General features: G+C 32.4%; 1 protein-coding gene across 1 annotated transcript; it reads right to left on the bottom strand.

The window, feature by feature from the left end:
- Positions 1 to 55,584: 55,584 nt before the first annotated feature.
- Positions 55,585 to 140,343, bottom strand: LOC129001204 (uncharacterized). Its single transcript, XM_054428416.1, has 8 exons — positions 140,143 to 140,343; positions 61,723 to 61,946; positions 60,370 to 60,514; positions 59,471 to 59,593; positions 58,549 to 58,728; positions 56,988 to 57,143; positions 56,575 to 56,614; positions 55,585 to 55,682 (listed from the first exon to the last, which is right to left on the bottom strand). The coding sequence occupies exons 1-6, from the start codon at positions 140,237 to 140,239 to the stop codon at positions 57,007 to 57,009; spliced, it is 906 nt and encodes a 301-aa protein (XP_054284391.1). The 5' UTR covers positions 140,240 to 140,343; the 3' UTR covers positions 55,585 to 55,682; positions 56,575 to 56,614; positions 56,988 to 57,006.
- Between the last annotated feature and the right edge of the window lie 3,836 nt (positions 140,344 to 144,179).

Raw genomic sequence — 144,179 nt, 5'->3', positions numbered from 1 at the left:
CATTTAAATTGGCATAACAACCAACGTCGCAATTAATATGTCATGCCGGTAAGATTTTTGATTAGACTTATATTTGATTAGACTAAATGGTCCGGGCTAAAGAATGGCCCTGGTCTCAGTAACAACGCTACACAAGTCACATATCTTATATCATATTCACCTTTCATTCGATTTTCATTTACAAAAAGCCTAGGGAGTATTTACATCTCATAACTTAATAGTATCGTAGAGATCATAATGGTGAAAGGTAGACAAATTGTCACACAGTTTTACAAATAATGAAAAAAATGTCTAAAAAAATATAATTAGAATTTGGTACAATATATTGGTGAAATTCGTGTGTCTAACCTTTCCTAAATTCCAACCTTTTATGAATTTCCCTCTACGTTGAACCTATTCAATGAATAGGCAGTAGATTAGTCCATTGGTTGATTAGTTTATTAATGGTCAAGGATTAGTCTTAATGACGTAGCAGTTAACCATGTTTGGCATATAATGACATCATATCATCATACTAATATTATAAAGCTGACAGTTTGTGTGTTTGTTTGGGGCTCAAACACCTACTATCTACAGCACTGGTCGGATTGGGCTGATACCTTTCATGATAATATAGCTCATATTTCCCATTGATATCCTTTTCCGTGTTTAATATATGGGCATCTTATATATTTAAAATACCCCCGCCATAGCAAACCTGCAGACTAAGCGAATCTCCATTTGCCTGATTGGATTTACACTAAAATGTCTCCTTAAAAATATCACATTTTTTATTTAAATAGAATTAGTTTAAGGAGTACCTACTTAGGTTTGGTGCACCAGCAAGGGTTAAAAAAGTGTTTTTTTTTTAACACGTTAATAGTTTTGTAAGAAACTAATGCATTTTCCAAATTTGATCAAATTATGTTCATAACGTCTTATCAATACATAAATACAGAAAGTAGCTATTTTCAATGTTAGCAGACCAAAGAAAACCATCGTTTCCATAAAGCTGTTAATTTACACCAAGGAAAGATCTGTAGTATGTTAATCATACCCATTTTGCCTCTGAACCTTCAGTGGTAGGCCTAAGCGGATGAGAACTGTAGGGGGTCTTCTGTAAATAAATATATCCGATAGCTATACAATATATTTTGGTTTACGTTTAGGCTGCAAAAGTTCAAAAGAATCGACCTGAACAATACGAGCGAACTTATGTTATTACAGTAGTTGTACGATTGATATGTCATGTATTTTATTTTTATCGTTCTAAAAGTTTAGTTTAGTTGATATCACTTTGTATGACGTTTGACAGTTTGCATGAGAATGAAGTTATGATTTCTGATTACGACATTGTCACCTGTTGGCGATTGGCGGGATTTGAACTCATAACCTCTGGACCAGCTGATGTACTTATAAAGACTACTTGTAAAGACAATCGTAGTACGAACTAAAGGGAAAACATAGGAAACTGACCTTAAACGGGTTTAAATAGGCCTAATAATAGAGTTTGTCCTTGTCGCATGTCTCGCGAGAGGACCAGATGTTCTGGGAAAGAAGGGTCGCTGTACTGATGGATATCTACTGTAGTTGGCAATGTAGTGAAACATTCATGAATTTAGTTAATTAGCTAAGTTTTCCAAATCCAATTATTCAATGGCTATATGTTAATTTTATATTCACTTTCCCTTAATGGTACTCGGAAGTTTCAGCTATATTCATAATAATTACGCAATGAAGAGTCCTCGGAATTTGTTTCTATTCGATTTCTGTTGTAGGCCTAATACTTTCTAGCGTCAAGGTCAACATTCTCAAGGCAGGTGGGTGACATAAGCTGGACAGATTTAGAAAAGCAACTACAGTAGTAGGTTATAACCAAGTACCACCGTCTCCGTGGCGTGGAGCCCTATATAGGGTGTATTTAAAAAATTGAAAATGGCGGCTTAAACAATTGTCATGTATGTAACTCAGATAACCTTTATGTGCAATTAAATCCGCAAATTCATTTTCAGCGAATAAAATATGTTAAACATCGTACCAAATGAAGTGTGTACACGTCTTAAATTGATTTTAATCACAACGAAAAGGAAACGTATAAGTAGAGGCACCCATTCAACAATATTTAGAACATTGAAAAAACGTGTCATTAACAACGGCGGTCTCGTTTTCTTATAAAACACGAACGAAAGCACGTGTATGTTACCGACAACAGACAAACACAGAAATCGATAATATATTCGATTTGTTTTTCTGTAGACTGAAACGTGAAATAACTATGAATGTATTGACACAGGAAACGTCGCCCCTCCTAGCTGAGAATGAAATTGAATGTACCTGTAATTAGAGAAGTATGGAAGACACAAGGGAAGCATTATTTATATTCGTGTCATAGACACCAATGCTCCATCATATGTCTCCAAACCTCAGGAAAATGTCTTAAAAACCACCGAGGAAGAAAAGAAAACACGTCAGCTTTTGAACGCCGAAATGCCTCTTTCACTCCCCTTACAACATCAGTGGAATCATATTGAACGAATTTCAGACCCTGATAAGAGCATTGACTGAGAGGCTATCTGAAAAATGAGGCAGACCCTACAGCCTGGTTGTAAATTGGATAAGAGTCAGATTGACTTGTTCAATTTTAAGAGAGACAAGCATGTGTTTATGGTTTAAGACAATCTAGGAAGAAATGGAGACCAGCTCGTGGTTTTGAAGATGGGACAGGCTTTCACAATCTATATTGAAAGAATCAACATTTTAAAGTAAGATTTATAAATATAGATTTATTGTTATTGTAATTATTCTTTGTAAATGCTTGTTCTGGACATTTGTCTGTGACGATAAATTAAGACACACAATGAGATACGGGAAATAGTATATATTTCGTACCTAGGGCCAAAAATGAGGTTTTGCTGGCTCGAGATAGTTTTTAAGTTCGAGAGCTGCAAAACCATTTCGGTCCGTGGTACGGACGCTATTTTTAACCACACTATACCCTATTACCACTATTCACCCCAATAATAATGCACACTAACAGTCAACAGAACTACAACTTTAAGGATATGTGAAGAAATAATTTGAGGAATCAGCAAAAATAATAATAAATAGTTGCTAGGCAGCGGTTACAATAAAACAATTCTATTGCAATGCTTTGGATACTGATTTAGATTTAACATGCATTAATGTTTTAAGAAAGTAAGCGGGCAGCTGACTTTGCGGCTCTAGGGATGTAAAAATCTGCTCTGTCCCTAAATGACTATGACAGCTGTGGCAAAACGTAACTTTCAGCCACCAATTAACGTATGTAAAATATCTAAAACATCATAGTGTGGTGAAAAGAATATTATAGTGACTTTGATTAGGTAGCGAGAGAATGGAACCATGGAATCCCCTACTTGTCTCCAGGAAGTGTTTCAGCCAGTCTTTCTTCTTACTCCTATCTGGCCGTCCTCAGCAAATCACTGAATCATGTTTTAAGCTCTATCTTGATTACTATTCGATATATTTAACTGTCCCAGGAATGTTAAATATACTGATAGCAGTAGTATAAAATATTGTACAATTTAGTTGCTCTTTTTATCTTTTTGCGATTATAACTTAATGGATAGTGTGTTTTTTTTAAGAAGCTTTAAAGGTAGTACGTATATAGTGAAACTATACTCAATAGTATATTAATTATAAACTATTGATTTTTTACTTAAAAATCAGCACATTACGTTTGGTTTCCATTCGACGCCTTCTACATTAGAATTGCAAAAGATGTACTTTCGTGTATTGCGTTGTGCTTTCTTCTTTATCGGTTATACACAAATGGAACATAAGTAGCCTACACCAGATAGGAAAAATATATAAAAATCTATCGTTACCTATCTTTACATTTTTATGATACAAAAATAAAAACAAAGCAAAATAGAGAATGTTGCAGCAATGAAACGGATTCATCGAGCCCTGGAGAGTAATGATATATAGAACCACAGCAGCAGGTATATGTGTCGATAAATACAACATTGGAATGCCCAGGGTTGTGTTGGAAATTACTTATTTTCGATACTGTTATAACGCCGTATTTGTATTTATAGTAACAATAGATTTATAACTATGTTAGTCTGTTATTGTTGGTTTAAAATACGGGAGGAATGTTGAATTAATGTGTACACGTGTAAGTTTTTGAGTATTTGAAATATCTACCTTATACATCATCATACGAACAATACTATCAAGGAGCGTAAATGTAAGTAAATAAGAGGGAACATGAAATGAAAAAAAAACCCTAATGTTCAAGGTAAATGTTTCAATAATCAATTCAATCCTTATTGTATTAACAGTCCAAAATGTGATAAAGACTTGGAGAAATGTGGAATTTTTGAAATTGCAATCCCCCCTCCCATAAATATATATTGCCTAAGACTAAATTTTGCACGGTGTTTAGTCGTAGGCTTAAAACTAAGAAATTATTTGGATTATTACCATATTTAACCTCCCCCCCCCCAATTGATTTCTCCCTTACTTTTTATGGTCACTCTGTGTGTAAGGGATTAAATAACTTTCAGACGTGTTAGATATTTGACAGTAGGCAGATTTGTTGGCCTGGGTTGTTACACTTGAAGTGTTCTAGGAATATGGCATTTTGAAATTAAACCCATACACCCCTGTTGTTCAATCGCCTACTTAGTATTGATATTTTACACATTTAAACAATTCCCAGTATCCATAAACGGGGGCCTGATTCTAAACCACTTCTAGATGAGCAAGGGTCTTGAAATTTTCGATGGTATAGGTCTGATGCCAAAACCATGAGAAAAATGGAAAAGTTTCATAATCCAACTCCCCCACCATTTCGAATTATTCCCCAATATAATTCTTATGAGGAATAACATTGAAAGTGCCCATCAGCCAGGCTCCTTCGGTAGCCTACTGCTAATTAGCCCCCACCCAAACAAAAACAGCGAGCCAAATGCGTGTATAGCTATATAAGTATATAGGTATAATATATATATATAATCTTTGCATGTTTCCAAACTTTCTATTTATTGCATTGTTATTTATTTTTGTTAATATAGTCTATCCTGTTGTTATTGTTATATCTTGTTCTTGTACAGAGTTTATCATATTGTTATTTTTCTGCAAGTTTATCTGTTTTTCATGAAGTTTGTTCTGCCTCTTTACTGAAGTTTCACTCGGCTACTGCATTGCATCATTGTTATTGTTCCTATACTGGTTTTGTTTTTCGAATCTCTCGTTTTGTAAACTTGTTCAGATACTTTTGTTATTTATAGTTGTTACTTATAGTTTGTTATTCATAGTTTGTTATTTATAGTTGTTATTTATCTTTTAGCGAATTTCCCTATAGCTTCCGGAAGTAGCTATTACCGTAGGTGACACGGTAAGACCTAGACCCGGGACCGATTTACTTTTTCATTTTGATGTCCCCAGAGGCCAAAAACACCGTTCGTTCAAATTTTTATATATGTATATATATATATATATATATATATATATATATATATATATATATATATACTTATATATACGTCCGTGAACGCGATAACTTGAGTAATTTTTGACCGATTTTGATGAAATTTGGTTTAAAGGTGTAAAGGGGGATAAACTTGAATGAGTTCGCGAACCAGCACGATCGGACCATGGGAACGGGGCTTTACAGGGGGTTTTATGGGGTAAAAATTGGGTTTTCCCACTTTTGACCCTCAAAACACAAAATTTCCCGATTTATCTTTAGACCTTTTTAAAGAGCTTAAAAAAAAAACAAATGATTTAGTATATAAAAAAATTTTTGTTCGGTTATTAGTAACGGAGAAAATTAAAAACATTGTAAATTTAAAATTCCCATGTTATTCTTATGGAGAATATTGTCAAATGTTGTAGTTTGCTTGTTTATGGATATATTTTGATCAAACTTGGCAAATTGATTTATTTTGTCCTAAGCTATCAATATTTTACTCAAAAACACACTTTATTAGTTTCCTTGTAACAGCAAACCTAGGTACTCGTTAAACCTAATGTTATTAAAATATATTTAACTGAAAATAAATTCAGACAAATGGAAATTCGCTTAGTCGGCAGGTTTGCTGCGGCGAGGGTATTTATGTCTTGTTATTGAAGTCTTGTTTTCCAGTTTTTTTCACTACTTTTGTACTGGCCTGTGATTTTTTTTCTGCTTCTTCTGTATGTTAGATTATTGTTTTTTTCATGTACAAATGGTGCAACCGTTAACAAATAAATAAATAAAATAAATAAATATAGCTTTATAGAATATATAGAACATGTTCTAGAATATATATGAATAACTTCTTGATCAGCATCGTACGTGTTATTAAATTACCTGAAAAAAAAACAAAAATATATACGTCCAATAACACTAGTAATTGACAGTAGTAGTTAATATATCACTAACATATGGTAATTGTTCAACATATGTTTTGTGTGTTATTGTTTATATTTTTTGATTGAGTTTTGTTAAAATAGAAATACACAACCTTTCGTGAATTCTGTATAATTATTTAATAATTAATCTAATGACATGGTGCCGAAACCCACACGGAATAGAAATAAAAGGTATGAATTTAAGGAAGATGACGATATTCATACAAACCATCCAGAAGACAAGGATAATAATGTAAAGCCACCAAAATGTCTTGTGGTTTCAAGTACTCAGATGGCTCCTTCTTGGAAGAAATGGAAGCAACAGTGGAACTGGTACTACACAGCTTCTGGCCTTGATAGGAAATCTAATGCAGTACAGGTAGCATCATTTATGTCTAGTTTAGGCCCAGATGTTATAGATATATATAACAGTTTTGGTTTCATGGATGATGAAGATATTGAATTAGATGAAGTTGTTCAACGATTTGATAAGTTTTTTGTTGGTAAATCTAATGAAGTATTTGAGAGATTTTTGTTCAACAAAATTACACAAGAAACCCATCAAAGTTTTGAAGATTTTTTTACAAAATTGGTTAACCAAGCTAATTCTTGTAATTTTGAGCAACTAAAAACAGTTTGATTAGAGATAGAATAGTAATTGACATATCAGATTCGAGCAAGGGAAAAGTTACTTTCTACTGAGAACCTTACCTTAGATAATGCAATTAGTAAGTGTAGGGCACATGAACAAGCTAAGAAACAACTAGCAGAAATATCCTCTGACAGCCCTAGAAATGTTAATGTTGTTAAAAGGGATGATTCCTTTTCTAGGCCTACGTTACAAAATTCAGTCTTTGACTGTAAACGTTGTGGTTTACAACACTCTAGAGGCCAATGTCCAGCTTTTAATCGAACTTGCAATCAATGTTTGACTAAAGGTCATTTTGCTAAGATGTGTAAAACTCGAAAGAATCTCCCTAGTAAGAGTAAAAATACTGATGTTTTAGAGGTTGTAGAGAATGAAGATTCTTCTGATTATCCGTTGCATGTTGATTGCATCTCTAACCCAGTAAAGAATCAAGATTGGACAGAATTATTGGAATTGCCAAATAACAAAACTGTGCAGTTTAAATTAGACACTGGGGCTCAGTGCAATGTTATTTCCCATGATTTGGCACTAGCTTGTAATCTGAACATTGTACCTTCTGCAACTAAATGCCTTGTTTCTTTTAACAACCAAAAAACGCCAGTTTTGGGTGAAGCCATTTGTCCAGTTGTAACCAAAAAGTCTCATAAAGACACTGTCTTGTTTGTAATAGTTCCAAATGGGCATCAGTCAATATTAGGAAGAGTATCATGTGAAACCCTAGGGTTCGTAAAACGGATTGCTGGTATAATTGATCAGTCTATAAGTGGATTATATGATGGAATAGGGTGTTTGAAGTCATTTGAGTATGATATTGATCTTGTGGAAAATCCTAGTTTCAAAATACACCCACCCAGGCGAATACCCCATCCAATACGTGACGCAGTGAAAGCAGAACTTGACCAAATGGTAAAAGACAAGATTATTACTCCGGTAAGTGAGCCTACTCCTTGTGTGTCTCCTATGGTCATAGTCCAACAAAGAGACAAAATACGTCTTTGCATTGACCCAACTGATCTTAACAAAAATGTAAAGCGTAGACATTATCCATTGGCTACATTAGAGGACATCTCAGCTAGATTGAATGGTTCTACTTTATTCACCATCCTTGACTGTAAAAAAGGATTCTGGCAGATAAAAGTTACAAAGAGAACATCCAAACTACTAACTTTTTCAACACCTTGGGGGCGCTACTCTTGTTTACGCATGCCCTTTGGTTTGGTATCGGCCCCTGAAGTGTTCCAGTATATTATGTCAGACTTGCTCAAAGGAATAAAGAATGTAGAGTGTTCAATGGATGATATACTCATTCACAGTAACAATGAAAAAGACCTGCAAAAGGTCACGAATGAAGTAATGACAAAGCTCAGTGAATCAGGACTTACACTTAACAAAGAAAAGTGTATATTTGCTAAACCGTTAGTGAAATTTCTTGGTCACATAGTTTCAGACCAAGGGTTACAAGCTGATCCTGACAAAGTAGCAGCCATTTCAAGAATGAAGGAACCCACATGTTTGTCTGAGCTTCAGAGATTTTTAGGTTGTATAACTTACTTATCAAAGTTTATACCAGATGTTTCGGTTGATACTCAACCTCTTAGAGTTCTCACTGAGAAAAATGTGGCTTGGTTCTGGGATACGCCACAACGAGAAGCATTCAACAAGTTAAAGCAAAAACTGCAAAGAACTCCTGTGCTTCGTTACTATGACCCCAACTCTCCTGTGACTCTATCTGTGGATTCAAGCAGTTATGCAGTAGGTGCTGTTATGTTACAATCTGGGCAGCCCGTAGCTTATAATTCCAAAGCATTGACTCAATCACAACAGAACTACAGTCAACTTGAAAAAGAGATGTATGGGGATGCAAGGAGTTGATAGTTGAATCAGATCATAAGCCTTTGGAGGCTATCTTTAAGAAACCGTTGTCTGATGCTCCTCCCAGAATCCAAAGAATGTGTTTGGAAATATTACCATATCGACCAAAAGTTGTGTACAAGCGGGGTTGTGAGCTTCATCTGGCCGATACCTTGAGTAGAGATTGCTACAATGACAATCAAGATGATGAACCTCACAGCTTTGATATTCAGTTGATAATTCCCATGTCTTCTGATACAGTTTCTCGAATCAGAACTTGTGTTGGAAAATGCACAGAGCTTTCTAAGTTGAAGGAAATGATCTTGAATGGATGGCCCGAAGAAAGAAGCACTGTTGACAAGGACTTGGTAAAATATTTCACTTTCAGAGAAGAACTAAGTTGCTATGATGGTCTTTTGTTTAAAGGAAGCCGTTTGATTATACCTGATGAAATGAAACATGAAGTGTTACAGAATATTCACCGTCCTCACAAATGTGTTCAAAGTTCAATTAATACAGCACGTGACTATGTATATTGGATTAATATGGAAAGAGATATTGAACAATATGTAGCAAGGTGCAATGTATGCAGCAAATATCAACGAGATAAACCTCAAGATGTGATCCTTCAAGAAACAGTACCAGTGAGGCCATGGCAGTTCATCGGAGCTGATGTTTTTGAATGTGGAGGTAAAGACTTCTTAGTAGTTGCTGATAGTTACTCAGGATATTTTGAGTGTGAAAATCTAAGGAACAAAAGTAGCATTACTGTTATTACACACCTAAAAAAGTACTTTGCAACTCATGGTATTCCAGATGAACTAAGAACTGATGGAGGGCCATGTTTTGCTTCTATGGAATTTACTAAATTTGTATCCGAATGGAAATTTAATCATAGAATTTCATCTCCTCATTTTCCAAGATCCAACGGGCTAGCGGAGAGGTATGTCCAAGAAGGGAAAAACTTAATCCTCAAGTGTCAAGAAGAACAGTCCGATATTTATCTTGCACTTCTTCATCACCGTAACACACCAAGAGGTAACCTAGGTTCCCCGGTTCAGCGGCTGATGAGTAGGAGGACAAAGACTCTTCTTCCATCTACAAACAACCACCTTATTCCGATGGTCATAAAGAATGTTTCAAAACAGCTAGAAAAAATTAAAAGACGAGAGAAGCTGTACAGTGATGTGAGGAAGACAGAGCCTGATCAATTTAAACTCGATGAACCAGTACTCTTTAGATTCAAACCAAAGTGTTGGCTGAGGGCAAAGATTGTTCAAGTTGGTCCTGAACCTCGATCGTACAAAATCCAGACTGGTGATGGACGAGAATACCGAAGGAACTCATGGTTCCTAAGAAGAGACAAGTCATTCAGAATCTCCCATGATGTGAATAAAGGTAAATTGTCCAGGTCAGAATTACATAACAATGATTCAACTCCTGTTGTAAGACGAGGGGAAAGGATTAGAAGAAAACCAAATCAATTTGACTTGTGAAGGAGGGATGACAGTAGTAGTTAATATATCACTAACATATGGTAATTGTTCAACATATGTTTTGTGTGTTATTGTTTATATTTTTTGATTGAGTTTTGTTAAAATAGAAATACACAACCTTTCGTGAATTCTGTATAATTATTTAATAATTAATCTAATGACAGTAATAATATATTTAAACTTATACTATTGACTCACAAGACGGTAAATACAGATGAAAGATGGTAATCTATTATGATTGGACACTCCAATCATCACCAGAATCATTCGCTCCAAACATTCGCCTATTGGGTCTGATGATGATTGGAGTGTCCAATCGAAATCGATCACCACTTACCGTCTTTCATATGTATTTACCGTCTTGTGAGTCAACAGTATAAGTGTAAATATATTATTACTAGTGTAATTAGACGTATATATATATTTTTTTTTCAGAATATGTATAGAATATATAGCTATGTAATACAAGTACATAGCTTATGAAAATTATGAAAGTACATAGCTATATATTTATCTCTTTCAATGTATACGTATGGTCATATTTTAAAACTTTAGTTGAAGGATTAGTGAGTAATTCCCGCTACAGAAAACCAGTAAGCCGTAAACATTCAGAGTATCCTTAAACCAACTTTATAAGCTTTAACTTACCGAGTATCCTTGAACCATCTTTATACACCGTAAACATTCATAACATCTTCAAACCAACCTTATAAGTTCTAAACATACAAATTAAATCCATGAATCGATTTAATACCGTAAACATATAATAAGAGTTTCCTTAAACCAACATATAAAAGCTATAAACATACAGTCGGGTATCCTTAAACCAACTTTATACACCGTAAACATCCAGGGTATCTTAAAGCCAACTTTAAAACCCCAAAATAAACAGAGAATCTTAAAACCGAATTTATAAGCCGTAAACATACTGAGTATCCTAAAAAAAATCTATATAAGCCGTGAACAAACTTTTTAAACTGTCAACATACAAAGTGTCCTTAAACCAGCTTTTAACCGTTAAAATACGTAATATAATTTCCTTAAGCAACTTCCATAAGCTGAAAAATACAGAATTGCTCAAAATTAAGTTTATCGGAAATTCTTCCGGCTGAAATTATAAAAGATTGGGTTGGATAGATTTGGATAGCCTGTTATGAGAATATTCACAATTCGTACACACAATATCCTACAAAAATAAAATTTAGGATATACTCGTAATGCAGGTTAAAACTACATATTTATACAGACAACGTAACTCATTTATTTAGGAGTTGAAACCTGTAATTTGAGTAAAATATGAACATTATTAGATTGGCCTTAAATTCCAAACATCGTGGAAACTCAAGCGGGTCGTTTTGAGGGTTTCATTTAGATTATCGTCAATCTGATTTGCTCGAGTTTCCAGTCTAAGAAGTGCTCTCAGGATTTTCCAACTCTGTTTTCATTTAGAATATTAATAACATTCGGAATATTACTGTACATACTCGTGAATTCCAACCAATGAATTTATACTACATGACTTGAAGGGAAAATACAAGTTTAACCCTAGTGGTTGTAAAACCAAATGGGTTTTACACAAATTTCTGCTAAATATTCAAACAAATAATCTTACAATAATAAATTATTTGTATAATAAGAAATTATTACACAAATTTTTGACATGACAAATATATATGTTATGAAATTTACCAACTAAAACTAAAAAAACTGGACTGCGTGGGGAACCTCCTGATTGAGATTTTATTTTAAGTAATTTTTGTACACGCATGTCTGGTTGTTTACAACTACTAATTGTCTTACCATAAAATTTCTGAAAATCCTTCTTAATTGAGCTTTCAGGTAATAATATATAACACCATATAAACATAACGCAATGAATCATTTTCTTAACTCAAATTCAAATTATAGTAAATACGAAATACGTTACTACAGTTATTGGACAGTATTTCATTTTCTATGCTACGAGTATTTACTTTTTAGTTTATCGAAAAAGGTTGTACTTACAATATTTATGTATGCATATTTGCTTTTAATTAAATACCAATGAAATATAGGCCTTACTTCAAACTTAAGTCACATTTTACTTCCTTTCAGATTTTTCATCCTAATGGATCAGCTGAGAACATTAGCAGATGTGTATGCCCCTGGAGTGATTCCCTGGCTGATTAAAATAAGTAATTATCTTAAACATCTAAGACTCTACTTCATAACTCATTTAGCTCACTTAGATAACCAAGCAGCAACTAGTTGACAGATGCAGTTGCAGGAAACCAAACTGCTTTAACTTTAATTAAGTTTCTTGCTGAGTTTACCCCAGTTTGTTTAGGCGGTTTCACACTGTGTGCTATAAAACATCTGATGAAAACACACATTAGGATGTCACTGAAGGTATGCAATATAGTTGGGTATCTGAGCGGTTGTGGTGCTCCCCTTGAATAGGAAAGTCGCTGGTTCGACTCTGACAGGTTAGTAGCTTTTTGATAGTTAGTAACCGGACCATTAGGTTTTTTTCGCTTTTTTGGAACCCTTTTAGGATTTTTGTATTGATTGGAAACGGTTTAGTCTTGTAAATTTATTATCTACCTACAGAAAATCTAGGTCATCCAAATAAATAGAAAATAACAACACGATTCAAAAAAAGTTTTCGTAATAAGAGATCATTTGTTGTAAGAACAATTCTTTCTGTTGATAATTTTTTACGTTGTAACTTTTTACCATACAATGAACAGTTTGGAGTTAAAAGTTAGCTTTCACTTTAGATGTTGATGTAAGACGTTTTTTTGATTACACCGTACTACATATACAAAAAAAGTCGAATGGTTACGTATCATGCTTACTTTATAGGTTGACTATCAGTAGATGAAATATCTGATTCACTGACATGGTAGTATATCTGATAGCTACATGTAACGACCCTACAACGGTGTGTCGACCAGAACACAGACCTTGTAATTAAATGTAGATTAGTTCTATTGAGGCACTGTTTAACTACTTAGTATCACCATTTAACAGGGTTATACTCATTAACCTCGCTATCTCTACTATAGCTAACGTGTTGCCTTTGTATTTACATTGATAGACACTGCGAATAGTGTACATCTCGTGACTTACAATCGTAGATTAAACATAATGAAAGTTAACGACTAGAAATATCTACTAACACTTGTGATTATAACGTTTTTAACTAAATTGAACTAGGAAATACTTGAACCTAAGGAGTTGGAGCTATAAGATGTATTTTGCATACTAAAAACCTTACTATGTTTGTATATAATTCAGAAGTTTTTTGACGTAATTGTTGAATCTGTGTTTCAGTAAATTACAAACAAAACAAGTTCAAAATCACAAAAAGAAGGTTTGTAGGTCTACTTAAGAACTTTTGACCTGAAATAAAAAGGTTAGTTTTAAGTGGCATAACACCTTTTTGAAAATATGGTGAACACTGGAAAAAACTTTTCATCGACAATGATTCTCTCGTTTTCCTGTAACATGCGAACAAACAATTTTACTCATGCCCTATCAACAGCCAGGAAAAAATCTGTCAGTAAGAAATAGTATGTTTTATCACTAGGGCGTAAAGTGACATTTACCCGAGCTCAAGTTTGAAAAAGGAAGAAATGAGAAAAAAGCAAAATAAGGAAATGAGAGGGGGTTTAAATTTGTGTTGAACTAGTGTGCGAAGTGGCACTTTGTACTCGTGTTACGCATTATATTTTTCCTACAGTCACTATAAAGCATAGAAATAATTAGTCTTTCAAAACACTAAACAACACGATTTAGGTTAGGTTAAATCATGGACGAAATAGGAAACTCTGCAGCAGCTGATCGTAGTCGTAGTATCGCCAACCTATTTCCAAACGTACACGGATTACGTGCAAAATAAAAGCAACCTGTTTTGTGTTGCTTGGTTGGAATACTGGTGTGCAGCAAAAGTAAGTAAATGCAGCTATTACTGTAGCTCCTTTGCGTGCAGGTAGCCTAACAGTAGGAAAAAGTTTTTTTATCCATGTGATGAGCTAATTTTTCGTCATGTCTTACCATTGTTAACACACTAAGCTACAAAACGAAAATACTTTTAATGTAAAGATAACCTCTCAAATCAATTTCCTGGTTGTTTTTAATTTCGCTAATGCAAACAATCACCTGTTTTGTAAATGATGCGTCTATTACAATTTTTGTGTTAGTGTACAATACGATATACTATCGATATATCGGTATACACAGCTTTAAATAATAAGGAAAATAAAAAAAATTGTATTTTTTCTGCTTATGAACAAAATGTGCATTTTTAGTGTAAGGTTATGTTCAACCAACAAACGAACAAACAAGACTCAAGCTTGTCAAGCAACTCTTTTTTTCTCTCGAAACTCACTCGCTCCACTGTCCCCACCACACGACAAACTCACAAATCCAAAGACAACAAAATATTGCAATCTAGGTGAATGCCGTTGGTTATATGAGCTTTCACTCCTACCTTTTATTTATTGTTTATTCGTTAAACTTCTTTTTAACGCTTTTAGAATTAAGTTTAGCTGCCAAAACACTCTTGCTATTAATAAGTGCCTGCCACGAACCGCCTTAGAACTAGTTTTCAAATTAATTCATTGTACTTAGAAAACAAAACAAAAGTAAAAGAGAAAAATCTGTAAACTTTGTTTGTCATTTTTTTGAATCTATTGGTCCTCGCCGACAAGTTTTGTAAACTTGGCGAGGCCATGCTTGTAACATCCTAAATAAATATATTTGAATTTGAATTTGAATTAGACCCGCAGTGCATGCATTGAAAACGGCGGTTTTCGCTGCAGTGTGACGGCGCGGTGTGAAATGTAAACAGCCAAATGTTTCAACAATCCAAGCGATTTACAGACAAAACCTAACTCTATAGGTTTATAAACTGGCATGCTGAATAAGAGCAGCTTGTGGGTAGGATTAAAAGCGGCCGTTAAGGCAATTAGATCAGAGATTAGATAAACACGGAAGAGAAAACTGTTTGAAAGTCAATTATAAAGTCTGCACCTTTAAACCACAGGAATCTTTTGATCTTTGCCTTCTCCCCTACCTTGTAAAGCTTAAACAATGTGGGTATTTTGGTGCTTACAAAGGCAAAGAGGCTTTAAGTTTTTATACTTATAGAGAAGTTTGTGATTAAAAAATACTTATAAAATGCTATTTATAGTTTTCTGAGAATCCATTTGACCTCGCCACAAATTTTGTAAACTTATGAAAATTTTTAGGATACCTACGGAAACATTAAACGTTTAAAACTTTTAACATAGAATCTGTTAATCTTACCACTTACACAAAACAGACTAATATAGAAAACCCATCCAGTTGTTCCTCAACCCACCGTCGTAATATATATGTGTTTTACTTGATTCATTTAATTTGTATGTAAGCCAAGCCTGTTCTAGTGATCGGAAAGAATTTTTGGTGGAATAAAAAGTGATCTTTTACAATAAAGTTTGATTTGAAAATAACATCTGCTAGTTTGGCGTCTTTAAACATTAAACTATACAATAAAATAAACAAATTGACACTAGTTTGACCAACATAAACGTGAATACTAAGATTTTACGTTGGACACCTGTACTCGTTTATTTTTGTGTCGAGAGTGAATTTAACTCATCTAAAAGCATGCACCAGATAAAACCTCAGCCATATAATGTTTACAAACAAAATTCATGTCCGAAAGAAACACGACGGGCACTTACTGTAATTGTAGTTTTACTTGCAACGTAAAGTGATGCGCGTAAAACCAATATTGGGGCGTAAACCAACCCTGCGCTAGTTATTGGAGAGGGAGGGTTTGTGAGAAACAACGTAGAACGAGGGTAGTTTCAGTGAAAATAAAAATAACAAAGGCATTTACGTTAGTAATTTTATGTTGTTGCCCTTACACTGATTTCCTTGTGTTACACAAAAATAGTGCTTTGTTAATAAAGCTTATTGTGTCATTGTTTTATTATTAGTAGTGTAAATAAACTTTAAATTATTTCTTGAAATTCTCTACATAGTAGGTATTATATTTGACTGAACATACAATTTAAATTTATTTATAGAGCATTTTACTATCCGTCTGTAAACTGTTGGTAAACGTTAACGACCTCAGTCATTCCAACAATAAAGGCAGGTAAAGTAACTAGATTAAAAGAAGTATTTAATTAAAAAAATTTAACCTATTTTTATGTTTATTTTTTTGATAGTGAAATTATTTTGCAAAATTTTGCTTATAATGTGTTGCTTATTATGTGTTTGCAAAATACAACATTGTTGAAAAGTCTTCAATAAAAGCCTGTATTACATACACACCCACACCCACACGCACTCGTACACACAAATATTACGACAAAACAATTGTGAATAAACGGGCAATATTGGCCTCGCTCAGAGAAAACTACAACAGTTGGCAATACATGCATAAATATTTAATGCAATCAAAATAGAGGTAAAATTAACAACAAAAGAGGCAATTTATAACCAGTCATCAAGACTTCAGCTCCAAGTAAATAAAGAAAGGCCAAGGGCTGAAGGGCTTCATCTTACCTTTTACTTCTGTTGCTCTTAGTAGAGTGGGATAATCTTTAATCATTTCCAGGAAGAGTTTTAGTACTTACACCCCTAAAGTGAACAGGTATTTTGTAAAGGATATGCCTGATAAAACCCAGTCACCTTCGTAAGGGTGCTGAGTCATATAACTGAGTTATGATAGCCTACTGCAACTAGTTGTATAACCTGTATTGTCTTGTGTATAACCGAGAAAGTATGTGTATAGTTTAGGCTAACAAGAAATGTTGGTGATGACCAGTGCAGACGGTGAAACCCGTATACTGTATAAAGCAGAGTAACTGGTTGGGATTGATATAATCAACACATTTACCCTCTACCAAAGGCTTGTGGTAAAAGTGAAAATGCAATGAATGGGAATCAAAATATAGGAAATGGTGTAAATCTAAACTATTATAAATAAGGTTGAAAATAGATCAACAATTCAATATCGATTCAACCGGAACTTATAACTAATTTTCCAAAACTCTCTGCGACAATAGTTTTTAGCAAATTCGACATTTTAATTCTCTCAGTGTTAAACAGTGTGACCAGTCGATATCGGCCACCATTGCAAAATGTTTTTGACATTTTTGTTGGTGAAATATGTTTACAGCACTAAATTTAAAATAAGGCTTGAGTGGAAAAGTCGAAATCGATCAATATTTTTTAAACTTCCATATCTTGTGAGTGTAAATATATCGAGTGTTTGATGTTGTATTTTATTATGTCTATGTCGTCAGTGTTACAAGAGTTCTGTTGAGACAAACAGAAAACCGATCAAGACCATTAGGCTATTGTAGACCGGAGTGAATAACTTAGTCCGGTCCATCACGAACAATTTGACTTGATCTTAAGACGCCTACTTGAGGAGTCTTGGTTTGTCATTACATTAAAACGTGATTTAAAGCTAATTCTAACTAAAACCCAGTTTTTTTTAAAACAATTTACTCATTCCTTCTCCTCCTCGATCTAAAACATGACAATCATATTTACATGTTGATTGAACGACATAAACACGATAAAAATTATTTGACGATTAAAGTTCTTTGATAAAAAAAATTGGTCTATTGCATTTTTCTACACCCTGTAGGTATACAAGAAGGTAGCAAAATACGTTGAAACTGCGTCAATTTTATAATCTTTACAACCATATGCTACACTATTGAGCTTTAGGTCTGCTTATGTACGCTTTAGTGATTTGGAGGCTCCAAAACATGGCGTTTTTACATTTTAAACATAGATAGTTGGCATGTATTATTTAGTTTTAGTTTGAACAGTAAAGACAGTAAAAAAGTTCCCGGTTTTATAGTATTCAAACCACCAAAACAAAAAAAATGTTTAACCAAATGTTTTTAATGTTTTTTTAAATTTTTATCAAAGACCTTAATTTTTACCTTTTGATCTATTTACAATGGAGTTCTTACAATTGATCCTCCACCATTTTCTATCATTCTTATTCAAAATTTAATGTAGAACACGAAAATTACATCTACTCAAATCCATTTACAGGTATTTGAGAAATTGCTGTATTAAGCTTAAAAACATAGTTATTTTTGAAAACACTTAAAATAATTCTTTGGGAAGCTAATTTTTTGACTTGGAACCTCTTATATGCACCATCACACTTCATTTACCTTGTTCTTACAACAAAAAACGTTTGCCACACTGACTACCAATCACCCTGTATATTCAACAATCTTTCCTGTGTCAATGTTTGGCTTCCACATCGAAAAGATTTGCCAATGTTAGAATAATACAAAACAAAACCTTCCTAAAGTAAGGTTCTAGCAATAAACGGATAAAAATCATGCAGAGTTGGTTAATGAATACTGTATGTTTGAGAGAAACGTGTGTTCATCTATTTCTCACCAAAAGCGTTGTTGCTTCTATCAAGCTCTGCCATAACATTAGCGAGTTCTTATAGCAGATACTTTAAGTATGGGACAACAGTTTGTAAGTTTTGCAAATAAATCGTTAGTTTAATTTATATAAAAAATGACACTATCATGTAAACTTTGTTTAAGCATGTTACTTAAAGATCAAATTAAGTATTACTATTATATCATATGTATTACTATATACTCTTTCACTTAGGAAAATGAAAGGAAAAAGCCATATATTTAAAAATAACGAAGACAACACGAACTAGAATTTCACTATCACACACAGATTACAATATATTTATAACTAGCTGGCCCGGCAGACGTCCTGTCCTAATGTGGTTTACGTCAATGCTCGTTCATTTTCAAGATGAGCTCGTTCGCATGGTTCAATCCCGCCCTGGTTGAAGTTCGTTTGCTAGGCTTACTCACCTTTAGGTTGGAGCTCGTTCGCTGCGCTCACTTGCCTTCAGGTTAGCTCGTTCGCTGCGCTAACTCGCCTCCAGGTTGAAGTTCGTTCGCTACGATCACTCACCTTTGGGTTGCAAATTAGCTGTTGTCATAATTTTCAAAAAATAGTATTGCTGCACCCTGTTGGTAAACCTATTAACTTTTTAATGCTATTGAACATCGCAGAATCAAATTGTTTATAGTCCAGGCGCTGAGGGGGTTTGAGCATGCATAAAAGTGTAACGAAATTTGACTTTTGATTGTTGCTATGGGTACCTAGTAGATGAAGAAAATCGATGTTGTCGCATTTCTAGGTGGTTAATAACATGGGGTGGAGGGGGTGAAGTTGGGGGGCCGCCCGGGGGGGCCGCGGCGCACAAAATAGCTTATATCTCGAGAACCAAAAGTCATATGAATACGTTAGACATGTCAAACTGTGCAGAAAAATGCATTCTACAAATAGATTATGTAGTAGTTTCACGGAAATTGACAAGAAGTTACTAAAAATTATATTTTTTAAATTTACCATAAGTATAATCAGGAGTATAATGGTTTTTGTTGTTGTTTAGAACCATTAATTTTTTAATTGACAACTTTTGAGAGTAGTACACAATAGGTAAATAGTACTTCTGTATAATGAAACTATTGCAGTACATAACTTAACAGCTATACAATCCTCAGATCCAATAAACATAACACAAACAAAGGCGCAAAACGCGTCGCGGTCATTGTTCCTGCTGCCGTAACTATTAATGGAGAATACAGTTCAAGCTGAGACTTATATTATACTTTTAGAAAGATGGAGATTCTGAGGATTCATTTTCATATATATATAAAATAGTATTGAGGGACTATAATGTAGCGGGAAATATAGTTTGTAAAAGAAGAGAGTTCAAAATATATTTTGGTGGTGGAAGTTTTCCATCACCATCTGAAACTGCAATAAATTCCCTACAATTTATACATTTCCGATTCTGAGGTTGGTTATAACAATTTTATGTAGTTTTGAAAAGGTCATAGAAATTGTGTTTTCGTAAAAAAAATGTTAACATTTCACATTCTGACGTAAATTACTCAGGAAATTTCGATTTCAACTACATTTAACTATACATTTTTAGAAAGAGCTTTTACTCTTAAATTATGCAGTGTAACAAGGCTACAAATACAAGCTAGGAATACAATGGAAACTCCATGTACAGTATCTAAACTTAAATTTATTTCATTACAATACAAAATTGATGGTAAAAGAAAAGAAACTAAGGGTTCACAATAAAAGTTTACAAAGGGTGGCAAATGAATTTACTAAATTAAGTTTTAGGCTAGGCCTATTACAATAGTTCTAATTTAGGTTGAGGGGTTATATTGCATGGATCTTTATCTCAGGTGGGGTGATCGAGCGGCGTTTGAATTTAATCTTGTGATTATATATAGCCTAATTAAATTTTGTTTTGAAATATAAATTATGTTCGAATTATTTTCTGAAAGGTTAATTAATTTATGTTCTATATAAGCTTCTATTAGTTTCTTGACTTTAAAATTCTGGTAAAAAAGTTCAAAAGTTAGGCTTAAAAGTGTTGTAATGGCTTCGATCCAAGGAAAGAAAATGTCTACTGGAGTGATCTCACCAAAATTGATGTCTTCTTCACAGTTAAATTTCTTGATGTTGTGTAGTTATTAATGTTTGTAACAAGGACGGATCTTCTTTTATCAAATTTCACTAATTTATTCCAAATATATGCACTTTAAAAAAAAATTTTATATTAAAATATGCAGTTTACAATTTATATCTTCATACTAGCTCAGCACTGTTAGAAGTGAGGAAGGTTTGATGCATTGTTGCATTCACATATGTCAATGCTGACTTTATCACGGAAAATTGTAGGCCACTGTTCACACATATATTATAACAATTTTCATTTGCCATAGAGCTAAATTTGAATTTTGACAAGTTATTTAAGTAAAATTATATTGAAATTGAAGCAACTTTGTTACAAAAAGTTATAGGTTATTATATATTTACATGAAACAAGGTTATTTGAAAATGTTCCATATTATAATGTATTGAATCAATTACCTATTGGTCTGTTTGGCCATATATTATACAAGGTTTGATAAAGAGAGATGGATTGACATATTGATAAAAGTAAAAACATATGGTAAAAATTAAATTATTCTATTGAAAATTTTTGTGAAAATACTAAATTGTTACAGCAGTATAATATTTATTTACTGTTGATGCAATAAATTTATTTCTCATACAACAATTAAATACAATTTGGTAATTAAAGTAGTTTGGTAGTTTTTTATAATTTTATTTTTATGCGTATTAAAAAAAACATTGATATTTCTACGTAAGGAATCATATTTTACACAACCTTAACGTTTGGATAATATGGATAAAAACATTTTTTTATGATTTTTGCGGGTTGATTTAGACATTTATAAGTTGAATAATCCAAAAATGTGCAAACCTCTTGCTACTACGCCTAAAAGCATTGCTGAAAAATATATATTTTTTTATTATATTCTACATTTATCACTGAAACATAATATATAATAGATATCTACTTATATGGGCATGTAACTGTTCTCTGGTGAATTATATGGTACCACTACAAAAGGGCCAAAATATAACCACCACTGGTACCCAGATAGGGTCAAGGATTGAGAGATAAGAAGTAAAATTATAATGCTTCGAACTTCAACTATAACTTCAGCTGTTCAGGTCAATTTAATTGTTAACGATTGGTCCGATGATTCGTTGCATTACTGTCAGAGACAATGAGGGGTAAAGAAAAAATAACCTCTCTTTTTAAGTTTTGAGTAGTGGTTTTTGGTAATTAAAATACTGTTGCAGGTTAATTAATGCACACAACTCGCGTAAATAGTGTTAACGACACTCGTAGAAGTTTTTAAGGCACTCGTTAAGGCTTGTATTTAACATTTTCTACTCGTATCGTTTACACTACCTTTACGCGATCGCCGAAACAGCTGTTGCACCAATTGTGCAGCCTGGTCAGATGATGGAAACGTTCAACTACCAAATTTTTTATAAACTCTCTTCTTTTACAAACTATATTTCTCGCTACATTATAGTCCCTCAATACTATTTTATATATATGAAAATGAATCCTCAGAATCTCCATCGTTCTAAAAGTACAATATAAGTCTCAGCTTGAACTGTACTCGCCATTAATAGTTAAGGCAGCAGGAACAATGACCGCGACGCGTTTTGCGCCTTTGTTTGTGTTATGTTTATTGGATCTGAGGATTTTATAGCTGTTAAGTTATGTACCGCAATAGTTTCATTATACAGAAGTACTATTTACCTATAGTGTACTACTCTCAAAAGTTGTCAATTAAAAAATTAATGGTTCTAAACAACAACAAAAACCATTATACTCCTGATTATACTTATCGTAAATTTAAAAAATATAATTTTTAGTAACTTCTTGTCAATTTCCGTGAAACTACTACATAATCTATTTGTAGAATGCATTTTTCTGCACAGTTTGACATGTCTAACGTATTCATATGACTTTTGGTTCTCGAGATATAAGCTATTTTGTGCGCCGCGGCCCCCCCGGGCGGCCCCCCAACTTCACCCCCTCCACCCCATGTTATTAACCACCTAGAAATGCGACAACATCGATTTTCTTCATCTACTAGGTACCCATAGCAACAATCAAAAGTCAAATTTCGTTACACTTTTATGCATGCTCAAACCCCCTCAGCGCCTGGACTATATATATAGATAGATTCATCCTCGTCTCGTACGTCAGAATTATTTTAAGGTTGAGTGGATTTGCGTTCAGTCACTTAGTTCAGCTGTAGCTCAATGCAAAGTTTATCTCTAGACACAACTTGGGTTGGTTTAGGTGTTGCATGATTGACTATACCGGCTTCAAATAATATACGAGTACACAACAAGACAGTTATACGAGGACTTTGCTTTATAGTACAAGGTAATCTATGCATTTTTTTAAATGCAACTGCTGTATTGTATAGTTTCGATATTGTGGCAAAGCCACAAATTTTCAAATAGTTAACAACGAACAACTTACCCACAATTTAATAGTTATATCCTTAGTCAACTTCAAAATGTATATTAATTATAATTTAATCTTACCACATGACCTCGACTCATATACGTCTATACTTTGTAATGGAAAACCAAGTCATTAAAGCTATTGATGTTATACAAAATCTATCAAAATCACAAGTACAATTCACCTTATAGGCCTAGCTCATTAGCATAGTTTATAAAATAAGCCATTCAAATTTAGATGTTGATTTCCCTAATCCAAATTCCTAAACTATTTTAGGGTTATATTACCGTACTGATTTTTTATATTGATACCAATAATGATGAAAGTTTCAAACTGCCTTTCGGTGACTGCCCACGTTAAGGTGCAAGAAAGGCGAGAAAACGAGAAATGGACTTTTTGTTTATTGTAATTCAATCTTGGGGTTATGAGTGATTTGTATAGTTTCTTTGACTTTGTAAGAGTACGTATAATCTACGTATTACTGTATATTTAAACTACAGTTTCTTAACTCAGTACAAAAAGTAACCTTTATTTCTATAGAGTAATTTAGTATGTTTATAGAATTGACATTAGATATCGCAAATAGACTAGGTACTCATACTCTTGTAAGATCTCAAATCTGTTTCAATGTGCATTGACTATTAGGTACCATGCCTAGAATGTGTATTTCCCCCTACAGTATTGGATGTGCCAGTCGAGAAGCCAACCGCTGCTCATTCGATGGCAATCTTGCTCGCGCTGTAAAATATGAATCATAAAACCAGTATCGGCACGATTTACGTAAGACGTTCCAGATGTAATGGGAAGGAGTTGGTTGGCATAGATGGAATACTTGTACGATTCATTTCATTGAATGCTGAAGTAGGCATTACTTATATGGACCAGTTTTCCCAGCATGAATACATTGTTGACTGGAATACTTCCAACAAGTAGAGTATTGAAGCTATATTTCATTTTTTATTTTGTTGGTTACTTATAGTATGAGATGTTGGCTGGTGCATCAAATAGGTTACAGCTTACTATGACCGGTAAATTTGGTTTCTCTCGATTTCAAGTCAAGTATTTTTTTCAGTTTCATCTATAACTGTGAGAAGAAACCTTTTATCTTTGACGATGAATGTAAAAATTGTAGGCAGTTGGATTAAAATCTAACATATTAGATCATTAAAGTAAAAAAATAACAATGGCTTAGAACCAGGTGGTAAATTGTTTTACCAAAGAAGAGCTACTCAAAATGATCCATCAAGTATTGTTACTAAATAACCCTCAGTAAAAATGTTCTATTGTTTTTTATATATCTAACTCGCCTACTACAATACAATCAAGGATTAAAATTACTTTATGAAAGACATTTGCATAAAATAGGACACGAAAAATACTTATAACTCTTAACATTAATTAATTCAATTAAAAGTTTAAATCTTCTTATTGAACAAAGTAAATCTGGTCTTTATTCAAATAATGTTCTAAACCTTTTACCAAAGTAAAGAGGTTTGTTGGAAGAATATCATTAATATTGCATCCAGGCTGGTTCATTTGAAAGCATTTTTCAAAGACCGTTCACGGTGGTTTGCTTTCTTTACACTCGCGTAAAAATTGAAACTAAGTCACGTTATACAGCCTTCAAACATTCAAGAGAATATATTACTTTCCTCTTCCAGATATATGTATACAGGTGTTTTACACCGATTCCAAAAAAAAATATTAAACTCTCACGCAATAATGATTTTTTCATTATTGTCAACCAAGTTGTTTTAAACACAAAATATACAAAAGCACACAATTTGCAGCCAACTTTGTATCATTTTCCATAGTTTAATATAAGTTTTGCTTAAAATGTTCTATATATTTTTGTAGTTGATCAAATTTAGTCTCTAACGAGATTTTCTGACTAAAGTCAAATAATGAAATGACCTTCTTGCACTATATTTGTTAAACAACGTTACAACAAAGTTTTATATTTAAAAATAAAAGTAAAATAAAAGCAAAAGTAAAGGTATTACTGGTGTATATTTGGTATCAAGCTAGAGTGAGAGGGGTAAAAATATTGCAAAAATTAAACATATATCTTTAAACCTCTTCAGTTGTCCCATAAGGGCTACGAATTAAAAAGGTAGTAAGTTTAATTCATGGCTGGCTCAAAGTTTTATATTGAACAATAAAATCCAAAACAGATGGAGAATGTTGCAGCAATGAAACGGATTCATCGAGCCCTGGAGAGTAATGATATATAGAACCACAGCAGCAGGTATATGTGTCGATAAATACAACATTGGAATGCCCAGGGTTGTTTGTGGTAATAACTGTTGCAAGAAAGTATGGATCGTGCGTTTGGTTATTTCTGCTAGTGGTGTCCTATTGTGATATTTGGGCCCTTCGGTTGAGTTCTTTCAACTATAATTAAAAAAATAATAAAACATTGGTGCAGTTTCTATTTTAAATTTTATTTACCCCAATGTTAACAGTTCTTCTCGAAGATATAATTTTCAGTTTGTTCAATTAAAAAGTTGTCGGTCTTACCTTGAGTTTGGCCGGCTACTCCTCAGGCGTTCGAGTCCAACGTATTAAACAAAGCAAGTGTTGACCCATTTATGAAACTATCTTCTTAAATTTGATATTGTTAGTATTGTAATAAAATTAACTAATAAGGACTAGTTGATTTAATTTAGTTTGCTTTAGTTTTTATGTGATTCATTAAAAAATTTGAAGTGGCCACCATTTTGTAAAAAAATTGGTGCCGCCAGCCTACTATATAGTCGATGCTATTACGCAGTTGTAAGGGTAGCATATCATTGTCTAGCATCTCCAGTTGTAAATTCAAAACCTCTTTGGTTTGTTTATAATCAGCCGTTGTATTGATTTGTTTTCTTTGGTTGATGTTTACCTACAATTTTCGTTGTTTTTCCTTGTCAAGTAGTAACCCATAAGTTTTTGACTTTTCATTTCATTTTTTATGTAATTAGATTTTTGTTGGCAGTTTTAAATGCATGATACGCGTTTTTTTGGTCAGAAAAATTACAGTATTTACAACATTTGAAGGAAATCGTCGTAGCCGTTTTCGAGATCTTCATGCAAGCAAGCATACACCCAAGCAAACATTGCCCATATAAGAATAATTATTTTCTTTTGTATACACCTTCTTTTAGTTTTCTATTTTTTCATTAATTGGATTGTTTAGTTTTGGTATTGTCAGATTTTGCTTTTTTCCGAACAGCGTTCAGTCCCTCGGTACTATATACTAAATACCACATAAATTATTATACATTTTCATAAAACAGAATGGTAACATAAAGGTGTGATGATAATAGCCATGTATAAAACACAAATGGCCGATTATTAAACTGACTGCCATTACATGAAAGTTAATCTCCATAATCTTTTAAGATCTTCTCTTCGAACTCAGAGGATAATTAACAAGTGGTTGGGTTTTTAAACATAAATTAAGGACCTTAATAACGAGATCTCATACAAGGAAACTCTGTATAAATTGCTTGGTTTCATATTATGTCTTATTGTAAAACAGCCATTACATTTGATCCAATTCAGTAATTAAAAACCTTTAATGCCAAAAAAACTAGTCTCCACCCTGTAGTAGCACAAAATATCTGTCAGTGAATTAGATCTGACGAAGTGGTTAACACAGTAAAAATCCTTGGATATATTTAATAATAATGTTAAAAGCAACAAGACTAATGTTAAATAACATTACAGGCAAAGTCCTTTTTGGACAGACAAGAGCAACGTTATAAGAAGCCACCAAACTCTTACAAACTTTCCAAAATAAATACGTTTGAATAGTTATCGAAACTTTAAGGGTCATACGGATTTGGATAACAAAATCTCAAGTTTTTAGGTTGCTAATCAATATTTTAATTTAAAAAGATTCGGGTAGCATAGTGTTCGAAGATTTAGAGAAGTAAGATGAGACTGTGTTAGCCTTTTCTAGAGAAGTATATACATGGAAAGAAGCAAACTGCTCGAAAGTTAAGGTACTTTCCTGTTAAAGGGAACATTCATTATTATCGATGATCTTTTTTCGATATATCGATTTTTTCCCTTTATGATACATTACAAATTGACAGCTGATATTTAGGCTAAAATATATCCTATTATATGGAAAGAAATTAATCTGTTCTAAGCTAACCTAACATAACCAACCAAACTTGCTGTGCCATTTAAAAATTCCGTTTGATAACAGAAAAGGCGAGTGGAGAATATTTAATGGAGTTTTTAAATGTTACAGCAAGTTTGGTTAGTTTTGTTAGGTTAGTTTAGAACAGTTTTATTTCAATATTTTTTTTAAAATTTTGGTTTGTCGATTCTGGACAATATTTATTTATCGTAGTTGTCAGCTGATATGTTTCAATTTGTTAATATCGATATATCGAGAAAAAATCATCGATAATAATGAATGTTCCCTTTAACAGGAAAATATTTTTATTTTATACTAAAACGCTGAATGATTAAATTAATAATCAATCTTGCATTCAAATTAATATTCAAAGGTGAGTATCAAACACAGCAGTTTTAAACACCACTTAATCACTGCCACACGCTTCAAACACTGTGCATGACGTATACAACGGTCGTGTCGCAAGGGTTACTTGGCAACAATAACAATTCCAACGGGAGTGTTGGTGATTATGTCTTGCTCAGATATAGAGGGGCAAATCAATTTCGATTCCCCTCATTCCCTCCTTCCCAACCCTTTGTCACCACAAGATCCAGGCAATTGTCGGGCCGGATTTTTAGGATATTAATTTCATTAACACAAAATATATTATTAATAAGATTAATTATTGTGGGTTGGGATAAATAATCTATACAGGGTGTCCCATGAGAGGTATCTGAAATTGATTACGGAAAACGGCATAACCTACAAAGATGAAATAAAATTATTTTTCGCTAAATCGACCCCAAGGAATAACGTAAAAATATTTTTAGATTTTTTCCGATACAGGGTGGGTCAAAAACTGAGGGTCGCTAGTCCGAATCTCGGAATTTTCAAACGTAAACATATGTTATGTTATACACCATTTTAAAGGTATTTAATAGAAAAACATTTTTTTGAAAACAGAAATTCATTATCTTTTTCCGTTTCTAAATGGCGGCAGTTTTTTTTTAATCTATATTTTTTTAATACTCTGTGTTTCCTATACCAATGCACTTAGCCCTTCTCCGGTTGAATTTTCTTACTTGTTATGAAATTAGCTTTACTCTGATATGCTACAAGTAAAGGTTTTTTTGAAACGACAAAAATTAAAAAAAAAAATTGTTTTGAAAATTTGCAAATGCCCATTGTTCAAAATTTTCAAATAGGAACACAAAGCACATCATTTTAAAGGTTTTTTAAATTCTGAACAACTTTGTAATTTACACTTACTTCGTATCTCTTTTAGTTGTTGCGTAAATAACAAAAAAACTAATTTTCCTATGTCAAATGCATGTTATTTGGGATTCACACTAATGGCCCCATTTCAGAAAAAAATTGCGCATTTCAAATACAAAATAGTGTTTTACCACCATTTCGTAATAAAAAACACTCATAAAATAATAAAAATTAATTATTTTTCTGGTAGCAAAGACGCTGAGCTGATTAATGAACTTAATAATGATCTTATTAATTGGCTATTGAGAAAACTGTGGAATTTCGGTTGTAATGATGAAAGATATTCCTTTGAAACCAACGGTTAAGTAATAAATGGAGCTTCATGATAAAATCCCCTTCTTATGTTGTTAGTAAATATATTTAAGGAATATTTAGAATATACTTTAGGCTTAAGGGAGAAGGGTTTTACGACCAACGTGCGTGTTAAGGATTAGTGATATTTTATATGAAAAAGTAAAGTATACACTGTAAATCAAGGTTTACTGATAAATCAAAATAATAATTTCAATAATTAGTTAAACAACATTTGACTAATTGTCAAAACTTATATATTGTAAGGTCACCATTTCAAATCATACAAAGATAATACATGTGTAACACCGTAGCTCTTTAAAATTGAGTTAATTATTTATAAATATAAAATTTTGTATATATTTTAGTTGAGAAAGTTCACTAAGGCAGATCAAGTTATCCTCGTCTAAAACAACTATCCTGTTAAAGTTCTAGATAGTTGATCCTCAGCATAATATTGACAACGAACCAACAGAGAGTTCTTAAATACACAATCTTCTCATCACCTGAAATATGTATTCTTTATTGTTTCCTAGGTAGGTTTGTAACTTAAAATGACTTTGGAACATATCATATACCTAAAAGCTGATGGTGATCGGTGGGATTCATACCCGGACCTTTTTGAAGTTACACACTCCAACAACTAACTACTTAGCCACGCCTCCGTACATACATATGTTAACTATAAAAGATCGAGAGGAAAATAATTTTGTGAAGATTAAACATAGTTTTGCAAAAACGTGTTTATTAAGGTCCGTGAAGTTGGCGTACCCATATTAGCGTATCCACTTTTGATCATACCAATCGTTAGTTCATCGTTAGTTCTCGATAGTTCCCAAATTTTTTCGTTAGTTCTCAAAAAATAAAAAAATTACAGCCGATTATAAGTGGGTACGCTAACTTCACACTTCCGGGTTCTAGCACGCGCCGTTTTCTGAGGAGAAATGTTTACATCTATATACCAATCGTTAGTTCTTCGTTAGTCCTCGATAGTTCCCAAATTTTTTCGTTAGTTCTCAAAAAATAAAAAAGTTATGAGGCATACAAAGTGGGTACGCTAACTTCACAATTGTACAATTTCCAGCGGGAACAGTTTTTTTACTATAAATGCCTATATCTATATACCAATCGTTAGTTCTTCGTTAGTTCTCGATAGTTCTCCAAAATTAACGTTAGTTCTCAAAAAACAAAAAAGTTACGAAGCATAAAAAGTGGGTACGCCAACTTCACAGTTATAGAATTTCCAGCGGGCACAGTTTTTTTACTATAAATGACTATATCTATATACCAATCGTTAGTTCTTCGTTAGTTCTCGATAGTTCTCCAATATTTACGTTAGTTCTCAAAAAATAAAAAAGTTAAGAGGCATACAAAGTGGGTACGCCAACTTCACAATTATAGAATTTCCAGCGGGCACAGTTTTTTTACTATAAATACCTATATCTATATACCAATCGTTAGTTCTTCGTTAGTTCTCGATAGTTCTCCAATATTAACGTTAGTTCTCAAAAAATAAAAAAGTTAAGAGGCATACAAAGTGGGTACGCTAACTTCACAATTGTACAATTTCCAGCGGGAACAGTTTTTTTACTATAAATGCCTATATCTATATACCAATCGTTAGTTCTTCGTTAGTTCTCGATAGTTCTCCAAAATTAACGTTAGTTCTCAAAAAATAAAAAAGTTACGAAGCATAAAAAGTGGGTACGCCAACTACACAACTATAGAATTTCCAGCGGGCACTGTTTTCTGACTATAAATGCCTGTATCTATATACCAATCGTTAGTTCTTCGTTAGTTCTCGATAGTTCTCCAATATTTACGTTAGTTCTCAAAAAATAAAAAAGTTACGAAGCATAAAAAGTGGGTACGCCAACTTCACAGTTATAGAATTTCCAGCGGGCACAGTTTTTTTACTATGAATGCCTATATCTATATACCAATCGTTAGTTCTTCGTTAGTTCTCGATAGTTCTCCAATATTAACGTTAGTTCTCAAAAAATAAAAAAGTTACGAAGCATAAAAAGTGGGTACGCCAACTACACAACTATAGAATTTCCAGCGGGCACTGTTTTCTGACTATAAATGCCTGTATCTATATACCAATCGTTAGTTCTTCGTTAGTTCTCGATAGTTCTCCAATATTTACGTTAGTTCTCAAAAAATAAAAAAGTTACGAAGCATAAAAAGTGGGTACGCCAACTTCACAACTATAGAATTTCCAGCGGGCACTGTTTACTGACTATAAATGCCTGTATCTATATACCAATCGTTAGTTCTTCGTTAGTTCTCGATAGTTCTCCAATATTTACGTTAGTTCTCAAAAAATAAAAAAGTTACGAGGCATACAAAGAGGGTTCGCTAATTTCACAATTATACAATTTCCAGCGGGCACCTTTTTCTGACTATAAATGCCTATATTTATATACCAATCGTTAGGTCTTCGTTAGTTCTCGATAGTTCTGTAATATTTACGTTAGTTCTCAAAAAAATAAAAAAGTTACGAGGCGTACAAAGTGAGTACGCTGACTTCAAATTTATAAAATTTCCTGCGGGCACCGTTATTCCATCCACTACTCCAGTCTCCAGTTTGTTCAAGTCCGTATGACCTTCCAGTCTCGATCCGTGCAACTGTCACTCGTAACGTGTTACGTTTAATGATGTAATTTTATAATACTAATACCGAACACAAACAAATACAAACAATACAATCGATTAGTTTAATTAACCAAACAGAAGTTCTTTGATCGTACATATTTTATCTGCTTAATCCAATTCAAATAATCACTGCTTATAAATTACTTTATAGCATTTTACTTAGCAGACTCTGGTTTTCATTTTGATGGATAGTTTATTTTGTTTCCATGATGGACTTTTTATAAAATGCACTTTTTCACACAACTAAGTAGGTATAAATATGATTTCATTGCTTTACTAAAACCAAATTTTGGAAGCGTTGTCTTTTTTGGATGTTCTAATTAACTGAACATATTCAACTGTTAATCATTTTGATAACGTAATCAAAATTATCACTCCTAAAAAATAATCTAACCGAGTGACACCTGCAACTACTATTGCGGATATCACAGATAAGCGCTATCCTGGAACTGATAAGCAATCCTTTCTCTTCGAGAGAATCATAATGTGATAGTTATTCTAATGTCAGTGTTACTTTTATTTTCATTGTGTGAAGATGAATCAAATTACAATGCATGGAACTAAAAATTGGTATATAGATTTAAGCGTTTTTAGTCGGAAAACGGTGCCCGCTGGAAATTTTATAATTTTGAAGTCAGCGTACTCACTTTGTATGCCTCGTAACTTTTTTATTTTTTTTTAGAACTAACGTAAATATTGGAGAACTATCAAGAGCTAACAAAGAACTAACGATTGGTATATAGATGTAAGCATTTTTATTTAAAAAAAACTGTGCCCGCTGGAAATTCTATAATTGTGAAGTTAGCGTACCCACTTTTTATGCTTCGTGACTTTTTCATTTTTTGAGAACTAACGCAAATATTGGAGAACTATCGAGAACTAACGAAGAACTAACGATTGGTATATAAATATAAGCATTTTTATTTAGAAAACTGTGCCCGCTGGAAATTCTATAATTGTGAAGTTGGCGTACCCACTTTTTATGCTTCGTAACTTTTTCATTTTTTGAGAACTAACGCAAATATTGGAGAACTATCGAGAACTAACGAAGAACTAACGATTGGCATATAGATATAAGCATTTATAGTCTTAAAACGGTGCCCGCTGAATATTCTATAATTGTGAAGTTAGCGTACCCACTTTGTATGCCTCGTAGCTTTTTTATTTTTTGAGAACTAACGTAAATATTGGAGAACTATCGAGAACTAACAAAGAACTAACGATTGGTGTATAGATATAAGCATTTATAGTCAGAAAACGGTGCCCGCTGGAAATTGTATAGTTGTGAAGTTATCGTTCCCACTTTGTATGTCTCGTAACTTTTTTATTTTTTGAGAACTAACGTAAATATTGGAGAACTATCGAGAACTAACGATTGGTATATAGATATAGGCATTTATAGTAAAAAAAACTGTTCCCGCTGGAAATTGTACAATTGTGAAGTTAGCGTACCCACTTTGTATGCCTCATACCTTTTTTATTTTTTGAGAACTAACGAAAAAATTGGAGAACTATCGAGAACTAACGACAAACTAACGATTGATATATAGATATAGGTATTTATAGTAAAAAAACTGTGCCCGCTGGAAATTCTATAATTGTGAAGTGTGCGTCCCCATTTTGTATGCCTCTTAACTTTTTTATTTTTTGAGAACTAACGTAAATATTGGAGAACTATCGAGAACTAACGAAGAACTAACGATTGGTATATAGATATAGGCATTTATAGTAAAAAAACTGTGCCCGCTGGAAATTCTATAACTGTGAAGTTGGCATACCCACTTTTTATGCTTCGTAACTTTTTTATTTTTTGAGAACTAACGTTAATTTTGGAGAACTATCGAGAACTAACGAAGAACTAACGATTGGTATATAGATATAGGCATTTATAGTAAAAAAACTGTTCCCGCTGGAAATTGTACAATTGTGAAGTTAGCGTACCCACTTTGTATGCCTCTTAACTTTTTTATTTTTTGAGAACTAACGTAAATATTGGAGAACTATCGAGAACTAACGAAGAACTAACGATTGGAGTAGTGGTGAACCCACAAAGATAAGTCACTTGGGGCGTTTTTCCCCATAAGAATAACATGGGGATCATTTTTTGGCCACCAATTCTAAAAATCCTGATCTCGACCTATATCCCCTATATAAATGTTCAATACCATTGTAAAACTTCATTACTATTTCAAATCCACATGCATTCACATGTATATTCTCAAAATCATCAACTTGACAGTGCGAGGTTTGTACGCGAACTCGGGCGCGCTCCCGGCTCATGGCGTGCTCCCTTGGACATCCTTAGTGGAAATCCATGAGTTCTGGCTACTTGGGAATCCAAGCCATTTGACATACAATAAATCACCCTTTCTCCTAATAACCTTCTCTATCAAATACATGTCTTTATACTTGGTCTTTAACAACTCCTCTGTATAGAAGCCTCCCCTGATTATATTACCATTTTCATCTTTCAAGATATAAGTCACAGGCTTTGTATTCTTTACTTCTGCTATTGTAAATAGTTCCCCTGTCCAATTTGGAGTATAACCTTTACTAAAAACACGTTTATACTTGGAAATCCTCACACTATCACCTACCTTATATCTTGGCTTTTTAACTTGCACTACTTTAGAAGTCAACCTCTCATGCACATATTTACTGTTCTTAATACTCACTTGGTTAGGCTTCATTCCTATAGATCTATGCACCTTATTATTATATTTTCGAATTAACTTTGGAAGTAAATCCAACCATTTATAACTCCCCTGAGCACTAAATTCCCTATATAGCCAATTCTTTAAAGTTCTCTGAAACCTCTCTACAATTGCAGCCTTAGTTGTAGAAAATGTGTGATAGTGATTAATATTTAATTTTTTCATTAGTTTGCTAAAATATTGATTGAAAAATTCTTTTCCATTGTCGGATTGAATGTTTTTAACCCCCTTTGGTAGAATGGTTTTAATGGCTTCTGTAACCACTAACCCTGTCTTATTCTTTAGTGGAGCAGCATAAGCTTTTTTAGAAAATGTATCTATTAAAGTTAAAATATATTTATTGCCAGAATTTTCTCTAGCATAGTTTTGCATATCAATTAAATCTATTTGTATGGTTTCGTTTATACCCAATACTTTAAAAGACCTTCTAATGAAATTCTTTCTTGCAGGCTTATGAAGTTCGTATGCAATTTTATTCATTTTTTATAACATCATCCTTTCCTGTAACTCTAAATACATCACCATTAGCCCCAATCAATAGATTATCTTCCATTCTTTTAAATACATAGTTTTCTGGTATATATGGTCTATTATCTATATACTTAAATCCACTCAAAGATGTGGGGTCAGCAACTAATAAATCAGGATTGTATTCCATCAAATTAAAATTTTTTTCTCCATACACAAATTTTGATCCATCGTAATGCATAGCTTGTGACATTAGACAAATATCATCCAAATGTTCCCCCTCTGGTAGATTCCTTATAAATTGTTTTTTGGCATCCCAACATTTTTCTTTTTTATCAAAAGTTATAGTCTGTTCTTTTATAACACAGTCAGTTTCATCAATGGCAGGTTTAACACGTACTAACCTTTTATTATAAAAACTCCAATAGCCTGCTTCCATTTTTGGAACTTGTGAAACATTCACAGCATCTTTACTATCTGTACCTTCTATCAAATTGCTAAGTTTCTGTTTCTTAGCATTCCAAACACCATTCTCTGATTCTAAAAATTCATAATTATTATCATCTTGTACAAATTTACCATTATCTTTTCGTATTAAAGTCTGTTGTAAAGTGGGCACATCATTTAAACTTTCACCCTTTTCTACATTAGTAATTTTCCGTTTCTTAGCATTCCAAACACCATTCTCTGATTCTAAAAATTCATAATTATTATTGTCTTGTACAAATTTACCACCATCTGTTTGTATTAAAGTCTGTTGTAAAGTGGGCACATCATCTAAACTTTCACCCTTTTCCACATTAGTAATTTTCTGTTTTTTAGCATTCCAATTTTTATTCTTAGATTCTAAAAACTCATATTTAGTTTTACCTTGTAAAAAGACATCACCTTTTCTAGTTAATGTCTGTCTCAAAGTTGATACATCATCTACAAACTCCCCATCTTTAACATTACCAATTTTACGGTTTAAACCATTCCAACTATCGTCTTGTAAATTTAAAGTAGGTTCACTACTTGCCCTGGGTTCTGCAGGCTTATTATATGGATTATATAAACGATAAAATTTATCTATAAACATATTTTTATTTAATAAATAATTCCACTTTCTCTCAATTCCTCAATAATGGAATCTATTTCATTATCCACTCCTGAGTTACCGGCTTGGCGACTTAGCCAAAGAAGTCTTAACCTATCTACAAGCTCATTAGGATCATCCCAATAAATATAGTCTATTTTATTACCAGTCACTTGTCTCAAACCTTCACCAACAGATTTAAAAAGAGGTTTAATTATATTAAGATATTTAGTATGTCTATTACTTGAAATTGGTGCACCATCTTTGTAACTCTTTAAATGTCCATTTGTAGCTTCCAAAATCTCTTTATAATTTTGCAAATCAGCTTGAGTATAGTTCTCAGGTTCTTTTAAAGTTAACAACTGCCACAAACCTTTTGTCCCCTTGTAGGTTTTATTTGCAACTGTAACATCATCATTGGCAATATCAACTTCCTTATTTCCAATAAAAAATTTATTTGCTTCTCGTCTAATACCATATGTAGTGTCTGTCATACTACTTTTACTGAGGTAATTTCCTAAATAGTCTGATGCTAAAAGACCAAAATCTAATTTCTGTGGAGTGGATTGCTGTAATCTTGGTATCATTGATATTCTAGATGGAGTCATTGGGAGTATCTCCATTTGAGGCCTCTCTGTTTTACCAATAGATGTGATTTTTTTTAATTCTTGTAATGGCTCTATTAAAGGTTGGAATGTTTGAAACCTCTCTTCAGCCTCTAGAAACCTGCCACGTTTTAAAGCTCTATATTTTTCTCGTATTTGATTTGCAGAGTCAACCAATTCTTGTTGAATGTTTTTCATCTTTTATTTACATTTTATTTATCTCATTTGACAAAGGATTGTACTCAAACACCTTATCATGTATTATCAAACAATATGCAGATGTATTTGCTGGTACATTTTCTGCAGTTTCAATCTCTAATTTAATATCAACAATTCCTTCCTTCACAGTTTCGTTCTGTCTAGAACAGTCTATTACAATTAGTGGATATTTCTTCATAAACTCAGCCCTACTAATCATAGGATCTGGGATAGTATTATAGTAAGTCTCTCTAAACCTCATAAACATCTCATAAGCTTTAGAGACATCTCCATTTTCAAAGTCGAGATTTAAATCACTATAAGGATAATATTCAGAGTTTAAAAATACTTTGAGATTTTTTAATTTACAGTGATCAAATTCATCAGTTCTTTTTCGTGCACTATTATCCCTAGCTGTTTGGAAACCAAATATAATATACCTAGGCTTCTCTAAACTTGAAGACGTCTTTACTGACCATGTATGTCTTGTGGTATTGGGATATGATGGAAGTTCATGTAACTCTAAACTTCTAAATGCAATTTGCAAATTTTTATTTTGCAATAACATCTTTTGTAATTGTAACTTCTCTCCATCTGATGGTATCACGTGTGGCATTACCCATTGAATTGAGTTAAGTGTAATTTTGGGAATCGTATCAGCAGTGCCACTGGCTGGAGCACTAGTGGTTGTTAATATACAATTCAAATCATTTTTGGATCTTTTCAACACCAATTCTTGTTTGACATTTACTAATACCTTATTAAAATCCTCAAATACACCCATTAACAGCTCTAATGGCAAACAAGTACTAAACTTGCCACCTTTATGGAACTCTTTTAAATTCGTGTCAGAATCAAATGCTACATTTGACAATTTAGTAGTTTTATTGTAAGAGCTCAATATTTTCATAAGACTAGAAATTCCTGGGTTTCTTACAATGTCTATTTCTTTACCTGCAACTTCGTATCTAATTTCATCAAATAAGAACGCAAATGCATTATTTATAAAATGACCTTTATCATGATTTTCAATTTCTCCCTTAATATACAGATAACTCCTACATGGTAGAGTTAGCAAATCTTGATTATTAATACATATTCGAATTTCATCAGAATTATTTATTGCTAAAGTATTGTGGGGAACATAGGAGTGATTTGTAATTTTAACCACACTATCGTCGAATTGGGATTTCCCTGTAACATCTAGAAAATCTTCCATTTTTATTAATAGAAAATTTTAACTTTAGTCCTATTGATTTTAGGAACCTAGCATTTTGTACACTTATAGATAAATTCTTATAAATTCTCATATCTTTTTTATATGACAAGTAATTGTAGTTTCTTCTCCGTTAAAGTCAATTGCCTTGTCGTGTTGATCGGCAAATGTAATACTGACAACATCTAAACTTCTCTTATTTACAGGAAAATATATAATATTTCTTGGAACTTCGATAATTTTGTAGCCAGGAGGAGCTTCTGGATAAAAGCTATGTATGGTGTGTGATTTGTTTCCGTTTAAATAGGACCCGTTTGCAATATTACATTTTACTCTAATCACATTTACATTATTAATGTTTATTTTATTTGTAGATTCAAACTGAACACCAGGAGTAGAAACACCTTTAAATCCCAATAAAACAGACCCTAAACATGTTTTTGTAAAATCAAACACGTGGCTAGAAAGTAGTGTCGCTTTCATAGTTTTATTATTAGCTGTAAGGAAAAAGTCTGGGATTTGCTTTTGAATTTCCTTTGCAAGCTCAACCACCTCATATGTTCCTTCAGAAATTTCTATTGTAACTGGAGCATTGTGGTCATAATAGAAAACATCATCACCTTCTCTAATAGTTAATTTGTTGCCCTTAAGTTGATTTAATTTTGGAATAAGCCCTTTAAATAAAAGTTTGGATTTGGTATTAATTAATGCTTCTCCATTTTTATCTATTATAACTTTAAGTTTACCATTTAATAACTGGTTTAAATCATCGACAGAGATCTCTCCTTTTGGTAATGTCATTTTCTCTACTTTGTAATATGTTAAAGTATTTAGAGGTTTTTTAACATTAAATATAGAATTATAACTTTGAAAATCTACTAATCCAATTACATAATCATCATTTAATTCTATGGGAGGAAAGAACACTGACTTTAGCTCTGACTCTGTACCCGAAAATGTTATAGTAAATGAATCCATTTTTATAAACAAAAATTTTTTATGAATGATAAACATAAAATTCCACAAATAGAACTATTTAAATCCTGTATTTGATCAGTTGTATAGAATATTTTATATCCCTCAAAATATTTAATTACTTCTTTTGGAGGTTGGATTCCAAATGGGTCAAAATAAATTACAATATCTTTATTTTTACGATATGCTGTCCAATGTGTGCCAGATGAACTGTCTAAATTAACTATTCCGCACTCTTTTACTCTTGGTTTTAGATTTTTTAGCTCGTTTTTTAGGTACACACCCCTGAAGTGAGGCACGTCTTTTGCGGCCTCTAACAGCTGGTAGTTGTCCATCTTTTTTATTAAATTTTAATCCCATTCCCATTTTTGCTTTTGCCTTCATCAAATTTGTCACGGCATAAGCAGCAGCTCTTTCAGCAAGACTTGCGTCCTTGGCCGTTACTCTAGTCCAAGCTAAGTCTGCTAATCTCATGTCTGCTTTGTTCCGAGCAGCAGTATCGGGATTATTCATGTAAAATATGTCATGCTCTTTACAATAAGAGTCTAGTTTATTTTTCGGAGGTACATTTTTGGCTAAATTCTCACGTACATTCGTCCCAGGTCCACAGTACCGATATGATGGTATGTGAAGTGGAAATGGAAGGTTATTTATAAGAGTATTCAATAACCCTCGACCCCTATAGGGCTTTAGGAATAAACCTTTGCCCTTTTTACATGTTTTCTTATTATCATTTTTTACCATTTTTATTATATAAAAAATGTCTTTTATTCAACAAAAACATAAATTTAAAATAGTACATACTAAGGAAAAAATACCAAAGAAGTTGGGTCTATTTCCTACTAATATTCGATGTGTTATTTGTGGTCCAAGTGGAAGTGGGAAGACGGTTGTAATTTACAATTTAATTGTAAGAAAGGAAGGATTAAAATTTACAAACTTATATTTAATATCTAAATCTTTAGAACAAGAAAAATATAAAAAAATAATTGAAATATTTAGTTTGTGTGACGAAGTGAAATTACACACGTTTACTGACTGTGAAATCACACCAAATGATGTAAAATCACAGTCAATTGTTGTATTTGATGATATAAATAGTCCAAATATTACACAATTTTTCTCAATGGGTCGACATAAAAATATTAACTGTTTTTACTTGTGTCAATCTTACAGCAAAGTACACAAACATTTACGTGATAATGTAAATTTCCTAATATTATTTAAACAAGATGATTTAAATTTAAAACATGTATATAACAATCATGTTGGTAATGATTTTTCATTTAACCAATTTAGAAATCTCTGCCACCAATGTTGGGATAAAACTAAATATGGCTTTTTCGTAATAGACAAAGAAAGGTCGAAGAATAATGGCAAATATAGATTTATGTTTGATCAATTTTATAATGACCAAGAGCAAGGGTGTTGATGCCATCTTCTAGAATAAACCTCTTGTCATCGTCAAACGATAGTACTTTCTTATTCATGGTCAAAGTTTGAAGGTGATGATTTGTAGATTTAATTCTTGTCACATTCTCATAGTAATCTTGCCCAGTTGCAAGACAGTTTAAATAATGTTGATGTCTGAGGAGATGTTTAACTGTAGCACCATCAGCTCCTTTAGCTTTTTTGACCTCTAAAGCTTGCTTGTCTTCTTCATATAACCATTTTAGAGGAATGTAAGAATATAACTTTGGTCTTAAACCACAATATTCATACATAATATGACCACCTAATTCATCTTTAAACTTTCCAGTGACTTTTTTATTTTTATCAGAGTATAAGAAATGGTCTTTACTATATCCAGAGGTATCAAAATAGTGTAAGTCACATTCTAATTCCTTGTAAAGGTCCTCTGTAACTATAGCATACATTAAAGAATCTGTATCTGTCATTAGAAATCTTTTATTCTTAAATTTTGACATATAATTATAGTGGAAATCATACATTATTACTTTACTAATATCCAAAATGGTCATTCCTAAATATATTGGTTTATTAAACTTTACAACTAATTTATTTAAATGTATGGCATGTAAATTGTTATCAAACTTTTTACTACAATCAAACCTTGGATTAGTGACATATTTTGTTAATAGTGACTCATCCTTGAGATATATATCACGAAACTTGCGTTGATTCATGATTGTTCGACCAAAGAGACTATTATTTAACAATTTATAAAAGTCTTTTTCGAAATCAGTTTTAGCACATTTTCGTTTTTCAATATTAAAATTAATATAGGGCGCAAGCCATTTAGACTGTCTAAATTTTAAAATTCTATGGTATTTTGTTACAATCAAACCCAATTCTTCATATTTTTGTAATGCTTTATAATGTAAAATATATTTAGTTTTGTCATTTAAATTTGGCATTAATTTGCCATTCATTTTCTCTGGTGCTAATGGATAGTCATTATGTAAATCATGTAAGCTTTTATCATATTTTAAATCAACTTCTAAAATGTATCCAAACTCATCATTTTGATTATATTTGTAGTCTATCTCATTCGACCAACAAAATCCATCCATAGGTAGCGGCTCACACATCGCTGTTGAGTATAGCGAGTTACAGTCTAAATATATTAAATACACACTCTCTTGATTGGGGTCATAGTGTTCACCCATATATCTATTATTGGCTTTAGCGTAACGTGTAGAAATCATACTGACTCCTCCTCGAATCGCACTTTCTATGAACAAATGCATGTCAATATCTTTGAATAATTGTAATTTTATTCCTGTCATTCTAAGACAGGCCTCCCATGTAAGTCCAGGAAGTGAATACATATGTACAGGGTCAAGTTTGTAATCTTTTAAACACAGGTCTCTAAATGTCTCAAACACATCAGCCAGTAGCAATACATCTGTTTTAAGATATAAATCATGATATTCTTGTAAATTATTTATATTAAAATGGGTCCATACATTTTTAGCATGTTCGTATTCATTGGAAGAGATATGTTCTTTAGTTAGAGTGCTATAGAATGATTCAATTGGCGGTAGAGACTCTGCAAACTTATCTGGTCCCGTCATGTATTCATAGGGAAATACGCCTTTACGTTGTAGTAGTGGATTGTCTATGAATCTAAATTTATTTAAATTGGAAGCTAGTTTGTATAATGGAAGGGACAGAAAGTTATAGGAATCCAAAAATACTAAATCATCAACAGAGAATGATATATATTTTTCCATATCTTTAGCTATACAATTTAATTTACGTTTATTAAACTTTCCCAAGTGTTGCATTATTAAATGACCATCGTAATTTTTTAAGTTATGGAAGAATACTGGGATTTTCTTTGTTACTTTATAGTTTAAATTACAATCATTGTGGGCAGCTCCACGGTAGTGGCCATTTGAATGACAATGATCTCTCACCCTATCAAAATATAGGGGCTTTTCACAAATGTGACAATGTGTTGAGTTTTGGAAAGATGCCTCTTGCTCTGGAGTCATTACAAGAGGAATATATATCGACATTTGACGTTTAATGAAGTCATAAGTCTCAAATAACCTTTTGAAAAACACGTCCATAACATTTGCACCACTATATAACTCTTCAGAAATAATCTTAGAATCTCTCACTACAACGAATGCAAATCCAGATGGAGTATGCTTGTTTGAGTTTATAAAACATTCAAAATCTGCATAAATCACAAATGGGGCTTTAAGTTGATATTTATAGTTTTTAAATTGTAATGTATCTTGTTTAGACATTTCCACTCGTTGGGCATCAAAGTTTTTACAATATGTTGTGTGACGTTCTAATATATCATTAGTGTAAAAATGTTGCAAACACAACTTACAAAAATACTTCTTATGGTCATCTTTTGTACATCTCAACATTAACTTATTAAAATCACGAATTAAACAGTAATGTGATTTACGACCTTGTTGTAATAATAATAAATCTACGTGAGTATCACAGTTTAGTTTGGTTGTTCTTAATGGATATATGCATTTCTGGTCTTCAACCCCAAATACATTAACACTTATATTATTTTGTCTTTCAAATTTATCTATATCAGATATTTTTACGGGATACTTTATGTTTGTCATATTTAACTGACTTTCATGGCATACATAATTGGAGACCCTTTCAGCATTTTCATTGATACAATTCCTTGGATGTAAAGCTGCTAAAATTGACCAAAGGAAGCATTTATTATCAGCATTTTTTATATTTAAAACTGCATGTTTCGATTGAATAGTTTTTGGTGTGGGAATATGCGACTTTGGAGTTAAGGGCTTATACTTGTAAACGTGCAACTGCCAATACTTAGTATGGTCATATATCCATCCACTACCTTGGGCTTGGTATTTGTGTATGGAAGCATCAATCTTTAAAAGTGCATTTTCAATTTGGTGTATTAAACCTCTTTTCTCAATAGTTAAGGTAGTAAGACTTCTAAAATCTGCAATACATTCTTTTTCATTTACTAATTGCCCATTTTGATCCATTGAATATTTTATAAATTTAATTCTCCTTACTAAAGTCCATTTTATCGGAAGAGGACAAGACTGAAGAGTATTTTTAAGTTCAGCTTTAATCGATTCACCAACAAATTTTATCATTGTGTATGGGCAATTGTTGCAAGAACTTACGTGTCTCCTAAAATGTCCAACAACATTTTTTTTACAAAAATTACAAGTCTTGTGATTTTGTAATAAATGCGATATTAGAGCTATGTTATTATCACAGATTAAATTACAAACTTTGCACAGTTTCACCATCATTTGGTGTTTCAACTTGTAGTGCCGAATCAAGTTACTTTTGGTGGAGAACGACACGGAGCACTGTTGACATGACGGTTTCATGTTTAAGAATGAGGTCTCGGGCTAATGCCACCTCTATATATAGACTTTTGGAAAATTTAAAAATTTTAATCCAGAAATTGTGAAATTTTCAAAATTTTTAACTAGAATTTAAGATATTTTTAACAATATTTAACATAAAATTAGAAATTTTAGAAATGTTAATTCATAAAATTTAATTTTAGAAATTTTAATTTGGAAAAACTAATTTTAGAAATTTTAATTTAGAAAATTGTATTATGAAATTTTAATTTATAAAATTTAATTTTAGAAGTTTTAATTTATAAAACCTAATTTTACAAATTTTAATTTATAAAATTTAATTTTAGAAATTTCAATTTTGAACATTTAATTTTACAAATTTTTATTAATAAAATTTAATTTTCAAAATTTTAATTTAGAAAATTTTATTTTGAAATATTAATTTACAAAATTTATTTTACAAATTTTAATTTATAAAATTTAATTTGACAAATTTTAATTTATAAAATTTAATTTGACAAATTTTAATTTATAAAATTTAATTTGACAAATTTTAATTTATAAAATTTAATTTGACAAATTTTAATTTATAAAATTTTATTTGACAAATTTTAATTTATAAAATTTAATTGTAAAACTTTTAATTTATAAAATTTAATTTTACGAATTTTAATTTATAAAATTTAATTTTGGAAAATTAATTTTAAAAATATAATTTTGAAAATGTAATTTTAAAAATCTAATTGTAAAAAGTTTAATTTATAAAATTTAATTGTAAAAATTTTAATTTATAAAATTTAATTTTGTAAAATTAATTTTGAAAATATAATTTTGAAAACGTAATTTTAAAAATCTAATTTTGAAAAATTAAATTTAGAAAATTAAATTTTATAAATTAAAAATTTTACAATTAAATTTTATAAATTAAGAATTTTATAAATTTTATAATTTAAAATAAAATATTAAAATTTGTAATACAAATTAAACTATTGTTTACATGCTAAACTTACCAAGAGATGGTCATGGTGGGTGGGCCGCGCGACGATGACTGAAGAAAGGAACTACTCAACTCGCTCCTTTTATACTTATACACAGCGTCTAATTTGTAAAATTGGCTAGATCTGGGTTTATATGGCCAGATCTGGACTTTGCCATATCTGGCCTGATATAGCCAGATCTGGGTATATAGGGTCAGATCTGGAATTATATATGGCCAGATCTGGGTATATAGGGCCAGATCTGGAATTATATATGGCCAGATCTGGGTTTATAAAGCCAGATCTGGGTATATAGGGCCAGATCTGGAATTATATATGGCCAGATCTGGGTATATAGGGCCAGATCTGGGTATATAGGGCCAGATCTGGAATTATATATGGCCAGATCTGGGTATATAGGGCCAGATCTGGAATTATATATGGCCAGATCCGGCTTGATATAACCAGATCTGGGTATATAGGGCCAGATCTGAGATTATATATGGGTAGATCGGGGTTTATAGGCCAGATCTGAGATTATATATGGACAGATCTGTCTTGATATAACCAGATCTGGGTTTATAGGGCCAGATTTGGAATTATATATGGACAGATCTGGCTTGATATAAGCAGATATGGGTTTATAGGGCCAGATCTGGAATTGTATATGGATAGATCTGGCTTGATAATAACCAGATCTGGGTTTATAGGACCATCTGGAATCATATATGGACAGATCTGGCTTGATATAACCAGATCTGGGTTTATAGGGCCAGATATGGGTTTATATAATCAAATCTGAAACTTAAATGGGTAGGCATTATTTTTTATATATCTCTTATTATTTTAAAGATATAAGCGATTTTTTATATTTCTAGATACATATACCCAATTTTTGCACCACATGAGCTGCCAATGGGGAAGAGAAGCATGAGCCGGGAGCGCGCCCGAGTTCGCGTACAAACCTCGCACTGTCAAGTTGATGATTTTGAGAATATACATGTGAATGCATGTGGATTTGAAATAGTAATGAAGTTTTACAATGGTATTGAACATTTATATAGGGGATATAGGTCGAGATCAGGATTTTTAGAATTGGTGGCCAAAAAATGATCCCCATGTTATTCTTATGGGGAAAAACGCCCCAAGTGACTTATCTTTGTGGGTTCACCACTACTGATTGGTATATAGATATAGGTATTTGCTGGAAATTCTATAATTGTGAAGTTGGCGTACCCACTTTGTATGCCTCTTAACTTTTTTATTTTTTGAGAACTAACGTAAATATTGGAGAACTATCGAGAACTAACGAAGAACTAACGATTGGTATATAGATATAGGCATTTATAGTAAAAAAACTGTGCCCGCTGGAAATTCTATAACTGTGAAGTTGGCGTACCCACTTTTTATGCTTCGTAACTTTTTTATTTTTTGAGAACTAACGTTAATTTTGGAGAACTATCGAGAACTAACGAAGAACTAACGATTGGTATATAGATATAGGCATTTATAGTAAAAAAACTGTTCCCGCTGGAAATTGTACAATTGTGAAGTTAGCGTACCCACTTTGTATGCCTCATAACTTTTTTATTTTTTGAGAACTAACGAAAAAATTTGGGAACTATCGAGGACTAACGAAGAACTAACGATTGGTATATAGATGTAAACATTTCTCCTCAGAAAACGGCGCGTGCTAGAACCCGGAAGTGTGAAGTTAGCGTACCCACTTATAATCGGCTATAACTTTTTTATTTTTTGAGAACTAACGAAAAAATTTGGGAACTATCGAGAACTAACGATGAACTAACGATTGGTATGATCAAAAGTGGATACGCTAATATGGGTACGCCAACTTCACGGACCTTGTTTATTAGACTTGCCAGAGTAATAGGGTATCACATAGAGGTGATACTGTATTAGGAGAAGAGCAATGGCTGTTCAACCATCTCAAGTGATTGGTGATATACATCAAGATTAGCCGATGTAACCTTGTTACACTGAGCCTACACGGGTGTACTTGTAACCTAAACTGCCGAATAGTCACCAGATTTACATACTAACTGTGCTATTTTCTATTTAGTTTACAAAAAGTTTGATTAATTTTTTTCAAAAGCTGGCATTTTTATTAATTTACACAATATTATTTTTTACTCATGACAAACATCTAAGTCCTTAAAGGTGCTTAACGATTCTCATTGGTGCTTATACCTATAAAGACACAACATTTCTGTCTCTATACATCAATGAGAATAAATCATGTAACGGTTAAATCTCTTTATTTAGCACAAATGTTTTATTTTTTTAATGATCATTTTTTGCTAGGTGACCGCGTATGAGTGCTTTTAGTGATAGTGAGGTGCAGTGAACATTTACACACTTCTTTAATTTACTGATTTATCTACTTATTTTACTAATTTAAATAAAAGTAATAACTTAGCAGTCAATATAATTATACCGTATATTTTTTAGATAGGTAATTGCATCAGTAAAATGCACTTTAGAGTTCATCTAGTGATGCCATTCACCACTATAATGTACTCGTCTTTGGAGAGAATATATCCAATATACATATTTTGTGTGTTTAAGTTCTTACATAAGAATAATTATCTTCCAACACTAAATACAGAGTCAGATAAAATGTAGAACATTTACAGTAACTTTGATAACAACAACTTGTTTTGCCTTTTTACGAACTCCAGTTTTTTGAACAAGGAATATACTGATTCATGAACATTGTGAAATTTAACATTACACCTGATTGTGCTTTCAACTGAAATAGATAGCGTCAACATAAAACAAATATTTCTTAAATAAATCTAAATAAATAATAATTGGTTAGTCTAACTAATGTTGAAGATACTCAATAATGCAGGTTAAATTTTAGTTCTCCTGCGGCGTTTTATGATACGAATCACAGAAACAGGATGGAAGTGATACAACAAAGTCCAGACAAAACTTTGTATCAGACAAAGTTGTGACTTGTCGGATATCTCGATGTTGTCCTATTTGCTTCACTTTATTTTGCAAAAATAAAAAATTGCTAGAGCTAAAACTGCATTTTACTGATTACATTAAAAGTAATAGCTGTCAGTAGAATGATTATTGTTTGGATAATTACATCAGGAAACTACACTTTATTTTCCGATGACATTCGCCACTACAATGTATACTAGAGAGTATTTGAAGATAAAAAAAAACTAAATTTCAACCGGCAAAAATTAAATTTCAAAGATGAACAGAGGGAAGAACTTTTGACCAGTGTGTAAAGACTAATAACTAATTCTGTAAAACTATTTTAAAGAACCAACAACTACTAAAGGTCATAAAGCCAATACGGGTTTAAACAAAGCCATATTTGTTGACATTTTTTCAGGAGCTATATATGATAAAAGGGGGTTTCCATAGGCATTTTCTCTAAAGCTTAGAATAGCCTTCAACCAATCGTGCAGATTTTTATTTAATTTTGCTTCTGTTAGCATTTATACATTATTAAATCATCCATTATTTAACGGGATTCAGCATCTATTAAAGCAGGCCTGTGTAACGGTAATTTAACATAGTTATTGATGAACAGCGTTAATGTAAATCAGCTTTAATGGTTTGGAAAACTGTGGCCCATCAACATCTAAGTTATCAGAATTAGTTGTTTTTTCCTGATGTTTGAGACTACAATGCAAAATTAAGTTTAATTTTTACAAAAAACAAGTGTTATTTTTTTAAATTTAATACCCATAACTATTTTTGAAAATGAAAGGAAGAATAAGAATAGATAAAGATACCCATGCTGCGAAATCCCAAGACAGTGTTTAAAAGGATCATTAAGTGATATGTGGGGCTTCTATCCGGAATGCTTGAGTTAAAATCTCGCCAATCACTAATAAATTTTAGCTTTGTAGTAACGTACGGATCCGAACGTGAACCATCTACATAGGTATCTTAGCAAGTAACTATCTCTTGCTTTTATGTGGAACTCCCTCCATGAAAAGCTTTACCTAATTTATTAAGTAAATGTTTGAAAAAATATTACAAATCCTTAATCAACTTCCCTCCTACGTTATCTTGAGGTACTAAAGTTTTTCAATGACTGAAACCGCTGAAGTTGGCGAACAGTGAAACCCAGCTACATAATCAGACGAGTTTCTAAAATTGAGTGAGTTGAAAAGGTGATTGCTGTCACTAGTCACTATCAATAAGAGGGTGTACTTACAACAAATTGTTCAGTTACACATTAAACATGTTTCTTAAGAGGGTTCTTCCAAGGCCCCACTAGAAACACTAGTTTTTCTAGAGAGGCCTTGGTTCTTCCCGGTAAATTCAAGATTGCTCTAAACATGCTAATGTTTCTAAACATAACTCTGCGGTCCAAGCTCTCAACACTCTAAAACTAACTTGTGTCCAATGATTGTGTGCTTTTTGAACTCAAGAACATATCAGAGCTTGCAGTGAGTGGAGCAAAAATAGTTTTAACTATTATTTAGAAGTTGAAATCGCATGTAAAAAAGACTAATTTACGGATTTTCAACATGATTTTGTAAATCATGCGCGGACGTAAAGAAACAATTACGAAGATTCAGTTCAGCCAGTGCATAGTTTGGATCTTTGTGAATATCTACAGTTTATTTCAAATCGATAAACACTTTAATAATGTCAGAAGGTTCTTTTTGTCGGACCATGTGAACATGGTAAACAGCCGGTGGGTGTAACCCTCTTAAATGTATCTAAATAAAAAAAATAATAGGTTAATCTAAAAATATCAAAAGATCTTCAACGGATTGATGCAGGTTTAATGTAAACTAGAATCAAAATTAAAAATCGAACCCTTTGCAATTACTAGTTTTTAATTAGGAGTTCCTGTTTATGCCAATCAGGTTAGGATGATAAAAACGATTTAGAAAAGGTATGTTGAGTTACACTAAATATCATACATTTATAAGAGCATCTCCTTCCCAATACCATTCGTGAAGTAATGAAAGAATACAAAACGCCAACCCACACACTTATTTACCTTTCTACCAGAAGGGTCTCGAAGTGGAGAGACTCACTTTATTGAAGCCGTTCGCAGCCTAAATCAATTTTGGCGGGAACAGGCTCTCCTTTGAGAGTCATCACTAGTTGGGCGTCCAATTCCGCGACAACACGTTGTGTAGACTTTCCAAAGTTTATTTTTGTGGAAAATTCTTACAACGAATTTTAATGCATAAGCTATACGTTTATTTGTGTTATTTCCTTCCTATTATAAGGATTTGTGGTTGACGGTAGTGATGTACTTTCATATGCCATGAAGTAGGCAATTATCTTTTATCCAGATATAGAAACCAATGATGTTTATTTAAACCAAAACAAATTAAGCCAGCAGTGATACCAATTAATAAAAATACAATGATCAAGGGTAGGTGGGTAAAGTTCTGGACCATAAAAAACTGGGTTCGAAGCGGCAACCTTTCGATTTGCTAGGCGTGCACTATAAATTTACTCAGCTACTATTAGTACACTTGTTGGTGTTGGGAATGTCATGAAGGTATAACAATTCACTCTACTTTGCGATTAGAACATACAAACTTTATAATTAATAAACTTTCAAACTGTTTATCCACCTCGTTAATCTATTTCCTGTTGCAATTGCCATAACTGTGGTTAGTAACTACTGAAACTGCTGACATCCAGGGTTGAAAGTACATGTTCTGAAATTATTATTGATGCTTGTGAACAATTCACATTGAAATGTTTGTGTGAAGCTTCAATGAGGACATGATCATGGACATATAACAAAATCTATCTATTAACACTCAAGAATAATGTGGATATTTTAATATTACCAACCAAAGCCCTTAAAAATACAATTAGAAACCAGATAAAAAATACTCACCCATAGACATATACACACACCAAAAGTATCTTTATACCTAACCTTACAAAAGCATATCCTACTAACTTTCAGTGCCTCATGGCAATCTTATTATTCATAAAAGGAAGGAAATATGAACAAGCATAAATTCTACAGAAGCTGTTACAATGTTTATTCGTCTATCTAGAATTACCCTTATAGAATATCATGAGATGGGATCTATATTTGTAAAAAGGTTGTCCAGGTGCTTCGGGTATTTGCTTTATCTCTCGGTTTGGTTATTTGCCCCATATATTGCTACTGAGTTCTGCAGTGATCTCTGTTACGATTACATCTTCTTGTAATAAATATTTTATAAAATACAGTAACGGGTTAGCGTTAATTGTACCAAACTATTTTTCACCAAACGGGTAAAGTAGCGCGGACCTTGAACTCAAAACAAATTGTTAGACTACGACTGCTGAAAATTGTTCCCAAAAACACCCAAACCTTAATTACAAGCCTCTGATTTAGTCAAAAGTAGGCTTTAACCATCAATGCATTAGCATGAAGAAGATTAATTCATTAGTTTCAAGAATCAGACATGGAGTTGGAAGTTCATCTTTAGAAAAAACTCTGGGGGGATTGTAGCCTTAAGACGATTAAAGAGGAGCATATTTTCAAAGAAATAATTTGTATCCCAAATTTAAGTAGAATTAGATACAAATTTAACCACACATAAAAAATCTTCTAAAGTTGATATTGTACTTTTTATATAAATATTTGTTTATCGAAGGTTTTTTAAAATGTAAGATTAATATTGAATAAAGTTTATAAACAAAAGTTGGTATCTAAAAACATTTAAGAGAGTTGCTAAATATAAATAATATACAAGGAGCTTCGTCAGTTGGAGGGAAAAGATAAGTTTATGTTAATAAAAACAAAATCAGCAAAGTTTTTATTTTATTTTGATTGCAAACTTGTAAAGGTGGTTACTGGAATAGTACAAGTTTCTTGCTAAAGCCAGCGGGATTGAACTTTACAAAGTTTTAAACACAAACTAAACATTTAGTTTAAGTTGGTTTGAAACGAGTGTAATTGTTTTCTTTCTCGGATTTATGATGGATATATTTAAAAACATATTATATTTCCTAGTAAAGTGAGTCAACTTAATGTGATATCTTCAATATTTACCACTTGGTTTTCCATCATAATATGTATACTGAGAATGTACAAAAAAGATTAAAAAAACAAACAACAACAAACGTTAAAACAAAAAAAAAAAAAAAAAAAAAAAAAAAAAAACTGTAGGACCTTTTCATGCTTCGAACTATTTTTTAATAAGACACACATAATTTCTAATACGTGTTAGTTTTCAACACGTCCAAATATTTTGTTAATCAGAAAATATTAAAGCACTTGTTAAATAGTTTGTGTTGGTTCTTGAATCCAAAAAAGAAAACTGAAATTGAAACACTTTTATAATTTTTTTTAAATTTCACAAATGTGTTACCTGTTTAGTAATTTTGACTCTGTACAAAGGTGCGAATTGCTTGACAGAATTTTCTAGGATTGTGATAGTAAACACCACAGTCCTATATTTTTGATTTTCTAATTTTGATTACATTTAATTTTCTACACTATAAGTAATTTACAAGTTTTTCAATGTATCCCCTTCCTCCAACTGCAGGACCAAAACGAACCTATTAGTCAAACTAATTGATATAAGGTGTTTGAAAATAAATTCAGACGGAAAAATATTAAGCCACCTAACTGAGCGTAAAGTTATTAATATATACTTATATACGAGATGTTTATTCAAAAAATAATTTATTTAATTCTCATTACTCTTACCTGATGGAACAACGAAGAACGTGTTTGAAGGAGTTCATGGATGGAAGGGTTGTAATTGCATTGGCCACAGTTATTACGGGAGTAAATCAATTCTACCCCTTAGTCTTCTGCGGATGGCAACCGTATTATGTCAGAGGCAAGGCTCGCTGTCTCGTGGAGTAGTACTGTACAATATTGTTGTACTTAGACTTTGTTCATTTTTAGTACATAATTTTGACATGATCTTTATGATTCTACTGACATTTAGTAAGGACACAATATAATTCACTTCTACTCTTCTATTAAACTAGTAACAACAGTTAAAGGTATATAAAACAGCAAAAATTACGAGCAAGATGCTTTAATCAGTTATATATTTGCATGTTTTGTTCTTCCAGTGTATTCTTGGTCAAAACTATAAAAACAAAACAGTTTGTTAGAATAATATTTTGTTTTTACAACGACTCTGTTTTTTGCCTCACATGAGTGTTCCCATTATTATTTGATTTAATATGTATTTAAACGCGATAAACATTTAATAGGCTTTGAGTTAAGTGGTAACCGTAATAGATGAAAAACTACGTTCGATTAATGACAATTTTAGAACTTAGACATTTTCATTGAGAAGTTAAGTAAGTTTTGACTAAACGATTCTAATTCTTGGGTACAGGAGCAAGTATGTGTAAGAAAATAGGTTTATAAGTAATGATAAATTAAATTTAACAGAACTTATTTGGAGAGTTATTTGTATTATCTTATAAAACGGGCTCATTTTGAGTGTATTCAGTGAGCTCTCAAAGGACCGTCTTGGGTCTAAATTGATTTAGCCTGCAACAAGTTTGATAAAGTGCCTCATCTTCAAGATCTTCTGGTAGTGGTGAGTCTTTCACACACTTCTTATATTTGCGATCAGATATTCTGGTTATTTATTATGTACATTTATAGATCTTACTTTATGAGTTACTATGATTAAAATATAAATGTATTATTCGCGTAGAAATGATTCACGCTGTTGTTATTTTCTTGACTATTGATAAGTAGGGCCTTAGGATAATAAATTGGAATTTTGTTTTTAGCCTTAAGGATGGTTTTGTAAATAACTAGTGTTCAACGAAAAAGGTCTAATAGTATATTTCATCACTAGGGCGTAACTGTCACACTCGTTTCGACCCCAGTTCAAGTTTTACGACCGAGGCGAAGCCGAGGTCAAAATATAAGCGAGGTTTGAAAATACACATTTTGCCCGTGTGATAAACTATATTTTTCGTCATATTGCACCATTATTTAAGAAATATCTAAGTTAGAAAACGACAATACTTTTCAAGTAAAGACAACCTCTCAACATGACTTCTATTCTAGCTTGTTTTCAATTTAACTTATGCAAACAAGCAGCTGTAAGTGTACGTAAGTTGTGTTAGTGTACATTATACATGTCGAACTGTTAACTAGAACCATTGACTTAGAATGCATCAATAAGCTACAACCGATTAAAACGAGCGATACATAATTTCAGTACATGCTATTGCTTACAATCGAAGTTTACCAATGTGTTTACAACAGTTGACTTTTATTCCCTAGGGTCTAAAAATACTTTTTACTCCCTATGAACTATAAGGGAGCTACTTTAGACCCAAAACGCATGTACTAAAAACTGCTGTAAATAATCCTGATTTTGTCTCGAAGATGGTTTTATTTTTTTAATTTTAGTGTGTAGGTTTATTTGAAAAATTTGTTGTCTTTTCGTTAGTGATGAGTATTAAATTATATAGTTTTTAATTTAAAGTAACTTTACAACTTAGGCCTAATCAAATATAACAAAATTAAATGTCTTACAACATTAAATCAACATTCGACCTAAGACCGTATTGATGTTCCTGAGTATTGAATACATACCTAAATCCTATTCCTAGTACAATTTTGAAATACCCTCAATCACAATTACTTGACATACACAGTATTTAAACGTAAAAAATCCATCAAACCGCCCTAAGCAGCTGTCCATTCTACTAGCTACTTTCTTTACCGGCCAATATTCAATTGGCCCTTAGTTTAAGAGACTTTCTAATCTTAAATGTGTGAAAAAATTAAAAGACTCAAAAGTAATTAACTATGAATATGTTATGGCTTGACACGTATGTACACGCATATGCTATTAAAGTGTTGCACATTTTAGTGGAAGTACGCTATAACTTACATGTCAAAATAAGGTAGGACATTAAGGAAAACACAATAAATACAAATCAACATCTTTTGTACAACCTTAATATTCATTTATTTAATACTTTTACACGCCAAATAATGTACAATACTGACTACACCACACAGGCCGGAAAGCAAAAGAACAACGAACGACACATTCTCCTAGAACAACTCTGTATAACAAAAGGATAACCGATAAAAAAGAGTTAGCTTGTCGAGTGGTAGCTCACATTGTACGTCTGTGGTGACCTCGGACACCACGGATGACACGTCTAAATTTTTATACATAGCTTACAAAATATAGGACGTCGAAATGTGTATATAACAATGAATGGGATATGTGAAGGTAAACTGGTCCAGGGATATGTAGGAGGGTGGGTGACAAACGGGGATATGTAGGGTCACTTGCTTTGTGGCCAGTGCGACTAGCAACAACTAATAGCGTAATCTTAATATTCAGACCTAATTTCATAACATTTATAATAATTAATTTATAGAATTAAACTCTTTATTTACAAGATAAAGGTTAACTGTGTAGAATCGGTCAACGAACTCCCCCTCATCCTCAATGTGCGCATTCATTGTCAAAAATTAAAATTATTACACATTTGAATTATATCTAGCTAAACATTTCAAAGATGTATATATACACGTTGAACAATTGCACGGTAAACACGAATCACACTGCCCACAAAGAAAGCTTAGATAAATATCATAGGTTAGAAAAAAACTTGGAGTATACATTAGAACGATTTGCACAAGTAGACCTACTTTATGATAAGAGTCCTTAGAAAAAATCCTGTATAAGAACTATTGTCGTAAGTAGGAGTGAGAAAGTCGCACGTAATTGACTAGGTCTACACATGGGCGGCTATTCCCACAAGACACTAATCCTAGTCACGCCACTGGCACCAGTCTGAGTCTGTGTATAAAGTCTGTCACTATCACTGGGGTAGTGGCGTGGCGTGGGCGAGGCGGGGTACATCCACGCTGTTGTCACCCTGCAGGCACGGTACCGGGTCAGCCTCTGTACACACAACAACATGGAGTCAGTATCATCATAGTACAATAAGGCATCAAACAGTCTGTCACTATCACTGGAGTAGTGGCGTGGCGTGGGCGAGGCGGGGTACATCCACGCTGTTGTCACCCTGCAGGCACGGTACCGGGTCAGCCTCTGTACACACAACAACATGGAGTCAGTATCATCATAGTACATTGAGGCATCAAACAGTCTGTCACTATCACTGGGGTAGTGGCGTGGCGTGGGCGAGGCGGGGTACATCCACGCTGTTGTCTCCCTGCAGGCACGGTACCGGGTCATGGGTGGGGGGGGGGGGTTGTGTTGTTTACACTCTACACACAACAACATAGAGTCAGTATCATGGTACAGTGACCTAGTATATACTTCGAGAATCTTACACTCATTTCTTTGAGAATTCATTGCACAAAATTGCGGAATTCGCATGTTATATTGTGATACTTAACACTTGGAGTTGGGGTAAGGCATCCTAAATAGTGTAAATATGAAAATTAACCAAGCATTGCTGAACCTATCTTACATTGCTTAACTTTTCTCACTTTCGTGGAAATCTTTCTTTCGAGTACTAAATTAATAAATGTTTCTTGCCTCAAATAATAATTTGCGAATGATATATTTAATAAAATAATAGGAAGCACGAATTGAAGTCAAATAATTGTTCCGTGTTTTTATGTGTATTTGTATAAAGTTATCTTAGAGAGGAATCCATATTTGTGAAGGGGCGAGCCAGGTGCTTGGGATATTTGTTTTATCTCTCTGCTTGGTTGTTTGCCTCCTATATTGCAGCTGAGTCCAGTTCTCTCTACGTGATCTCTGAGAGCAAACTCCCTCAGCCGCCTTGGTAATTTATTTCATCACAAACAAAACAGTGAGTGTGTTACTAATGAGTTTGTTCATAGTGTCTTACAAATTGAGAATGTAAAACATGGCCTAGACGGAAAAGGAGTTTTTAAAAAGTTAGCTGTTCTCTAAACATATTGACAAATAGTTCACCATTTTCTATTTTATAAACAGGATTGACACTTACCTACACGAACCATTCGTCTTTTTGGCTGGAGGAGATATCACTGAAATTTAAAAAAATCTTATTAGAACAACTCTAAACCTAACATTTTGATATTATAATGTAGAATTAAATATATTGCGGCTCGGAAGTATTATAGTGCGAAGAAGATAACGTATAAAGCCATACAAATAATTAATAATTTTACGTTATCGTTCAACAAACACATTCAACAAATTCTACCAAAACTGGTTAACATAATTACTATCTTTCTCTTCATCAAAAATATTAATGTTTATTTTTAGATATATCTTTAAATGTTTATCATTGAGTATTTACCATACGTGGGTCGATTGCTCATTATGTGCTTCGAAAATGTCCACAAGTCATATACTTATTCGTAGTCTACCGTAGATTGTTTATGTTAACATTCTCACCTGTCGGAGCCGGAACTCCTCACTTTGCCTGGCAGTAGAGGCGGGCCCGTACCACGCTGTACCCGAGCTTGTGGCCCGCAGGGTGTCGCCAGTTTCCCGGTATCTTACTTACTATCGTCGTCGCGCCGGTCCCATTTGACCCTTGCGTTTGTTGTACTGAAAAAGATTAAATGTTATTAATATCTAATTTATATGTCAAAGTTGGTAAACTATTTGAAGTAATTTCAAATGGATGTTACAGTAAAATAAAGGAAAAAATGTTGTAGGAAGAATAAAGTTTGGTTAGAAAATACAATGATGTCTTCGCCTTATCAATAAAGAAGCTACATTCTTTTGAAATACCATTTATACATTTGTTTTTCTTTCATAGACGTGTCAAGTTTACTATGTTTATTATAATTTACTGGCTTATAGGGGAATGTCCAGTCATGACTTCAAACTCAATAATTATTTATGCAACAGGATAATTGATTAATTGATGAGGTAATTAATTGATTGAGGAAAAGGCAATCCTCAACCAACGCTTTCAATGCTTCACTAACTGCAATTAGTAAAAGTACGAAGTTACTGATTAATGATTAATGATTACTTATCAATCGTCTCATACATTTATAACTAGGAAGCAAACTAGATGAAAGGAACCAAACCAAGTTTTTATGAGGCAACAATATACGTTCTTTGTATTTTATGCACCATTGTGGTTTTTGTAGTCATACGACTGAAAAAAAAAACCTATAACCACACTCACAGGTTCATGTTTCGATGATAATCCACACCCTGTTTATTTTTCGTTTTATGCTCAAACCGTGCCCAAAATATTTACTTTATGAAAAAATATTTTGTTTACTTTATGTCTTTCAACTTTTTACGACAATAAAGATTCGTCATTGTAATCTGGCATTGTATTTTCGTATATTGGAGTTGTAAGGGCGGGTTTGATCATTTTGATGGCAACAGGTAGTTTACCTATGTATTTCACGTCTATGCTCTTACTACGATACAGCTCCGTGGTTGTACTTACAAGGTAAACTGGCGTTGTAGTTTTGTGTGTTGGCGTTGTGGGGGTGGGGGTGAGCGTTTTGATGGCTACAGGTAGTTTACCTATGTATTTCACGTCTATGCTCTTACTACGATACAGCTCCGTGGTTGTACTTACAAGGTAAACTGGCGTTGTAGTTTTGTGTGTTGGCGTTGTGGGGGTGGGGGTGAGCGTTTTGATGGCTACAGGTAGTTTACCTATGTATTTCACGTCTATGCTCTTACTACGATACAGCTCCGTGGTTGTACTTACAAGGTAAACTGGCGTTGTAGTTTTGTGTGTTGGCGTTGTGGGGGTGGGGGTGAGCGTTTTGATGGCTACAGGTAGTTTACCTATGTATTTCACGTCTATGCTCTTACTACAATACAGCTCCGTGGTTGTACTTACAAGGTAAACTGGCGTTGTAGTTTTGTGTGTTGGCGTTGTGGGGGTGGGGGTGAGCGTTTTGATGGCTACAGGTAGTTTACCTATGTATTTCACGTCTATGCTCTTACTACGATACAGCTCCGTGGTTGTACTTACAAGGTAAACTGGCGTTGTAGTTTTGTGTGTTGGCGTTGTGGGGGTGGGGGTGAGCGTTTTGACGGCGGCAGATGCAGACTGACAGAGCAACCACGCAGGCGCACAGCACCAGCAGACAACTCGTCGCTGTCACCACAAACACCGTCATGCTCATGCCCAGCACAGTAGTGCCAGTGGCTTCTGTGGAAACAGAGATGCAAGAATAAGTGAAGAGAAGAAAATAGATAGGAATAGGAACAACTTGGAAAACAAGAACTCATGTTAAAAATATACCAGAAAAGTTATATTCATCCTACAGTACGGGCTGAAATAATCTTTTAGCCAGGCTGAGTGGGTTGAGTCTTTGACTATAGTTCGGCCGCTTAGAAAACGACCTGCGCGCTAATGCTAAACCAATGCTGGAGGAGGTCGCTTTCTAAGCGGCCGAACTATAGTCATACAACTTCAGTATCCAATAGTCAATAGTTGAGGGGTTGAAGGGTGTACAAGCCATATTAGCTTAGCTAGTAAGTCTCTTAGCCTAACCTTATAACGCTGAATTAGTTACCGGAATCAAACATCCATCAATTTCTGGAATTAGCAAAAGTAGGTCAAAATTTTACAATTCGTGTTCACCAAAAGATGGACGGCATAAAATATTTAATGCTTGTACTACAGCATCACTAAATTCAACAACATTTCATGTAAAACGGTTTTGCAGACTATATATATTTCTATAATTTCACTGAAATTATTATTTTTTAAACACAACCATAAATAAGTGCTACAATGCATAAGTTGTCTTTATATTTGTTTGGCGTTTATAAAAAAAATCAGTGGACTTTCTAGGATCAAGTGGATGACATTAAACCCCATAATTTTACCATCCGTACATTTTAATTTTAACTGATGAATTAATTGTAATTATGATGTGATTACTTACTAGAGCAAGTATTACTAATAGCTTCATCTGAACCGTCTGCACAGTGGTTGATACCATCGCAGATCAGGTCAGTGGCGATGCAAAACTCACGCTGCGTGCATTTGAACTCTTGACAAGAGTGTTCTGAAAAAAAGAAAGTGAAGATCGATATACATACATTATAATGCGCTATGAAACAAATGGGCAGCTAAGAGTTTATAAAATCCTCGCCTAGTAATCAGCGGGTCGCTTGTCCGGTCCTGAGAAAGAATTGAGGGTTTGAACCTGGACCCAACTGTTGTTGACATTTTGACTTCAAATAAATGGTCCTAGCTAAAGAAATGGTTGTTATTAGTCTGTAAAAATTGTCTACAAGGCGTCTTACAACATAATCCATCGTTTACTCCCATTCAGGTAAAGAAAGTTAGCAGCCTTAATGTAATGATACCAGGATGTAAAATTAGTGTTGATAATAATTTCTCTATTCAAACTGTCGATGCAGAATGGAGGGTAATATATTTGACTTCGGTAATAGAGTAAGATAGAAGTTATTAACGTTTATTACATGATTAATGTGAACATTAGATTAACCACAGTGACAGTGATTATTACATGCAAAATGATAATGAAACCAGAGTGTTAGCGGCTACATCTTCCCACGATTGAAGGTCAATCAGTTTCCATGATGTAGTTTCTTCTGAGTAGGGCCTTCATTTTGGAGTTAAAGGACAAGGACAGGATACTGTGGCGGAAGAGGTTGGCGTCACTACTGGACGTTTTTGAACTGAAATTGCGTTGCTACTACATAATATATATTCAATAATACAGATGCACAACGTCAATCGCATGAAATATAATGAAATATACGAGTATTAAGTTAAAAGGTCCTTTATCTGTTATCATAATACTGAGACACCTACTTGGATCCTTGACGGCAGTGATGACTAAAGTAAATCCGTTACTCTCCGTTCCCCAGCCATCAGTAACGTACTTGAGAGTGACGAAGTTGGTTCTTGTGAAGATCGCTCCAACCGCCTGCTTAGTGTTACGGCAGTTCAGGTCGGCCTGCAGCAAAATATCAGTCATAAACTAATCAAATACTTGCCAAACTGTGACAGATTAAAGCATTGGGAAGATTGGCCGATAATTCAAATCAAATCTTCTGCAAAACATAAGTCTATAGCCAGCTAGATGTATGTTATGCACGCTTTTCACCGTTTTTGCAACAATTATGTAAAATATTTACTAATTTATACTATCAGAAAGAATGCAAATTACTTGTTAGCAAAATTTTGGTTTAAAATCGAATACAGTTTAAGTTGAATAACTCGTTGGAGAAGTTTGTGTTTCCATATTTTACGTGCACTACTAATCCATATTACTAAAATATAATATATTTTATGGTTCAACTTATTTTCTTTTTCAGAAACCTTAATATTTTGAAGAATACCACCGTGGTCTTCCTCTTAAACTAAAAATGTTGAGGAAAAAATATGAAGAAATTGTTACCATTAATTTCAAAATTACCTAACATTGTTTTACGAGCACTCTACAGAGAATCTATGTATTACAGCAGAAACTCGCTGATTCAGCACAATTTGGACTTTGTCACTGCCGGTTAAAGAATATTTTTTGTCTTCAAAGCAATGTATAAAATTTATGTTACTGTGAGACTTGCATATGTATCTCTAAACACAAGAGTTAATAGACAGTATTAGCAAACTGACACATACCTTATCCCATTAGGTAGTCAAAACCCCTTATAATAAACAAGTATTTGGGGTCAATATGATATTTTATAGAGAAAAATCAATAGCCTTTGAACCGTAATTTTTACAGCATGGGGATGTACAATATTGTTTACAGTGTAAAGGACAAGGACATACTAAATTTCAAACAAAATCGTTCAAGCCGTTACTGTAAAAAATATATTTTCTTTATTCTAAGGGGTATTATGAAAAAAAAAAAAAACGCCTGTAGATATCATGGATTAGACATTCTCTATATACTATGTATAACAGGAGGAATTTATAGGTTATTAATGAGCTTTATGATTCTTTTCCGAGTATCAAAGATCTGTGCTGATAGCCGTAAATCTCTGTTGAACGTGAGGAAACCCTCTTTAAAAATACGTGATCTTGACTAAAGAGCCAGCTGATATTAGTCTATATTGAAGCTTTCATAATTTATTAACTGATACTTCAGGAATTTTCGACTTAAAATATAAAACCTAATGTTTTGGTATCGCATTAATATTTTCAAGATAACTCTACCTTGAACGCTCCTACGGCATGAGCACCGTCGTAGATGAACAGATGGTCGTTGCAGTCCAGATGAAGCATGTCAAACCTCAGCATGAACCGCTGCAGTATCGAGTGAGTCTGGAAGGTGATGACGCAGTCCAGCGACTTCTCGTTCTGTGAGCGCAGCACAGCGCCGTCAATCTTCCTGTACAGCTGCTGCAGAAAGTGGTTCTTGCAGAGCGACTGCATGTGATCTGAAACAAAACCAGACAATTGGAAAAACTGGAGAGTTATAGTGTTTTAGAAACGCTGCAGAAAATGGCTTTTGCACGGTATGTGATCAGGAATAACACCAGGGAGTTGAAAAGAATGGAAAATTGTAGTGTTTTAGAAAAGGTCCCGAAAGTGGGTTTTGCACAGTGTCTGATCAGGAACAACACCAGACAATCGGAAAAGGTTTTAGTGTTCTGGAAAGATTCAGAAAGTATATTTTTGAAAGAGACTACGTGTGATTTGCATGAAAATGTTTTTTTTTTTTTAATAGAAGAAACTTAATATTTTTGTTTGAGTAAATCCATTATGAGCTATTCACCAATCTGTCGACGAACTGAATACAATATTGCCAACTAGCTATGTACGATGGCTTGAGGTTAGTAGCAGTGTGCCAATCATGTATTTTTTTGTCAACGGATATTTTGATGTTACTTACTTACCGATAAATCAGCTCCTGTTCTACACATGCCAAGTATTAACATTTTAAATTACTCTACTGTAAATTGGTCTTTAAAATCGGTATTCAAACCATAATTGTGAGTCATCAAAAGTAAACCATTTGTTAAAAAACTTATACAAATAAAAATTTTACATTTTTATCAAATAAAAAACCACCAAACAGCTAATAACCGAATTCGTATAAGTACTCTCACAGATCAAATACAAATTTAGGAAAATGTAAACAAGTTTCAATCACTCATGGACACCATTTGAACTTGTTTTGGCGATTGAAAACGTATCCAGTTACATATAATTTTAATAAAAAATGAATCCATCTGCTTAGAATGACATTATAGTATACGAAACAAAATAACTACGTTTTCTCTCAGTGGCCAGCAAACTCCGAGAGTTTCGTGGTAACAAATCTCAGTAACAAGTTTGTGAAAAGTTACGAGAGCAGCTGTACCTCTCGCAGACAGAGCGATGTATCCAGACTCAACTTTTAAAAATGTTCTTGTGTCATCTGTATTGAGCTGTAAGATAGGTGTAGATGACATCCTCTTGTAATCTTCTTCTATCTGTCATATGTGAGACCGAGGTTTTCCTCTAAGTCTTAGTCCAGCAAGATTACATTTTTAAGATGGGTGGTATTTTTTCAACAGTTTGAAATTAGCACTCCTGTTTTGGTATTACAATTAAATCGTTCCTGTAAAAGTCCAAGAGAAGTAATAAAATTTTTATTTCAAATTAGTTTTCAATACTTTTTGACATGTTTTAAAGTAAGATTTGTTAATATATAAATTTGACGAAGAACAATATTATAACAAAAATGAAATAGGCCCCATTAAGACCGGCAAGTTTAAAAAGTATAAAAAGTGAAGTACAATGTAGCCTATTTAAATAATTGTTTCAGTTAATTATTAATAACAAATTATTTATTAGATAATTAAAATTCATTCCGTGATTGTTTAACCCTAATGTAACAAATAAATAACTTAAGTTAAAACGTTCAAAATTCTAATTTTTAATGATTTAACTAGTATTTTTATTTTTAAGTGTTGGAAAATGGGTTCTGCTCTAAAATAAAAGACTCATTGGAATTCCAGAGGAGCGAAGCGCTAAGTGACCAAATGGGGATAAAAACTCGGCGACGCTAAAAGCGTTTTCGAGCCCGGAATGTAAAGTTTATAATGTGAATGCAGACTTAAAACATCAGTGTGACACCGTCTGTTGTATGTTGAACAATATACTGCAAACACCTGGATGTATGGGTTAGACTTTTACACTTCCTTTGAAGAGTAAGATTTTTTCATTTATTTTCATAGGGTTTATCTCAACAACGACTCTTTTCTCTTTAATCCTGCCTATCTATAGGTAATGATAAAATAAAAGATAATCATTTGGCTAACTGTGCACATAAGAATACAAATAGTAGAATATAACTTACTCAGGAGGCTTTTGCCTCTTATTCGAACAGGATTTTTGCCAACAATATACTAAACTCATTTGATTGTATGGAAACACATTTCCAATCCATAAAAATAATTCTCCAAAGAGTTTTCAATTAACAGAAAGCCAACACAATTCGTACAAAGCAAGTGAAACAGAATTTGTACTCGTGTAAAAACTCTTAGTGAATTTTAGTCCCATGTGACTGCAAGCCTCTGAGGGCAGCTTGAAGCATCGATTCATTTGTCTCTCTTTTACTCCTCAGAAACACTGCCATTTTATATTTTGATCTAATATACAACTATCAGTATGTTGAAAATATACTTGAACACATGCTTTTTCGTAGGGACGTACATTTTTGCGATTATGTACAAAGATCAATAACAGCTTGAAATAAATTCAAATACCAATCTGCACTGCTTACAGAAGTGTAATTACCTAAATAAGGTTTTAATTAAAATGAAGGTTAAGCGTAGGTTTAGAAGACCCAAAAGTAACTTAAAATGAATTCAAAAGTACTTGGATAACTGAGTGGTCCTCAACGGTAACCAGAGATAAGGGGTTGCAGGTTCAATCCTGAGAAAAGTCAATAGCTCACCATTGCAACTGGATCCAAACATGCTCAGTTGCATTTATTTGTATTATAATATAAAAATTTTGTTTGAAGAAATAATTGCCTTTATAAAAAAATTATTACTGACTTCAATCACCGATAAGGAATATTTTCAAGTTAGTCCTGGTATATAGTTGTATAATTATCTTGATAGAATAGGTTAAAGCTCAAATCTAACAATTAAATAATTAGGATTGATTGATGTTTACAAAAGCGTCTATTTAATCAATAAAGACGTCGACTCTTTTATACCAAGACTCAAAGAAATACAAACTGTTATTGAAAGCTTTGTTCCCTTTACTACTTTTGAGTAGCTGCGGTTCAAAGAAAAGAAAGATGTTGGTTTAGTGGCTTTCTGACAAGACAAAAAGTAAACTTGTTCAATATATCTACTGAAAGCTTACAATTTGCTGAGTGGTCAAATATTGCCTCAATAAATGTGAGGTATACATTTTTATTTTCAAGCATCGTTAAATCCAACTTTTGTCTTTAATGCGTATTTCCATGATCCAGATTACGTTTTCAACATTTTCATATATAATGGGTTTATGTATTTTGTGACCCATATATGTATGGGTTTATATATTTTTTAAGCTGTGTTTTTATCAACACACTTACTCAAGTTTTAGAATGAGAATGTAATTAAATTAATAAACATACTTTGGACCACCAATAGGTTGAGATCCTGTTGATTACTGATCACTGTAGTATTCATTACATTGTTGCAATGACTAGATAAAGATTCATGCTAATGTAAATTATGAAACAGTTTAGATCATATCATATTATCCTAAACTAACAGCCTACTAGGTGAACCCGTGCGAATTCGCACGAATAATATATTTGGATATTGTAGCAACGTCGTTAGAAGTTGCGTCATTGTATCGACGTTGGTCTTGAGCTCGATCGTTGGCTATATTCATTCTAAGTTCTTTTTGCTGTTCAGTAGGAGTATTTTGATGAACGGAGCTCATCATGCTGAATACTTGCGTGTGTGGATTAATATCAACCAAATGTTGAGTCAAAATGTGCATGAGTTCAGTGCTGCAAGAGCCATTAGCTTTGTTTAGCATTCTTTCTTGCTCGAACAGCGGTTTCGACGTCGTAGATATAAATTTGGGCGTATGTGGGATGCTCCCCTTCTGACGGTTGTAAGGTGCCAATTGAGTGATACATTGTGTCGTGCACCTTAAACATGAAGGCCCCAACGTTATGTTCTTCAATATTAGCTCGAGTGCTGACCATTGCGAGCGCAGAGTTGTACGATCTAATGTTCTCTTTGTAGTTTCTGCTCAAATGATTTACTCCATTTAGTAGGCTCTGGATATAATAGCTCTCTCGGTATGGTGGTAGATTCACTTTTTCTTTATGGCAGCAGGATGAAAATCCTTCGCCTCGTCCTCTTTGTTCTTCTTTAAAATGTAGCATACCCCATTTTAATGCCATCTCGCCAAGTGAATGCTGCTGAGATCTTGTATTTGTCAGTGTAATTTTGTAAGTACATGTTGCCACTAACTGTTCCAGCTCCTCGTCTGGGCTCCTTACGTTTTGCATTGCTTGCCGTATATTGACTCGCCGTGTCCGACCGGCAAAACTCGTATTTCTTTGTCGTCGGGTCCTTAAATGTAAAACTTTTCTCCCGTCGTGTCCTATAGGTAACATTTCCTTGCTGGGTTTCTAATTACTGTTTACATTTCAAAACCAAACAAAACAGCTGGAATTTATTTTTTTAACTAATGTATTTACATCTGTTTCAGAATATAATAACATTCAAATCAATCACAATGTTATCCTTATGGAAGGAACTTTGAGGGCAGCCCACGCCCTTAAAAAGATATATTTCAAAAAACTAAATCCAGTTTGCACATCTACACACCTAGACGAACATTTTGGTATATAATATGTGGGGTTAAATCTTGAAACAAAAAAGCCTTATTGTTCACAAAGTTTCATGTCGCGTATTAAATATATAGATATTTTTATTTTGGCAACAATATGGTTAGTTTTGTATACACAAAAACCAATAAATCACATTTCGTAAAACAAATTTAAATTTAAAAATATAAACATTTAGTAAAGCAGCGCTCTCTACAATCACTACTCAACCTGAATCCCACATCGAAACAACTCCTGATTATACAATAGGACGATACATGTATTTAAATATTCAGTGTATACAAAATATGTGTAGCGTGGTTTTGGCTAAAAGAACTTCTTTTCCTCATAGAACCAATTTCGCTGTAACCGTAGTTGCATTTATGAGCTATATAAAATCAATATCAATAACAGACACCACGGCAGGGGGTGTTTACCTGTAGATTAGAGGGGAGTGGTGGATTGGTATGAATAATCGATTAGTGTTACGTCATGTAGTAAATCGATACAACCAAGTACCTCGTCATTTTACTCACTTCATCACGACCCACAATGTCACGGAAGCGGTTTGACGGTTATGTTTGTAAATTTATAATTTTATACTGTGTACAAAAATTAAATATTTCACTGCAAATCCAATCGTTTAATCACGTTAAGCTACCATAAAAATAATAAAGTTGAAGCTAAAATGTTAGTACTGTATAAATTAAGCGCAAAATAACTTTTGCATGTCAAATAATGGTTTCAAGTGAAATGTTTAGCTGTGAAAATTCACTTTAATAAACTTTTGAGCAGTTACTATTTTGGAATTTTTTATCTTTTAACCATTCAATACAAGTAATGATTGCTACTTGACGCTGTAATCAATGATTATAAGTGGGGGTTGATACGGTAATATAACATGTTATTTTAGAAATGCTTTGGAATTATCTTTTTTGAAAATTAACTTGGAATAATTATTTTTGTCCAAGTTCTTATCACCTTTTTTTGAAAATTAACTTGGAATAATTATTTTTGTTCCAAGTTCTTACCAAACGTGCCAACCATCCTAGAACCATATTCACCATTGTACTATGATAACGTGTGTAGGAGCGAGCTGGTCTAGTGGTAGAGCTCGTGGCTTTGGAGCCTGAGGTCCCGGGTTCAAATACCTCCAATGGATTTTATAATGCCATAATAATAATAATGTTTTATTTGCTAATTGGATAATGCCGCAACCCTCTAGAGCAAGCCGAAGTTATGTGTAAAACAGTTCCGGGCTAGAACCTAGCGTAGTAGAATGTGAAAAGTGGGTCATAAAAAACCTACGTTAACGGAATAACTATTATTATTCTACCAACATTATGATACTGATACTATGGTAAGACTTGCGATTATGTATCAGACTCCACAACATGTCGTTTTACTATTCAGCTTGTAAACTTTATCCAATGTATTATGTCTGGTGGCTAATTCTGCAAAAAATCTTTAATTTTTTATGTTTTTCGATGAACTGTGACATATTTGTAGGCTAAAATCGATTATAAAATTGTCAATAATTCTAAACTTTTTGATTAAAATTAGAATTTTTAAAACCTTTACTGCACTTAAAGCATATAAGTTTAGACACTAGTAACAGTTAACAAATTATTTCTAAGTAACTTCAACTTGATGAATTGCTTAAGGTTCCATAATTTTATTTGCCGTTAGTGATTATTAAAACTGTATCTTTAAAAAATATATGGTAAATGTACTTACATGTTGTTTTAAGAGTGTAGTTGTTATGGCTCTATATACATCATACCCACGGCCACGACTGTTAGGTTTGAGGCTAAACAAGCAATAAACCTTTGTCTTTGCGAGCGGCCCTGGCAGCTATTTGAACGGTGGAAGCTCAAAGAAGAGTTTGAGTTTTACCAAGAAATTTTACCAAGTTCTGCAGGGAATAAATGTCGCTCTATTTGGTTATGTTCAGCAACAGTTTGTTTATTTTGCTGATGGCAATACTGTATTTATTTGGCATTTTTAACCTGACACTATGTGGGTTTTATCTACCCTAAGGACATTTAGCTACATGCGGCATCTTCGGGACCTGTTTTGTATTCTGATTCCAATATTGTATATTCGCCGACTCAAATCACTGTTTGTGCAAATATAGTAATAATTTACTTTTAACAGTTTCAGCATGTCTCGTAGTATCACAATATCTGAAGACTGTTCTATGTGTGTGTCCGTTATGTCTATGTTTAGTTTGAGTGCGCTGAGTTCGATTAAATGGTTCGTATTTATTCCAGGATAAGTTATACGACTTTTGATTTGATCTTTGGTTAATCTTTGGGCATTGTTTTCTTCATAGGACGAAAAGAAGTTAACAGTTTTATATTAATATAATATTATGTTTAGTTAAGCTACCGTTTAGGTAATCCACAACGACATATATGGGTCTGAACCGCATTCCCTAATAACATTTAGAATCCCTCATATAAAAATGACTCCGGCATAGACAAGAAAACAAATAAAAGAACAACAAACACATATTTACAACATTCTTCAAAAATAGTCAATAGTTCTTTCAAGATGTAATTTAAAATTTAACTGCTATAATTAGAATAGCTTGCAAATTTTTTAAATCACTACAAATAGTGCCAGGCTTTTCTGAGAACACCAATGAAAAATGTAATATGAAACGGAACGCCAAGTCAGCGTATGAGGTAATAGGAGAAGGCTAATATCGGTTTTAGCCGGGGATTCACATGTGTGGCACCCAGTGAGACCTTCTCTCTTTTTATTACAACTTTTATATTGTAACAGTTTGCCAGAATCATTATGGCGTCAGTCATAAGTAACACATTTACATAAAGTGACTAATCAATGGTTATGAGATATATTATTTTAAGTACTCCCACTTTAAAATTATAAGCAACGTTTTCCTCTCTCTACATTTAATATAAACTGTCTTTCATTCTTTATTTATTGTATAGTAAAATGAACATTAGGCCTTACATTAGATCCTGAAAGTACACTTGTCGTTCAGTTAGTTTAGTGTTTGCATGCTCTTTGGTACCGGTTACAGTACAAAAAAATACATTAAAAATTGTTCTTTTGGGCTGTAATACTTTTGAATTAAGTTAAACTTCAAATGAAATAGAACACATATTATTGATTTAAGAGTTTTCGGACATAATTTTTTTTAAATATAAGCTGTAGTACTGTACGATTAATCCAGGTGGTGGCTAACTGCACTTGGTGAAATGTAACAAGCATTTCTTTCTAGCATATTAGTAATAATAGTAATAATCTTATTTTAGTTATGTTACATAAAACAACGAAAAAATATAAATGGTATGGAAATAAAATTTTGTAACGAGAGGTTATATATAGCTATATATGACCTCAAAAAGGGTAACAGTTCTTTCAAGTCAATTTTAACATGCATTTTGAGAATAAGGTTGCAAATTATACCTCAGAAAGTGTTTTATAAGAAGTATGATTTTAATTTTAGTGGAGTGTGTTTTATATTTAATTTTGTAGCTGAGAATATTTTAGATCCTAGTTGTTCTCAGGGAAAATAATAACTTAAAAAAGTGCAATAAAAAATCCATTATGTCCTTAAGGTTAGTTGTATTTGACCATTTTACTCTTGTTATGTTAACATTTTTCACAGTTCATAAAGAAACCTACCTTTAGTGATCAGTTAATGTACAATATAAAAAGCTAACAGGGTCAGGTGAATAGCAGAATTTGAATCAGCCAGAAAATTGAACTATTTCGCACTGGATATTCATGTCTAATCACTTGCATTTTGTTATAAATCCTCCTTATAACAAAGTACAGGCTGTTACCTTAACATAGCAGTGGAAACAAAGGTTTGACCGTTTCTAACAACAGTTATAACACAATACGCTCCATCGTGCGAACTTTGATGTTAATGGGGCTACAATTTTCCAAACCATTAGAGCTGATTTACATTAACACCGTCGATCAATAACCATGTTAAACCACCGTTTACAAATTCCACTGTAATAGGGGTGGGAATTCGTCACGGCAGGCTCTTTAAAAGCCACAACGTAGTAAGAAATGATGCATATTTCTAGTTATATTTTATAAGGGCGATTTTCATGTGTAACAGCTACTTATAGTAAAGTGGTTATAGTTCTCATTTAACGCTTTATGTTCGTCCTAATGATCTGGTAGCCGATCCTGAGAAAAGTCAGTGTAGCTTTTAGATAGTTGTTTGACTGGACCTAGATGTCCAGATGCTAGATGAACTATGATGTCGTTGGACGTTCAATGAATGGTCATCACTAAAGAAACTGATGGTATAGTTGTTAGTCAAGAAATAATCAGAATAAACATCCTACGATCATCTTCAAATTATATTTGGTTTCAAGGAAGCCTAAGTTTCATCCCTATCTAATGATTGTAATAGAGAATAAATATGAATGAACAATGGAAAATGATCCTGACTGTATTAAAATAAATGCACTTAAGTTCTAAACTTATATTTATTGGAATTAGTTCACGAACCTTTGTGATTGGTCAATGGGAATTGGGTGTTATGGGGTAAAAGTTTTTCCCCCATTTCGATAATCAAAACATAAACTTTTCAATCTCTATAAAAAAATTCGTAGAGCTTAAAAACAAATATTTTAGTAGGGCTTATATTGAAGCGTGTTAGGCCTAATGGCTACGAATAAAATGTTATTCTTACGGAGCATAAATTAACATTTGTAATTTTCTTGTTTTTGATTGAATTCGGCAAATTTGTTCATATCATACGACGCTATTAACGTTTCAATGAAGAAAAAAAAACACACTTCAACACAGTCATCTGTAGCAGCAAACTTACTTGTCTATATAGAGAATACATCTGACATGTTTAAGGAAAGTTTTCTGTAAAAATCCTATCAAGGAATAAACATTTACTTAGTCTGCAGGTTGGCTTCCGCGGGGGCATGTTTTTAAAAACTATTTTTTGTTTGATTCGATGTTGTGTGGACCTTTATAATATTGAAGACGCTCGTTAATTCTACTGCATGAATTTGTAACATACTTTTACTCTATAAATTTCTAACTAGTTAATGATTGTTTCAAACATCAGAGCGGTTGAGAGTGTAAGAAACTTCGTAAGAAATGGGAAACAGACCGGCAATAAGAAACAAACCCCAAGTTTTCTTATTTCCTTGACAAGGTGAAAAAGTAGCAATCCTCAGAAAAGTTCGACATCGTCCAAGGAAACTTGTGTTGGGAACTGTGTAAATGGGAAACAATTTTCGAAAAAGGGACTTTGCTTAAATGTCCGGATAAAAGAGGCAAGATACACCTCCGAAGATGTAGGTGGAATAATTTAAATAAGATAAATCATACACACAGCTACAACAATAAAGATAATGTGTTTCTACCTGATTAGAACGAATACAAACACATAAAAATATCATATTAATTTGTAGGTATTTTAATACTAACATATTAAAAATACGTATTATTTTCGGGGAGAGTGGTTTTATTTGTTGTTTATATCGTCTTTCATATTATATTTAAGTTATATATGCTACAATGCCCCCCTCAACATGTCATTGACAGGACATAGGATGTATAATGTAGAAGGGCCAAATCTGCAGGGGTTTGGGCTCCTGTGGAGGTCAAAGGAGAATCAATCTCCCCTCAGTGCACGGTCTATCCAACTCATCAAAGAAACTTATCATATTGTCTAAAGTTTGATAGGGTACTGTGCCTATAGTTTAAGAAACAATTCTAAGTCGAAATATCTTACTCAATGATAATAGTTGCTTATAATGGTACCTAAATTACCTTTTGTTGTAATCCAAATAATAGTTGCTTTTGAAAACACATATTAATTATTGGTGAAATGTTTTCTTTTGAATTCTACAAGCATACATTGAGTTATAATCTTAGAGAATATTGACCTATTATGAAGGAAGTTTGGATTCCTATAAAACTTCCCATTTGCATTTATGTATCACACACAAAATTGATAATACAATAATATTTTACAATAGCAAACTTAATTGGTAGCTCCTTTGAATTATTCTTTTTATTATAAAACTGTTCACAACTTTGACATGGGAACGAACTCTCTGACAGATGGTAGTGCTTCTAAAGTGATTGTTCTCACACTAGTATTTACTGTCTTTTGATAGCTTATACTCATGATTTCCTACCCATACTTTTCTAACTTAAATTTTAGTTTGTTCGGGGGTACAAAGAGAGAGCCTTAGGTCCTAAGGTTGACGTTGGCCTTATAACCAGACCCTAGAGAGTTGTTGTGGTCTCAGCAGGGGTAAAATTCACTCCGAGTTCTCAAACAAAACAAACTGAGCTACTTTGCCTTTGAAGCGCTCGACATAAGCTTTGTCTTTGATGACTATATTCGTTTTAAGCGCTGAAGGATAGTCTGCCTCTTGAATATTCTTCGAGAGATTGCGAGAATGTATTGTGTAGTAACGTAAAATTAAATGTTTTCGTCTATAAAATGAGGGTTTAGCATGAATTTTCTCATCCTATGATTTATTGCTTCAGTTCGAGAGAGTAGACTCATACGGGGTCCCTGACATAAGATATATCCAAAGATTTGATTGAGATACAGTTACCTGGGACGAGAACCGAAGACTTAAATCTCATATAGGTTTTTAATAAACTTTATCAGCCCTTACGGTACACCCGTGTCGTAACACTTCGGCCCAAGTAACACTTCGGCCCAGTAACATTTCGGCCCGAAACCCTCAGATGTGGCCTACGGTCCAACTCTCTACCTGCCCACTAGTAACACTTCGTCCCAACAAAATATTTGACAGGTTAGGTTAGGTTAGGTGAGGTTAGGTTAGGTTAGGTTAGGTTAGGTTAGGTAAGATTCCACCGATTCTCCGTCATGTGAGGTCAGAGGATGCAAGGGGTGACGGTTGGGCGACATTCCACCAGAGGGTGGTTGCAAAGTATACAGGTCATGTACCTCTTACTACCTGAACTGCGTTCCTCAACCCTTGTCAATTTTTCGTCGGGCCGAAATGTTACTCCATTAGCTTATTTAATCATCTGTAAAAGCGAGTGGGACGAAGTGATACTGTTTTTCTAAGAAATTTGAGTTTGGCCGAAATGTTACTGGGCCGATCTAGCAAGCCATTGGGGACAGCAACCATAAGTTGGTTGGTTAAAATTTAATTGTAATTTTTAAACCTATAAAATATATAACTACTGTACATACAAAAAACAATCCTCCCTTAAACTCATTATTTACCCGATGAACAAAATTAATAAATCAAATATTGTAATTAAGTACGGTATACAATGAAGCACAACTGATTAGTGCTATTGGAAATTAATGTTTTGTAATACGAAACTACAAATATAATTTACAGTTCATTTAAATTCAAACAGTTTACATATTAAAAATAAGACAAACTACTGACCGTTTTTAGGATTTTTAAGTGATTTTCACATATTAACTTTTGAAAATATTTTATTATCAAATATTCCATTGTATTAGGCCTACCACAGAATAATTTTCCTTTCAAGAAAATGCAATAAAATTTCTTCATACTTTAACTTGTTTGGCAAATAAAATGTTATTTATATACACTCAAATTTATTCACCAAACCATTGTACTATGACGTTTGATTAAAACCCCTTGAAAAATTAACAACAGCAACATAATCACAATTTTAACGAGTTTTTAGCTGTTTTCCTCTAATAGTCAATTAACAAGCTCATTATCTACTTCGTTAATCAGTTCACCATCGCAGCCCTCACAGAAGATAATTAAAAGCAGATAATTACTTTTCATAATGATTATGAAGGTTGTACGTTATGGTAATTTAATTACAAGTTTTGATTGAAATCGTCTGACGCAAAGTCTAACTCACAACAGTTTCAACTTGGTTAAAACAGTTACTTTACTGTCACTGGTAAATCACCGTTACTGATGTTACGTGGTAACTATAACATTTAACTATCAATAGAAGAGATAAATGTCCACTTTATAGCTGTGGCAAGCTTAAAAAACGTAGTTGAATTGAACCTCTGCAGAAAGTGTGTGTAGTAAATGTGAACATGTATTGGATTGTTTACAAATTCCGATACTGCGCAAGCTTGTTATTACCAATAAGGCTTTCTCGAATTCAGTTGAAATACACAATTTTAAATTTATATTACAAAAGCTACACAGCTTCGCCAAGTTTATAAAACTTATTGGGGATGTCCAATTGACACTTGAATTACAAGTAAAATTTTAACTGAATATAGTTCAAATTTGTATATTTACGAATTATAATAAGAAGGTTAGTGGCAAGAATTTCACTTAAACACGTTTGGCAGTAAATTTGAGAATATTTAAAATCGTATTACACGTATTGCAGTAAGTCATAAACCAGGACCCATCCAACCTTAATATATATTCCTGATACTTCAACTACCTACCTAGAGAAATAAATACATTTTAAGCTTTCTTTCCCGTAAGAATTAATATTGAGAATATATTGCGAGAAAATAATGCAGTCAATTAACTCGCGAAAAACAAACGGGAGAGTTTGAAGGGAGACATTTTGTGAAGGGGAGGCTCGACATTACCCTTATCGAGGCCTTCCCAACCAAATCACCATCTTAACCCAAACAAACCCCCTCTCCTGGCACCTCCCTTGCTTCACTCTCAGCCATCTCACTTGGAAACTGTAAAATACTGCAAATGCTCAGCTGAATAATGTGTATGTTAGTGGTCCTCAGCACTTCATCATAATGGATTATGAATTAATCAACTGTTAGGGGGGAGTAATTAATTTAGATTACTGATATGATACCAAAGTAATCTAATTATTTTGTAAGAATATCATCGATGGGCGGATTATCAACCTACAATTTTGTTTCTATTGAAAACTGGATTGTAAATAGATTTTTAAATATAAGGAAATTCCATTGTTAGATTATTTATGTAGGCTTACTTAATCGTGTGGGTAATCATGTTCTAGATAAATAAGTTTTTCCTTTGTACGTAGGCCTATTATTTGTAATTCATTTATTCAAATACTGAAGTAGACGATTTACTTTTACGTTCTAGATATGGTAGAGAGTCTTCTCGTGAAGTGTTCTTGAACTTCTACTTTCTTTTGTGTTCATATCATTCATTGACAGGTATTTAGAATGACAGTTAGCTTTGTTGTACCTAAAACGGTATGTAATTCGATGAAGGTAAATTTTATTTATGTACTTAATACACCAGATGAATTTAATACAATAACTATTTTCAGGGAACCTAATATAATAAATACCATCGTCACAGTAAACCTGCAGACTAAGCGAATTTCCATGTACATCACCATATACGGCAATAGCTTATTCCCTACATCAACATTCGATAAAACCCGTTAATTTGATAGAAAAATCGTGAGGATAACCATGGAACGGTAAATACCGTGTTAAAACAATGATATTATTCTCTCTTCCTAACAATTTGGTTTTTAAGTTCAAGAAACCCCCTATAGTGTACCTTGGAATTGTTATTTCCTACTGTATAATGAAAATGACTGACAGAATTTGATGCAGAAATTTGCCGTCGGAAGCGCTGTAAGCCACCGAACCCAAGTCAGAACACGTCCTCTAGTCCCGATAATTAAGGCGCTCAACTTTTCTTTCTAATGACGTCATAACTCTTTCGCGGCGATGCTTTGGGAATTACGATCGAGTCCTGGAGTCTTGAAAAATGGTGGTTCTTTGGAATATTGAATCACTCATAACTAATAAGTGGGTCCTTTGTGTACTTATAATAGTTGTTTTTGTTTGGAAGGATTGTGTTGTATCTTGCACTGCTAGAACTAGACACTCTATTTCTGTATTTCCATTTTACAGTTGTAGCCAGAAACGTGAGTGACTCTTTTCCACATGCTTTTTAAGACTCATGTTTTGTAAATTTACAAGTATATTTTCCATCATACAACAAAATTCTCTAAGCTACATTGCAAAACAATAATATCGTACATTATTTACTTATTTAGCTTATCACCTTATGTTTTGTTAGCTTTTATATACGCACATCTGTTAACGTTCTTTAGAAAAGTATTACTCCACCAATGCGATAATAAAATCTAATTTTACTAGGGATTGATAAATGGTAAATTTAAATGTTAAGTCAAAAATACAATGTGACACGATAAGAAATGAAAGTATGTTTCATTACTAGAACCTAAACTGACTGTTTTCCACGTGAGCTCAAGTGATAAGACAGAGGCGACACCTAGGCTGGGAAATTAGCAAAGGATCTTAGTCCGTGAGCTAGCACTATTTTCTTGAACAAAAAGCGGACGAAAAGCCATATATGCTTTCCAATCTAGCTAATTCATTAAGGAGAAAAAGAGCTGCTTCAAGCCTCAACGCGTATCATACAACATATCTATGAACAACCGTTCTTCTGCGGTCTGAAAAACAAATTTTGATAATGATGCAATTATATTTAATCAAACCAGACTGTTTTATTCAGCAAAAGCAGAGAATGAAATTTATGGTTGTAAAAATTCATTTTCTGGCTGATTATTTTTCTTTTTCGACTACAGCGGATTCTTTTGCTCTCTTTTAAGTAAAAGAACTCCATTTATTTTGTAACTCGTGTATATAAAACCACTGATTAGGCTGCAGTATAGTGAAAAATTCATATATTACTAGTAAGTTTAAAGCTACGTAGTAATTTTCATTAAATGTGACGTTGGATGCTGATTACAATGTCGTTGCTCTATACATAATACATGAGATCATAAATACAGGTACCAGGGCTGGATAAGCTTTGCAGCAACAGATTGTCGTTATCGAGTCAGTCTGACCCAAATAACCCCCCTTACCCCCCCCCCCCCCACCAACACAAACAAGAACCCTACAGCATCTTGTTCTAAAATGATTCACCTTCATCTTGTTCTTTTAAAAAAATATATAAAAAACCATCCCTCCTAACAGGCCAACTACTATTTTTTACAGTACTATTAGTGATAGAATGTCATGATGGAATGACCTTTAGATTGCTTGAGTTAACTAATGGGTTTTTAAATTACCCGGTTATTGTAAAAACGACCTGCCGTAGTTTACAACGACTACAGCTGTTTTGTACTTCAGATGGAGTACATAATCAGGTCAGAATGTCATATTAACCCGAGAACGAATTGAATACGAGTCTGCAATGGACTGAGATATCTTATTTCAATTTTTTTTCCGACTAAGACCAGCTGTTTCTTTAGCCACGACTATTTTATAAAAAAACAAAAAATAATCCCCAAACAGCTGGGATCAGTTTCGAACTGTCAAAAGGCTACTGACTTAGACTATTCTAAGGACCAAACCAGCGACCTTTTAATTACCAGACGATTACTCTAACCTTGCTAAATATATTTTGAGCAAGGAGTAACAAAAATTTACCTCTGCACCCCTAGTTAAGAAAGTTTTAAAACTGTTTGCTGGATGAATAAACCCCTGGGGTTGCTGGTCCATTGAGGCGGTTTCAAAACTACTTAAATCTACTTAAAGTTACTCTACAGAAATGGCATACCTCAAGGGAACACGTTTTAAAAATTACTCAGTAATAGAGTAAATCTATAGGGTATTAACCCCTCTTGGGGACTTTGTTTGTAAATAATTTCTACTTAAATGAATTAATTATGCCTTTTTGTAAAAAAAAAAAAACTCTTAGCTCAAAAAGTTAACATTTAGCTCATGAGATATGATGTTTAGTAAACATAGAATCATCTAAAATTTAGTTTTTATTGTTCCATTATGGACCAAACAGTAGGTTAACTTAATATTAAACACCTTTTATCGTCACACTTATTTAAACATGCATTTAGATTCAGATTATATACTCATAATTTAAAATCAAAGCCCTATAAAAGGTTTCAGAAGTTTAACTAAATCTGTGAGGCTTATATCTAAGTATTGGTGAATAGTCACTATATCAAACTTGATAGAACTCTTCCTACGCTCAAGTAATAGCATTAATCCGTGTACAATTATTGAAAGTTGTCACCACAAATTTAAAAGATACAGCTAATACAAACTCATGTCTAGAAATGTGATAGCTAATTTATATTTCATCCTAGAATCTCGATGGTTAATTGGATATGGTTGTCTATTAGAGACTAATTTGAGACTGACTTATTAGAAATTACTCGGACACTGATTTTGCTAGTAGGATACGATGACCATTGCCACATCTATAATATCATAAAATTGGGGTGGTGTCTGTCTGTCTGTCTGTCTAGGCAGCTGTTACGACTAAAATACGATACCGATACAGCCAAAATTAAGCACAAAGATGGTCCACATATCTAGGAATGTCCTATGGCCTATTCACTTCCCTGAGTTCCTCTCGGGCTACGCCCCTTGGATGTCCAAAGTTTTGAGGTGAAGTTTTCAAAAGTAAATAATTGGTCTCCATGGAAGCATAAGAAAATTCACAATGTCCACCTTTGCGTTGACATTTAAATGTAAACAATCAGAACTGCCAAAAGCTCATTTCACAATTTCAGACAGATAATCCAAACGAATTAAATATATTTTACACAACTATGTGGTAGGATTATTTAAGCTAAAACTTTATGATAAATTATTTATTCTAAATCTATTTCAATGATCATGAAACTGATTTTTCTTCCGGTTTCTTAGCTCGGGTACAGAAGCTAGTATTTTATATATATTTACCTTTGTGTAAACGCTTACAGGAAATTGAGGATACATGGAAACGTATAATGAAAATATAGCCTACGTACAACGAGTCTTTACGACTTTTCTTATGGCAATAATTACAAAAACAACTATCTGAGAATTGCTCTAGTTTTAACGTATGGCTGTAGTTGTATCAAGCTACACTCAAAGTATTCATGTAACAACATGTTGTCGAATGTTGCGGTTCTGCTTCGTGTTATGAGGTTTGTGAGTCTGGTAGTTAGTGGCAATCATATACACATTAAGCAACTTGCCACACCGTTAAGATACGGCTGCGATTAATGTCATGATAAGTGTAGTCTTGAACCCAGTGACGATGCGTTTACAAGCTTAGGGAGATATTTTTTTCAAAATAAAGAGATTAATAGATAAATTATTTCACTGATAAAAATCCATCTGGATTGAACCAGTTGGTCTATAAGAACTTGTAATTTACGTAATTTCCTCCAAAAATACTTGTGAGATAGAGTAAATATCTTAACCTAACCTAATACAATTTAAATGAGGCAGAGGTCAATTGAAAATACAAATGTACACCCTTGATTTAAACAATCAAGAACTAAACTAAACCGAAGAAATGAATCTTTGTAGCTAGCTTGGCTGGTAAACAGACTGAAAATTTAGTTAGGAATAGGGTGAGTTAGGTAAGTGGCAATAGTAGAGTGTGAAGTGTCATGAGGGGGAGCGCCCAGCGCGTGTCTCTCTTACACTCTCCAATTTGAGACCCTCCTTTGGTCTGACATGTGTAGTTGCACGTGCTGCAAATCTACCTTTGTTACCATTCACGTTTGAAAAAAAAACCTTTGCGTTAAAAAATATTTACGTAACCGTTTTTACGCTCTCATTATAGTTTTAACTATTAGATACAATGGTAGACGTTCCATACATATGGGCTAGCCGATATTCTATTGAGGTAGAACATAGTTGTGCCAACCATTGAGTGGACTAGAGGTAAATTTATATCATCTCTGTTGGATGATATACCTCACCTTCCAGTTTAGCTTGGTCTAAAGGAGTTTAAGAAATAAATCAGTAGTTTACAGACGCTTGCTCTGTCTGTGGCCCAAATCATAGTGGTTTAATTTTTTTACACAGGATACGACTTAAACTAAAAAAAATTAAATGTTTGGTTTATCCCTAGTATTGTTTAGTGACAATGATGGTTTAAGGACTCGTTTCGTTAGATTATAGAATGGTGTCGCACTATTTATTTTACCGACCGACCATTTACTATTAGAGACTTCATGTCATAATCGTAATTGGAAATCGTTTCACAATTATTTTTTGCTAGCATTTATGAGATGAATGTTAAGTAGACAAAATGAGAAAACACAGACTATTTGTTAATCCGTGGTGATATCAGCCTTTATGTAGCTGTATGTTGGTGTAATCAATTATTTTAAATTTTGAGTCCATCATAGTATATTAGTATCATCAAATGTTAGTGATCGTTCATTTATCGATACGGACCCGTTGAGTTGAACATTTCTGTTCGATAGCCAAGGCAGTTTCTCAACCCAAAAGGGACCGAGGGATGCCCTTATCATACTTCCCTAACATCTTAGTAGATTATTCAAAGATTCAGGTTAAACAGTTTCAGCCTTAACTCTTAAAAGTTAAATATGTTTGAAAGTACAAAAATATGTAATAAACATATTTACATTTATACTGTTTACTCACAAGAAAGATAAAATGGTACATATAAAATTTGGTAAAATAACACGTACAATGCTGATCAAGAAGTTTTAAATATGTTGTAGATACATTTTTCTGGCATAGTTTGTTCACTTTTTAGAGTTAAAACTTTATATAAATGAATGAAACAATGACTGACACATATTTTAATATTACCAATTAAGTTATGTGTACAAATTGAATTGCATGTTCAATTATCAAAAATCCCAAAAGCTATTCATTTTTATATTATTTTTTAGCATGTAAGCTATAATATAACGTTGGAAGTAATTACTCACTCACTATAGTCTCACCCTCACTCAACAGCTTACCTCTGTGAGTTAGTAGTGCAAAAATTAATCCGACCTTCCATGTAATTCAAATAACACGTAATATGAGTGCCCGATTTTCCAGCTAGTTAATGTCAATCCTCAATACAACTAAGACTAAAAACCGGCTACTGATATAAGCTAGGTTGTCGTATGGTAGAGACTTGTTTGCACTGTAAGGATTGTATATTAATACTAGTTTGCATATAGGCTAAAACTTGTGTCATTAACTAAGCCACTTGAAGGTAGCGTAATGCCTACACATTGAATTACATTTAACTTTGTGGTGAGCTGAGTACATTATTAAGCTGTATTGGCAGCCATAATTTTCAGTGCATTTTGCTAGGCCTATGCAAACGTTTACCTATTGGCATTGATTTATAGTTTGTAATACATTTCAACTCCTCGTGGGATAATGTGACGAGCTCATCGGAACGTAAAGCGGGAATTTAGAAGTAATATAAATTAAATGTAAATTACTGTAAGTAAAATAGGACATAATCATATACTGTATACAACATCGGTTGTAATAATATCAAATAATGAAGTCCAAATTATTGTTTAATTTAAATGAAACAACAACCTGTCCCCAGGTCCCCTAAATATTTTCATTTGTAAAATCAACATTTCCTAAAAAATATTGTATAATTTGTTGTGGAAAGAAAAAATAGATTGAAATTATACTTAAACTACAAAATGGTGCATTAACTTGCTGAAACTATACAATAATACATATATGCGTAGTAACAAGAACATTTAAAGTATGTATTAAAATATTCTGTTTAATATTTTATTGCACACTATAAGTGCCAACCAACTATAAGAACCACGGCCCAATATTTTTCTGTCAGCTTTGTAACTATTATACTGAAACCAGTCTCCAGCAAATCCCATTATGACAGAAACCATCTGTTAAGTCACACATGTATGAACTCTATTGACCATTCTCAAACTACTTTTAACGTAAAATGACAGGGAATTCTTTTTATCACATTTCAGATAACCTTATCAAAGCCTATTCGATTTTATTCCTCGGTAATTTGAATTACGATATAAGAAAGCAAATAGCAAGAATCTGAATCGCAAGTAGTTACAAAGAAGTATCGTGTTCAGACATGTTGGATTACTCAGACTTAATTAGTTGTACGTGACATCACAGACGATACGTGATATGATAGTGGATAGTGTCTCTAACGTGACTTAACTATTGTCTTCTGTATCACATGAATCTGTGCTGTTCGTGATCATTACCTAGCCAAAAAAACAGCTGATCTTCGGTAGTAACAAAGTTATTCAAGTCACTTCACTCATATCACATTTTTTTGCATCACATAAATGAGATTTAAACGACGCTGACGCACCATGGTTTGTATTTTAATTCGATGATAAGTAAAGGTCGGTGGGTAAATGAATGGGATAATAGCTCGGTTACTGATGAAATTCTATTAGTCAGGGATATTTATTAAAGTCTAAATAGTCAAGTAGCGAAGTTTTTTTAATCATTGCTAAAGACTTTTCTTTGGATTGATGTTGTCTTTTGGGATTTACTTATTTTTGTATGCACATCTACACCTTAGGTATTTTAAAGTTTTTTTTGTAAGGAAGGGATGCAAACTCTGATCATGTTACTCTTTATCGTCAACCTTTTAAAATATAGCATAATTAATTAAGGTAAATTAAAAATAATTATTGAATGTCTAATGGCATGTGGGTCAGAAGATGGACGGTATTTAGTGTGTATGAGCTACCCATACTTTTTTCAAGGGCAAGGACGCGAAAGGGAATAATACCGTTCTTAAGATCTATTGTATGAAACATTCAATAAATATTACTTATATTAAAAACATAACTTATTACTTATTGATGTCTCACAAAAATAGTAGGTATTACGCTAATTATTTACTTTTGGTCCAGCCTCCTTACCTGTAACTAATATAAAAATCACAAATAAAACCCTAACAAAAGAAAATTTTACAAACCCTTTTCTATTTTACTAAAAATAACCCTTTTACTAAATTTTGTAAACATTTTCACAATGTAAATAAAGCACAAACAAAAGCCCTAATAAGAAAATAAATAAAAATCCGTCAATTGCATCGACCATATCAATAATCAGTACTTCAGTTTGTCTTTATTCTTGTAAATTAATTTTCTTGCCAACATTTTACTCTATTAAAAAAAATTCTCTTATGTATGTTATATGTTGTAGATGTTTATTAGCTAGATGCTTGTAATCGTTAACAGCCAAAACGGCAAACTGGCTTTACATTTAACAGGCTGATAGATCACTGTAATACAAAAAATAAATATTGATGAATTGATACCATAGTATCATAAAATTTATGATACTATGGTATCAATATGCAATGCAATAAATATTTAATATTTATTGCATTTATATTCTTTCATACTAGGTGTAGTAAAATTAAGTTAAGAACTTAGATCAGATAATATGAACAAAAGTGAAAATGAAAAGGTCTGATTTCACTTAAAATATGTTAATGTGAAAAGGCAATTTAATGCGATTAATGTGTTATAAGTTTAGGCATCTTGATTTTGAAGGACTATCTCGTAATAAAATGAGATGTTCTACATTTTGTGTATTTTAAATGTACTAGAATAACCTTTTAGTAAAATATGCATTTTATGATAAGTTTTCGTACTTTAAACCAGTAAAACCAAAATCAACGGTGGCCTAAGGGAGCATTCTCCTCTAAGAGAATTATGGAAGGTCACAGGGGAACACTGGTACATGCAACAGGCCCACCTGCTCAACGGAAACAGAGAAAAATGTACCCCCTATTATAGTCATAAAACTATTTTGATTCATGTAAAGATATGTCTAAACAACTAACGATCTTCGGTTATATGATCAAATACAACATTTCTCTCTTAGGCTTTGGTAGTATTTAAATATCTAAAGCATGTTTGTAACAAAAGTATTAGGTAAGGGAAATTAGAAATCAATTGGTTAGAAAGTGTGTTCAAGTGAACATAAGAGGAGTTAAAGTAAACAGGCTTATAACTTGCTAACTTGTTTTATGGTAGATTATTAACGTGGTGGTCTTGCTAGCATTGTTAAAATTGTCTTGATTGATATTAAATTTGAAGGAGTTGAAATAGTTTGCTAAAAAGATGTTCTTTGTACTGTTTTTAGTTTGCATCATAGTTGTAAAACTTGTGAAGATGAATATCTATTTTTTCAATCCGAGATCAGTCAATATATTTTAATGCAAAGCTCGCTGTTTTTGTTTAGAGTTTTATAAGATATGGTGGTGTTCTTTTACTTAAAAATCTTTTTTATAAAAAAGCCTTTATTTTGATCTCCTTTTAGAGAGAATAATTTCATTTCATAGTATGGTACAGATACAATTCACCATCACTTTCTTTATATAACAATTCAACTCTCAGTTCGTTTAGTATTTACCATCATTTTCTAGGTAAAATTTTTGATTCTTTTTATATAAGAAGTGCACTGTTTGAATTAGTCTAATGAAAAAGTACACCTTTGTGAAATATTTTAATTGAACTTAAATGTAAAAATATTTCAGTTTTTCTTTACGAAATATTTCAAATGTAAACTACAGCCATTAGAATATATTGAGTAAGGACTGAAAAGATTCTATGGAACTACCTACACCCACTGTCCTTTCCATTGCCCAAATTTCCAAAGTATGTAAATTTATGTAATGATAATTGAAAACATTAATATTGAGGTGTAAGCTAATTATATTTAAAAAATAAGTGCACAGGCTACTTATGGAATAGCAATGTTCATCTATTGATACAAATGTATTTTTTATTCCTAGGCATATTAAAATTTAAGTAAGTGTAAAACATATTTTGTTAATATTTACCATTTAGTAAATAGGCCTACGTTTAAAAATTTTACAACTAACGATATGTATGTATTGATAAAAAGTGTCACTACATCCTTCTTAATGAAAGTTTATAGGTTGAAGGTGAATGGGTATATGGTTAACTCAGAACTTAAACTATTATGAAAATAATAAAAAAAAACTGTAACCGTTAGTTTAGCTACAAATTAGATATTAACAACGAATTTACTTAATAATGAATGGAAAATTGCAAGTTTTATCATCGAAGTGTTTAAAGATAAAATATTGTATAAACACAAACTAGTTGTAAGCTCGTTTGCCTTAACCTGTCATATTCTCTTGAACATACGTTACCAAATTGGACCGCCATTGATTTCCTGTCGTTTTGGCCCTAAACTCTCGTGAATCAAACGAGACAGGCTGAAATTACTTGATAAAAATAATCTCGCGTGTTAAAAAGCTACTCGATAAAACGATTAGAACTAACTACTTGAGCCATAGAAAGAGTGAAGGTTTTGACAAGCACAGGTTCAATTCAGATAAAAGTGCGCACCTTTTGAAAGGTAATCCAATCTTTTCTAAAAGTCACTGTAGTTAGGGTTGACCGGTCAAAGTAGGAATGTTGGAGAGGGGAGGCAGAGGGGGTTCGGAATTCCGTGATCTTTGCTTTGATCCGGTCATACAGACTTAATTTTTCTTTAGTTTAAACCACGAGTTGTTGTGTAAACACGATTTTAAATAAAGTTAAAATATCGTTTTTTTAAACATCACTTCAGACAATTTTGTAAGGTATTGGGCTCCCAGCTTCTAGGGCATGGAATAGTAACATATGTAGAAACTATTTCTGATTAGAGGGATTCAAACTAGAGTTTCCAGGATATAAATTCAACGCTTTAACTCCTAGACCAGCAACACTTTTGTGATGCATTTCAAACTTTATGCACGTAAATGTTATGCAAAACCATAGATCCATTGATAGATTGACAAAGTTTCATGTGATACACGTACTAAATAAAATTTCCAAACTTCATGTAAACTTGCAGGATCCAAATAACTGAAAAGTTGGTACGTAAACCATTAGTGGGTTTCGGTTACAAGTTGTGGTCTTAAGTTTCGCAATAAACTTCGTACTTCGAGCAGTAAAAGTTGCACATGATACAAACCAGGACTCGGCCGGCCTCTGATAAGGTTATTTAGCACATTCTACCGCCACACCCTGTGTAAAAGACCATGTTAGATTAGATCAAATCCACACCGAGGTACTCAGAGTGCGCACTTAAGGTGCGGTTAGTGAAGGATAAGTGTTGATAAAATGAGATACCGTAACAGCTTAGTTTCTGACTAGGAAGCGGGTTTTTACTTTCTTTAACAGGTTTCACTTTCTAAATTTGCTTACCTTAATCTTACAGATGGTTAAGATTACATCCGAATATTAAAAATAAGTGCAAGTGGGAAAACGGGTTCATAAATGAGGATTTGACAGATATTCATTATTGGATATTTTTTAGTCAAACTTATTTTACATACAACGAAATATCATTTAATGAATTTTGTACACGTTTTATTGAGTTTCAGTAACCCGTCATACAAAATTTCATCCTCAATAGCTCCTGTCTAAATTCTCTTTTGTCTTCAACTCCTCCAGGAAGATATAAGTATTAGCCAAAGGCAAGAATGTGATCAAGTAGAGTATTAGATTCCTCTCACAGGTCTTTGTGCTTTCAATAAAGTTTGTTTTGCCCTGAACAAAGCATAAGAGTGCCTGCGATCTAATCTTTAATATAAGTTTATTCTAGTGTGTAATAGGTACAAACGAGCTCATCGTAGTAGAAAATGTAGTTATTTAATATATTCTTATCATAGTTTTTATTAGTTATCTATGAAAATCAAAATGGGTACTTCAATAATGTCTACATAAAACCAAATCCAAACAATAGATTCTTCATTTTGAATGGTTAACAAGAACTTAAATCCGTCTTATTTTAGTTTCACGCAGTTATGTATAAATACAATACAATCCAAATTTATACAAACCCAAATCTACATTATGTACATTAAAAACTAAAAAAGATAATTCTCCGCAGCACAATTAAACATAATCATTCAGCATACTTCCTAGTATGCAGTTGGCGAGATAAAGTACGGACGAAAAAAGAATAACATAATCTAGACCTTAGAAATCTATACTGCTGCTTGGAAATTACGTACATTTAAGAAAATATAGAGATAGATTTTGTGAAGTACAACATTTTTTATGACAGAATAAAGACCGGGGCATTCACTATTTTTCTGTGTTGAATCATAAATATTCACAATAAAATAGTGACACGCTACAGATCACAGAAACTGGATGATGTAATCATCTTAACATATACATATTTAAAGATAAAACGTTAGACACTGTTTCATCACTAATGGAATTGAAAACCCTGTGAATCTTATAAAACATTAGAGAATAGCTTGTAGCATAAAATCGAATACATCTCAATTTTTTTCAACACAATTTTCGCAATCGCTAGAACCATTAAGGATGATAAATAATTCTACACCTCTCAGAGAAATAAAATCCTCAAAGCTAAACTAAGTAGCGAACATTCAAACGAGACTGAAAGGTAACATAAATCCTCTAGAGATATGTCGCTTGCCTCCTATCTAAATCCTTTAGTTTGCCTCCCCAGTGTGAGAAACTTTCTCAGGACCAATGTACAAACTGTTACAAAACATGATAACTGAGCGGTCGTGGGATTGTGTCAAAAGAAACTTCAGCTTTTCGATTATTAAAAAAACTTTGTATTGTAAGGTGTTATGTAGGAAGTTAAAGTTATTAAAATATAACAGAGCCACATACTGGTAAAATAAAATAAAGCAAAGTAAGAACAAAAGTGAAAATTGAATAAAAATTTAAATAAAGAAAAAAAGATATATCGCAAATGAAATAAAATAAAAATAAAAACAATCAAATAACAAAATCGTAAAATAATTAAAATATCAGATTAGAAATTATAACGTTTTCCCAAACATTTATTGAGAAATAAATGATAAATTTATATTTGACTGAAAATATAGCATATGTAAAATCTCGTTGGTATAAACAGTAATAGCATAAAATATCCAGTGTTTATTTTTATTTACTTTATTTGAGTTACTCAACATTTTTTCAAACAACAGTTCGAAGTTGAAAGCTTACCTGGAAAACGAAATAAAAATATTATACTTCAACGTTACAGGCTTTTACATCTTAATTTTTATTATAGTTCAAAATTGTTCAACCTTTTTTAATGTTTTCAACTAGCGATACAGCTTATCAAGCTGCTAATAATCATGTATCCTTAGATGTAAATAGATAAAAAATGTAATTACCGTATTTCTTATAATAAAAATCTGCAAATTTTACTTTGTTGTAAGATGAAGTTTCGTATAATGTTTTTGTATAGTTTTTATTCAAAAAGATAAAAACATACATTGAAGAAATGTTGTCGTTAAATCCACAATGGCTTGACTGATATTTAACATCATTGGAAACTTTTAAAAAACACATTAAACATTCATTTGCAGTAGTTGGTTAGACTCTAGATTTAAAATTTGACAATTTTCTCCAACAATGGTTCTGTAAATCAATGTTGAAAATTTTAAATGTAAATCTGAAGATAAGGTTAGAATAAATAAAAATATAATAAGTTATGAAATTGCTAAAATCCATCAAATCATTTTAAATTTGTTAACTTTTTACTTGGAAAACATTTTAAAAGCTCTAGTATCATATCCAAAACTCTTAATCCCTTTACAAAGCCAAAGTATTCAGAAAGGAAGTGTCGCTTCGAAAAGTAGAATATTCGATATTTGGCGAGAGGAGAAAAATTGAGTGGAACAAACGAATTCTGTTTGGATGCAAAACACCGACTACCAGCTTCGGAATATTGCTGAGCTGTATCCAATACAGGCTTGGCGTCGGAATGCAAACTAGCTGGGGAAGAATGCGACAGGGTTTGCAGTGTTACATGTTAAAACTAACCCTCAACAGTGCTCCTGAGCATTCCAGTTGTAAAATGGAGAATTATTCTTATTTGTGAAAGAATAGTCATGAAAGAACTGTATATTTCAATATGTATAAAAGGTTGGAAATAATTTTTGTATGCATAATTTATTTTGGAATTCGTGCAGTTAGTTTTCCTGTTAATTTCATGCATAAGTATAATATCGTATTTTTTTCTTACAAAAGTTTGTATACAAAATTAATAAAGAGAGATGTGGACATATTACACAAATCTCACAATTTACGCTGTACTATTCTGCTACGATGCCTGAGTAAATAGGTTAGGAAGAGTCGGAAGTTGGTTAAAAGAAAAGACAATCATTGTAAATAACAAAAACCCTTCAAGGACAGAAACAAAACCTAATAATATCTTCAGCTGATCCACGAAGATGGTATATCTGTGGGTCATGTTTAATAGAAAGCAAAATTTATAAGGTTGTATTATTTGACTTACAAGTACTAATATAATAGATACATTTCTTTCAATTAGTTTGAGTAATAATGCTTTGAAATATCATTAATACCATCTGGAACTTAATTTTAGTAGCTCGGCTATACATACACTCTTGTGTATACATGTAAATGTGTTTATGCAACGTACGCTTACGTTTTACTCACTATATCCCTCCGAAAATCTACATTAAACTATTTAAACTCTACATTTCAATTTGGATACCCAATTAATTTAAGTATTTATTCAACTGAGTCTATGATTGGTCCAACCAATGAAAAGGACTCACTGTGCTAGTATTGCACGTTCATTGTTCTGTTGTTTGGACCTGAAGGAGGTAGTTTTGTTCAAGAGAACTTTAATTCATGTGCAATGTCTTGAACATTACTTTATGCACTTAGTTAATACGTAGAAATGTATTTAACTAAATAGACGAGGATTAGTGTTTATAAGGATATTTAAATACATTTAACATGTGAACATCGTACTAATTAACTCTCTTGTGGTAGTAGCGTTTCATGGCTCAAATCATAATTTATACACTGATTTTGTTATTAAATTTCATACCCAATTATACGATAGTCAAAACTCGTATTGACAGAAATGTTTGATTTATTTTCAGTTCTAAACGTTAACATTGTCACGGTCCAAAACAAATATGTCTTACATTTGTATAGGAATTGCTGATGTTATAACGAACGCTCACCTAACCCACCCGATACATCTACACATATACTGTAAGCCTAAACATTTATTGATCAAAAATAAATGTACAAGATATTAATAGTGATCCAAATTAATAGTGAAATTAATAGAATTAATAGTGATGTTATTATCCAACCAGTTATTATTAGGACCAATAAAAACAACATTTTTGTTTACTGTTTATTAATTAGATCCGTTCCACTTTGATAAATATATTTTTGTTTTACTCATGAACATATTTTGTTGTGGCGGATTTTAACACCTCAGCATTGAAAAAACTAACAAGTAAAATTAAATTTATTAAAAATACACGCAATTGAGTTGTTTATCAGTCCATCCAACTCGATACAAACATGAATTACTATATAGTTATAAATAATAATTCAAAGATAATGTCAACCGAGAGCAGAGAAATAGTGATAAAATGTTGAGCAAAGTTACCCTTGGGGAAAAGTTTTTCTCGAAGGAGCAACGAAGTCTACAAGGAAAATGTGATTTATGCAACAAGCCTTGAACATCCCACAGGCACTAGAGGTGGATACGTGAGAACTTTTGAGTGTTGGCTCTTGATGGACGTTTTTCGTTTTTATAGTTATGAAACCCCGTTATAGGTATGTCGATTGAAGTATTTTCAACTTTCTCCCTTGAACAGAAAACTGCCCTCCTCTACGGACTACTGATCTATGTGGTGATCTAAGAAGGCAGTGTAGTACTGATACGGTACATCATGGTGCTAATGGTGACTTCAGTATAAGATGCATGCGGTCGGCATCGTCAGGCTAACGAACCAAGACGCTGGCACTGAGCAAAGGTAGTTGTACTTCATGATGATTTAAAAATATTTAATAACAATAGATTTCCAGTGGAACATGATACAGTTGGTTCTAAATTTAGTGTGTAATGCATATTAAAATACGAAATAAATGTTATACATTTTTTACTAATCAAGGTAATATGTACAGCTTTACCTAACCAGGAAATAGTTGTAATGTTATTTTGAGTGTTGGAAGTCAGAAAAATATGCATGTTTTTAAGGAATTTTCCAACATATCCAACCCTGATCTTCTTACTATCCAAATCCAAACGTTGATTAGATAGATTCAACTATAGATTGGTCCTTAAAAAAGTTCGGAGACACTCCCATATTGCTAAGGGTATAAAAAAGCCAAACAGTTAAATGGTTTGGTAAAATTCAGTTAAAAAATAGTTAAACGGATTGTCATATATGAAGAGTAATCACTGAAAATGACAGATCATCAATAAAACTGTATTGCAAAGGTCATAGAAAAAGTTCAAGTTGAATAAAGGTAAAAGCACAAGTACTATTGAATGAGTTAGTCGAGGGAGAGAAAAGGGGGGGGGGGAGAAAGGACCAGCAATGACAAAGTGGTAGACTTAGTCCTTCTCCAGGCTGAAGAGGGTAACATGGCTTCTTTTGAATTATAACAGTGTACTCATATTTTATTTGACAGTAAACATTAAATTCATTTAATATAACTTACTGCTTCTTTAACCCTTCAATGAATTAATTAGGGATTTAATTTTGTAGATTTTTATCACGTTGTAATACATCCAAGGAAAAGATTAAAATTATTTTTAAGCAAGGATAAGTAGCGAAATACCAGATTTTAGGTGTGGTTAATAAATAATTTCACCGTTGTTGTTTATTTTACGTGGGAAGATAGGTGAACTCCTCAGAGGTGGGATTCAAACCTCCGATTCCCAGTGATACTCTTCGTTGGGGAGATTAGGCCTTAGACCACTCATACATTGACCAGACTTACCTGTATGGATTCTTGGAGGCTATATCGGTGTCCTTATGTGACAGTGAAGAAAAATTAATCTAATTTAATACTATTACTATTACGAGTAGAAACATTGTTATGAGTTGCATGCCAATTTGAGTAAACGTAGGCAGACAAGCTTTAAACGGGTTTCCCTCTATACAAATAATTATTATCATAACATAAAACTTTGAATCGCTTAATAGTCTGGGTAGTCGAGTGGTTATAGGCCTATATAGTGCTCGCTGGTTCGTCTTCAAGTGAGAACGTTTCCAACCCATTCTAACCATTAAGGCTTTGAATTATTGAAGCTATCCAACGAAAAGTTCAACGTTAGATAATAACAAGACCAAAGTTTAGACCGTTCCCTTTCAAAACTAAAAAAATGCCATAGGCATAAAAACACACAAAATATAAACAACTCAAGTTAATAAAAAATTGAAAATTCCGTATATCCTATTAAAATGATAAAACATTTCTTTAGTGGTTTTTACTCTTTTGTGCATAATGTCTAAACCCTTTTGAGTCTCAAAGGGAAATTTCGGACAAAGGTTGGATAAAGTGATTTATAGGGTAAAGGTCTTTCTTCCTTCCATTTTAGCTTTTTGTACGACGGCTTTCAGAAGGTTACTTTTGTGGATTAGTTATTCTTAATTGGTTTGCATTAACCTAAAAACAAATCAACTTACTACAAGTTATTTTAGAATTTTTTGTAACTTACAAAAATGTATTAATGTATAAAGAGCATTGAATTAAAAGGTTTTAGGAAGCTTCTCAATAATTATCGAAAGTTTATTTTAATACTTCGAACATAAAAACACTGTTACTAAACGAACTTATGAACTTATACCAAATTTAAATCTTAGAGCCTACATTCTCATATAGGTTCTTTGAAGGTTTTTTTATATTTAACTGAAACGCTAGATAGTCCTTTTACTATGAAACATTGAAAAGAACAATGTTCATATGCAAAAAATTTACAGTATTTTGCTTTAATTTATAAATAATACATTGATGACTTTTTTATCTCATAAAAATAATAAAAATTGCAAACATATTTTTCGTGTTACCGTATTATTATTTAATAGTGTTGTTGAAGGTTCCCAAGGAATTTGAAGACATATTTCCTTAGAAAAATCTTGTTCTGAGAAATTTAAACTAATGAAAGTACTGCAACGTCGGGAGGAATCTAATATTCTACCTGATCAAATTCCAGCTTTTGGCTTATTGGAGAAACAACGTTTATTCAGGGAGATTTCGGAGTTAACAATTAATTTATCAAATAGTTTATACTGTATTCTGTTTCCAAGTAATATCAGATCTAGCTTTACTTGCCTTGGCAAAGATCTAAGCTTATGTGATTAGGTTAAACATGCTAATCGCGGTACGTATATTTGATCTAATTTATATAAAATTTTTTTTTACTCTCTTTTTAACACATCTAAGTGTTTTTATATGGTCAAAACCCAAATTATTGTTTTTTTTCAAATAACAAGAAAATGGGATAAAATTACAAAATATCCGCAAAAGCCCTCTCACAACTGAAATATCGAAATTAATAGACTAAACGTTTTCATTCCAGTGAATTTAAATTAACCTCTATTTGTGGTTTACTAAATTACATATGATTTATAATGTAAAAAAATTTCATAATATGTTATTTGAGATAAACCGCAAGTAACCTAAACATTGTATCTGTGTTTCGAAATGTTCAAATTCACCGAAAAAGTGACAGTTTTTATCTCAATTACTTACTTATTTTACAATTAAGTCTTTGAAGGTTTATACCAGATCAGTTAGTTGAAAAATAATAATTAAGGAAGGGAACTGCAGCTTAGGATTGAACTTAGAATTAATTAAGTAACCCAAGACAAAGAGTAAACAATATATTCAACATTTATGTTATGAAAATCGCCCGTTGATGTTGAATATCAAATATATTAGGGCAAAAACGATTTACCAACGTGTTTTACATCTCCAGTTTCAAATTACACAGAGAATGTGTCGGTTGCCTCATGTTGTATTTATGAGGCGATGTGTGACAAAATTGTGATTCAATGCTTCGCCAGTTTATCGAACGATAGCGAGCTTTTCCAACAAGAAAATTGTCTTTTAGGAGTGTGCAATAAAATCATGCACATAGAAAATACGCGAATTTCACTTACAAATTCATTATGAAAAGTGTTTAAGGCAAGCAATCTGCTGCCTTGGTGAAACATACATTTTATGCTTCAAGTGTCTATACTTTGCGTATTGGTTTTTATGTTTATGTTTTTGTGTACCGGTTTAGTAACATGATAAAAATATGTTTTCACCAGGTTTAGAATAAAATTTGACTTGGTTGATTTTGAGCCTCTGCACTGAAATAAATTACTAATTTGTCACATAAAATATTATGGTTTCAAATATAAAGTTGACTGTTGTTGCTCTCTGTGACTGACTCATTAAAAATGGTCCATAGAAACAAAAATTTCACCAACTGGTCCTTACAGATGAGATGTCTACTTCAGTATACAACAAAATATTGGTGAAAGTAAAGAGCTATACCGTAAAGAGATGTTGTAAATAAAGACAATATTAGCCAAAATGTGGCTTTCATTCATCATAAAAATCAGCCATACTTTTGTTAAGTACATTTGAAAACATGAACATAAAAAATCATGTAATTTATCGAAGAGGTTTTAAATTAAATAACATATATATTTAAAATATCACCAGAGCCTCCCGATAAAACTTAGACTATTATTAAAATATATACAAACGTTATGACAGCAAATATACAAGTGTTTGACCTCGAAGTATGAAATTTGTTTTAGCTAACGATCAGATAAAGAAGTAGACACAACACATATTCAAGTCAAGTGATAAGCCCAAGTGATAAGGCCAAATCGTAATTCACTTTGGCGATAGACTCAGCTAATGGTATAAGTTTGGAACTAACTCAAACTGTCTCCGATACAGGATTCGCTGCAAACTACAAACTAACTTGCAGTGTCGCTCGCTACTTTTATACCTACGTAGGCGCGAAAATGTTAATAAAATCTTAGAATAAAATATGACACTTGACGTTTGCTTTAGAACTTGTTAATAGTGTGACAAGTAGTGGCTTGGATTGAATAGTCAACTATATTTAAAAATCTTCCCTTCTTCAAAAACGATCACCTAAAAAATTGTATGATTGAACTTAAAAAAATAAAATAAAAAACAACTTATGAGAAAATACACGTAAGATCAATTTAAAAAAGTACATAAATAAGTTATTATAAGAAGTTTATCAAAATTAAATTCGTAAAAGGACTCATATAGATTTGGTCTTAAGCTCTAAGATAAATTATTAAACATTTGTATAAACTAGTGCAATTTATTGTTTATATTATAAGACATCCATTCGCTATTACTGTACTTAGTTTACTAGATTATTTATTTCTACTTAATGAGCTTCATATATAGTATAGAAGGATCTAAATATCTCTCTACTTTATTAAGCATCCAGACTTTTTAATCAAAGACTACCAAAGCCACCGCAGATCGTGTGAAGACTCCATTCGTCTTTGTCCGTAATGGAGGACGTCGGACGGTAATTTCAGGCTCCTGCCCCGAGCGGCTTCCGGTTTCCGGTTCCTGATTTTGGGCTTCACATGAGCAAATAGTTTGGAAAAAGTTCCCTTCGTCTGAACGCGTTATATATCTATAGGGAATCCTTGTTTTCATAATCGATGTTGTTTATTCCACCTCAAGTTGCAACGACTTAAACCGTATCGTTATTTGGATAGCCTCTTTCAATAGCCAATGAATTATATTTTCATAAATATTTTTATTTTGGATGTAGGCCTAGCTAACACAACACGGATTACTGGCTGATGCAATACTAGAACACATTTCGGCTAAGCAAGAAAATTGCAAAAGACAAACCGCATCAGCTAGGCCTATTTATTTCGTATCTTTCCAGCGTTTGGTGTTTTTGTGTACTAATCTCATTATTTTGTTTTATGCAGTTTCTCTGCTAAGGACTAAACCATACTATACACCCACAAATCTCGAAATTTGTTTTCACCAATTGTGGTAAAAAGGTTTCGTAATAATCCTTCAAATAGAAACTTAATACTTTATTACCATTGCCAAAAATGAACTTTTATCAAAGCATTTTAGACTCTATAACGACTCATGAATCTTGTAGAAAAGTTATCCAATACAATTAAAACTGTACATTCAACAAACTTCGTGGATCTTTTTCTTTGAGATGAGGGTCCTCACCTTATAATTAGAAAAACGGTGGTTCGATTCTGAGAATACCAGAAGTTTTTTTAAGGTTAACAAGACATTTTCCTGAATAAAGCAAAGGCATCATCGGACGTATAATCTAACATTATCCATTCATGCCGTTTAAAATACATCCAGTGCATCCCATCTGCAATATGGTGTTGATAGAATTAAATAAGCCATTACTTTGGATTCTACTTGTAGACTCCTCATCCTATTGTTATATCTGGAGCATGTATCGACTCGTATTAATCCCCAGTAAGCCTAGTAGTGACCGTTGTTGTTTACTAAACTGTTATCTCGTATTTGAGAGTAAATTGCACAACGTGTACCATTTGTTTATAATACCAGAATAGAAGTTATAGTTTACAATATATCTTTCAGGCAAAAATAGTTTTAATCATAGTAAAATGTTGATATAGAAATATGCACTTGTATAACTGCTGGAAATCAAACTACCATATCAGTATGTGTGAAGTTATTTTTACAGAAAGATATCGATGCAGATTCTTGGGCCAATAAAAGTGGTGTCTGAAGATAGAAGTGTTTAGAATGCAGGGCCCAATCCCTTAGCCATCAGCTCAAAGCGACATTTTTCAAACCCTCTCCACCAAAATCCGCAATATCTTCAATATTGCCCAATCTATTGATCCCAAAATCGCTTTGTATCTCGAATTGTATTGTAAAATATAGGTTTTTCCTTTTCAGTAAATATATGTAATTAAGAACACCTCATTCTTTCAAGAGACAGAAATCCAAAGTCCTTAAATTGTTGTCAATATGACGAGTATCGAACCGTTCCTCTCGCACTCAAGTCTAAGATATTACAAAAACACAACCAATATTAATTTTTAATGTATGTATGATGTTTGTCCATTACACGTTAACTTACAGAATATGCAAGTGTTTATGACAATAGCCAAGGATTATGGCAATACACAAATCTTCAATTGCGAAAATTCGAAATATCAAGATTATTTATTAATTAAATATGGGAGTAAAACCTTCCAGGATTAATAATCTAACTACGTGAAAGGCATTTATTTCCAAATTAATATCCTTTACATATCTTAAACATTGTTTGAATGAAAGTGTTCAAAAGGAAGTGCTTGACATTAAGAGTTAAAATTACCTAATTATGTCATGGACGTTTTAAATATTTTCAAAAACTTAAAAATATTATGTATTGTAATATTTATTTGATATTTAACATGAATTATTCGCGTTATTTTTACAATTTTATCACAAAATTATCTTTTATTTACTAGGTAATGATTGGATTTATGTAATACGTGTATATAAACACAATCAACAAACCAAAACATGATGAGGGGTACTCGGTTTCATAGTCAAATTTATTAAATCAACAACATTATCTTTTCAAAATATATTAGCCTGAAAGATTCATTAAACCATAACTTGTTTTTTGCTAAAGAGTAGGGCTAAACGTTGTGAAATTCACTCTGAAATAAGTTACTTCATCAATATGCAAAGCCACAGGTATTAAAAAAAAAACAAATACATTTTAAAAATATTATTCAAAAAAATAAACGTCGCGTCTTACACTGTAAGATTTATATTGTTTATTGTATATAATATTGTCTTATATTGTAAGTATATTTACGGTTATTTGAGCAGAGAGATAGATTTTCTGTATATAATTTTCATTTATTATACATTTATTTGATTTGTTTGTCAATTTATTCATTTATTTCACTAATTTGAATTCAAAAACCTAAACTATATTCGATATGGTACAGAAAAAATCAAATATGTCGAGGCAATGTTTTGCATCCAAACAGAATTCGTTTGTTCCACTCAATTTTTCTCTCCTGCCAAACATGGAATATTCTACTTTTCGATACACTATTTCCTTTATAACACCTCTTGAAGTAAAAGGTTTTTTGGATGATATAACACATTTTCTATTACAAAATATGGATAATTAAAATAAATTATAAACAGATTTTACTTAAAAGTTATAAACCCAAACACTTATAATCATTATTGTGATTTTACGCGGAATAAATAAAAAAAATTCAACACAACTTGAAATCCCAAAGATCGAAAGATGGTCTAGTTTCGAAAAATCAGATCAGAAGATAATGATATTTCTCACAATTGAACCAGTGGTTTTCTGACTTTTATATGAACACTGTACACACTCAATTACTCAGTTTATGTGGGTGGATAAATGCAAGACTAAAAAAGAGACCAAGTTAATAATTTGAAGTATAGTCTGCTCCAAACAGTAAGTTTCAACATTAAAGACAAAAATACTTTCATAATTTTAAACACTTGATTTGTTTGAGTTAGTAAAATAAAGCCGCACCCTGCACCGCTTCGAGATAACTTAGAGTAGTATTTGTAATGAAATGTTAAAAGATTCTATCAAAAGCAAAGCATTTTTATTTGGATATTTATCTTGCGTGAGATCACAAAATGGAATCATCTTGTAAACTACGAGTCTACCATTTGGTAAATTGGAAGCTTGATCCTGCTACATTAAAGCACACGCAGGAGCAATAACTGTATCAATACTAGGATTTACTGTACTTCCTCCTGACGGTAATATAAATCGAACACTCGTCTATGTCATCATTAGAATCCTTTCTATGGGTTGTACGCTTCACTTTCCATTAAGTTGAAATTATTTTTTAAACTAAAATATGGATCTATCAAATGGTGTAAATTTTCATAAATATTTAGGGCGCTTCAATGGAAAACCTAGCATGTCAATCTGTTTGTTTTATTCCCAATTTAATGTATAATGTATAATCTCTGTGTGAGAAGTTCATTAAAATAGGTTCGGTTTGAAAAAAAAAACAAAAAAAAGTACCACAGATAATACAGATGACATGCTCAGCCCACACCGATAAATGTTTAGTTTAGTAGTTTTATGAAATCTGTGCTAATGGCTAAACAAAAATAATTCAAAGGTTCACTAAGCAGTGTGATAAACAACTGCTGCTGGTGAATTTTTTAATTACAGTTTGTTATCAAACAGAATACATTTTTTATGCAATAAATAGGTTTTTGATTGGAAACGTTTGTGATTTTATCAGCTGATTGCACCAACAATGTCCGTTTCACGGGTTGTCACGTACGTTGATAATCGTTATTCAATATTACCCTCACGTTTTGTCCCATATTCCCTTCGTTAAAAACATCGCTGTTTTAACTGTTGTTTCTGATACTTAACGATCTCGCTTAGCTCTTATTCAAAATCGAATGCAATCAAATGTTTAAGCTAGTTTTGTTATAAAGGGTGTCTCGGAACTCTCTGAGGGCATTTACTTAATTTGCTTTAGGTGAAAAATATTCTTTTATTTATTTGAGCATATATTAGTGGGTACTATGGTGCCTTTGTGCCTGTTTATAACTCTGGATCTTTTACAATTTTATTTTAGGTTTAACTGAAAACACTTCACTGTAAAATCTTGTTCCCTCGACACAAATTGGATTAGTTTGTTAACACACAAAAAAAGTTTACCGTCTTTGTACGGGTAAATTCAACAAATAATAAATTAATAATAAATTAATAGTTATAACTTACGTATTGACCCAGACAACAGTCGTAAGATACTAACCTGCAAAACAATCACAATATTAACAACAAAACTCAATAACAAAAAAATTTAAAAGTGGTTAGCTAATAAAATTATACCTTGATACCGATATTGGTTTTAAAATATATTAGTTCCATAGTATTTTACCATTGAAACAGTTAAGAAATTTAACAAATTCTTAAAACAGATTTGTGAACTGATAAAATACTGAAATTATGATTAAATGAAAACAAATATTAAAATCAATCCTAAACCATGGATAAAAGTAGTAAACTAAGAGAGCAGCGTTTAATCCACATCATTACATTTAAAATTTAGCTACCAAACACAATAATTGAAACAAGCTTTACGTTTTATATTTAAATAACTTCTTGATCAGCATCGTTCATGTTATTAAATTTACGGAAAGTAAATAAAGAAACGTATTATAACACTTAAACATGTTTTATATTATAATCAAAAGTCTCTCCATTTAAAGTTAATAGTATGAACTAAGAGGGCACAATTCAGCAGCCAATACTGACAAAAAATAAATACAACAGTTCCACTAGTTTTGTTTAACTTAAAAGGAAATGAAGAAACTTTTGAAATTAAATTTGTTTAGCATTTTATGAACTAAATATATTTAAAGAATGTGAAGTCAGAACATATTATAACTTGGTTTTATTTGAATGTAGGGCAAACCAGAGTTTATTTCGTTTGTACCACAACTGCATTTTCACACAAACAGTGGAATTCAGCACACAACGCAGCTTTAGAAGAATTCCCGGTCTGGGAGAATGTTGTTGTAGTCCCAGGAAAAATATTTCGGTAACTTGGGTTTTTGTACATGATTTGTATGTTATGATACAAATCCCACAGGTAAAGTTAGGTGAATGCAAATAAGTGTTTATTCCTGAGTATTTTTAAAACTTGCATTTCTAAATTATGGATAAAACATGAAGCGTTAAAAATAGCTCGTTAGTTACAGAGCTCGCCAAACTATGTAAAGGTCCCCAGTTCTATTCCTCACAAAAGTAAAATGAAATTTTGACTTATTTTGTTATAGGCGAAAACATTTACTATTATTTAAATTCACATCTCTAAGTGTTCAGATTACTTTTAAGATTACGTATGTCTACAATTTAATTGTATAATGGAGATTTTATCAAAAAGAGCCGATTAATACTTGAATCTTTCCGCACGAATCCCGATTCCATATGAATCACGTACTAACTCCTAACTGAAGCAGACCCAGTTAATGTTTAAAGTTGGGACCATCTTATGCCAGCATTGAATAGGATTCAACAGCTGCAAACAATACAACATGAATGGTTTCCTTTAGGTTTTGGTATACTTTTAAAACACCATTCCTCACATTATTGTAACAATGATAAATTGACATAATTTGAATACATAATCTATTTTGTCATGCAACTACAGTATTTTAAATTGTATTGTCAAACGTCCAGGCAATGTAAAAAAACTAAACGAAACTTTTACAACTGTAAAAAATACATCTACTCAAAAATATACTCTACTGTAAGTTCATATTTTTTTATTATGATTCGTCACTTGGCCCAAAAGTGACTACCTCTGTCCAGCTAAAGTTCAACGACCAAAGTGAACCAAAGTTGGAAAAATGAGGATCAAAAAGTTACTTTTTGTCCCTATGAAGAAGTTTTTTTCGTCATATTGCATCATTATTTAGGCTCAACAATAAAAAAATGTAAAGGTTTGCTATAGGCTGAATTAGCTCCAAATTTGTTTCTTTTCCCCTAGAACAAAATAATGGTGGCTAACGTTTCGCAATTTTCTCGTTCACTGCTGCATCTAGTTGCAACTCTAGTTCAGTGGATGGGAATATAGCTGATGTCCAGTGTCTCTTACAAACTGATTAAAATTAAGGTCTTAATAATACTTATTAATTACTATCACAAAATTATTTAAATGTATTTGGGATTAACTTCGCGTTGTTCGTATATTTCTTTGCAATACGTATTCCTTTTTACATTATTAGAGTAGTTCTTATGTGAACACATTTCCATGCTTAAATAGGCTTGTAATTTTGCACTAAGGAAATAATATTTGATTCGTATAACTCTGTTTCTGTTAATACAGTGTATTTAACCTATTTAGTTGGTTACATCGACAACAGCTGTTTTTACATAAGGCAAAACATGTAAAATAGTAGGCCTATATTTCGTACCTGGGGCCGAAAAAGAAAACTATTTCGGACCTTGGTACGAACGCTATTTTTCACCACACTATACCCTATTACAGTACCACTATTCACCACAGTAATAATGCACGCTGATAGTCAACACAACTACAACTTTAAGGTTATAGGAAGAAATATTTTGAGGAATCAGCAAAAATAATAATAAATAGTTACTAGGCAGCAGTGACAATAAAACAATTCTATTGCAATGCTATGGATACTGATTGTGTATTTAATATGCATTCGTGTTTTAAGAGAGTAAGCGGGCGGGCAGCTGATTTTGCAGCACTAGGGATGTAAAAACCTGCTCGGTCCCCAAATGACAATGGCAATGACATGGCTAGCAAAACGTAACTTTCTGCCAACAATTAACGAATGTAAAACAGCTACAAACATCATAGTGTGGTGAAAAGTAATTTTGATAGCTATCTTACGCATGTAACAAATAAGCAACATTTCTTTTTGTGAGCTGATAAGATTAAAATCATGGTGTAGTAAAACGAAACCAAAAGTGTCTTTGCGACCGATTCTAGCCTATTTCCGACCTGTTTCAACTATTGGGTAAACTCGCACGTTAAACTTAGTCTAAGTCTAAAAAGTAACGTCAGTCCTTAGTGATAAATGTACCGGTACTGTCATTAGACATTGCAGTTCATAGTTGATATAAAGTGCAATTCCCAACACGACAATAACAATTCCAACAATGCAGTTACTCAGTTAGCGTTGTTTGCACAGCTGTTGGTGTCATTGTTTTAAATTGGAGGTAATAGCGTTTAAGAGGCACTTCCATTCGTATTTATTTCCTCTTTAATGACTCTATTCTTCTTGCAGTGCATCAACAGTGTTCTGAATATTGGAAGATTTATTCCTTATTAGATCAAAATTTTATTATTTAAAACTGTTTCACTGAGATTTCAGGTTTTATTTGTTAAACTATATACAATATGAGTGTCTTGATTATTTAAACTCATATAATAAAGTAAATTTAAATTAATTTAGTGTGGTATACTATTTATTTCTGTGTACAGAATTGCCACCTATATAATTTTTGGATATTGTATGTAGGTTGTGAAAAGGTTGTAGCCATATTCAAGTTAATAAACTGGATTTTGCTGTTCTTTATTTGCTGGGCTTCTAATAAAAATGACTAAACATACAATATCTAAAACACTAAACAAAAACACACAGCCGATTCAAACACACAAAAACGATCAGATCATTTGTCATACTACATTTATGTTTTTCTTGACTTACGAACCTAGGTTGTGTTAATGTTTAAAACTAAAGCCAATAAGTAATGAATAATATCCTAGATGATCTTTGAGATTCGTATAAATATCCTAGGTAAAGAAAATTTCCCACAGTAAATCAAAGTTGCAGAAGGTTTCTTAATCGATTCCACACTCACGTTGGAGTTAAAAACACGCTCAGGTGTGTCTGTGTATCTTAAATGGAATGATAAACGGATTTTGGTCATATATTTATTATTCCAATTTCAAAAGTAAGAGACAAAAGTCCCGGGTGATAGAAACGTATTGAAATATCTGGCTAGTTAATTATTCAGCTTCATCGTCGGACGCGGGCTGACTGTCTAGCTGCTGATTTCCATTAACAAGACAAATACCAATAATTCAACGCGGACTGGTGACATTTCAATATCAGTTTTAAATGTATTTGGAATCCTCGTGCGAACCCTCAAATTTTATATGTGGCGTTTTAGCGTTTGTTTGTTATATAACTGTGTTATTATTTTAAGGTAAATTATTCTGTTGTCCTTAGGATTGGCATTTGACTCTTAAATTACTTTTATATTTGTACTATAGTCATTACCTATATCAAAAATATTAATGTACGGTTATACTTATAGACTAATGCCCCATAAGTTAAGATTCGTATTTTCATTTTGTTCAATTTATTTAAAAACTGTGGACATAATACCACATATATTTTGGATGAAGTAGTTTGGAGTTAAATATTTTTACAAGTCATTTAAGTCCCGAAGGGCCACATAGGATTTTTAGGAGGAATACTAAGCGAACAATATAGAAGGTTTTAAAAATATGTCACTGAAATTTTCTCCAATTTATCAGTTCTTGTATGTAAAATAATAAAAATGTTTAGATAAAAAAATACGTAAATAAATGTAAATTATATATACAATGGATTTTTAACTATGTAATGAAAACCCCACAATGAACTAACATAACTTAACCAAAGTTAAATCGCCGATTTAATATTGAAATAATTTATTACTATTATGACACACGTTGGTTTCGCTATCTTGCAACTGTGTTTATTTAGATAAAGTGCACCATCATCAGCAGTGTAAATACACTTATGATTCGGGTCCAGATGCATTTTATTTTCCCCGAAATGGATTTTATTAACGTCTATTTACCTGGCAGATGTCTGAGTAGTGGACAAATATTGCGATCTGTTATATTCCGAGATATTTTCCGAGAGAGTCATAAACTTATTTGCTACTGAGCTTGTTATTTACAGTTTTCGGTTTGCTACTGTTATAATATTTTTTGTATAAACGAACTAAAATGATTGAATTAGCCTATTAATTTTCTTTTACCGAACAAAATCAAATATGACGGTTTTTAAATAAGTTTGGATTATGAAGAAAGTTCACAAATAAAGAGCTGTTCCAGATCTCATTAAGGCATATATTGATTACTATATATAAAAAATGGGGGAAACATTATAAAACTAAAACACACGTTTGATCTATCAATAACAATTTTGTGTTTGAAGTCATTAGCGTACGTTAAAATCCAACTTTGATCGAATTAATTTTTAAGTCTCAAAGCATATTAAAATGTTATGATAAGCTTTGAGGGATGAAAAAAGTAAAATCTTTAATAATGATTAAAAACGGTAATGTAAATTGTTTGCACAGGAATCAAACACTTATACTAAACATGTTTGTGTAAATATTTATCTGTCTCGTATCAACCTATTCAAAAATGAGTAATTACGGGTAATCATCGTAGTACTCAGTCGTTTGAAGTTGGGTTATTAAATTTATATTTAATGCCAACCATTTAATACATCGTGTTACAATTTGGTATTTTATAGTAATTTAAAATCATTTTACACAAAATCTTATGTTAAATTATAATGTAACGGATGTAAATACATTTTCAATTAAATATGTACAGTATAGTATTATCGTTGGAGTATTAAATTTACCAAACTTTTTTTGATGTATGACTTCCCACTCATGCAATTTTAAATGTATTTATTATAAAGGTGATTAATATTAATAAATGACAATTCCATACAACAAAGCATTGCTCGCGTTCAAAGCTTTGAAGATACCTTAAGCCGAAGGCAATACATGCCGCACCAGTCAAAGGAGGAATGTACCTTTAGTGTGACATTGCGCAGCGAGAAATAAAACAAATTTAAACTTTCCCCTGAATTATACATACAAAATATTTAGAATTATTTATCGATTGGTTTCGAGAAGTATTTTAATGATCAGTGTTATTGAGTGATTAGTGTATAACAATACAACCTTTGACAAAGTTGAGCTCCAATGGCAAAAAGACTTTAACTTCTTGTCTTATGATATTCACCACTAATAAACGAATTAAATCTTGTATAGGCCTTATTCTAAGCATTAACACGTTATTCTTAAACTCATATCAAACGTTTAAAGCTTAATTTATTAAATGAAATGTTTAAGTTAAGTTCTTAACTTTACTTAACTTAAACTTATCATAGTTATTCCCCTTTCAAACTATATTAGTTAGATAGAACAATAATTTCTTAGCATTTGATGGTCTTCAGGAATTAAAACGAAACCGCAAAGAAAACGTGTAGAATCTGCTCTTAAATAGGATACAGTATACTGCACACATTTAGTAGACATTGGAACATTTTTTGAAACATTGCCAAAATAAAACACACATCAACACAATCTGTAAATTATAAATATAATTTAAATCCTACATTAAATATTTAAAGTAATACTTACGTACACACTATACAGTATCCATCTGTTTGTATCTAATGTAGAACAATAGTTAGAATATTGGGGAAACCGAATGAAAAATGTTACTATTTGGATTCACAACATTGCTTTTAGATATCACCAAACAAAATTTCAATACCAGCTTCCTGAATGCTAAACTCAGAGGGTTGGGGGTGGGATATAACAGCAATGTGTGGACTATAGTCTAGAAGACACGTACTGGCTCGAATATACGATCACTGAAACTTGATTCTGACGATCTTTCGAAATGTTAGCCAGAGGGTTAACACTATTATGGTAGTTAGTCAGTTTATGTAACTATTAGATGTAACAGATTACGCCAACAAATACAAGAAAACTGCAGATAATTTTAATTTCATAACTTTTAATGAAACATTTCGATCTTTATTTATTTTTTGTAATTTGATGGTACAGTATATTGACATTTATGTTCTGTAGAAACTGACTCTAACATACCGTATTATTATTACCATATTATTAGTGTGGTAAAGACTCAGATAAAGAGACGTCAGTTCTTATACTTCACTTATACAGTAGTATAATACGTGTTTGAGCTTTAGGTTTTATAAGTGTGGTTGAAATATTCAAAACTTATGAGTTCCTGGTAAAACACCAATTGTGTTCACTCAAAGATAAATAATAATAATATTAATAGGCCATATATACTTATAACACTATATATACTATAAAAAACAATTACTATAAATACTATAAAATACTAATATATACTAATAAAATTTAATATATACTATAAAAATACTCATACCATTCCTCTCAGCATAAAACCTCCAGACTGAGTGAATTCCCATTTATCTAGTTGGATATTCACTAAAATATTTTGTTTATTTTCTATTAAAATAACATTATTTAAATAATTTATTAGGTTTGCTGCTATTGGTAAGGTAATGAGGTGTGCTTTTATTGATATGTTGATAGCTTAGTTAGTTTAAACAATTTTGCCAAATTTAATTTAAAAAAACAAGCAAAAATGACTCAACAAGCAAACAACATCCACAGCCTATTCATTCTTCATAATAACATCATGGGGATTTCAAATGTAACTGTACTTAGTAAACAAAAACTAAATATATGGAGACATTTAACAGATTGTTGTTCTATTTCTGATTAATTGAAGGAAATAATGTGTCTATTTTATTGCATACAGCAATTGGAAAACACAAAACTGACAAAGTAATGGTTAACGATTTTCATTAGCTACCCCGACCGTTTAGCTAATGAGAACGATCTGACTTAATGATTCGCCAATCATCAGGTGATTCATGGAAATGAGGTGAGTAGCTACTATACTGTATAATTGAAATGACTACATACGAGTCTGTGTATAGCTGTGCGACTTTAAAACAATGCACAAATTTGTCAATAAATAGTTCACTGACATAAAAATCAGACATGAAAGAAAACTTGGGAGTAAGAAAGCATGTAAAAAAATTGAGTTGTTAAAAATAGTAATCACAATTATTTTGTTTTCAAACTAAACTTATTTTAAATTCACTGTATAGTTGTTAACAAGCCAATGGTTATTGGAAGTCCACTTTGAGTTTTTTTTTTATTGATTATAAGTTATTTATTGAACGAGGGGTGCTTTTAACTGTACCGAAACAATTACTTGCAGCAGTTAGAAAAAGAGTCATTGTGTTTTTATAATTTAGATATTCTTCAATCCAAACATTCAACTATACTTGTTCTACTATATAATACTCGTCTAGCAATCAAGTAAGATATACATTTACTTTGTCTGCTCCACTGAATACTATCTCCAGCTCATCTCTTGTTGTTTAAGCAGTATACTTTATCGAGCGATCGTTTCCGTTTTTTTTCCTATTGCAAAATATTTTTCTACAGTATTTTTTATCCTTTTGTGTGAAATAATTTTTATTGTTTCGTGGCATAGGTGTCATTTAAGATTAATGACGATTCCACACATGAATTATTCCATGTTTTGTTGCAAATTATTGATTTGTCACTAGAGTATTAGTACTTACAAAAATATTACCACGTTCAAGACATCTTACCCAACCAGTATCTTAAATCTCTTAGATCAATCAAAGAAACTCAATTTAATTTTGGAACGTGATTTAAACTTAGTAGCTTGATCTGCAAAATTGTAAGTGTAAAGGCAATGTTACGGATTTTCCAAACAAATAACTTAGTTTAAATTTATGCTGTTATTATTGATCACTAGCCGTTGGCAATTTCATCACTGATTTTCATTAGCATAACATCCTCCAATGTTCAACAAACAGTGGTAGATATTGCAGTATTCTACCATAGACTATTGGATACTGAAGATTCTACTAAGAAATCTGTTATTTATTTTTTGTTATTTAACTTTTTTCTATTGTTGGAAATATTATTATTTGAATCCGCTGTTTATACGTATTATAGATTTAGCACATTACCTGGCATTGTAAAATATATTGTTAGCTTATTAATTTTTTTAGTAGTGTATGCTGTTAGCACAATAATTATTTAGAATGTCTACTGTTAGCACAATAATTAACCTGTATCCGATATTAGCACATTAATCGTGTGCAGTATATTCTATTAGCACATCAATTAATCTGAAGTATCTGCTGTTAGCACATTAATTGATCTGTTGTATTCGCTATCGCTGGTAATGAGTTTAAGTGGTATCCCTGCGGATCCCTCGCAGAAGGTATTGTTCTCTCTCAAGCAGTGTGATTCTATAGCCTATTGTTATACACAAAGCATTGGATTCGTACTAGTCTAAGATTTTGTAGTTAGAAATCCAATCCAAATATTTCATACCATAGAACTTTCACTTTTAAAACACTTTTTTTATTCTGTCACAATAATATTTAGCCAGTACCAGCAGCTAAGTACCAGAAAACCCCAATTTGAGAAGTAGTTTTAATGTGTTGCATCGGAAACATAAACCATTTTAAAAGAATATGTTTCCATTCAGTACATGATTGTACTTTCCATCAACCAAGCATGAGGACTGACAAAAGCTCCTAAATTAAGATATAAAAATATCAATAGTGTGATGCTTCTCTTATTGAGTAAATATTTTAGCTAATTTGATCCAATTTCACTTAAAACCGATGACAGCAAACTTTGCATTCATAAAGTTACAAATTTTACCTATAGATCGTGGCACTTAGCATAGTTAAAGTATAATACAAAAGAGATTATTGTAAATATCTTGTGTAGTGATTGGTTTAAATTAACAAAATACTTGTATAACAAAAGGCTTCTTCACGAAATGTTTCCACGCCGAAACACTGCTCTCGCCTGCAATCAGTTCTGATCTGTGTTTGTATTCGTCTGCTCCGGTGAGTGCAATCGCTGGCATTTCACTTGCAATTTATAACTCCTATAAAAATGCGAAAATCGTTTAAAACGTAATAACATGGCTACATTTGTTTGCAAGGAAATTAAAAAAATTTATACCCAATCTGTAAAATAACTGTTCTCAATTAAATATAGTTAATTTTTTTATTGGTATTTGGAAGGACTTCTCTATAGGATTGTAACTGTTGGTTTATAGTACGGAATACATAACTCAACTGATTCTGCCAATGTATTTGGGCAGACAGTTTCTATGTGGAAGACGTCAACAAACCTGAAAGACTAAATGATGCGAAACTCCGATTGGTAGTTGGTCACACGTTTTAAAATAGTTAATAAGAAAACTAGGGAGCTTATAGGTATTCCGAATATAAATGTAATGTAGGAATAATTACATATGTAGGGGAATATTACTAGGAAATAATTGTACTTTTTAAAAGTAAATAATTAAATATACGACTAAGATAAGATTAAGAATGGGTATTCATAAATGTACTAGTTATACATGTATGGAATGTTGTAGGAACAATATTTTATTATATCCGTATGTATTTCAAAGCCCAAGGATCTCTTGAGCAGGTAAGCCCCGCAACGGAAGCGCTAAGCCTCCACTTCCGGTTTAATCTGATCAGCCATCACTTCCGGAATGAGAATACAGTATTTCGATACATTCTTGAATGAAGATGTAATAGATGTAGGTTGTTTTTACTTTGCGATCGACATTTTGTAAAAGGAGCACCAAATCTTTCTATAAAAGATTTGTATGACTTCAAAGAGAAGGTGTTCTATATATTACATATAAAGTTCTCATTAGTGTAGTCCTATGTTCTCCAAACTTATTGTTGTTTTCTAGACATGTAAACTGAAAGCTTAAGCTGGCTTTCGAACCACCGGTGCAACACGGATTTTTATATAACTGAGATACATTGTTAAAGTGGCAGAATTCAATCCCAGATCTTCACTACAAAAACCCCACGCTCTAACCACTAGACCAGGTGTGTCTTGTTTGCAAGTAGTTCCTTATACTATTATCATATTAATAAGAAACGCAAACACAACACTATTTAACTCTTAATTCCCGTATAGTGTTGCATTAAAGGAATGGAAAATTAAACATAGGTAGTGATAATAGAAAAGTTAAACCATCGACAATTATGTTTTTGTTACGCTGCCAAATATTGTGCCATTGACTCACATTTGGCCACTAGCACAGTAATCGATTTGATCCTCTCATCCCTTGATTCAATATTGGATTGTTGCAGTAATTTTAACTCATATTACTAGAATGTGTAATAAATAGTAAAAATGCAATAAAACACGACTCACAGCCACTAAAAAGTACTAAACAATCCTATTATGAAGATCCGGAAAAATTTACCCTATTTGATTCCAAGAGGTAAGTTTAAATTACCTACATATTTTCTGACTTGTCCCACATTAAACTGTATCGTACACATTCTCTTTAAGGGTGAAATCCTGACAGAGACATAGTTAGCTCAACCCAGACCTAGAGGCTTGACATGCCAGTGTCCTCAAAGGTGGAATTTTGCCTGCAGTGTCGCTGTACTGTAGCTTCAAAGACTTTGAGGTACTTTTCAAGAAATTTGGCATTGCAAGGGACTGTACAAAATGTGTCATCTCGTTATTATTTAAGTATTTTTTGTTTTTTGTCTTAAGGATAGTTTTGCAAAAAGAGAACTTTCAGCAAAGAGTTTGAACATCCAACTCCTTAAATAAAGAAAAATTCTTGTGTAATTGTATTGGCAACCTCAAAAGAAAAAAAGATTTTGAAAACAATTTGTACTTTTGTACTCTGGCAAGGTTTTAGTAAATAGACATTTTAATGATCATATATTATGGAGCTAAACAAAACCGCAAATAGCTGACAAAATTATTAGTCACAGATTTTCAATAATTGAAAGTTTTACGGAGCATTTTTATAACAGCTGGCTTTGTTATTTAAATTAAAATTTTTTTATTATAAGTATGTAATGAATATATCTAAATGTATAAAACAAATTTGAAAAGAAAATTACCCCTTGCGATGCTCCCACTTATTTAAATTAAATTGCTATTTAATTCAATAAAAATTATTGTATTTTTACTCGTTGAATTAACTATTACTCGTACGTAACTGAGCGAAACACACAGAAAGAAACTAGGAGACGAATTTCGCCAATGTATCGCTTGGATGTCGATTTTGGCAAATGTCACAAAATGGAAATGAACACAAAAGCCCTGCAACGAGACGAGCGTAATTAAAAAAGACAAAAGTCCTTCACGTTCAAATATTGGAAATGGTTGAGTGTTCACTGTATACTCCTGACTGAAAATCCTCCTTAGGTATTTTCATAACAAAATTCGCAAATCACATTAAAGACAATTAATTGTGAAAATTTAACTGGTAAAATCGTAAAATGTAACTGTCAAAATCAAATGACTATCATATTTAAATATCGAACGTTGTAGAGTGTTCTCTGAACAATTCTGAGCACTTTAAGCATTTTAAAAGTGAAGCTTGATACAATAAACACAGATTTGAGAACAGTAATGAGAATCTGCGAGATGTTTTTTAGATTAGACGTACCTTATGTTTAAAAAAAAAATATTTATAATTATTTCGATAGGGATGACAACTAGTGTGAAATTTTTTTTCAAAAATCATTCAGATGACGTCAGAGTATCAAAAGCTTGACTAATTAAATCAAAAGGTTTTCAAGTCAAAATATTGAAAATGACTGAATAATGAATGTAAGCTCCAAATTAAGCTTGGGTACCGGGATTTTTCACTTTAACACTTAAAAGTCCCTTTTAAACGCTATCAGGGGGTGGTTTCCCTTATATAAAAAATATAATTCCTTAAATTACAATTACTACTACTCTAAAAATATAATTAAAAAATATGATGACGGTACGGAAGGGTGGCCGAATGAATAAAATGGCCGAATGTTCACTTAATTCTATTGACTGAAAATTTAGCAAATATATTTTTACTGTAAAAAATAATAATAACATTTGAAAATACACAGGAAACAATGTTTTGAATATATCTTATACATTGATATGTTGTGTAGGTTTATCCTCTACTAATATTTCTATCGCTTAAACAACAGAGCTAATTGCCATAAGCTGTTTTTGCACCCTCAAGCGCTTTGCACATTAGTACTATTATATAATTTTGAAGAAAAGGAGTTTTAAGATAAAGGAGTTTTCAAACAACACTCAGGCTAAAGTGACGTAAGACTTTCTTATTGCTTGTCAAACACTTCTTGTCAATTACTTTTCAAAATACTTCAAGGTTCGTCTTTAACGTTCAGTTAAATACACAACTTCACTAAAAACACAGTTTAAAGTTAGAACTAAGGTACGAAGTTCGCAGTTCAATAGCTTAAAACACGCTTTAAACTTTTTAAATTAAAGGATTTTAAAATAAATCGATTGCAATGCGCATTTGTTACTTTACATTTAATTCGTATAAAAAGTGTCATGGTACCGGAAAATGTACAAGATATTCAAGAAATGGTTGGTAGTTGCTTGGCGGTAAACTTAAGAAAGGTAGATGATACCCCAACTTATAAATTTTATAAAAGTATTTTTATAAAAAAAATCTAAACCATGTATTTTAAATATAAAAAAATTGTTCAGGTAATAATTTTATTTTAACTTATACTCATTATAATTACAAAGAAGCTGTATCCATACGTCGTTTCCAAGGACAACGGAAATGCATGATTATTTGTTCCCTTGTTTATCTACCCACCTTCTTTTTTCGGTTGGTAAAATAAATCTTACCTTGATACAGAGGATACCAAGCAGAGAATCTTTTTACATCAGTTCTATGAAGATATATTAAAGAGATTTGATTAAACCACACATTAGTAAAATAATAATTAATTATTACAATTTACAGATTTATTTTATTTTTATAACCTTATTTTAGTTTTCACGTAATCTCTCATTCAATTTTTGTAACAAATAAGCTATCTCTTTTTAATATTCATTTTTCAGCATCCTCCATATTTTATGACATTGTAGCTTTGGCTTGTAACGTCTAGGTTGTATTTAAAGAGGTATTTTGCAGTATGACGTAGTCTAATTCCAAATTATAAGAACTAACTGTCTGTCTTGATAAAGTTATAGTTATAATTATAATATTGCATCCCATATACATGGCAATATTAAATTAGGCTACTAAAATTATGAAAACCTAGAAAAACATAAATTTGAAATTGAATAACAATTACAATGCAGTATATTTATTGTAGAATAATTCCTACCTCTGTTGCAACTTCAATTATTAGACAATAACTGTACTTTTAATCTTTTGTATGAAAACAGCCTAAAGCATTAAAAGTCGTAAAGTTAATTTCTTTTAAAACTTGATAAGGTTTAAATTATGTTAAATCAATTATTTTACTGTATAAGCAAAATGCAGCCTTTTCAAAAATTAATTCGTTAATCCTAATCCTTAACTAAATATTTTCAAGGACTAATAATGGAAAATAATGATACTTTTAGAGCAAAATGAGTCGAGGTGTAAACGATTAAATTGCAAGTGTTGCAGTTTAAATTGTAAAATCAGAGGCTCTTGTACAAATCGATGGATAGGCTTGTCAACCCTCTTAATACAACAGCCTTAATCGAACCGGTAAAGAGGATCAGAAAGGGCTTCTGGTAATCTGCTGAAACGGTAAGCTTCTATTCGCTCGGATAGTAGTTTTAATTGAGTCACTTACAACGATTTGAAGAACATTCACAAACGTCACAATCCTGCAAAATTACCAAAACTAACAAATTTTGTTACTTAACTAAGCTCGTCAAACCCTGATCTATCTTGATAATAACCTTGTTTAAACTAATTTAGCATAGAGAGCCAGGTCTAATCATAATCATTTTTACGATCGTTGTAGACTTATCTAATAGCAAACAATATACTGAAAAGGTCATATGGTAAATTGTAAAAACCCGAAGTATGTAAAATGATGATTATATTTATCCAACGAAAAACACAAAATAATTTGAGAAGAAAAATAATGTTTCCCTACAGTCACCTGACAAAGTGGGCTTCCTTGCACAGTAATAGTATAGAAAACCTTACTTTGGCGCACAGTTTTTACTTTGGCACACTGTTTTTACTTAGGCGCACAACAGTATTCCAGCCAAACAACACAAAACAGCGTGCTTTTATTATGCACGTAATTCGTGTACGCTTGAAAATAAGTTGGCACACTTAAATATATTACGACTACGATCAGCTGCTACAGGGTTTCCCATTTCGTTCAATGTTTTGATTTATTCTAAGCTAAAAACGTGTTGTACAGTGTTTGAAAGACTAATTTGTAGGAAAAATATAATGTGTAACACGAGTGCGAACTACCAGTAGGCTACTGCACTCTAGAAACTTTCCACACTCGCATACGGCTCGTGCGTAAACATTTCTCTCAATGTCACTTCGCCCACTAGTTACAAAAAGAACTAATATAGTATTAGTAATATAGTATAATATAGTAGTATTGATTGAAATTTAAATCAATGTTCCGGAAGAGATACGTTTACTTAAATCAGTAACGTACTTTTTCTTAGTACATGAGGTTAGTGTTACATTGTTAAGTAATTTGATAGCAAAATAAACAAAATAGTCCGTACTATTAATTTAAGCTAACAAATAACTAGTAGTGTTAAGAGTGTGTTAAGAGTGTGTTAGTGTGTACCCTCACCCTATTGTCATTTCTAAGCTATAGCTTAGACGATGACTAAACACTGACAGATTGCCATTTCCGAACATGGTCTGGTGACATACTTCATCGAAGCAAGACATGACAAATAATTTGTAGGCCTAGCATTTACGATTAATTTTTCCCAGGAATGTTTTAACGATTTTATGACGAACAGAAAAAAAATTACTTTACATCATTACATAATCTACCATTACAATCGTAAGCTTGCTTGTTTTAACTTTTTATGTTTTTACTGAAATCTTTGCATGTAAATAAACCAGACCGTGAAAATGCACGAGGAAGCCCCATATTTGAATAACTTTCCTTCGTATCATTTGACAACAGAGGCAGGATGGTAGGGTAGAAGGGTTTACCCAAAACTAATTTGTACTTGTCACAAGGCTTTGTGCTGTTTTAATTGCAGCCGTCATATTTCTCTGTGGCCGTTTCATCCAAAGGAAATTGTAAAAACGAACACTTTCTCGTCACCTTAGGGATTTATTTTGTTTGCATTTAAATTTTTAATGCGTATAAGACTTTTGTATTAGTCTTTCTCGTGCTCTCATTTTTCAGTTGTAAGTAATATGTTTACAATTAAGTTTAATGGATATGTCAGGCAAATTTTAAAATTATTTATAGCATGAAATTACATATTCTTCCCTTAAAGTTTAATATTTGTGAGTAGAGTTAGCACGTATGGCAATTTGATATAATGTTTTGTAAACTGCTAATTTCAGTCACCACTGCTAGTCATTGGACTTTAGAAGGTATGTTGTTCCAGCGGTTAAATAGTGAACTTAATTATAAAATTCATTAAAATTCCACATCTAAACAAAAATTCTAATAGGGCAGCAAACTTTAAAATTATAAAACCCTGTATTAATGATCTGTTTGGAATTTAGATGCAATTAATTGCAATACTTATTTATTTTTTGCATTTCTTCAACAAACTTAAACTAGTTTAGTCTTAGATTAAAGGAGTAGACATTTCCCTATCTCGTGGGGTATCTGAGTTAGGATGCAGAGTATACACAGCGAGCAACTTTTGCCATGGTGTATGTAACACGCTGTTACTCCTACCTAAACGAGTAGCTTTTGATCAAATATGTCGAGTGAAAAACCTTTTGAAATTGCATTAACATTTTTTAAGAAACTTTAAAAAATACAAGGTGTTTCGTAAGAAATATCAGCCTCTATATCGGAAAATTGCCGCCATTTTCAAAAAACGAAATTCATATATTTTTTTCTTAAAAAATAAGTTGAAGTTATCCATTTAATGTATTTATGTATTTAAATCTAATCTTTGCAAACCTGCAATGCTCATTAATTAATTAATTAGTTGTTCATACCTATACTAGAAGCGGTTGCCTAGGGTTAACCCAGTTTACGCCAACAGCAAGTAAATCTGAAGCTCGTTTTAAAGACAGATGTTTCCACATTAGTGTTTCGTGGGGCTACATTACCATTACTTCTTTCTCCGAAGTCCAGATTTCTTGAAATTCTCAAAGGGATTAATTATTGGTGATTAGGCAACGTGTCAATAACCTTTTTACGGCACAAATTCTACCCATTTTGTTTTGGAGTAACTCACTTCCCTTATATATTTGAGCACTTTGTGAGTAAAAGCCTGTAATGGTAAAAAATATCTTTTCTGGACAAGATTTTAAACTTTTGGTGTTTATTAATCATGAATATTCCCATAGTTTACACCTCTACTGGATAAATCACATGTCTAGTGGAGTTTCCTGCAAAAATAAATGAGAAGAGCTAACTCTAGCAATACCAAATTTAACCCAAATGATTTTTTTACCAAACGATAAAAATACTTAAAAACCAGACAATCGAATTCTGGACAGTTAGTACGTAAAAATGATATGAGTTATTTATATGTTTTTATGAGTTTCTCTATGCAGTTTTTCGGATTTTTATGTGACGGTTTTCGGTATAAGATGACTTAAGTAAACGATATCTTAAACAGCCCTGCATTTGGCGAGAATCTGACGGGAAAAAATTCTGCTTAATGTAAATTGAAAATTACCATTACTACTATGTATGTATATTACACCATTTTGAAATAGAAAATTAAAAAAAACTTCTCTCTAAATACATGTTTATTTGATCTCGGGATTTTTAAAAACTTTTAAAAATAGGAAGTTTATAATTTCTTTTTAGTGAATCACATGCTACGTGATTTAGTGTTGTAATAAGGGTTTTGTATAAAGCTTCTAGTTTAAATGTCTCATATATTTAGTTTCAGTTTTTTACTACCTATAGACATACTTAAGTCAGATACGAATTAAATACGATTTAAATAACAACTAAAACCCCGTTAATTAAAATAATTATGACCATACGAATGAATATATAAACATCAAGTATCATGCCAGTTTTCCCCATTTTTATTTGTTAACTTATATGTTTAATAGTCAAAGATATTAGTATGAATTAAGCATAATTTAATCCTATGGTTTCTGGGAAGTAGAAATACTGATAATTGTTGCAAGTGGAACTGGTAAATGAAAAGTTGGTTCTGCCCAAAACAAGAAAACCCTCTCAGTCCAAACGACGAGGCTCTGATTTTGTTTAGGTTTTTTGGAACATCATATCCCTCTCTAGAAAATAAATCCTCCACATATGATGAGAAATCTTGAAAATGAAATCTTTTCAACGTTTCAACAAATCTGTCAATTTGACTGATTATTTTGAACAATCCGGAAATAAAATCTGTTTAATTATTACGTTCAATATAAAATGTACTTAACTGTGACAAGTAAATAAATAAACCCAAAGAACTTCCGTTATGTTGCCCGAAACAGTTATTTAGAATTAATGTTGGAAGGGTGGCCTGCAAGAACCTTATGAAAATACGGACAAAAGTCCAATTAATGGATGAATTATTTGGAGTTGCAAATTTTAATAAACGTACTGCATCGAAAACACGTTAATGATACATCCATAACTCTCATGTATAAGAATATAATGTTTACTATACTATATAACATACGAGTAAATGAAATATTCACAGTATTGGTGTAGCAAAGGTTTTTTGTTATTTTTGAGTAAACAATGCCACCTTTCCATCATCTTGGAACGTATTTCGTTTGAGTTGAAAGTCAATTTCGAAGACACAATAATCGATACCACTATTATCAGAATATTTGGTACTTTCCTGTTAAAGGGAACATTCATTATTATCGATGATTTTTTCTCGATATATCGATATTAACAAATTGAAACATATCAGCTGACAACTACGAAAAATATTTTTCAGTATCAACAAACATTAATGAAATGAAACTGTTCTAAAAAAATAACTAACCAAACTTGCTGTAACATTTAAAAATTCCGTGTTTATAACTTGCCTTTTATATTCAAACCCAAATGGAATTTTTAAATGGTACAGCAAGTTTGGTTGGTTATGTTAGGTTAGCTTAGAACAGTTTCATTTCTTAATCCATTAGACTATTTTAGCCTAAACAAGATCAGTTAGTTGTTGACAATTTGTAATGGATCGGAAAACAAAAACATCGATATACCGAGAAAAAAATCATCGATAATAATAAATTTTCCCTTCAACAGGAAAGTACCAAATATTTGTGGGTACCTTAATAGTATCAGAAAAGTCTTTTGAGGGGCCTATTTTAAAGTATATCGATTATTTTCTATTTTATTGGCTATTGAAAAATATATAAATCTTTATTAGATTGGCTGACGATGATATTGTTACTCAGAAATATTGTAATCATCAAGAATAAAACAGTGATGGGTTAAAGTTGTACTTGTATACCTAACACGGTTAAAATATGATTTCTCGCTACAAATGACTACCGGTATGTGATTCATAGTTGTTCAAATGTGATTCATAGATGGTTAAATGTTATTCATAGTTGTTAAATGTGATTAATAGTTGTGCAAATGTGATTTATATTTGTTAAAATGTTATTGTTGATTATGTTAAGCAATGTCCCTAACTTGTTTAATTCTTTGTGCCATTCTAGTCATATTATTTAAGTAACTTGTTTCTGATATTAACCATTTTGATAAAGTCATATTTTTATTTACCTTTGTTAATTTGTTTCAAAATCAATTTTTATCATCTTGCCATGTTAGTATTGTTTCTATGTACTCGTTCTATTTTGACTTGTATTTTGCTCATATTTTTTGCCCTATGTTTCACCATGTTCCTGCCATTAGACTAGATTTTGATTATAACCAGGCCAGCTTGTCTTAACTTATTTGATAAAATTATTTTCGTTACTATTTCATGTGAAATATTTAATTACATTTTAATATTATGTAGCAAATGACGAACCCTATTGCACTGTACAATGTTTAAAGGGTAATAAAGATTCTTATTCTTATTAGGCTTAAACGTAATGTATTGGCATTTCCTACCCATGATTAGTGAAACGTAGGTGTTTATTTATCCAATGGCAAATTTTAAAGTTTTTCGTAAGAGAACGATCTCAACCTTTTGTCAGATAGCATCTTTAATTAATGCATACTGATAAAATGGCATTTGGGTCTGGTGACTACTCTATCTCGCTTGGAATCGAACCAACGACCTTCACTTTTGAAGTTGATCTAGTAAAGTCCTTTATAAAATGTGTAAGCCCTTTTGTTTAAAAACTAATGTATTTGTTAAATAATATTTTGTTTCCGCTTATATTCATGCGTAGTTTACTCCTTTATTTTTTAAAAATATTTCTCGACATCTTTTAAAATTGTTCACCACGTTGAAAGAAAGAACGACAGCAATATGTTAACCAAGATAAGAATTCATTCCTCCTCATCCAATATGTTGGCGCCCAGGAAATGCCGCCGGCTTAAAATTACTTTTTTGAATTATTACCCAAGATCTTTCTGAGGGAGGTAAAAAAAGGCTATAGTCTATAAGTTAACAAATTTGTCGAATTTGTGTGTTTGGATAAATTACAAAAGCACGATTGATTTGATTGGTATGAATAGTGAATTCTTCTTTTTCTTTATGTATATTTTCCCTTCAGCTGTGAAACACTGACGAAATGACTAACAAAACTCGTTTAAAATCTTTTGTGGCAAATATAATCTTCCAGTCCATTGGACACAAGTTGCATATAAAATCTACTGATATCGCAGGACAATGTTTTTCTTCATGAAATGCTGCAGAAACACAATATACAGCAGCAATATGGTGCAAATATAATGGCGTATAACGACACAGTACAGGTTGTATGGGTGATATCGTTGTGCCAAGACATTGTTCTTGAATGCAGCAGACACAGGTATGCCAGCAGATATTGGTGTGATAGGTGATATTGTTGTGTCAAGATATTGTTCATGAATGCAGCAGACACATGTATGCCAGCAGATATTGGTGTGATAGGTGATATTGTTGTACCAAGATATTGTTCATGAATGCAGCAGACACATGTATGCCAGCAGATATCAGTGTGATAGTTGACAACGTTGTGCCAAGATATTGTTCATGAATGCAGCAGACACAAGTATGCCAGCAGATATTAGTGTGATAGTTGATATCGTTGTGCCAAGATATTGTTGATGAATGCAGCAGACACAGGTATGCCAGCAGATATCAGTGTGATAGGTGATATCGTTGTGCCAAGATATTGTTCATGAATGCAGCAGACACATGTATGCCAGCAGATATTAGTGTGATAGGTGATATCGTTGTGCCAAGATATTGTTCATGAATGCAGCAGACACAGGTATGCCAGCAGATATCAGTGTGATAGGTGATATCGTTGTGCCAAGATATTGTTGATGAATGCAGCAGACACAGGTATGCCAGCAGATATCAGTGTGATAGGTGATATCGTTGTGCCAAGATATTGTTCATGAATGCAGCAGACACATGTATGCCAGCAGATATTAGTGTGATAGGTGATATCGTTGTGCCAAGATATTGTTCATGAATGCAGCAGACACAGGTATGCCAGCAGATATCAGTGTGATAGGTGATATCGTTGTGCCAAGATATTGTTCATGAATGCAGCAGACACATGTATGCCAGCAGATATCAGTGTGATAGGTGATATCGTTGTGCCAAGATATTGTTCATGAATGCAGCAGACACATGTATGCCAGCAGATATTAGTGTGATAGGTGATATCGTTGTGCCAAGATATTGTTCATGAATGCAGCAGACACAGGTATGCCAGCAGATATCAGTGTGATAGGTGATATCCTTGTGCCAAGATATTGTTGATGAATGCAGCAGACACAGGTATGCCAGCAGATATCAGTGTGATAGGTGATATCGTTGTGCCAAGATATTGTTCATGAATGCAGCAGACACATGTATGCCAGCAGATATTAGTGTGATAGGTGATATCGTTGTGCCAAGATATTGTTCATGAATGCAGCAGACACAGGTATGCCAGCAGATATCAGTGTGATAGGTGATATCGTTGTGCCAAGATATTGTTCATGAATGCAGCAGACACATGTATGCCAGCAGATATCAGTGTGATAGGTGATATCGTTGTGCCAAGATATTGTTCATGAATGCAGCAGACACATGTATGCCAGCAGATATTAGTGTGATAGGTGATATCGTTGTGCCAAGATATTGTTCATGAATGCAGCAGACACAGGTATGCCAGCAGATATCAGTGTGATAGGTGATATCCTTGTGCCAAGATATTGTTCATGAATGCAGCAGACACAGGTATGCCAGCAGATATCAGTGTGATAGGTGATATCGTTGTGCCAAGATATTGTTCATGAATGCAGCAGACACATGTATGCCAGCAGATATTAGTGTGATAGTTGACACCGTTGTGCCAAGATATTGTACATGAATGCAGCAGACACAGGTATGCCAGCAGATATCAGTGTGATAGGTGATATCGTTGTGCCAAGATATTGTTCATGAATGCAGCAGACACATGTATGCCAGCAGATATTAGTGTGATAGTTGACACCGTTGTGCCAAGATATTGTTCATGAATGCAGCAGACACAGGTATGCCAGCAGATACACACAGTATTAGCTAATGCACAGTACATTAGCTCTGAAAACAACACAACACTGGCTGATAGGAAGGAGCGGCGGAGACAATCGATACGAGGTTATCACAAGGCACACGGCAGAAGCGGCGTTCGAAGCACAGAATAGGTTTTATTTCCCAATAAATTCTCGATAGACGTTTGAAACTGATGAGAAACGTTTAGGGCTTCCCATTGTTCTACCGATTTGTAATGTTGTAATTGTATTAATCAAATGAAAAGTTGAAATATGAAATGTTCTATTCTTTTGTCTATACAAAAAATTTTGCGTTTCAAAATGAACACTATGTCTCATATCCATACTTATTATATACATAATATACATTATATACATATTATATGTATTCATAAATAAATAATGTATTTGATAGTGTATGTTAAAAAAATCAAAACTTTAAGTAACCGTCGTAAAAATGATGAATGCTAATTTCAGTAGCAGTCAATATATTTAGAATGCATACAATGCAAGGACATTCTAAAATTAATATAAAAATTAATTTCGAAACTGAAATTCTGTCAGGCTGAATAAATTACTAAAACTAAAAGATACAGTTTTGACTTTCTACTTTATTGCAAGACAACGTTAAATATAATAGTTCCTATTACTACAGTCGAACACTTCACTACTTGCAGATAACATGGTTGGACCGTTTCCGTAACAAAACCCATAACAAAACTCGATGGCATTGATATATAATAAAGAATGAGGTAATTTTACCGTTCACAATTGTGAAATATTTCATATTTTATACATGTATACACGTATAGTTTAATAGACTTGGAATGGATGCGACTTAAAAACTAGTAACGTATAATATAAATGAAATTAGCAGTAGGTATTCTCCAGTATATAGTAGAGTGTTAAGAAGATGAAACGATGAAAACTTTATTTTGTTGATTAAAGCGAACTGAAGTAAATCCTCAAACACGTTATCTTCGTTATTTCATGAATCTTGGGAATCTTGAGCTTCTTATGTGAGAAACGCTAAGCCTTTAAGCTTTTATGTAAGTAATCGGTTTAGCATCACATGGTTTATAACAAATTACTGTATATTTGGTGCGTACAGAGCTGCATTTTTTCTCTAAAAATGTTAAATAAAAGTACATGAGTTTTTAGCGAATTTCCCTATAGGGAAGTAGCTATTACAGTAGGTGGCACGGTAAGACCTAGACCCGGGACCGATTTACTTTTTCATTTTGATGTCCCCAGAGGCCAAAAACACCATTCGTTCAAATTTATATATATGTATATACATATATATACGTCCGTGAACGCGATAACTTGAGTAATTTTTGTCCGAATTTGATGAAATTTGGTTTAAAGGTGTAAAGCAGGATAAACTTGAATGAGTTCGCGAACCAGCACGATCGGACCATGGGAACGGGGCTTTACGGGGGGTTTTATGGGGTAAAAATTGGTTTTTCTCACTTTTGACCCTCAAAACACAAAATTTCCCGATTTCTCTTTAGACATTTTTAAAGAGCTTAAAAAAAACAAATAATTTAGTATATAAAAGTATTTTTGTTCGATTGTTAGTAACGGAGAAAATTTAAAAAATTGTAAATTTAAAATTCCCATGTTATTCTTATGGAGAATATTGTCAAATGTTGTAGTTTGCTTGTTTATGGATATATTTTGATCAAACTTGGCAAATTTATTTATTTTGTACTAAGCTATCAATATTTTACTCAAAAACACACTTTATTAGTTTCCTTGTAGCAGCAAACCTACGTACTCGTTAAACCTAATGTTATTAAAATATATTTAACTGAAAATCAATTCAGACAAATGGAAATTCGCTTAGTCGGCAGGTTTGCTGCGGCGAGGGTATTATAAATATATAATTGTCACCATAAACAAGTTTGGATCATTAATCTCGTTCTCTTAAAACCGTCTCTTTGATCTTAAAGAAGATCCATAGCAGCATTTAAACTGAAATTAAATTGAAGAACATAGGAAAGCTCCATTTTATGTACCATCTGATTGTTTTTGAATAGCTTTATGCAGTGTTACTCTAAAAATTTCAAAAAATAAAGGTTCATAGGAAAGGCTTTAAGATTAGCCAGCTCAATATTTGGAAAAGTAAGTAACATTTTGATGGCTTAAAACTAGACCAAGTTGTTCCTGATTCTTAGGCCCTGCATTCACGAATATCTGAAATAAGTCATCAACAAAACTGCACAGATCATCTCATTCTACTCTGTCATAATATTCTGCTTCAAACAGTTGACGTATAAATTAGTGACCAAATCAAAATATGTCATCACAATTACAAAGAGTAATCATATCAATTTATATTCTTATTGCATTTATATTCCTCCCTACAAAAGTAATTTGAATGTGCAAACTGAATGCACATAGAGAAGAAGAAGTAAAATAAAACCAACGCAACGCCGCGAAACAGCTCACAATTAATTATTTCCTTGATTGTTCCTTGATAGACTTATAACTCCTCTTTAACTTTTAATTTAGTTTCCATTGCAAAGTTTGTTCTTCTAAAACGCTTGAAATGCTAATACGACTCTAGTTAATTATTTCGTTGAAATGTTTGCCACATTGAGAGAAACTCTGTTATGTGACCAGTTTAGGTGTTTTGACTATTTTAAAACACAATTCATCTACGTATTCAGTTGAAAAATAAATAACTATTTGTATTATATTTATGATTCTGGTTTAAAATACTTTTGTTTGTTTAAAGATTGCGAGGGTTATACATAGATTTCAAAAAACGATATAAGCTTTTGATTTCCATTAATTTTTTTAACTTTTGTTTGTGTTTGGCACAATAGTCTGAATTGTAAATCGATCGTATTCGTAACTTATGAATAACTAGGAAAGACTTGGTTACTATGTTGCTACATCACAAGAGTGTAAACTTAACATTTTTAATGTGTAGTTTTGTCTTTCTATATAAATTTTTATGGTTGTTAGCTACATATGGTTCGCAATGCACTAACAATACCATCTACTGTACTTACTATGTATATGAATCAAGATTCTCTAAAAGTTCAGTTACAATAATCAGTTGTAAGATTAAAATGTTTTTTGATAAACACCATGTTTGCGAAAATTGGGGTTTATCAAGTAAAGTCAGCATGTGCTCTAAAAGGGTTATATTATGTGAAGAATAAAATATCAGATGCAAATAATGAAGCTCGTGTGTGTGAGATAATTTATTCACGTAATATAATGTTACAACTATAGTATAATGGCTGATAAAGCAAACTTGGTTTCCTGTTGACCACTGGATTAAGTGGAGTTCATATAATATTAAGACTACACTATCATAGCTGCATAAATGCTTGTATTATACTACAAACAAAAGTAAGATTCAAAATTAAGTTTTAATAAGAACACGTATTTGATTTGCTCAATGCTCACCAACTATTAAGAGAGTAGTCTTGTAATTAACTCGCATTTTCAACATGTTTGCTTAGTGAATAAATGTAAGTACTTTCGTTTTGAAATCGAAGCTGTCCTCATAATTACGCAATAAATACGCGTTCCATACGTATATTTTATGCACGTATAATAAAATACAACTTCCCACTTTTTGAAATACCAATTCTAAAATGTTCTACTAGCATTAAAAGTTCTACCAATTCTAAATGTGGTACAAGTCGATATCAACCAGCAACACTGATCTTACTCAGGAGTAATCGGATAATGTCTTTAACATGTCTTGATAACATTTGTTTTGATATTGAAATCGTTTTATTACATTTGCATGACAACACCAAAACACCGAATGCTAATCAAGAAGTTATTAATATTTTATATGCTTATGATTTTACATTGTTCTACTGTAATACGTGTTCATTTTTGGAAAAATACGATTCGGATTTTATTTTAGGATAAATACGGAGACGTTCAGTAAATCGAAGAAGATTTTAGAACACTAATGTCTAAGCAGTCACAGAAGTTGAGCGAAGTTAAATGTAATGACTTTGTTGTTTAATGAAGGCAGAATAGTCAGCAATGGCTTGTCCTAACCAGATTAACTTCTCGGGGGTTGAAGTATTGTCGAGATGAATACTCCAACATTAAATAAAACACGTTTCAGCATTATAACTGTAAATTCTTTTGTAGAAAGTCGTCTATTATTCCATACAATTAATGTATTTGGTGATTTAAAGATTGTTTAACAAAATAGAATTATAAAACTGGTGGGTTTATGAGGTTTTTACTAAGAGTATACATTTTCACGCATAAATCCATTGATTTATTTATTTAATTATTTGATAGGACTTAATAAAAAAAAAAAACTAAAAAAACGGATCACCAAAATCTTTCTTCAGCTGTAAGGTATCCACAGGAACATGTACTTTCGAAACCTTACCTTTCACCAGGAAGTTATGATCTTTCATCTACTGTCAAAAGCTATTAATGAACATACACCTACGTGCAAACAAACAGAGAAACAATATACATTTAAACTGCAAAGAGAACAACATCTAAGCTAAAAACAAAGGTAAGTTACCTGTAATTAAATACGTTCTAAACTAGGTTTAGAGGAAACCAAACAAAGAACGTGTTTTACACAAATTATGTTCAATTATTTAACCATTGAATGTTTGAACATAAAAATTGTGAATAATTGTGCTTTCGAAAATATATTCCAGACTTTACTTGGATTTTAGATCGTGGTTAGTGGTTTTCTAAACAAAGTAAATTATTTAAGAGGAACTATGCACTGGTTATACTGACATAATGAGCTCAATTCACAACTGTAGTTCTCAAAAATAACTCGTGCAGAAGTTCTGACAAATTCGTTAAATACGGGCACCCACACAGTTTGGCGTAAAGTTTTCAGAGAAACGACCATCTGTTGAACTAAGTTTGTTAATTACATTGAAAAAAATAAACTTTATTACTTTTTGTTTATGAAGTCCTTTAATTATGGCGCCTGGACATGCAGCTTGTGAGACAACTCAATTGAACAAGAAGTAAAATATTTGATAGCTTATAGGGCTAAAGGAAAATTTTACTATACGTTTCCTTAAAAAGGTTGTCTGAATAAAATATATGCTATTAAAAGAAGCCTTGAAATTAGTTTATAAATTCCCCCAGACATAATCTGAAAACCCAATAAGGGGGTTGTCTCTTGAAATAGATAATAAATAAATTACTTCATATTTGAATGGAAGCTGTTCATTTTTATTACAATTACAATTATTATATTATTGAAATCATATTGTGAGATAAGGCCTTACCCAAACAGTCCTTTATTGCGTAGAAAGATTTATTAAACCTTTTAACAAACGTGTTGAATTGAATATCTTATTATTTACCTAAAATTAATTTCCCATCCGTATATGTACTGTATTACAATACGATATTTTACAGTATTGGTTACAAATAGCAATAAAGTAATTTTTTATAATAAGTAATGAGAACACAAATTAAGGCTTACACAGCTAAACTTAACTTACATAACCTACATAGATGACATAACTTTTAACCTTTGTACATTGTGGACTTCGTAGAGCATTAGTTTTAGCAGCAATACGGTTTGAATAAAGACGAGAATGTTTGAGTTTGAGCGGAAATAAAAAAAGTTTAAGTGGGAAAATATTAAAATTAAAATCTGATTGTAAAATCTTATTAAAATAAAGTTCCTCGCTGAATTAGCTGAGAAAGTGTCGTTTTGCCGCACTTATCTCCATGAATATAAACAAGGGGTTCTGAGCGACGCTGGCGCTCTCACGGTCTCTGATAAAACTAATTAACAGCTGTTACTGGCTGATAAACTCTTTCTACCCCATCCCCCCTGGACAAACCACCCTTTCTATAAACACCTCCCAAACCTTCCTCCCCTTACTTCTACTTATCGGAACCATTATCAGTTCTTTCATACTTAAATTAATATGGATTTTCATTTTAATTACGGTACAGAGGTTTTTTGTCCACAAATAAAACGGTATTCAGTCGATTGGTTTCAGTCTTTGCATGATATAATATGTTTTCGATGAAAATCACGATTTACCTAATATCATAGACTAACCAACACAAGGGAGTATGTTTTATCTATGCTAATATGTTGTAAATATATGTTTGGTGCTGAAACTCAAAACAGGTGCTGAAATTCAAAGATTTGAATGTCAAATACAAAAAAAGTTTATCAACATTTTAAACTAAATATCAGATAAACATATATTGATAAACATAAAAATATATATTGATTGGTAGTATCATAAAAATCCAAACATTGTATTTATTATAGGGTGTTGTATTTTTTATTTTACAGTTTGTTGTTTCATTTTGTGATGTAAAGCATATTTTTACATCAAAGCGCGTTTTGAAAACCCACTAAAAACCATTTATAATAACCAAATAAAATATGATTACTTGTGTTTGTAAAATCCTACTTAATGGCAAAAACTACTTATTGCTAAACTATTTAAAAACAATATATATATTAGAAAATGTTCAATCAAGTTTATAGTTTTCGGATAAGTTATTATTAGATTTTTTAAGCAGCTCAAAAGTTGGGGTGGGTAGGATTTAAAACTAAAAATACCAAAAAAATAAAGGCTGTCCACTACAAAGACCGACAAGCATTCTATGGCTGTGTAAACAGTCCGGAGTCCGGTGAAAGTTCAGTGTGTAGGCGTCTCAATGGAAGTAACCTTTGACATTTCTCACATTCAGATGTCACTTAACTCGTGAAGCACCGAGAATACCTCTGCGCTGGATGTTTCTACGATTCCGAGGATAGATTAAACCTTTAATAATTAACAAATCTGGATATTTGTCATATCTCTCCATTTCAGCTCTCACCTGTGATGTAAACCAACAATTCAGCTTAAAGATTTCGTGGTGATCGATAAATGGTTATTTCAATTAAATAATTTAAAATAAATTATTTGAAAAACACCCTCATCCAACACCTTGAAATATGTTCGTGTAATTCCATTATTAGGATATACCAAGAGCCTATTAAAAATGACCTGTTATCTGATGGTATAAATAATTAAAATAATTACCGTGTATTTCAACAAAAAATAGCAAAAAGGATACACTAAATGATCAGTAGACGTACATGATCTGTACATACCAACTGGAAAGAAGCGCGACAAAGCTTGTATTGACTCTAATAAAAAGGAAAATCGACTAATGGATTACCTTTGAATTAGATAAAACTTTGATTGCCTATTAGTGAAGTAAATTCTACAACCCAAGGGCAAGATAGACGCCTCCTATCACCTGCCATTTTACGAGAGACCTGCCATTTTACCTGATAGGGGACTCAAAACAATCAGCTACAGCTTTACTACACAATTTTAAGCCATCTTAGTTCGATAGGACTCTAACCTAGGCCTCCAGTGCACTAACCACTACATCTTCATAACCACTACATTAGTCGCACCCTGTTTTCTTTGAACATCTAAATCGTATTCACCCATAACGATAAAAACTTTGGTTTTATATTATGCATTTAAGAAGTATAAACTGTTATTAAAACCACCTGATCTTGTTGCACGTCTCGAACAGGTGCAAAGGATTACTCCTAGAAATCGTGTTACATTTCAAAAGGATCACAGTGCGAAGAAAGATTCTCCGATCGTAACGCGTACAACTAAATCTCACAATGAAAATATATCCATCCAAATTCATAACCGTTTCAGGAAAATTCATACAGAACAGATTGGTGTGTTATTACCTACACTTTGTGAAAAGTAGAAATTTAAAGGATCATTAAGTATAAAACATAGTTCTTCCATGTGCGAATAACGTTCTTTTTTTAAAAGCCCATTAATAAACTATGGAAAGATTACTATTTATTATTATAGGTTTTAAAGACATTAGTAGATAAAAAGTTCTAAGTCATACATGATCAGTGATTCTAGTAGACAAATTAAAAAAATTCTAAAAATGTAAACATATAAATCATATTATGGCTATGGAAATATGGGATGGATATTTGTAAACGAAATAAGTCTGCATATAACCTCTAAATTGTTTGAAAGCATTAGGATGTAATATGTTTAATGGACAAATCCTCTTTGCCGAATTCCTGGTATTAATACAGAAATGCATTAAAGTTTTCATCAACATTCCATTAGTCTGTGATAGGTGGAATAATTTATCTTCAAATGGAATCCGTCTTGTAGTGTTCATATTTCGTACAAATTGCAACATTTTTTATATTTTAAACCTACTATTTATAGAAGTTTTGTTAAGAGTCCAGCCTGGATGTTCTAACTCATAAAACAATTAAAAAACTACAAAACAAATTTATAATATTAAATTATATAGATATTTAGATATTTAAATTACAGTCTCTGGCATTTGAAAAAATATTTTGAGGTGGTATAAATAACTCTTCAGCGGCTGTTTGAAAATAACAAGATTAACATTGCTCTTATGGTGGGCAAATCCAAGATGGCCGTTGGCTTCATTGGAAATACATTCAAAACAACAAACAACATTTATAATCTCACAGTATACTAGATATTTACATAATAATCAATTTGGTGTTTGAAAAAATATTTTTATGATAATGAACTCTTCAGTACTGTTTGAAATATCCCAGATGGCCTCCAGCCTCCAAGGACTCTTAACGGTGCAGATACTTATAGACACCTAAAGTCTTAAGTTTATACCAGAAATGTAGTATATTACTTCTACAACAATAATTTATCAAGGGTGGGGTTTTTTGGTTAAATATAGAGTTATTCATCTTACACCACATTTTTTACGTTTCCGCACTAATTGAACGCAAACATTATTTTACATTGAGCTCAATGAGCTGTAAAGGATATAAATGAAAATTATGACAGTGCATTAATGAAAAAGATCAAACATACTTAGGATACTTCTTGTCTTGCAATACGTTTTATTTTTCTTAAACAAAACTAGTTTTAAGAGCACGAGGGAATTAACGTCACTGATGTCAAAGGTATTTTATTTCTGTAAGGCGACTCGAGTCTCTGGCAAAGATCTCATATCTGTTCTGTACCAAACTAAATCTATCTATGTACTTACGACTCTTTCCAAATACATGTAGAACTAAAAAGTAAACGCTATATAGCTATCATCAATAAATCCTGGAGTGGACGACTACGTGAGGCTAAATTTTACGACTTTATGATGTTGATAGATCCTTGCAAAATACTGACACTGATTAAATTTAAGATGAGTCTCTCTAAAGCATAACAAATGGATATTTTAAGTTAATAAATATATTTTTAAAGTACTGTATGAATTAGACTATGAATAGTACAAAGTGTATATAAGATGGATCGTACAACTTCAGGATCAACAAACGGCTTAGCAAAGATTTGCAGTGAACCTTAAAAGGAATTTAACATACAAACTAAAATATAATTGACCGATAAATTAGCTGAGAAAGTAATGGTTTGCCGCACTTATCTCCATGACAAGGGGTTCTGAGCGATGCAGGGCTGGCTGATACACTTTTTCAACCCCTAATCCCAAATCACTCTTAAAAAAATGTTCACATTATGATATTGTTATCAATGCCAAAGATGAGGTTCAAACGTGTGAATCTATTTCTTTAGTTAATTGTGTGTAAATCGGTGGCAGCTATTTGTGTTATTGTTAATTTCAATTGGCTTGGGAGGATTTTAATATAACAGTTGATACTTTTGAAGGGGAGCCGGCCAAACATGGTCGTGTTACCATCTACAGTTGACCATCTGTCCTTTTCATTAAACAGTATTATTAATTAAACGAGCAATGGCATCTAACTAGTAACGGTTTTTCACATGGACTCGAACCTTCCAATATCAGGTTTGAAGGCAAACACTATTACAACCTCATTGATTGTACAGTGTATGCTAGAATTGAAAATAGTTCAAGGATTCCCACATTTCCTCAGAGTTTTTAGAGACAATATAAATATTTTACTGATTAAAATGATATTTTCAAAATTAAAGAGCCACATTCCAATTAATACCGGAAATAATTTGCACAATATGCCGCTCGTTTATTAGTTATTAAGCATTGATGCATGAAAGTGTACTGAAATCCATTAAAATTTCACATCCAACTTATCTTGGGTCCCCAGCAGCAGGCAATATGAATTATTGGATCAATTAAGCTAAATTAGGCACTAATTAACCGTTCCAAGCATTTTCTGATTATAAAGGCTAGGAAGTTTCTGTGCATATGTGAATTTCAAGTTAACTGGTTCAAGATTGTTTCGAGTGAATCTATTAATTTGGACTCGTCACTAAGCAGATTGATGTTAATATTTATTTAACTAAATGCAACTTTATTCACTCCTCTTTTACCTTTTACCAGCCACTCTTTTAAGATATTGACCTCAGATAGAAGATTTGCTTGCTTTAAAAGATCACCATCTATGTATAGGACAAGACAAACAGAATTTACAAAAATCCGAATTTACAAACTGACATCCGAAATGAATTAATAAATATTATGTGAAACATTTATATTAGTAAATGTTTATTTAAATTATATGAATCTATACTTATTAATGTTATTAGGCGTGTGAAATATTTGGTTGGTATAGTACAATACGTACTGAACCAACCAACCAGTATTTAACCTTTCATCATAAATAATATTAAATATTTACAATAATTACTAGCAGCAAACCCTGGCTTTGGCCGGATACAAATACAGTACCGTACAATGTACAATAATGGTTATAGAATCAGTGATTTTTCTTGTTTATAGATGTAACAAATCTCGGTACTATTAATTCCTACTATAATATTATAAATGAGAAAGTTTGGATGTATGGATGGATGTATGTTTGTGACAAGTGAACGCGAAATATACTGGTCGGATTGGGCTGAAATTTGGCATGATGATAGCTCACATTCCCGATTAACATATAGGCATATTCTTATTTCAAAAATCCTTTTGGGCTCCGCCCCATTGGCTCTGGAGTTTCCCATGTTAACCTTATGAGAAATGGAATTATTGAATCTTAACAGCTGTTTCAATTAAACAAGTTGGTTCTGTTCTATGATGTTCAATAGCATTAAATTTACAAGGATTACCAACAGGGTGCAGCACTATTATTTCTTTTACATTTATGACAACAGCTAATTTGTAACCAAAAGGTGAGTGAGCGTAGCGAACGAACTTCAACCTGGAGGCGAGTTAGCGTAGCGAACGAGCTCACCTGAAGGCAAGTGAGCGCAGCGAACGAGCTCCAACCTAAAGGTGAGTGAGCGTAGCGAACAAACTTCAACTAGGACGTGATTGAGCCGTGCGAACGAGATAATCTTGAAAATTAAGAAGTTAAACGGGGCAAAGCCCGTGGGTTACAGCTAGTCTAGAAATAAGTGAAATAATTTTTATCCATTGTAGAAAATTATAGACCGACTATCACACATTTTCATATTTTATTTTGAAAGATTAATTTGGGAGATCATTTCCATGAATTAAGAGAACTTTGGTTATCTGGAGTGTAGAGTTATTTACGAATTTTCTTCTAAGTAATTTTCTTATATAGGGTCCTATCCAGCTGATATTTTGCACGCTGTCCTTTCAAAAGATGTTTACCAATAATCAATACCCGGCCTGTGCAAAATACAATTTTTCTGTTATGCTAATAATTTTGAACGAAAACCTGCAAAACCTGTTATATTAGCCGGTTATATTTCCAAAGCTAATTAGAAATATCAAATTAAAATATGTGATATGTCTAATGTTATTGTGAGGTGATAAAAGGATATGTTATGAGTGTATTTTTCATTTTGTTATAGTAAACCTGTACTGGCTAGGTAAAGGTCGAAATGGTTGGAACGACTAAGGATAGGTCAGGACAGTAGGGTGGGGTAGTGGGAGGGTGGTAGGAGCAGAAGATTTAAATCTGTAAAATTCTTCGTTTGTGTCATACTAGGAAATTATTTGTAAACATTTGTATTTACATACACTGCACCTCTGTATTTTTGGTAGGAACTGGAACTTTATGCAGGTATTGGTTTAATTTTATTTTTCATTCTTTCCTATTGTTGTAAATAGCATTGCTCATATGTTCCATTATCTTGTATATTGTTGTGAATATCTATGCTCTATATACTATCACTCTATACTACCATTGTATACTATACTATACTCTATACTATACTACTATACTATACACTCTATACTATCACTTTTTGTTCCTCATTGGGTATTATTGCTCATCTCCCGTTTTCCACATTAGTTTCTTTTTTGTGAATAGCTTTTATCCATCACTATTTGTTCCTTAATATTAAATATTTTAAAACCGTACTCTGAGGGCTTTGTTACCTTTAATTAATTTATTAATATGTCTATTTATTGTTTATTATTAAAAGTGATTTTTTATTATTTATTCGTTGTTATCTTGTTGGCGATGTTGTGTTTACCAAGAAGTCTGCATGAACTTTAAACATGTCAAACATTATAATTATTTTATGTAGTTTATACCATGATCCCACGTTTATCAAACATCAAGTGCTAAATACTACCTCCTGGTTAAACGGCATGTTGTAAAATAAAAACCCCGATATCTTCATGTCTCAAAATGTATGTATTACCTACACATGTGGATAAATATTTTACATACTGTGAAATATTTATTTGAACGATTTTAATACCACTTGACAGTTGATACAAAATCAGTTTATTCCTAGGTAAATTAAATTATTTTAATTGTTTAAGAAAGTTCAAGTCAGCAATTACATGTTATTATGCAACCTGATTTTCGTAACTATATAAGTAAACTTATTCAGTGTTAAAGTAACCTCGTTGAGAGTTAGATCAATGAATACTTGTATTGATTGGTTAGATCTCTGCAAAACTCTGCTTATAATATTCACAAGATTATCTATGTCATAGCTCAAGTTGAGAAGTAAACACAACTCCAAGCAGATCAAAAGTTACAACATCATTTACATTTTCAATAGTAACTACACGAATATTATTAAAAAGCCATCATATGAGTGCTTATCATGACATGTTTCATGAAACTAAGATATTCAATAAACAGCAACGAGTCTTCCTCACTCGTTGAAGTAATCCAACAGTTAGAAGACGGCCAAGAGTGACAACCTCCTGCGACCAGATCGCGATCAAAAAGTAGTAGTGGCCAAGTCACCTGGTGTGCCCTTGCTCAAGTGTACCAAATGTTCAAGCATTATTGATCAATCATGACATAATTTGTACAATTTTTTGTTTAGAATATTTTTTACATAAAATGCCTGTTAATTTTTAAAATGACTGAAAACTATTAACATAAAAGACATGTATTATTTAGGTACTCTTAGTTAATTACTTTTAAAGCCACACTTCATAATACATAAGTTCATTAGAAATAAATCAATTGTAGATGATAAATTTAATGTGAGTGGTGTGAAGGTTATAAAATATGAATTAGCAGAAAGGTCAAAACCGGAGATGATCAAGTAAGCGTTTATACAATTTGACCCTTGACATTTCATTTATGGAAAGTGCATCATAAATTTGACTTTTTATAAGCTATGTAAAAGCATCGGTTGTATCAAATGACACGATTACTTTGTTTTTCACAGTAATGAAAGTTTTACGACGCAAAATTACCAAGTAAATAATTATTGTATTTGTAATTTTAAATCTCACGTCCAATGACGCATTTATAATATTACTTTTACATAAATGTGTTAACACATTTTCGTCATGATTTTGTTTGATGGCTACATTTTATCATGGTGTTGTGCTAAAGAGGTTGTCAAAAAACTATTTAGGAACGAAAAGATAGATTATTAACAAGTTTTTACGTTTATTAGCAAAAATAGCAACGTAGGCCTACACTTACTCTTCTAGTCTCTATGATTGTCTAAACTGAACTAAACTGACCTAAGATCTAATCTAAACGCCGCAATCAGCAAATGCCGTTCCTCTTTTTGAAAAACCCCCAAAACATGGTCTCGGCCTACACATTCTATGCTTTGAACTGTATTGTTCACAAATATTATTGGAACAACTATTTGTCCAGAATAATATTTGACTATAAGATTTTCACCAACCTAAGAACAAAATCACTTAGTTTGTCAAACGATCAAATTATACAAAGGTCACATTTTAAACAAATATGTAAATACATTCAATTTAGACAACGCTAGCCGTGTAGTGTGGAGAGGGGGAGTTATACTACGATGTGAAGGGGGGGGAGTGCCGTACAAGAGTGGGGGTACAGAGTGGTTGGAAGGGGGGGGGGTAACAGTAGACAAAGCAGTGGCACTTGTCAACGTGATGAAGGTCATTCATATATCGATCGAAGGCATAAGCGGCGCGTGTACGCAGAGGGCGGCAGCCTTGTTGAAAGTACTACGTTTGTTGATTTGTTGTAGGGAATAATCACGGGTTTTTTATAGCAGAAGATTGTTTGACATTGCGTCACTAACAAACTTTTGGTCACGTTTGATTGTGTGTTTTTTTGTATCCTGACAATCATATTTTACACCATAAACGTAGCTCTATAGTGCGTAATATTTTGTCAATATGTATGTGATTTCTAGTGGACTCTTTTATTTTTTGTGTTTTTTATAGGTTTACACCAGTTGTATTGTTAATGGAATAATTAAAACCGCTTTTGAGTTAAACCGGTATAAGCCAATCAACACTTTAAGGATAATTCGGAAAACGTACCCACCACTCTCGCTCAAAGGTTTGAGACTAAAATCCAGAAAGACACCTACACACCGGGCTAGCAACACACCTAAATTACGAACATGTTTATAATGTGAATATGTATCATTTTGTATGCAATTCTTACCAAGCTCTTAGTAACGTAAACCCTTTAACACTACAAATGGGCAACTTGTGTGGTTACTAAGCATTGTTGTTGTATATTATGATTTCCTTCTCTAGCTTTTGACTGACTTTTGTAGGAATTAAACTACACCCTATGTGATGTTGTGAACCAAATTATGTCAAGGAAATAGACAATCTTCCTGCGACTACGCTCGAAATCGATTAAATATTCCAACCATTAAACTAATTGTTTCTTGACAGTTTCAAATTAGTTTGTAGATATCAAGTGATTGTTTGATTTCCTCAATTCAATCCAACTTTAAAGGCTATTGAAGTAAAGCCTTGAGAAAACATTGCGCAAAAAGGACCAATACATTCAGACGGGAGGACAGAAGCTTTTAGACGTTGGCACACTTTAGCTATATCGATTTGGAAACTTGACGGAGCTATCGCAGAACTTTGTTATTCAAGTTTTCTATACAATTTTCTCTATACCTTTTATTTCCATCTGCTCTAGTTCCAGAAAGTTTTACTGATCCATTGAAAGAAAACCAGTTCTACCTGGTTTGGTTATTCTTTGCAACGATCTCGAGTGTATGTTTCCGAAAAGTTGAAATAAGTTATACGGTAACAACCATATACAGATTGTCAACACAATTTTAATACGCTGTAGTAAAGTCTCAGAAAAGCAGGTGATAAGTTATGGTTTTAGGGAATATTATGTTAACCCCCCCTTTTTGCAAAAGAGATAATAAAATATTATGTAAGATTTTGTACAGCTAAAATTGATTCTCCTAACTAAGTAATCAACAGGTAGGCCTACTTGGTCTGGTGCTAATACTAGTTCTCGAGGAGTTTGTAAAAGAAAACCTGCAACAGTCCTAGAACACGCAAAATAACGCGAAAATGGGTAAATTTCAAGAAAAAATTTACTAGAAAATAGCAAAACTGCAGAACTAAAGGAATTGTCAAAGAATATCTGTGGGAACCACCATGGAATAACACAAGATTTCTTAACATTCAACACTAGACGGAAAAAAGAAAAAAATAGTGGGACGAGAGAAAGGAGAGAAGAAGAAAGTAATAAAACGAGGAAATGGGTCGGGGATTTGGTCCATTATGCCGGGAATGAACTATGGAAGATCAAAGAAAACGTGGACGAAATAGAAAATACTATAATAATTGCGAAGAAGATCTCGTGTTACTGTAGTATTATTGAATAAGATAATTTTAAACAAAATCTAAAGTTAAAAACAACTGGATCTGGAAAGGACTGTGAATGGTTAACATTAGAATACTGTTTAAGAGTAAATAATCCATTTTCCTTCCTTCCAACGTTATTAGACAAGAGTAGGCAAAGAAGGATCTTGTTTGTAACAAGACTGTGGATATATGGCAAGTTGGTTTATTTCTTTCACTAAAGAAAAGAGATTAACGGTAAATTTAACCTTGCATCAACCAAGGCCACACTAAATAAACCAACATATCCACATAGGTTCGTTTCTGTGTATGGAACGTCAGAAAATGTAAGGAGGTAGCAGACACGGTGCAAGAATGATCTCTACTGAGATTAGTGGCGGCACCGGGGCAGGAATCTACGATAGCGCAGCATTCATTCCATTGCGCTACCGTCAACCGACTCACTAAATTCCAGTGTGAATCTTGAAGCATTCATTCTTAGCCATTTGACATCAAGTTTATTTCATTCTGGAAAAACAAATATCTTACCTAGATTAGTTAGAATTATCCAGCGGCATTTACGTATATTTATTATTTCACTCCTTTTGAAGATCCATGTGGTTGGATTGTAAAAGCCCTTAGATCGCCAGCACAATCCCGGAGTGATTCTGATACAATTTGTAGTTGGAATTTTAATATTGTTTTGTCTAGTTCTAGCAATCGGTTGACGTAAGAGAGTAATACATAAAAATTACCAAAAAATGGACAACTTGGCGATTTTAGGTAGTACCTTTCGGCTCCTTTGAACGAAAATTGCCCAGTTGGTGCCTAAAAACAACACCGGTATTTGGACCATTTCCAAGCAAAGAATTAAACATTCCCATTACCAAATGGTGTTGCATAAATTTTAAATATGCAATACCTATTCAAAAATATTCTGAATAAACAATACTATATGATCGTTCTTGATGAAACATAGATAAATTGTAAACATTTTAGATACCTAACTTACTTTTCTATCAGATTGCTAAATTTATAAGGCATCAACAAGTTTTCCGTTCAGCTTTTTGATTGGTTCAATTAATAGTTTGTGGCTATATCAAATTAAACTTAGGAACATAATTCATCAAATTATACCAAGACTCATTTTATGCTCAAAAAGCATAAAATGTCAAGCTCTTGTTGGTACCAGGATTGATTGGAAAATATGGTCAATATTATTGCATAAATGAGTTTTAAATAAAAAAACAAATTATAACAATTGCTCTGAAAATTAATAACTACGTACCATTTATAAAACACAAATAAAATTCTCTACGTATTACAGATTCCATTAATTTACAGCGACATAAACTCTCAACGCGTTGGCACCACCTCACACAGCCAATACATTTAAACTTTCACGTCATCAATGGAGGCGTATCAATGTCATAAAAGATGAACAAGTTTATACGATCGCTACGTCCTGTGGTTAACTGTGGTAGTACTAGAGGTAGTTCAACTGTCTGCCACCGTCGCGCCACGTGTCAATCCCGCACGGCTAGACAGCTAATGTCAATGTAATATTAATTTTTCGAACACGAATCTGTTTAAGGTGTTAAAATTATAGTATTAAGGCTAACATGCTTGTCAGGTCTAAAGGCAATTAATTTTTCTATCTGGAATCTTTACTAACCCTCCTGAGAGAAAAGTAAAATATGTGTTTGTAAACGTAACAGTAGTAAAGTTCAAACTAGGTTAAAAAGATAATTTGACATATGAAATGTTGGAAGATTTATATGATTGTGGATTTAAATCCCACCTATTAGAACATAAAAAAAGTAAATTGTATTTACAAGTCATTGAAAAGGAGGTACTTAAGGGGGGTTTTAACTCTACTTACTAGAAAATCCCTTAGGAAAAAAGCAAAAAAATATAATTCTGTAATTATTAAATTTATCCAACGTTACTGACAAAATTAGTGTCTTCAATACAATTTTCATGTTACACCAACTAAGTGAATGCATTAAACACTTTAGTTCTTCTTATAAAAAAGAATAAGTGGACATAACAATAATCATACCTTAATACAGTAATAGCACCAACTCAATGTGTTGAGGAATAAATATAGGGACTTAAGTTTTCTATTCAAGGTTTAAGTGTCGATGGGATTAAATGATAAAGGTTTCAGTTTTTACAAAAAACTAGACACTTAAACGAAAAATCTATTTGAAGTATTCTTACTTTCTTTTGATTTAAAACTATTTATTTTTTCATAGTGGTATGTCGAACACTAAATTTCCCGGCTAAACTACACGTACTGCCATCTATGTTTTACTCACATTGTTTATTCTCGCTGACTGCTCCTCCTAGGACACTGATCACCAGTAACGTCTGCAGAAGCCACGGGGGCCCCGGGCCCCTCGACGAGTATCCCATGTCCACTACCCGCTCACTCCCGCACCAGCACTAGGGCGAAGCCCCGTCACCATCGTCCACCACCGTCCTCAGTCGATAGGACCGAGTTCGCCGGGGCCATATTGATCAGGTACGGTGGCGCTCCAGTGTCACCGGCGGGAACTACCACGCATGCGTTCGCAGGGTGATTTTCCCTTTAATAACTACCCTGTAAAGGCAGGAATTATAAGTTTTATAGGTCAGCACACTATGGCTAGGTTGTAAGGCTTAGTGTCGCTATACTGTACAACGTGGGGACGTCTGCCGATATAGAACGTAGTACGATTGGTAGTACTATTGATTGGAGTACTATGAGTGTACAATCATTCAAGCACTCCACTCTAGTAGTAGGCTGATTCAGCGTTCTGTTCACCGTTAAAGTTCATTCTTGTATTAATTTCGCTTTACGTTTTGCCTTAGTTTTTTTAACAGTTGAAGATTTTATTAAAATAGAGATATTATTTGTATAATCAACATTTTCCTAGTTTTTGACAAAACTACACTACTTTTAATTTACATTTGAAGAGCAAAATCCGTTTGTGGAAGGATTTGAGCCCACGACTCTGGAAAAGTATTAGCACGCTTTAACTAAACCAATAGCTCTCCCGTGCACTTGTCTGGTTTCTTACTATTTTAGAGGAACTCATATAATTAAAAAAAATATTTTCCGCGTGCTGTTTGTAGAAAAATGAAAACAGGTTAAAGGTAATCCCTGGCTAAAAACTAATAACAATAATAATAATATACTATGACACAATTAAGTATTAAAGTAAAGGAAATAAAGTAAAGAGTAATGTAATACTACATTTTGAGTTTCAAAAAAGCCAATATAATAATCTTTTAAACCATAAACCTTTCTTTTTGAACCTTAAAATTTAGTATTACATTACATTTATTTGCCAATATCCCCAACATAAGTTATAAAGTAAAGAGTAATAAAGTATTAATAAATTACCATGTAAGTGTTGTCAATGTATGGGTTGTACTAGAAACTCCTTTTTAAACAGATTCCGAAGTTTTGAAACAGTAGCCCCTGCAAATATGACAAAACGCAAAATATATACTGTAGCTGTTTTGCTAGCGAAAGAAATGAAGGCGTACCTTCTTTTTCAGCAAAGACTTGCATTTCACCATCCACAACCTCAGTAAAAACAAAAACCTATGAATGGATAACACTTTTACACGTAAATAGAAAAAAACTGTTATTGTAGGGAAATTCAACCAGCTAAATACATCAAATTTAATACGGGTTAATGTTTTCAGATTACACTTTAATGGATGAGCGAAACTAGATTTTAAGACTTGTATTGCAGGATAAATTGTTAAACGCCATTCGTTGCTTACACCAAACTTTTGTTTAAAGTCTTTTAGTAAATTTAATTCTGGTATAGCTAATAAAAAATTAACTTCTGTATTATTTTTTAGTTTAAGTCATTTTCCACTAATACAACTAGTCCCGTATGAGCACTTATACTTTAGCAAAACTTCTTATCCTGAAAAAAAAACAAAAAAAATTCACATCGAAGTACAGTGCAATACTGTCTGTTCACAAAAACAAACAACAATGAATTCAGCGGTATATTGTTGAAACGTGGAACTGGCTTGTTTTGGTGCTACTACAGTTTCAGAGGCTTACGGAATTACGATTTGTACTGCAGACCTTCACTTCAAAATTTAGAAGTAATTTTTAGAACAACATCAACAAAATTTGAACACCACAGAACCAAACCTATACGGGTTGGTTAAAATTATTTTAGTTTTAGAGGCTACATTATCTATGAAATCAGTTAAGACAATTTGTTTCCATAGAAACCCTCTTTATCTAGGCATTGTAATGCTATTACAGAGGTTTTCAAACAATCATTGAGTGTCAATACTGAAGGTTCTACCTTTATTATACTCTATGCACCCAAATGTCTGTGGCTTGGTCTTTTTCACTGTACTATATAAAAGTAATAACAAACACGCTTTATAAAACAAACCTTATCATATTTTTACGATTTCGTTAATGTTTGTAAAACAGTATTTTTTATAGTGTGTAACTTTATCAGACGAAAGGTGTGGAAGAACATGTATACTTTTTAATTCATATGTGTGTATCAACTAATAACTAAAAGAACTATATTTACACGAACACTACTACCATTGGGTATACACGTATACTCGTTCGTATATACTCAATGCTACTAAGAATCGTAAGACATCGGCGTAACTATACAAATACTTCGAATAAAATGATTTATTTACACTAGAGGATAGAATATTGTGAGTCTGTTTTATTTGCTGATTCTGTCACTTCGATATGTATTTAGTCAGCTCAAGAAAAAACGTGAAAATACTCCAAAGGCGTAAAATACGAATTAAAGAAGGAAATCTTCCAAAAGAAAACGGGTATCTCTCAGTATCAAATTCTCTTGCCCCTTACAATAATGTAATTGTAAAATCGCCCTGAGAAAGCTTCTTTTAATTACATTTTAATTGTATCTGCAGAGTGGAATTAATTTAAAGTATTCCGCTCGAGGCAGAACTATCTCTGTAAGATCTTATGATTGCAGACTTTGCTTGGATTACGGAATCTTGTTCTTGCTTTAATCTTTCTCCGGTATTCAGATTTTATGGTGCTTTTGTTCTTTGATTAGTTTAAAACCAATCAACTTCTTATTAACAAGTGGATCTTTTAATTAGAAAGATTAAGGATGGAATAAATATAATTGTGAGATAAATAGTCTTATTATGTTTGAGTTTGAACAGTTATTTTATGTTCGGTGCTGTTCAATTTTTCCTCTTGAACCCATGTTTACATGGAATGTTAGTTATCATTGTGTAACCTGTAATGTAAAACCAATTGAATCTGGCAAAAATGCCCTCAGATATTATAAAATGTTTGCAACATCCCCCAAACTGTTGATTTTGGAGAACAAAAAGATAAAACAGAAGACATGTTCCCGATCACACATTTTTACTTATTGTTTTTTACATGTTTTTCTACACACACTATAAAATAATTATTGTCTTTACCTGGTTTGCAAGGACCACGAGAGAGAAAGTTTTAAGCATGGGACTATCACCACTATAAACATGTTCACACTGAAAAGATTTAAGGTGGGGTTAACTATTAATTTGAGTAGTTAGCCCAACCAAAAATATCCCCATTAAGTAAAAGGCATTGTGTACATCATACCATTATAATTACGTTTCCCTAATTGATACTTTAGAATTATGATGACAAGTAATTTGGCTGGACTGGTTACTAATTGAATTCGATGGATTTATGACAATAAACTTTAAATATTTGTATTAGACCAAACATGTTCGAATAAGAGCGTTTATTCCGGTGACATCCATAGTGAAGTAACAGGGACATTTTCAGTTACAAACTAACCATCATCAATCACTTGATCGATCTGGTACGGCATTCAGCCTGTTCGAACCAGGGTAATATCTTTCACAATAAACTTCTACCCATTCGGCGTGTCTTGGGAAGATAACAGTACAATTTTGGAGTAATTTTTGTAATTATTATGTTTTAGTAAAAGGTTTATGTTAAATAGAAAAACTCTACAGTTGTTTTCAGTTTTTCCCGAAATTTATTTCACGCAAATATATCTTATTGTATTCAAAGAAGGTAATAAGAAGGTAAGGTGCTATATTTTCAAAATGTAAAAAGTAAATCTACCATATAATCCAATATAAAATAGTAGTGTTGGTATACAAATTTTAAAGATGATATTTAACAAAGTTTGTAATGTTATGTAATGTTAAGAAAGGAGGAGAACAGAATATAAGTTATTATTATCTAATCATAGTATCTGGGAAATCCCAGTAGCAACGTGGGGATGTAATGTGAGTATAAATATTTATAATTCATTATCTGCAGCATAATGTTGGCTAACGGGAAACGCGACGGATGTTGATTACTTTC

This window comes from Macrosteles quadrilineatus, unplaced genomic scaffold (genome assembly GCF_028750875.1).
Source record: "Macrosteles quadrilineatus isolate MER2022 unplaced genomic scaffold, UCM_ALF_1.0 Scaffold_8__2_contigs__length_117827958, whole genome shotgun sequence".
Lineage (NCBI taxonomy): Eukaryota > Metazoa > Arthropoda > Insecta > Hemiptera > Cicadellidae > Macrosteles > Macrosteles quadrilineatus.
This window is presented reverse-complemented; position numbering and strand designations above follow the sequence as displayed.

Bases quoted from the DNA above. Each gene is read 5' to 3' on its own strand.
- LOC129001204 (XM_054428416.1), bottom strand. From the start codon at position 140,239: ATGGGATACTCGTCGAGGGGCCCGGGGCCCCCGTGGCTTCTGCAGACG. The intron at 59,594-60,369 runs GTAGGTGTCTCA...TCTTTTTTTCAG, and splicing joins CACTGCCGTCAAGGATCCAA to AACACTCTTGTCAAGAGTTC. The intron at 58,729-59,470 runs GTAAGTAATCAC...CTGTTTCCACAG, and splicing joins TATTAGTAATACTTGCTCTA to AAGCCACTGGCACTACTGTG.